The 128,501-nt window shown below is 45.4% G+C and overlaps 4 protein-coding genes and 2 pseudogenes across 5 annotated transcripts; 3 read left to right on the top strand and 3 right to left on the bottom strand.

Annotated features, from left to right (window-relative positions):
- Positions 1-7,899: 7,899 nt before the first annotated feature.
- On the bottom strand, positions 7,900-55,722 carry TKTL1 (transketolase like 1). 2 transcript variants are annotated; one of them, XM_053580512.1, is made up of 13 exons: positions 55,589-55,722; positions 49,681-49,798; positions 45,180-45,277; positions 43,491-43,682; positions 43,279-43,406; positions 40,620-40,813; positions 31,974-32,138; positions 23,381-23,537; positions 21,031-21,161; positions 12,530-12,613; positions 9,862-9,958; positions 9,587-9,706; positions 7,900-8,072 (listed from the first exon to the last, which is right to left on the bottom strand). In XM_053580512.1, the coding sequence occupies exons 1-13, from the start codon at positions 55,720-55,722 to the stop codon at positions 7,900-7,902; spliced, it is 1,791 nt and encodes a 596-aa protein (XP_053436487.1). The 2 variants fall into 2 exon arrangements, with proteins under 2 accessions (XP_053436487.1, XP_053436488.1); XM_053580513.1 differs by having other exon boundaries at positions 49,681-49,780.
- Positions 50,110-50,586, top strand: LOC128577954 (60S ribosomal protein L35a-like; annotated as a pseudogene).
- A 5,816-nt stretch (positions 55,723-61,538) lies between the features above and the next one.
- Positions 61,539-80,483, top strand: TEX28 (testis expressed 28). Its single transcript, XM_053581144.1, has 4 exons — positions 61,539-61,550; positions 67,509-68,233; positions 79,560-79,695; positions 80,139-80,483. The coding sequence occupies exons 1-4, from the start codon at positions 61,539-61,541 to the stop codon at positions 80,481-80,483; spliced, it is 1,218 nt and encodes a 405-aa protein (XP_053437119.1).
- Positions 80,484-80,776: 293 nt separating this feature from the next.
- On the bottom strand, positions 80,777-100,567 carry OPN1MW3 (opsin 1, medium wave sensitive 3). Its single transcript, XM_053579709.1, has 6 exons — positions 100,456-100,567; positions 94,268-94,564; positions 91,047-91,215; positions 86,546-86,711; positions 83,501-83,740; positions 80,777-80,987 (listed from the first exon to the last, which is right to left on the bottom strand). Exons 1-6 carry the CDS (start codon positions 100,565-100,567, stop codon positions 80,877-80,879), a joined length of 1,095 nt encoding a protein of 364 aa, XP_053435684.1. The 3' UTR covers positions 80,777-80,876.
- A 6,830-nt stretch (positions 100,568-107,397) lies between these two features.
- On the top strand, positions 107,398-108,081 carry LOC128577473 (mitochondrial assembly of ribosomal large subunit protein 1-like). The gene has a single exon (XM_053579708.1). The coding sequence runs from the start codon at positions 107,523-107,525 to the stop codon at positions 108,030-108,032; it is 510 nt and encodes a 169-aa protein (XP_053435683.1). The 5' UTR covers positions 107,398-107,522; the 3' UTR covers positions 108,033-108,081.
- A 17,311-nt stretch (positions 108,082-125,392) lies between these two features.
- LOC128578447 (40S ribosomal protein S8-like) lies at positions 125,393-126,128 on the bottom strand (annotated as a pseudogene).
- Between the last annotated feature and the right edge of the window lie 2,373 nt (positions 126,129-128,501).

Below are 128,501 nucleotides of genomic sequence, written 5' to 3'. Positions count from 1 at the left end.
AGTGAGTAGAGCTGAGCTCCCCTCCTAAATCCTGAGTCCTTGAGGTGCTGCCCCTGGGGTGAAGAGGAAGGATGGGGTGAAACCTGACCCTTCGCACCGAGACATAAAAGCAGTCCATCTCAGCTTGGGTCTGAGTGACAGGTGGGAAACTACACCTGGCTTTACAGACAGTGCCCCGAGCACTGGAGAGCAGGCCTTGCCTTCCCATGGGCCTCTGGCAGGAGGTTCCTGTCTCCTCTCCGCGAACCCCTGGCTGAGAGAGCACCTCGCCTCCCCAGTGTGCTCCTTCTGCCAGGATGCCACCCCGCCAGACGGGACACTTCACCCCAGGATGCCCACACGGGACTCCCAGAGCTAAAGCTGAAGATGGGCCAGCAACCTCACATTGACTATGCCAGCCACCATCCTCGAGATTTAGCAGGTAGGTCAAAGAGCCAGAGCAGCCCTATGGACAGTGGGAAGAGCCCCACTAACAGTAGTATCAGCCCTGCTGTGAGTGTGTGCAGCGTGCTGGGCATTGTTCCCCATCTCAGTAGCACCCATCCAGTCCAGCCTCACCCTCGCAGCAGCCTTTGGAAGCCGCTCCCAGTGTTACGCTGAGGGAAGCTTGACATTGTTCAGAATCACTAGCCGGCAAGTAGCAGAGGCAGTATGTGGATCAAGGACGTTGGCCTCCTGGGCCTGATAACCCTTTGCTCGGCTAAGCTCTGGTACTGCCCCCAGGCCCTTCTTCCCTCCCTCCAGGTTCCCCACGGTGGGTGGATGTGCATGGAAGGCGTCGGTATGAGCCTGGCTGAGCATCCCCAGGCCTGGCGCCACCACATGAGAAGGGAGAGGGGTATGCGGAGAGCCAGCGTTCTCCTCTCATGTTTGCTGGGGGTGGGGTGGGGATGAACTTATCAGTGACTGACATTACCTTTGAATTCTCATGAGATCAGAGAATAGTTCTCGTGGAGGTTACAAATTGTTAGAGTAATTTGTGACGTGAAGGTACTTGTACTGCTCAGGTGTGTATTTAAAAAAAAAACTTTGTAGACCCAAGTCTCTGGAGTGGAGTGGCAAGATCATGATCATAGCTCACCATAACCTCAAACTGCTGGGCTCAAGTGATCCTCCTGCCTCAGCCTCCTGAATAGCTGGGACTACAGGCACCCACCATACCTGGCTAGTTTTAAAATTTCTTTTGTAGTGATGGGGTCTCATTATGTTGCCCAGTCTGGTCTCAAATTTCTGAGCTCAAGCAATCTCTCGGCCTTGGCTTCCCCAAGTGCTAGGATTACAGGGGTCACCCTCTGTGCCCAGCCCCTTCTCAGCTCTTTGATAGTCTCTGAGACAAAAGAATATACAAATAGAAAGGAAGGAAGAACAAAGATATAAGTAAATTTACATGTCCAGGCAGATTTGAAAAAGAAGCAAATGGAAATTTTTTTTTTCTGCAGTTTTTGGCTGGGGCTGGGTTTGAACCCACCACCTCCGGCATATGGGGCCGGTGCCCTACTCCTTTGATCCACAGGCACCGCCCCGCAATTTTATTTTATTTTATTTTATTTTTGAGACAGATTCTCAAGCTGTCGCCCTGGGTAGAGTGCCGTTGCGTCGTAGCTCACAGAAACTTCCAACTCAGGCTCAAGCAATCCTCTTGCCTCAGTTTTTCTATTTTTAGTACAGATGGGGTCTCAGTTTTTGCTCAGGCTAGTCTCGAACTCGTGAGCTCAAGCAATCCACCCACTTCAGCCTCTCAGAATCCTAGGATTACAGGCATGAGCCACCGCGCCCAGCTGAAACAGAATTTTAGAAGGTAGAAAGCGTCGTCATTGTAGCGGAAACCACAACTGATGGCTTCAACAACAAATAGGTACCCATGAAGAGAGAATTAGGGATCTGAAGGTGATGGCAGAGAAATGTCCTCCTGGCCTGTGTCTCATTTGTAGCTGATGCTAGCGCTTCCTGCTAACCTGAGAAGTGGCAGCATCCTCTCCTCAGAGATCCGAGCCCTTGGGTCTTCTGTGCTCTTCATGCTTGCTTCTAGGAGCTGCCTCACCCAGCCCCCTTTGCTTTTTGTTTCCCCATCACTCTGGGAGTGGTAACTTCTACCTTTATACACTTCAGTGTCCCTTTTTGCACGTTCAGCCCTCAAAACCCTGAGTAAACGATCCCTTGAATTAAATCCCCTCTTGAGAGACCCAGTATGTGGTCTGTGATTCATCCAGAATTGGCCTGGGAGAGGTTCCAGAAGATAGGCCTACATACATGGAGTTTGGAGCTGGGTCCGGTCATGCCTTTGGGCTGGACTTCAGGGCACCAGTCACCCATGGCCTGCACTGGCGTCCCAATTAATCCAGTTACCGTCTTGGATTGACTGGGATGATGGGCCAACCGCAGCCAGTGCCTGGCGAGCACAAGTCACTTCTGCACCTGGCTGTGGCGGCGGCCATGGACTTCTGTGAGCACCGCGGTGCGGGGTGATTTCTCTGAGTGTACCTGGCTACCTACAGCAAAGATGTGATGATCTCAGGTTCCTAAACGCTCAGCTCAAGTCACAGGAAGATAACCAGAGGGCTTACAGGACAGCCCCCAAACTCCTTGTACCGGCAAGGCTGACAGTTCTGACGCTCGAACACAAAATTGAGTTGTGTGAGTGACAGAATCCCAGTGTGTTGAAGCCCCAGCCTTGCCACATTTTCATGTAAACGTTGGGGAGCCTGAGACCTGGAACCTGGAGTGGGGACATCTTACTGGCTTCAGTGGAAGCTGAGACGCCTGAGAACCCCACTGCCTCTGAGCCTCCCTTGTCAGCAGAAGTGGCTTGACCTTCTGTGTCTGGGGGACTGGCGTTCCTTTGCTGGAGAGTTGTCACAATTTTTCCTGGGAAGGAGGCTTGTAAGCGGACACTCATCACCTATGGGCCCCTCCAGAAATACATCCTTTTGTATCTGACCCATAACTGGGGTCCGATCTCACCACGCTGCAGGTACACACTAATGAGGGGAGGGCATTCCATGTCAGCCCCTTACCACTAGTGCACACTTGCTTCGGTGCCTTGAGGAGTTCAGCATTTTACTTTTTTCCCCTATGCCAAATATGGAATCACATATGGGATCATTTCACATTTTCCGAATCACAAAGCCATGCTTTTGTAATTACAAACCAGGCCTCACAGGGCCAGGTATCATAGCAGAGTGGCAGAGGGAATCTCTCAAGAGTTCCCCTACTAAGAAAGGCCACCACGGGGAGTCGTGGCTCAGGTGGGCCTGGGAGAAGTCAGCCTGGAGACTGCACGTGGTTTGGGGGCTGTGAGCTCAAAGCGTTCATTGGTATCCACAGCTTCCCTTACCCTTTAGGAGTCCCCAAGACTGGGGTTACACACCCAGTCCCAGCACACCTGCACCTTACCCCCTTCTGCACCCCACTCCTATGTTCGTCCCCTCGCTTTGGCTGCACCTCTGCCCCCCAACCGTGGTTAGGTGCCAAAGAGAGGACCGCCGTGCAGCTTAAGCCCCTTGCTGGGGAGAGTTCCTAGGGTGCGTCGACGCTGATTGGCTGCGGCTCAGAGGAGTGACGCGACAAAACCCTATGACGTGTACAGGCCGCTGGCCGCTTATGAGTTGGCCCCATCAACCGCGGGCGGTGAGGCATGCGTGAGGCTTGCACGAGGCAGTGTCAATGGTGGGTAGAGTCGGCTGGGGCGGGCCAGGCGACGACTGCAGGGGACAAGGAGGACTGGTAAGGGAGAGGGAACGCGGGTCGGAGTCGCCGGCAGCCCCAATATAGTTCCTTCGAGCCTGGGAAGGAGCAGAGGGACTGGTGGAGTGGGACAGACTGTACCAGCAGCCCAGGGTGTGGCTGCAAAGTAGGAACCTGCCAGGTAGGCAGGGCCCTAAATGGGGACATTTCAATGGCATGTCTAAAATTCTCGTCACAGCCCTGTGAGATGGATAGTATCGCCAGCACCATCATTCCCTTTTACAGATGAAAATTCTGGAGGCCAAAAGGGTTACATGGTTAGCTAAGGCCCCCACAGCCAACAAGTAGCACATTTGGGAATTAAGACATGGGACAGCACCTGTGCATCTGAGTCCCTGCTGAGTGGCTTCTCCATGGGAGGGAGTCAGAGCCATTAAGATGTTAGGAAGTCTCTGATGAGGAGGCTGGTCCCAGGGACCAGGGGCCGTGGGATCTGCCAGGGAGTGTCCCTGAGTATTGGGTCCCAGGCTTCTAATTAGAAACATACATTCTTTAGCGCCTCAAGTTTGCAATGTTCCTGCACTGTCAATGTAATGTAAAACCTTGGCTACTCAGAACCTACAGCCAGGCTGACCTGGCAAGAGGGCTTACTCTTCTCTGGTGATCATGGCTCCCTGTGGGCTCTTACTTTTATTTGTCGAACTGTTTCTGCCCAGAGCCTTCTAGGGGCTCAAATTGAAGCTTTTTTTTTTTTTTAGAGACAGAGTTTCACTTTATTGCCCTTGGTAGAGTGCCATGGCATCATACAGCTCACAGCAACCTCCAACTCCTGGGCCCAAGCAATTCTCCTGCCTCAGCCTCCCGAGTAGCTGGGACTACAGGCGCCTGCCACAATGCCCGGCTATTTTTTGGTTGCAGTTCAGCCGGGGCCGGGTTTGAACCCGCCACCCTCAGTATATGGGGCCGTTGCCAGCCACAGGTGCCGCCCCAAATTGAAACTTTTGGACTCTTGTCTTTGTTCAGATATTTGTGGTTCCACTTAGGGCTGCTACAGTGCACTTGCGTGCACTGTTTCTTTTGTAGAAATTACCCAATTTGTCATTTTACACCTGAATACAAACAAGAATGGCCACCTATGTTCTCATTTGTTTGCTAATAATGGCTTACTTTATAGTAACACTAGCTCACACATCATCTTCACAATGTCTCATTCATTCCTCACAAAACTTTAAACACCCCCCCCCAGGCACTCAAAAAGGTAAACAAAATTATCCTATGACCCTCTGTGCAGACCCATTTGTATATGTGAATATTCAGACCAGCACCCTTCACAAGAGACAAAGTGGAAACAACCCAAATGCCCATCAACTGACCAACAGATAAAATGTGGTCGACCCACACCATGAAGTAGCATATGGCCATAAAAAGGAATGAGGTTTGGATACATGCTACATACATCAACCTCAAATACATCATGCAAAGTGTTATGAATCCCTGTACAACCCATAGAGGCAGAAAATAGGTAAGTGACAGGGGCTTGAGTGGGGAGGGAGGATGGGCAGTGACCAGTAACAGGTACAGAGTTTCTTTTGGGGTGATAAAAACATCCTAAAATTGAATGGGGTAATGATTGCATTATTAAAAACCACTGAATTGGCAGAACCTGTGGCTCAAGCGGCTAAGGTCCCAGCCACATATACCTGAACTGGCGAGTTGGAATCCAGCCTGGACCGCCAAACAATGATGGCTGCAACCAAAAAATAGCTCCTGCAGTCCCCGCTACTTGGGAGGTAGAGGCAGGAGAATTGCTTGAGCCCAGGAGTTGGAGGTTGCTGTAAGCTGTGATGCCATGGCACTCTACCCAGGGGGACAGCTTGAGGCTCTGTCTTAAAAAAACAAACAAACAAAAAAAAACGGGTGGTGCCTGTGGCTTAGTGGGTAGGGCACAGACCCCATATACTGAGGGTGGCAGGTTCAAACCCGGACCCGGCCAAATTGCAACAAAAAAATAGCCAGGCGTTGTGGCGGGCGCCTGTAGTCCCAGCTACTCGGGAGGCTGAGGCACGAGAATCACCTAAGCCCAGGAGTTTGAGGTGGCTATGAGCTATGACGCCATAGCACTCTACCGAGGGCGATAAAGTGAAACTCTGTCTCTACCAAAAAAAAAAAAACAAAAAACACTGAATTGTACACTTTAGATGAGTGAATTGTCTAGTGTGAGTAAATGACTACCTAAAGATAAATTTGCTTATTTGCAGTTTCCAAACGTTCTACATTTGCTATCTCAACTAGTGTCCAAAAGTCACCATACATAGAAAAATGGGGATACCAGAGCTAAATGTATTGTTACTACAAAACATCTCTATATGTTGGCCACCTCTTTATAAAATTTTGTAATGAATATGTTGTAAATAAAGGTACATTTAGCTGTAATTTCCCATTTTCCCTGTGGATAATGATTTTTGGAACACTATTTTTACAATTTTTGAAATCTCATGAAATAAGCAGAGCAGAGGGAGGGGGGAGGACATATGGCAGGAGGGAGGGTATGAGGTGGGATCTCACCTAATGAGCACATTGTGAGGATGTGTAACATACCCCTTGCATGAAGGGCTGGTCTACAAATGGAACTGTACCCGTGAAGAGAGTACAGTGTAACCTAAAAATTGTACCCGCATTATTAATTTGAATAAAAAAATCTAAAAAAGCAGAACAATTATGCTTATTTTATAGGCCAGGACATCAATAACTTAAAAGGGCAGGAGTAGAATACATAGCCCCTGAGTACTCCAAGTTCCAGTTTTTCTATCTCTATACCACATATTCTAGAACAATTCCTAAGACAAACTGGTCATGGCTTCAAATAACCCTGATGACCACTTAATTTGGGAAATAAAAAGGAAGGTGTCAACCAGATACATTTTTTTTTTTTTCAGTTTTGGCCAGGGCTGGGCTTGAACCCACCACCCCTGGTATGTGGGGCCGGTGTCCTACTCCTTGAGCCACAGGTACCACCACATTTTTTTCTTGAGATGAGTCTTGTGCTGTCACCTTGGGTAGAGTGCCATGGCATGAGTTACAGCAACTTCAAACTCCTGGGCTCAAGCAATCCTCCTGCCTCAGCCTCCCAAGTAGCTGGGACTATAGGCATCAGCCACAATAGGTAGTTTTTCTATTTTTAGTAGAGACCAGGTCTAGCTCTTGTGCAGGCTGGTCTTAAGACGCCTGAGCTCAAGTAACAAAACTGCCTCAGCCTCCCAGAGTGCTGGCATCACAGAGATGAGCCATAGAGACCAGCCTCTGCAATCTAAGTGTAGTTTTGAAGCTCTGCTCCATCTTTATCTGGCTGGTTCTTTTCTTTATTCCAGCCACATGATTTAGTGCTCACAGATGACATCAAAGAGTTGGCTTAGGGTTAGCTTTTCAGGCCACACACTATTCCTAGTGAGTGTTGCCTCTGTAGCCTGTCATCCTTTTCTAGGTTTATTGTTTGGGACCATGGCTCTCCCCCTTAGTTTTAGACAGGAGCTCTTTCCTTATTTAAGACTTCATCATAGAGAAACGGAATTGCACATAAGGCACAAATGAAATTAAACAGCTGGTTTTGAAATGCTTTATTAACGAACAGCATAGTGTGCAGACTGCAATTAGTTATGTTCCTATCTCTTCACAGAGTGGTCACCACAGGACATCCTAACAGTGTTTGTTGCTGCCTGACAGCCTCCCAATTGTGAAGGGGAGATGAAGGCAAATATTGAAGGAAATTCCAGGGCAACTGCAGTCACACATTACTCAGGAAGCTGCAGGTAGGAAGGAGATATGGAATCTCAAATTGGGAATGGTAGTAGGTTCCCTGGCACTATAATGCCGTGTAGCTGGGCTACTGAGGCCTGCAATCGGTGTCACATTTTCTTTACTTGCAAGGGAAATACACATTTAAGAAACTGGTACTCTACATTGATCCCCCAAACTTAGCATCAGGTGGTTGCTTTGCAACCTATCTTGTCACTTAAAATCTTATAACTCACTTTAATGATTCAACAATGATATATTTATATTTGCAGTCATGGTTTATAAGAAAAATAGTTAACTTGAATTTTTGAATTAGGAATAAAGAAAGATGCTAACTGGCTTTGCTTATAAAAAGAATAAAACACAACAGTATAGTTTAAAAAATGATGGGTTTAGAACAAGCATAGATGTAAGGTAGATATTTTAGTTCTTTAAAATGCATTTCACTGCCACAATAATGTGTCTGGCACTGATTCCAAACACATCCAGCAGCTCACTCGGCTTCCCACTCCGAGGCATTCCCGACACTGCCAGTTGATGAACCAGGATGTCAGGCTCCATGGAGACGGCTGCACAGACAGCTTCTCCAATGCCACCTGGGGAAGCAAGAGATATTGGGATCTTATTTGGAAGTGGTTAGTCAGCCTTAAAACCCCATGGTATAGAGGCTTTGTTTTTGGTGACACAGTCTGTCACCCTGGGTAGAGTACCATGCCATTGTAGCTCACAGCAACCTCAAACTCTTGGGCTCCAGTGATCCTCTTGTGTCTGCCTTCCAAGTAGCTGGGACTACAGGCACCTGCCACAACACCTGGCTGGGTTTTCTATTTTCAGTAGAGACAGGGTCTCACTCTTGCTCAGGCAATCCACCTGCCTCAGCCTCCCAGAGTGCTGAAGTTACAAGTAGGAGTCACTGTGCCCAGCCGACATAGAGGCTTATGAATTTGCTGGTTCCCAGAGTAATCTGTCTCACGACTCATCAATTCATGTGAACGGCCGTTCTCGGACTGGCCTGAAGAGCTCCTATTCTGAAGCGCAAGTCTCCAGCTGCTCCCACCCCCACCCACAACAGGTACTGCTCTCAACCTGGCCTCTAGGGATCCGACAGGGCTCAGATTCTCAAAGCTGTCAGGGACCTGAAAATGACTAAAACCAACAAATGAACTGTGCAGAAGAGAGTGACCAGCAGGCCTGAGGCTGCTGGCTCACAAGGTTGGCCCTTGGCTGGTGCAAGTTCCCTCCACTGCTGTGACACTTTCCCTACTGAGAAGGACATACCTGGAACCTAGACTATTTGTACAAACAATGTGGTTTATGCCAAGTACCTACTTTCCTGCTGGGAGCTAGAAATTTTGGTACATGCCTTGGAGAGGGTGCCAACATGATCAGACCCCAATGAAAACCCAGGGAGCCCAGTCTCTAGTGGGCGTCCCTGGGCAGACATGTAGTCCATGTGGGCTGCATGTTCTATTGTCCCGATGCAGGTGGGGAGGGAGGAAGGTACCTAGGGCAGTGCTTTTCCAAACTCCAGTTGTGGCTTGAGACCTGGCAGGCCCTGTCACATGCCGTTTTCCTGTGATTAACCTCAGCTACGGGGTGACTGTGTGCCAGGGTATGCGAATCCTTCCAGAGACCCATGCACCATGAGCTTGGCTCCTGACACAGGAACACGTAAGTTCCTCATGGCATCACAATGTCCACCCTACTTAACCTTTCCAGGCCCAAACGTCACCCAGCTCCCTGTCCCTGGCATGCTCTTTCTGAGTTTGCTGTATTTTCTGCTTGTAAGGCACCATCTCCACATTTTTAGTGGAGGAAAACTATTAATCACTCACAACTCAAACAGGGAAACCTTCCATTTAGCCACTCCTCTGTGTTGCCACTGACCCCTTTGGTAAGTGGGTACTGTGCACTCTGCCAGGGACATATCAAGGAATATGAGCACAGCTCCACACTTAGGAGACCAATGCAGGTAGGTGAAGGGAGACCCCTACATTGCTACAGTTGTAGAGAGCTGGCTGAAAGGCAAGGCTGGAGGTGATGTCCAAGAGAGCAGGGGACATCTCCAACTAGGGGCAGCACAGCACCATTCCTGATGTCCATTGCACACCTTCTGGGTAATGATCCTCTACTGTGACAACTCGGCCACCTGTGGCTTTTGCACTGGAAATGATGGTGGCAGCATCCAGGGGTTTGATGGTAAACAGGTCGATGACACGGGCAGGAATATCTGGAGAAGAGCAATAACCAGCTTGGTATATGAAGCAGACTTAAGAATAAAGAACATGCAGGGATAAAGATTAAAGGATCAATTGGGGCACAGAAGGTAGCTGAATCCAACCCCTCCCCAGCTTGAACTTTAATGTTCAGACGTAACCAACTCACCTTGTTTAGAAAGATCATCAGCAGCTGCTAAGGCTTCGTGCAGAGTAACTCCAGCTGAAATAACTGTGACTTTGTCATTGACACTGTGGCGGACGACCTGGTATAACACCAGAAAAAAAAAAAATGCTGTGGTTAGTACTGCATTTAGAGCACATCTTGGAGCAGGCGGTCAGTGCTTGGCTGGGCTAGTTTCCAATCCTGACAATTTTACTCCTTAATGTAAGTCAGTATTGAAAAAAAAATCATGCTGGGCCCAGTGGTTACTGCCTGTAATCCCAGCACTCTGGGAGACCAAGGCAGGTAGATTGCCTGAATTTAGGAGTTCAAGATCAGCATGAGCAAGAGTGAGACCTCGTCTCTACTAAAAATAGAAAAACTAGGGCAGTGCCTGTGGCTCAGTGAGTGGGGCGCTGGCCCCATGTACCGAGGGTGGCGGGTTTGAACTCGGCCCTGGCCAAACTCCAACAAAAAAATAGCTGGGCGTTGTGCCGGGCTCCTCTAGTTCCAGCTACTTGGGAGGCACAGGCAAGAGAGTCGTCTAAGCCCAAGAGCTGGAGGTTGCTGTGAGCTGTGATGCCACGGTGTGACAAAGTGAGACTCTGTCTCTAAAAAAAGAAAAGAAAAAAAAAGAAAAATTAGCCGGGTGCTGTGGGTGCCTTTAAGTTCCAGCTACTCAGGACGCTGAGGCAGGAAGACCACTTGAGCCCAGGAGTTTGAGGTTGCTGTGAGCTATATGATACCACGGCACTCTAACCTGTGCAATAGAGCAAGATCCTGTCTCTGAAAAAAAAAATCAGATGCATTTAAAAGGCAGGACACACTTTTTGATAAGGCCCATTTTACATTTGCTTTACAAATTCACCTACCTTTTCTCTTGCTTTACAGCGAGTGTGACATTATTAAGTTCTTATATAATACAAATAAAAATGACCCTTTAACAAAGAAGGTAGATTTTAAAGTAGGATGTAAAAGGCAGAGGGCCAGAAGCAGTTGTACTGCCCATCTGCCCTGGAGTGCAGATATGTACCCTGTCTCACATCCATCAAGGGATCTGGAAATGTGTCACGTGCAAACTGGTTTGAGAGCTTACTGCAGCACCCACATGGTTTGGATTCCAAGGACTAACATGTTAATGGAGAACATGCAGGGCAGTTGTAGCATGCACTGTGCTAAGCTTCTCACATGCCTGAGCTCTGAGAACTCATAGCCTCCCTGTGAAATCTGTTAGTAGTGGGACCATTCTGTAGCTAAGAAAAGTGAGTCTCAGTAAGAGGAACTGGCCCAAGACAGGGCTGAGACCTGCAGTCGAGGCAGTGGGCTGATGTCAAAGGTTGTGCTTTCAACAACTTAAGTAGGCTCGGTGCCTGTGGCTCAAGTGGCTAAAGCACCACCCACATACACCTGAGCTGGTGGGTTCGAATCCACCCTGGGCTGGCCAAACAACAATGACAGCTGCAACCAAAAAAGAGCCAGACATTGTGGCAGGCACCTGTAGTCCCAGCTACTTGGGAAGTGGAGGCAGGAGAATTGCTTGAGCCCAGGAGTTGGAGGTTGCTGTGAGCTCTGATGCCACAGCACTCTACCCAAGGTGACAGCTTGAGGCTCTATCTCAAAAAAACAAACAAACAAAAAAAAAAAACAACCACAACTTAACTACTCTGCATAAAAGACAGTTCCCAGGCTTATTTCATACAGTTTTGCTGCCTCCAAAGCCACCTACTGAAAGCACTGGAATTATTCTGCACGCCATCTCTCTGTATAGGATTCTCTGTATCTTAACAACCATTTCTGGGCGGTGCCTGTGGCTCAAAGGAGTAGAGCACCAGCCCCATATGTTAGAGGTGGTGGGTTCAAACCAGGCCCTGGCCAAAAACTGGAAAAAAAAAAAAAAAAAAAGAAAGAAACATTGCTAATACCACTGCCAATAGTATAGACCAGGCGTCCTCAAACTTTTTAAACAGGGGGCCAGTTCACTGTCCCTCAGACCGTTGGAGGGCCGGACTATAGTTTAAAAAAAAAAAAAAAAAACTATGAACAAATTCCTAGGCACACCGCACATATCTTATTTTGAAGTAAAAAAACAAAATGGAAACAAATACAATCACACCGCCTCATGTGGCCCGTGGGCCGTAGTTTGAGGACCCCTGGTATAGACAGTGAGGGTTTCTAGGCCACTCCATTCTTTGAGGATGTCCTAGACTTTCAAAAAAATGTATCAGTGATAGCCAGGCATTGTGGCAGGCACCTGTAGTCACAGCTACTTGGGAGGCTGAGGCAAGAGAATCGCTTAAGCCCAAGAGGCTGAGGTTGCTGTGATCTGTGACACTCCGGCACTCTACTGAGGGTGACATAGTAAGACTCTGTCTCAAATAAAAAAAAAAAGTATCAATGCACATATACATATACAAATGTCCCTTTAGCAAAGTATGTGTATGTGCACTGAAACTCAATTTGGAAAGGAGGAAAGTTCAGGCCAAAATGAAATTGACAGAATGTTCCTTCTTGAGGAAAAGCAGGTAAAGGTTGCAGTTGATTTGAATAAAAAACAAACAGAAAAACAAGACCAAAGAACAGATAACACTTCAACTGTGGAGATACCCACTGCTGTATTTAGGACAGCTCCTGTCACATGAGATGATGTTGAACACTGGAGAACTGGAGTCCTTACCTTGGCCTGTCCGATCTCAAAGCTTTCTTGTGGGCTGTAGATAACTGCGTTGTCAGGTCGGCTGGTCCGAATGAAGCAGATCCCCTGGGGTGCCAATGAAAATCAGAGCCACAGTTTAGAAAATCAAACTATAAATTTCCAACTAACAGACCGCAAAACAAGTCGGGGGGGGGGGGAAGGAGGACTGAACAGTTTTTTGTTTTTTTTTTTTGAATAAAAACCAAGCGTACACTTTGGAGTGAAGGATAAGCATCTACAAGCATTGGTGCACAGGCTGCACGTGGTCTGATCAAGCCCAAGCGAGACCCTAGCAGATGTCTTCAGTGCCAAATTCTCCATGCTATATCACCTTTATTGACTTAGGAAAGAGTCTCCAAACACAAACTCACTTGTTCTATGTCCACAAAACATAAACTCAGGCCAGAACATGTTGACTACAAAGCCTAGAACACAAATTTTACCAGGGTACCATTCTCAGAAAGACCTTAAATATCTCAATACAAATGACTAACCATTTTCACAATTAGAAGATATAAATACATCTTTCTTATCAACTTGAACACATAAACATTTAGTATAATTGAATACTCATAATACTCATGTCTAAAGCATTTGTTAATTTACATGTTTAAACAATGAATTTATAAACTATAAATCATATATCATAAATCATATAAATTTTCATGTTTACACAATGTATTTATAAACTATAAAACTATATTGATAGAGAAACACTGCCTCTGTTCATCTGTCCTTATGAGGCAATCTGTACTGAGGTGTAACTCAGCCACAGTAAAGTACACTTCATAACTTCTGACAAAGGCATCACCACCCAAGCCAGGAAGCCTTGCTTTAGCCACTTGCCACTCCCAATAAGCAACATGTACATTCATTTGTATACTGTACAGCCTTGATTTGCCTCTTTGGACCTTTCTAGTAATGAAATCCTATAGCATGTATGAAATCCTAAAACAAAACAAACTCCAAGATGTAGCAAGTAAAAAGTACAGAAAAATATGTACAGTTCGAACCTACTTATAACACAAATCAAGGAAACATCTGTGCATATGTGTTTCAAATGCTCAGAGTGGGAGCTAAGAAGGGTCTTCCCCACTGTGCCCACGGTTACCTGCACAGAGGGCTCAGGCAGGGTGCACGGATGGGGTGGTGAGCGCAGTGTGCTGAGTGTGAGTTGGAAAGGTTGGCAAGATAAAGACTAGACTACATTTGCTCGTCTCCTCTGAAGCTAGGTTTGGACAGGGGTTTGATTCTGTCCCTCTGGTGCCCTTGCCTGAGATCTCAGGAGGAGCAGAAGTGAGGCTGAAGCCACACTCTTGCCTTTCTGTTTCTGAGCCCAGGGCTCTGTCTACAGTAGGCTCTTGCCACCCTCTCTCCAACTTCCTGGATATCAAAAGGCAGTGGCAACAGTGGCTTTATCCTGGGCTGCAGCAACTGGGGTGTGCCTTATGTCCAACAGGCCCAGTAATGGCCTCAGAGGTGGTGGTTCTACCAGTGGGTTAACCTTTTAGTTTGGGGTCCTGACTGCAGCCCACTCCTGTGACTTTGTAAGTGGTCTACGTTAATGGTTAGGATGCCTAGAGTGGTCCCCATTTTTTGTGCTGAGCCCTGAGACAGGCTGTCAGGTTTTTTTTTTTTTTTTTTTATGGCCGGGGCTGGGTTTGAACCCTCCACCTCCAGCATATGGGACCGGCGCCCTACTCCTTGAGCCACAGGCACCACCCAGGCTGTCAGGTTTTTTCAGTGTGCTTCTGTTTGAAAGAACTGTTTGATAGAAAGCAGATGACTGGCGATCTGTAAAAGACTGAAAATGGACCCACACCTTTCACCATTAACTAAGATAGACTCTCACTGGATAAAAGATTTAAACTTACGAAATGAAACTATAAAAATACTTGAAGAAAGTGCAGGGAGAACTCTTGAAGGAATTGGCCTGGGGGAATACTGTATGAGGAGGACTCCCCAGGCAACTGAAGCAGTGTCAAAAATACATTACTGGGGAGTAACAGCTTCCCTGCAACTGGGCATGGTGAGTCTGGGGAGATAAGACTCCAGGCATCGCTGGCTGGTGGGATCTGCCTATAATCATCCCTTTGAGGATACAGGGAGTCAGCAAGGGACTTCTGGACCCCAAGAGGAGGACAAAAACAGTGGAAAACTGGCAAATGGTTGTGTGTGTTTGATCGACCTAATCCTGCCGGCAACTGTAAGTACAAGCAGCAGTGAGACTGCAAACCGGAAAGGCCTTACCTGTGAACTGTTTTGGTGTTTTTGGACTTGGCACTCAGTTGAATTGCCTTGGGGAGAGCTTGAGCAGGAGTGCAGAGAACTTTGGGCATTGTCTAGGGCCCCAGACTGAGCCACTGGGCTAGGCCATAGGGAGCCATTGTGAGAGAACTGCCCTGGCAAGCTCTGCCCTCGGGGTCCCAGAGCAAGGATCGGGCGGGAGCTAGTAACCTAGCGACTGAGCAGCCTAAAGGCGGGGACTGAGCTGCCTTACAGCCTTAACCCTTAGGGGCAGAGTGAGACTGGTTTTGGCACACTGCAGCCTTGGGTTGTTGCCCTGGGTAGAGTGCCATGGCATCACAGCTCATAGCAACCTCAAACTCCTGGGCTTGGCACTGCCTGGACCTCCATAAGAGCTGTGCCGCGAACCCTGACCCGTGACCCACGCCTGCCAGGCTTCCACATGCCCTGACCAAAAACTGTGGGAGCCGCACAACCCTGTGTCCTCCCTCCTGTATACTCTCTGCCTCCACACTGGCCCACTCGTCTGGCCAGGGATACTGGTAGCCCTCTGGAGCCCTCCCTGCCTCTGTGCAGAGCCCTTCTCTTGGCCAGAGACAGCTGGAGCCTCAGTGACATTGGCACAGAGCGCCAGGCACTCCCAGAACCATGCGCACCACCTCCCGCCCTGTTGCTGGATCCATGTGTGTCACACGCCGGAGCTGCTTCCACAACCAGAACTCCCTAGCTGGGTCAGCCACAGAAGAACTACACAGGGTCACTCCCTACAAAGATCCAGCAACAATACAGTGATCCCGCTGAGGCCTAATCTTGAAGAGACACCTCCCCAACTCTGAGGACAGCCAGAGGCAACAGTGAAAAACAATCAAGAGGCAAAATCAACAGAAAAACTCTGGCAATATGAATAATCAGAGTAGATCAATTCCCCCAAGGATCAATGGGGCAGACACAGCACAAGATCCCATGCACAAACAAATAGCTGAGATGTCAGAAATCAAATTCAGAATCTGGATAGCAAATAAGATCGAATTAGAATTCCAAGCAGTAACCCAAAAGATATCTCAAGAATTCAACGAATTCAAAGACCAAATGACCAAAGATTTTGACACATCGAGACAAGAAGTTGCAGCCCTCAAAGATCTGAGAAACACAGTAGAATCCCTCAGTAACAGGATGGAGCAAGCAGAAGAAAGGATTTCTGACATTGAAGACAAAGCTTTTGAACGCTCCCAAACTCTCAAAGAGGAAGAGAAATGGAGGGCAAAAACAGATCATTCTCTCAGAGAGCTCTGGGATAATTCGAAGAAAACTAATATTTGTCTTATACTGATCACCAAAAGCGACGAAGTGGCTTCACAAGGCACAGAGTCTCTTCTCCGTGAGATTATGAAGGAGAACTTTCCAGACATACCAAGAGATTCTGAAATTCAGATACAGTTTCAGAACTCCAGCACGACTCAACCCAAATAAGACATCCCCCAGACACATCATAATCAATTTCACTAAAGTTAATATGAAGGAGAAAATTCTGAAAGCAGCCAGATGAAAGAAAAACATCACCTACAAGGGGAAGAATATTAGAATAACTGCAGATCTCTCTGCTGAAACCTTTCAAGCTAGAAGAGGATGGTCATTGACTTTTAATCTCCTAAAACAAAATAACTTTCAACCCAGGATCCTGTACCCAGCTAAACTGAGTTTTGTTTATGATGGAGAAATTAAATACTTCAATGACATTCACATTTTGAAGAAATTTGCCATAACTAAACCAGCTCTCCAGGATATTCTCAGATCTATTCTCCATAAAGATCAGCATAATCCTCCACCACAAAAATAAACCCACCCAGAAAATTTTGACCAAATTCCAACTTCCACAGTCGCAAAAGGATTAAAAATGTCCACCGGACTCTCCAAAGGCTTATCGATATTCTCAATTAATGTGAATGGTTTAAATCGTCCTCTAAAGAGGCACAGGTTGGCTGAATGGATACAAAAACTCAAGCCAGATATCTGCTGCATACAAGAATCGCATCTTACATTAAACGACAAATATAGACTCAAGGTGAAGGGATGGTCATCTATATTCCAGGCAAATGGAAAGCAGAAAAAAGCAGGCGTTGCAGTCCTGTTCGCAGACACAATGGGATTTTAAACCAACCAATATAAGGAAGGATAAGGATGGCTACTTCATATTTGTTAAAGGTAATACTCAATATGATGAGATCTCAATTATTAATATTTATGCACCCAACCAGAATGCACCTCAATTTGTAAGAGAAACTCTAACAGACATAAGCAACTCAATTTCCTCCAGTTCCATAGTAGTTGGAGACTTTAACACCCCTTTAGCAGTGCTGGATAGATCCTCCAAAAAGAAGCTAAGCAAAGAAATTTTAGATTTAAACTCAACCATTCAACACCTGGACTTAACAGACATCTACAGAACATTTCATCCCAACAAAACTGAATACACATTCTTCTCATCAGCTCATGGAACATACTCCAAAATCGACCACATCCTAGGCCACAAATCTAACCTCAGCAAATTTAAAAAAACAGAAATTATTCTTCACATCTTCTCATACCATCATGGAATAAAAGTTGAACTCAATAACAACAGGAACAAGCATACCCATACAAAAACATGGAAGGTAAACAACCTTATGCTGAAGGATAGATGGGTTATAGATGAGATTAAGAAGGAAATCATCAAATTTTTGGAACAAAACAACAATCAAGACACAAATTAGCAGAACCTCTTGGATACTGCAAAGGCAGTCCTAAGAGGGAAATTTATAGCACTGCAAACCTTCCTCAAGAAAATGGAAAGAGAGGAAGTTAATAACTTAATGGAACACCTCAAGCAACTGGAGAAGGACGAACACTCCAACCCCAAACCCAGCAAAAGAAAAGAAATAACCAAAATCATAGCAGAACTAAATGAAATTGAAAACAAAAGAATGATACAAGAGATCAATAAATCCAAAAGTTGGTTTTTTGAAAAGATCAATAAAATAGATAAACCTTTGGCCAACCTAACCAGGAAAAACAAGAGTAAAATCTCTAATTTCATCAATCAGAAATGGTAACAATGAAATAACAACAGACCCCTCAGAAATTCAAAAAAATCCTTAACGAATACTACAAGAAACTCTACTCTCAGAAATATGAAAACCTGAAAGAAATTGACCAATACCTGGAAGTATGCCACCTACCAAGACTTAGCCAGAACGAAGTGGAAATGTTGTACAGGCCTATATCAAGTTCTGAAATAGCATCAACTATATGAAATCTCCCTAAAAAGAAAAGCCCAGGACCAGATGGTTTTACGTCAGAATTCTACCAAACCTTTAAAGAAAGAACTAGCACCTATACTACTAAACCTCTTCCAAAATATAGAAAAAGAAGGAATATTACCCAACACATTCTATGAAGCAAACATCACCTTGATCCCCAAACCAGGGAAAGACCCAACAAGAAAAGAAAATTATAGACCAATATCACTAATGAATATTGATGCTAAAATACTCGGTAAGATCCTAAAAAACAGAATCCAACAACACATCAAAAAAATTATACACCACGACCAAGTGGGATTTATCCCAGGGTCTCAAGGCTGGTTCAATATACGTAAATCTATAAATGTAATTCAGCACATAAACTAAAAACTAAGGAGCATATGATTCTTTCAATTGATGCAGAAAAAGCTTTTGATAATATCCAGCATCACTTCATGATCAGAACACTTAAGAAAATTGGTATAGAAGGGACATTTCTTAAACCAATAGAGGCCATCTCTAGCAAACCCACAGCCAATATCGTATTGAATGGAGTTAAATTGAAATCATTTCCATTTAGATCAGGAACCAGACAAGGTTGCCCATTGTCTCCACTGCTCTTTAACATTGTAATGGAAGTTTTAGCCACTGCAATTAGGGAACAAAAGGCGATCAAGGGTATCCACATAGGGTCAGAAGAGATCAAACTTTCACTCTTTGGAGATGATATGACTGTATATCTGGAAAACACTAGGGATTCTACTACAAAACTTTTAGAAGTGATCAAAGAATACAGCAATGTCTCAGGCTACAAAATCAACACCCCTAAATCTGTAGCCTTTATATATACCAACAATAACCAAGCCTAACAAACAGTCAAGGACTCTATTCCTTTCACAGTAGTGCCAAAGAAGATGAAATATTTGGGAGTATACCTAACAAAGGACATGAAAGACCTCTACAAAGAGAACTATGAAACTTTGAGAAAAGAAATAGCTGAAGATGTCAACAAATGGAAAAACATACCATGCTCATAGCTGGGAAGAATCAACATTGTTAAAATGTCTATACTACCCAAAGCAATATATAATTTTAATGCAATTCCTATTAAAGCTCCATTGTCATATTTTAAAGATCTTGAAAAATAATACTTCGTTTTATATGGAATCAGAAAAAACCTCGAATAGCCAAAACATTACTCAGCAATAAAAACAAAGCTGGAGGAATCACGCTACCAGACCTGAGACTGTACTATAAATCCATAGTGATCAAAATAGCATGGTACTGACGCAAAACAGAGAAGTAGATGTCTGGAACAGAATAGAGAACCAAGAGATGAATCCAGCTACTTACCGTTATTTGATCTTTGACAAGCCAATTAAAAACATTCAGTGGGGAAAAGATTCCCTATTTAACAACTGGTGCTGGGTAAACTGGCTGGCAACCTGTAGAAGATTGAAACTAGACCGACACCTTTTACCATTAACTAAGATAGACTCTCACTGGATAAAAGATTTAAACTTAAGACATGAAACTATATAAAAATACTTGAAGAAAGTGCAGGGAAAACTCTTGAAGGAATCGGTGTGGGTCAATATTTTATGAGGAGGACTCTCCAGGCAATTGAAGCAGTATCAAAAATACACTACTGGGACTTGATCAAACTAAAAAGCTTCTGCACAGCCAAGAACATAGTAAGTAAAGCAAGCAGACAGCCCTCAGAATGGGAGAAAATATTTGCAGGTTATACCTTTGATAAAGGTTTAATAACCATTATCCACTGAGAACTCAAATGTATTAACAAGAAAAGAAAAAGTGATCCCATCTCAGGGTGGGCAAGGGACTTGAGAAGAAACTTCTCTAAAGAAGACAGACGCATGATCTACAAACACATGAAAAAAAGCTCATCATCCTTAATCATGAGAAATGCAAATAAAACTACTTTGAGATATCACCCAACCCCAGTAAGAGTAGCCCACATAACAAAATCCCAAAACCAGAGATGTTGGCGTGGATGTGGAGAAAAGGGCACAATTCTACACTGCTGGTGGGAATGCACACTAATACGTTCCTTTTGGAAGGATGTTTGGAGAACACTTAGAGACCTCAAAATAGACCTGCCATTCGATTCTATAATTCCTCTACTAGGTATATACCCAGAAGACCAAAAATCACAATATAACAAAGACATCTGTACCAGAATGTTTAGTGTAGCCCAATTCATAATTGCTAAGTCATGGAAGAAGCCCAAGTGCCCACTGACCCACGAATGGACTAGCAAATCGTGGTACATGTATACCATGGAATATTATGCAGCCTTAAAGAAAGATTGAGACTTTACCTCTTTTTTATATGGATGGAGCTAGAACATATTCTTCTTAGCAAAGTATCTCAGGAATGGAAGAAAAGGTATCCAATGTACTCAGCCCTACTATGAAGCTAATTTATAGCTTTCACATGAAGGCATAACCCAACTATAGCACAAAAATATGGGTAAAGGGCCAAGGGATGGGGGAGGTTTGGGTGGAGGGAAGGTAATAGGTGGGGCCACACTTACCGTGCATCTTAGATTGGGTACAGGTGAAACTTACTAAACGCAGAATACAAACGTCTACATACAATAAGTAAGAAAATGCCATGAAGGCTACGTTGAACAGTTTGATGAGAATATATCAGATTGTATATGAAACCAGCACATTGTACCCTTTGATTGCACTAATGTACATAGGTATGATTTAACAATACAAAAAAGATAAATATTAAAAAAAAAAGCAAGCAGATGTCTGTGTACACGATGACCAGTTTTTGTAAAGGCTGTATTTTTAAAAGAAATCCTAATGCCATTTTTTCTACAATGAATTTATTTTTGTGCTGAGAAAAAAATCCAATCATCGGTATCAAATTAGTACCATAGTGCAGAATAGTTTTAAGTCTCAACCAGTGTCCCCTTAAAAATACCTTGGCATTGGCCGCCAGATAAACAGCATGCTCTGTCGAGACAGCGTCACTTGGATAGAAAACAGTGCAGTTGGGAATGGCTCGGAACATGGCTAGATCCTCCAGGGCCATCTGGGAGGGGCCGTCTTCACCTGAGAGAGCCACAGCCCAACAAAAATATGAACATAACCCCACCAGAAACCTACCCTCTACTGCCCACTCACTCTTGAGAAGCAATATTTTTTTGTGTGTTGGAGGGGGCAGAGTCTTGCTCTATCACTCAGGCTAGAGTACTCGGGCATCATCCTAGCTCACAGCAACCTCACACTCCTGGGCTCAAGTGATCCTCTTGCTTCAGCCTCCTGAGTAGCTGGGACTACAGGCACCCGCGACTATGCCTGGCTAGTTTTTCTATTTTTAGTAGAGACAGGGTCTCGCTCTTGCTCAGGCTGGTGTCAAACTCCTGAGCTCAAGGGGTCATCCTGCCTCAGCCTCCCGGAGTGCTGGGATTACAGGCACAAGCCATTGTGCTCAGCTAAGGAGCACTAACTCTTCTTGCCAAACCACAGTGGAGTCCTTTGAAAGAGGCCAGTTATCAGGCTGACTCTCCTGGTTATAATTTATATTGATCTCTCATATGGCTATCTCCCTTGAGATCACACTGCAGCACCTTGGGTAAGTTAGGTTCCCTCACCACTACCATCCAAGCTAACAGAGCATGGGTGGCCTTAGTCAGCCCTGCTGAGCTTCTAAGCCTGCTTTCCTTTGGAAGGCCCTTTTAGGCTTTGGCTTTCCTTCTCTGTTCTCCAGCAAGAGACTGAGCTTTGCAGACTGAAGTGATCTCATTCATTTCTCCAGGCCTTCAAAGTAGCTGAGCCGAACACTCCTGTGGGTACCTTCAGCTTCACCCAGATCACCATTGATTCTCAATGCCATCTAGAACCATTTTGTCCAGCCTAATTCTCCCATGTGCACCTCCAGCATTCCAGCAGCAAGCATAAGTTGCCATGTCTGCCCAGTTGACCTGTTTGCCACAGACCGGTCAGAGGGCTCATCTTTCCCATGTCCTCTGCTATTATTCATTACCTTGACTCTGACATTTCCCTAGTGAGAAAACTCTGCAGTTTTCAAAGTTTGGCTTTTCAACATCCCCCCCTCCCCAATCTGCTAGCCATGTTCACTTCTTTCTTCAGACACTCTGGGATCTACCCTTGACTTTTCAGACCCTGCCCCCATTGCACACCTTGTTGCAATTATCTCCCTTTGCCCTGTGCTTCTCTTCTCGCTGCCCCACCAGGCCAACATTCCTGTAACAGTGTTTTGGTTGGCCTATTTCCCTCATATGAAGGTGCTGGCAGTTATCCTTGCCCCCATGCCATCCAAGTAAGCTGAGCACCATTGAGAATCCTTCTCCCTTCCCTATGCCCACACTGCTCACCTCCAGCTAGTCTTCAACTGTCCTGAGGGCAGGAAGGGTGGTTGACCTTATTTACACTTTGCACATGACCCAACACAGAAGGGGCACTCAGGACAGACTACTTCTTATTGACTGAAAGCAGCGGCACTCTATAGAACATGGAGAGATCTGTGGCAAAGACAGCCCAGAGCAGAGTGGCTGACCCTTTTAAAACACAATATGGCTCAGCCAGGTTTTGTGGCTCACACCTGTAATCCTAGCACTCTGGGAGGCCAAGGCAAGCAGATCCCTTGAGCTCTGGAGTTGAGACCAGCCCAAGCGAGAGTGAGACCCTGTCTCTACTAAACAGAAAAACTAGCCGGGCATTATGGCAGGGCCTGGAATCCCAGCTACTCGGAAGGCTGAAGCAAGAGGATTGCTTGAGCCCAAGAGTTTAAGGTTACCGTGAGCTATGATGCCACAGCACTGTACCCAGCGTACAGAGTGAAAAATCTGTCAATAAATAAATAAATAAACAAGGCTTTGGTAAAAGAAGTCACGAATAGGTGGCACACATAGCTCAGTGGGTAGGGCACCAGCCACATACACTGAAGCTGGTGGGTTTGAACCTGGCCCAGGCCAGCTAAAACAACGACAACTGCAAAAAAAAAGAAAAAAAAAAAAAAGCTGCGTGTTGTGGTGGGCGCCTTGTAGTCCTAGCTACATTGGAGGCTGAGGCAAGAAAATCACTTAAGCTCAAGAGTTTGAGGTTGCTGTGAGCTGTGATGCCATAGCACTCTACTCAGGGCAACAGCTTGAGACTGTCTCAAAAAAATAATAAAATAAAAAAAGAGAGAAGTCATGAGTAATCAAACTTAATGGAATCATAAGAAATTCATGGGTCTCTGGAGCACATGTGAAGTCTTCCCTGTAAAGGAGGAAGGCTACCAAGAAGATGGCCCACAGAAGTCCTACCAACAGATATTCCACAGTGGGAGCCAATGAGGTTGATGTTGGCTTGAGAGATGGCTCCCATCCGGATCTGATCAAATGCTCGGGTCAAAAAGGCAGCAAAGCTGCTAGCAAAAGCAATGGTCCGATCACGGGTGGCACAGCCCAGCGCCACGCTCACCTGCAACACAAAGCACACAGGTCAGAACCACCCTGGTCCTTGCTCACCCCTGGTTTAGACCCCATATTTCTCATGATAACCACTGCTCTGCATGTCCAATATGCTGCCCGGCCATTCTCTTTTCTCAAATCATCTTTTCCCCTTCCTGCCCCCTCCTGCTCAGATGGTACCCTCACCTCATGCCTCCTAGGGATGAAGTCTCTCTCATCTGCCCCTGTCTACTCCCAAACTGCCCTTTCTGCACTAGGGCCCTAAGCCCAGTGTGCCCTTGGCCATCCTGAATCTCATGCTACTCTCACTTTCTCAAAGTTATCTCCAATTGTGCAATTCCCCTTCTTCTCATATTAATTCAGTTTCTCCCTGTCTCTCGGCTCATTCTATTGCCACTTAAATATGTGCCAGCACTCTCGTCTTCACTCTCCCAGCTCTGCTTTGTCCTTCCTTCTGAGACTGTCCCACATCTGCATTCTACTTCACGGAAGAGTTCCCATTATGTTGTCTATAGTCATTTTCCCTGCTTTCCATCTTCCCTCTCTCCCCAGCCCATCTCATGGAGGCTTCCATCTCCATGATGGACTTCAAACCTGTCAAGAGCCAAGAGGTTACTTGATCTCAGCTGGCATCTTCCTTGACCTCTTAGCAGCAATTAACACAATAATTTACCCTTTTCTCTCAAGGTATCTCCTTCTCTAGTTTCCATGACATAGACAAGTCTGGTCCTGATGTCTCACTGGACTTCCTGCATTATGTGCCTCTTTCCAACAGGCCTTTGCATGAGCCCTGAGGGCCCAACATTCCTACTCTCCTCACTTGCCCTGTGGATCCCAGAAGTGGAATCTGGCCCAGTGCTGCTCTGATCTGTGTTCTGGTCATGTCCCACTTTACATCACCATTTCTTATCTTCCTGGACAGCCACAGGCTCATATTCCCCAGAAGGTTTCAAATCAGAGTATGAGCCTTGTCAGGATAAACCAAGACTTTCCAAGGGGGATGTGACCATGGATGATTTCAGAGACAAAACCCCACATCCATATGGATTTGGTTTTACATTCATTTGCCTGAGAGAGGGCTATGCTCCTTCCCAGTCTCCCTAACGGTCACCTTCCAAAAATCTAACCTGCAAAGCATACCCTCACCCATCCCAATCTCACAATGGGACAACATCTCTGAGTGGAAAACTTCCACACTGAACTAAAGAGGACAATTTGAAATAATCACATTTATTTGATACTGAGAAAGTGAAGAAATTAAATGATCCGATGACAAGCAGTCTTGCAACTTAGTTGGATCCAGAAAATTGAAAGAGAATCTAATGTAACTATCTACAATTTCAGAAAATTGAAAGAGAATCTAATGTAACTATCTACAATTTTTTTTTTTTTTTTGTAGAGACAGAGTTTCACTTTATGGCCCTAGGTAGAGTGCCGTGGCATCACACAGCTCACAGCAACCTCCAACTCCTGGGCTTAAGCAATTCTCCTGCCTCAGCCTCCCGAGTAGCTGGGACCACAGGTGCCCGCCACAACACCTGGCTATTTTTTTTTGTTGCAGTTCAGCTGGGGCCGGGCTTGAACCCGCCACCCTCGGTATATGGGGCTGGTGCCCTACCGACTGAGCCACAGGTGCCGCCCTCTACAAACAATTTTTATAAGCAACCTAAAAGGAAAGACCACAATGTGATTTTTGGCTTATAAATGAAAAGGAATTTGAAGAATGGACATTTTTTTATTTTTACTTATTTACTCATTCCTACAGTAAAACTTCCCATCTGCTTATTATAGGAATAAGTTTCTTAGCGCTCACACCATTAAAATGAAAAACAGGAATTGAATCTATTCTGGATCTTATCACATCCAAATTACAAGTGTACTTATCCACTGATAAACTAATGATAATAATAATAATAATAATCATAACACAATCCAGAAGAAATTCTAATGCTCAGCCTATGGATATAAGAAAATTTTAAAAAGCTATCACTTTGCGTTCATATTTTTGTTGCAGAGAAGAATGATAGGATGATCAATAAAAGGCTTTCATGCGGCTCGGCACCTGTGACTCAAGTGGCTAAGGAGCCAGCCACATACATCTGAACTGGCGGGTTCGAATCCAGCCCGGGCCCGCCAAACAATGACAGCTGCAACCAAAAAATAGCTGGGCGTTGTGGCGGGCACCTGTAGTCCCAGCTACTTGGGAGGTGGAGGCAAGAGAATTGCTTGAGCCCAGGAGTTGGAGGTTGCTGTGAGCTGGGATGCCACAACACTCTACCCAGGGCGACAGCTTGAAGCTCTGTCTTAAAAAAAAAAAAAAAAAAAAAAAAGGCTTTCATGCATAAAGATGTACTGAGGAAATGGAATGGAAACAAAAATTGAAGTAGAAAAAAAAGAGATTCAATTTCTGACAAAAGAAGAGTCTTGACATAATCTTTGATTGAAGGATTTCAGTATTAACATATCTAAAATTGGTTGAGTGTGACAGTTCATGCCCATGACCCAGCACTGTGAGAGGCCGAGGCAGGAGGATCAGGTAAGGTCATTAGTTCAAGACCAGCCTGGGAGATACAGTGAAATCTTTTCTTTAAAAAGATAAAAATAGGCTGGGTGAGGTGGCTCACATCTGTAATCCTAGCACTCTGGGAGGCCAAGGCAGGTGGACTGCTTGAACTCAACAGGTCCATGACCAGCCTGAGAAAGCAAGATCCTGAGCAAGAGCAAGATCCCATCTCTAACAATAGCTGAGAGTTATGGCAGGCACCCACAGTCCCAGCTACTTGGGAGGCTGAGACAAGAGAACTGCTTTACAGCCCAAGAGTTTGAGTTGTAGTGAGCTATGATGTCAAGGCACTCTACGGAGGGCAACAAAGTGACTCTGTCTTAAAAAAAAAAAAAAAAGATAAAAATAAGGTGGGTGAGGCAGCTCATGCCAGTAGTCCCAGCTATTCAGGAGGCTGAGTCAAGAGAAATGCTCAAGCAAGGGATTGAGGTTGCTGTGAGTTATGACGCCATGGCACTCTACCCAAGGCAACAGAAATTCTATCTAAATAAAAAAAAGTAGGGTGGATGGTGGCGCCTGTGGCTCAACGGGTAGGGCGCCGGTCCCATATGCCGGAGGTGGCGGGTTCAAGCCCAGCCCCGGCCAAAAATAAAAAAAAAAAAAAAAAAAAAAAAAAGTAGGGTGGCGCCTGTGGCTCAAAGGAGTAGGGCTCCGGTCCCATATACCGGAGGTGGTGGGTTCAAACCTGACCGCGGCCAAAAACTGCAAAAAAAAAAAAAAAAGTTAAGTAAAAATAAAAAATTTCAGTATATGGGCAACAATATTGTTTGCAAGTATTTAAATTTGTGATTAAAAATTTAGATATAGGGCAGCGCCTGTGGCTCAGTCGGTAGGGCGCCGGCCCCATATACCGAGGGTGGCGGGTTCAAACCCGGCCCTGGCCAAACTGCAACCAAAAAATAGCTGGGCGTTGTGGTGGGCACCTGTAGTCCCAGCTACTCGGGAGGCTGAGGCAAGAGAATCGCTTAAGCCCAGGAGTTGGAGGTTGCTGTGAGCTGTGTGAGGCCACGGCACTCTACCAAGGGCCATAAGTGAGACTCTGTCTCTACAAAAAAAAAAAAAAAAAATTTAGATATCAAGGCTGTCTCTGGTAGATCACACCTGTAATCCTAGCATTGTGGGAGGCAAAGGTGAGACATCACTTGAGGCCAGGAGTTTGAGACCATCCTGGGCAATGTAGTTAGAACCTATGTCTATGAAAAGTAAAAAACAATTAACTGGGCATAGCAGTGCATGCCTGCAGTCCCAGCTAACTCCAGAGGCTGAGGCGGCAGGATTGTATAGAAGTTTGGAGCTGCAGTGAGCTATGACTGTGTCACTGTACCCCAGTATGAGGGACAGAGACCCTGTCTCTAAAACAAAAAAAAAAATTACAAACAAAATTTAGATACTAGCTTAAAACGAGGCAAAAGGGTATGTAGCTTAGAAAAACACACTTGGTGTTTTGGAGAGAAGACACAGTTGAGGACAACTAATCTCTGGCGAGGCTACCTGACAGGGCTGATCCCTCTCCTTCTGCACAACTAACAGGCACTCCTACCCCCTGGGTCCAAACGGAGATTCTCATGGTGCTCCCAAATCCATTCCCCCACTAATCTTCTCATCTCAAGAGATGATGCCAGAAAACCATGAGATGAAACTAACATCTTGCAGCCACCTGATCTTTTTTTATTTTTTTGAGACAGAGTCTCACTTATTAACCCTTGGTAGAGTGCCATGGCATCACAGCTCACAGCAACCTCCAAATCCTCGGGCTTAGGCGATTCTCTTGCCTCAGCCTCCCAAGCTGGGACTACAGGCGCCCACCATAATGCCTGGCTATTTTTTTGTTGCAGTTTGGCCGGGGCTGGGTTTGAACCCACCACCCTTGGTATACGGGGCCCGCGCCCTACTCACTGAGCCACAGGCGCCGCCCCAGCCACCTGATCTTTGATAAACCAAATAAGAATATACATTGGGAAAAAGAATTCTTATTCAATAAATGGTGATGGGAGAACTGGATAACCACATGTAAAAGACTGAAACTGGACCTGCACCTCTCACCACTTAAGAAAATTGATTCAAGATGGATAAAGATTTCAATTTAAGGCATGAAACAATAAAAATATTCAAAGAAAGTGTGAGGAAAACACTTGAAGATATCGGCCTGGGGAAAGATTTTATGAAGACTTCTGTGGCAATTGCAACAACAAAAATAAACAAATGAGAGTTAATTAAACTGAAAAGCTTCTATACAGCAAATGAAAACAACACCCTTCAGAATGGGAAAAGATATTTGTATATTTTGAATCGGACAAAAACTTGATAACTAGGATCTATAGAGAAATCAAATTAATCAACAAAAAAAGACCCAACGATCCCATATATCACTGGGCAAGAGACATGAATAGAACCTTCTCTAAAGAAGATAGAGAAATGGCTAACATATGAAAAAATGCTCATTGTCCCTCATCATCAGAAAAATGCAAATCAAATGATTTGATTTGAGATATCACTTAACCCCAGTGAGAATGGCTCACATCACAAAGTCTCAAAGCTGCAGATACTGGGGTTGATGGGGAGAGAAGGGAACACATTTACAGTGCTGGTGGGACTACAAACTAACACAACCTTTTTGGAAGGAAGTATGAAGAATCCTCAAAGAACTCAAATTAGACCTCCCATGTGATCCTGCAATCCCATTACTAGGCATCTACCCAGAAGAAAAAAATCCTTTTACCATAAGGACATTTGCACTAGACTGTTTATTACAGCTCAATTTATAATCGCCAAAATGTGGGAATAGCCTAAATGCCCACCAACCCAGGAATAGATTAACAAGCTGTGGTATACATATACCAGGGAAGACTATTCACCCACTAAAAAAGATGGAGACTTTACATCTTTTGTATTAACCTGGATGGAGGTGGAACGCATTCTTCTTAGTAAAGCATCACAAGAACAGAGAAGCAAGAGTCCAATGTACTAGGCTGGGTGCCTGTAGCTTAGTGGTTAGGGTGCTGGCCACATGCACTGGGGCTAGTGGGCTTGAATCTGGCCCGGGCCTACTGAAAAAAAAAAAAAAAAAAAAAAAAAGCCGGGTGTTGTGGCAGGTGCCTGTAATCCCAGGTACTGGGAGGCTGAGACAAGAGAATGGCTTGAGCCCAAGAGTTGGAGGTTACTGTGAGCTATGATGCCACAGTACTCTACTGAGGGTAACAAAGTGAGACTCTGTCTCAAAAAAAAAGAATCCAATGTACTCTCTTCTAATACAAAGGCAATAGATGAGCTAATACAAGGGGTGGAGTAGGGAAGAGAAAGTGGGATGGGGGAGTCACAGTGTATGGCACACTTCTTGGGGGCTGGACAGTTGACTTTATCTAACAAATGCAATCAGCATAACCTAATTCTTTGTACCCTCAATGAATCCCAAACAATAAAAAGAAATTAAATTTAAAAAAGAGATGATGCCAACCTTACCCAGGCACCCGAGCCCACACCAAGTACCAGCTTTTCAGCCTTTGTTCCTGCCCTGACATTGACCCCTGGGCATCTTGCTAGCTCTCCTGCCAAGGAAGTTTCCCATGAGTCTGCTTCTCTGCAAGTCCACAGCTACCTCCCCAATCCAAGCCACCCTCTCCTGTACTTCCCTCCCTCCCCACAGACAGCCATTCTCTGCACTGCAGCATTTCTGCATTAACTGCAAGAGAAGGTGAGATGCTGAAAGCAGCTCAAAAGACCCCACAAGTTTGGCCCCTGGAGATGTCCCCAAGACAAGTTCATTCTATCCTCACATTTCTGCCTTCTCTCTGCTCCCTGAACACCTGAAGCTTGGGCCTGCCTCACAGTTGGCTGTGCCCTCTACTGGGAACACCAAAACCCACCTCTGTGCACGACTGACTCCTTGTTACCTGAGTCTCAGCTTAAATGTCACCTTTCCTGAGAGGATGCCCCTAGTTGTTCCCAGCCATACACTTACTGTAGCCACTTCTTTCAGCATGTCACTAAATACTATCTGCTGGCCTCTCCTTTATGAGTTTTCTTACACCAAGAAAAGCGCGATAAAGTTCCAGCAGGCATAGAGCACATGGTTTTTGCCTAGAGGACTCAATGACTTGGGAAGCCCACATTTTGAAAGGAGGGTCAATCCAGGAAACTATGGATTGAGTTTCTTCCCATGCAAAATGAAATGAAACCCAGGGAAAAAACACATATCTGACAATCGTGATGACCTACTTTACTGAACAGGGATGCTTAAATCTCAACACCAACAGGGCCTGAGAAACACCAATGAGGAATGGGTGGGCAGGCAGAATGTGAGGACCACAGGGGGCTGGCTGTGAGTGACCACTGAAGCACAGCTGCTTGCCTACAGTCAGACAGCATCAGGAGGAATGCTAGACTGTGCTGACAGTTCTTCCCATTTTTCAAGAGAATCCAGAAATTTGGATTCTGTATGCAATCTCCTACTTTCCCTTCTTTTTCTTGAGGCAGAGTCTCATTGTTGCTCTCAGTAGAGTACAGTGGCATCATAGCTTAAGTGATCCTCTTGCCTCAGCCTACTGAATAGCTGGGCCACATGCTGGGCTAATTTATCTATTTTTAGTAGAGATGGGGTTTTGCTTTTGCTCAGGCTGATCTTGAACTCCTGAGCTCAAGGGATCCTCCTGCCTCGGCCTCCCAGAGTGAGCCTCAGGGACCCAGCCCAATCTCCTACTTCTTAAATGCTGAAGTAACTTTTTTTTTTAAAAAACATTTTTTTTTTTTTTTTTGGCCGGGGCCGGGTTTAACCCACCACCTCTGGTATATGGGGCCGGCGCCCTACTCCTTTGAGCCACAGGCACCACCCTGAACTAACTTTTATAAGACTTTAAACACTACTTGTTCCAAATAAAGTACTGTTGGCAGTTACATGATACCAGCTGGCCTACGGTTTTCCAGCTAAAAGAAAATCTTTGAAGTAGCCAGTGCTGTTTTGACCTCTGCCACATAAAGACAGGAGATGGGCATGGTGCTAGCATGGGTCAGAGTGCTTACTCACATTCACTCCTTCAGGGGTCAGAGTGCTTATCCACATTCACTCCTCTCTCTTGGGAGGGTGCATGTGCAGGCACAGGAGCGACTTCTGCCTTAATGTAACTCTGGGAGAGACTGAGGCAAAGAACAGAGCAACTTTACCCAAGGCACCAGTTCTAACTACTAGTACCCCAATGCCATAATTAGTGCCACATTTGAGTTTCTATGATGTATTAGGCCCTGGGCTACACAGAGAGAAAACACATATTCCTCGTGGCTCCTCAATGTATTTGCCTCAGGGTGGTTGTCAAATTGCCTATAGGCTAGACTGGGTGCAAAGAGTTACCAGGGAACTTAGGATGCCTAGGCCCTCAGCCTGCTGTCCCTATCCTCTCTGGAGAAGGTGCTGAGAAGTCTATCAAGCTCTCCTGCCTCCTGTTTCCCTGGAGATCTTTTTCCATCCCTTTGCTTTCATAGATGAAAAGAAAAACTGTAATGCAGGGGCTGGGCGTGGTGTCTCATACCTATAATCCTAGTACTCTGGGAGGCCCAGGCGGGCAGATTGCCTGAGCTCACAGGTTCAAGACCAGCCTGAGCAACAGCGAGACCCCATTTCTAAAAACAGCTAGGCGTTGTGGCGGGCGCCTGTAGTCCCAGCTACTTGGGAGGCTGAGGCAAGAGAATCGCTTGAGCCCAAGAGTTAGAGGTTGCTGTGAGCTATGATGCCAGGGCACTCTACCAAGGGTAACAAAGTGAGACCTGGTCTCCAAAAAAAGAAAATAAGAAAAACAAAACAAAACAAAAGAACTGTAATGCAGGATGGGACCCCTGTGTCCTGTAGGCCACTGAGAAGTTAGTGAGAACACCAGCAAGAGACACTACACCCACCATGTTTTGCTCAGCAATAAAACACTCAATAAAGCGCTCAGGGTGCTCCTTCTTGAATATCTCAGAGAAGGTAGAGTTCTTGGTGTCACCATCCAGCACAATGACTCTGTCATTTGCATGGCCCAGCTTGGCCAAAGCAAAACCACATGCTCTCCGAGTAGCCATCTAGAAGAGAGAAAAAGTCAAGTGGTAGAGTTTCTCAGAAGGCATTTAGAAGGAAGGTACAATTTTGTAGAATTATAAATTGTCAACTACCTTGATGAAAATAGTAAATTTGTGACTCACCAGTAATTTCCTTTAGGGTCATAAGCATGGATTGCTGGCTAATCTTAAACTCATACTTGGCTTATTTGGTATCAATTTCTCAAAAATGTGTCTCACAATTGCTGAAGTGATATCTAACTTTTTCTTGAATTGTGCCCTTTTTAGTTAACATTCTTTTATCCCTACTTCCCAGGCAGGGAAACACCCCACTGCCCAGCAGTGAGATTTCAGACATTAACAGTCCTTACTGTATCTTCTAATTACTGCGCTATATTAATTGGCATTCTATCTAAAAGTTTACAGATGGCATTTTATTTGAAGCATTTGCCTCACCTAAATCTATCCTGTCTCATCCATATAGTTTATTTAGAACTCAAAAAATACATTTTCCAAATACAAATGCCTCTGTAGCTTTGATTATAAAACTAATAATACTCACTGCAAAAATTAAAATACAGAACTGCAGAATCATAACACCAATGATAAAGAATTCCACTAGAATATTATTTCAGATTGGACTGAATTTACAAATTAATTTTTTTTTTTTTTTTTTGTAGAGACAGAGTCTCACTTTATGGCCCTCGGTAGAGTGCCGTGGCGTCACACAGCTCACAGCAACCTCCAACTCCTGGGCTTAAGCGATTCTCTTGCCTCAGCCTCCCGAGTAGCTGGGACTACAGGCGCCCGCCACAACGCCCGGCTATTTTTTTGTTGCAGTTTGGCCGGGGCCGGGCTTGAACCCACCACCCTCGGTATATGCGGCCGGCGCCTTACCGACTGAGCCACAGGCGCCGCCCTACAAATTAATTTTTTTTGATACAGAATCTCACACTCCATTGCCCTGGGTAGAGTGCCATGGCACCATAGCTCACAGAAACCTCAAACTCTTGGGTTCAAGTGATCCTCCTGCCTCAGCCTCCTGAGTAGCTGGGACTACAGGTGCCTGCCACAATGCCTGACTAGTTTTTCTATTGTTAGTAGAGGCCACACCTGGCCTTTATAAATTAATTTAGATAAGAACGTCCATCTTTACAATGTTGACATTTTATATTCAAAAACAAGGTTTGCATGTGGGCAGGGCACAGTGGCTTATGCCTGTAATCCAAGCCAGCACTCTGGGAGGCTGAGGTGGGAGGACTGCTTGAACTCAGAAGTTCAAGACCACCTGTCTCTACTAGAAATAGAAAAATTAGCTAGTGTTGTGGCGGGCACCTGTAGTCCCAGCTACTTGGGAGGCTGAGGCAGAAGGATCACTTTAGTCCAGTAGTTTGAGGTTGCTGTGAGCTAGGTAGATGCTACAGCTCTCTACCCGGGGCAACTGAGTGAGACTCTGTTTCAAAAAATAAAAATAAAAAAACCCTAAGGTGGGCGGCGCCTGTGGCTCAAAGGAGTAGGGCACTGGCTCCATATAGCAGAGGTGGCAGGTTCCAACCAAGCCCCGGCCAAAAACTGAAAAACAAACAACAACAACAACAACAACAACAACAACAACAACAACAACAAAATCCCCTAAGGTTCGGTCTAGGTGCTGTGGTGTAATCCAGCACTTTGGAAGGTTGAGGCAGGGGGGATTGCTTGAGGCTAGGAGTTCCAGAGCAGCCTAAGCAAGATTGAGACCCCATCTCTACAAAAAGTAGAAAAATTAGTCTGGCATGGTGGTATGCACCTGTATTCTCAGCTACTTGGGAGGCTGAGGCAGGAGGATCCCTTGAGAATAGGAGTTTGCTGCTTCAGTGAGCTATGATTGTGCCACTGCATTCCAACCAGGACAAAAGACACCTTATCTTCAAAAAAATAAATAGAAGGCTATCAAGAGAAGAGGCCATCTTCCTCAAGTTTCTCTCCCCCATTACCTAGGTCCCCTCCTCTCCAGAGGCAAATGGCAGCCAACAGGTTTGTGAAGCAACATTTCAGAAATGGTTTGCACACAAATAGTGAGCCATCTCTTACATGGATGACACGAAATCTTTTTGGCTTCTAGTTGTATAAAAGCATCTTAAATATAGATCTTATATGCTTATTTTTAAGGTATTTTAATTTTTACCTCTATTATCAAAGGGATAATCTCATTATACTTATTAACTAGTTATTTAGTATATGAAAGGTACTAATCTTGTACATCAGTTTTTCTAAAAGCTCTTTTACTAGTCTCTGTTCTTATTTCTAACCATTTCTTATAGATTCTCTTGTGTTTTCCAGATATACAACCTACAAATAATGATAGACTTGTTATCTCCTTATTGGTATTTTCTTTACTTTTTGAGACAGGGTCTCACTCTGGCACCCAGGTTAGAGTGCAGAACCATTTTCAGCTCACTGCAACTCAAACTCCTGGGTTCAAGTGGTCCCTCCTACATCAGCCTGAGTAGTTGGGACAAAGGTGCCCACTACACCCAGCTAAGGTACTGATTCTTTTATTCTTTCACTTAACTGCTATGCCTAGCACTTCTGGAGCAGGGCTGATAGGTTCAAAAGGGGTTCAGATTTAAAATATCTCTGTTGGGCAGTGTCTGTGGCTCAGTGAGTAGGGCACTGGCCCCATATACCAAGGGTGGCGGGTTCAAACCTAGCCCCGGCCAAACTGCAACAACAACAAAAAAATAGCTGGGAGTTGTGGCGGGCGCCTATAGTCCTAGCTACTCGGGAGGCTGAGGCAAGAGAATCACCTAAGCCCTGGAGTTGGGAGGTTGCTGTGAGCTGTGTGATGCCACAGCACTATACCGAGAGTGATACAGTGAGATAGAGTCTCACTAAAAAAAAATAAAAATAAATCTCTCTGTCTAGGCCAGGTGTGGCGGCTCATGCCTATAATCCTAGCACTCTGGGAGGCTGAGGCAAGTGGATCGCTTCAGCTCATGAGTTCCAGAATTGCCTGAGCAAAAGCAGTTTGTTTCTACTAAAAATAGAAAAACTGAGGCAAGAGGATCTCCTGAGCCCAAAAGTTGGAGGTTGCTGTGAGCTATGGTATCACCATAGCACTCTACCCAGCGCAACAGCTTGAGACTCTTATCTCAAAAATAATATCTGTCTAGACTCAAACTGAGGAGCTTATCAGTCGTCGTCTTTTTTTTTTTGGTCAAGACAGAGTTCTACCTTATGCCCTAAGCAGAGTGCAATGGCATTATAGCTCAGTGCAGCCTCAGGCTGTGGGCATCCTGCTCCCTCAGCCTCTGAAGCCGCTAGGATTACAGGTGCCCATGTGGGTTTTTCAATTTTTTTCATGAGTCTGGATTTCACTCTTGCTCAGACAAGCCTCGAACTCCTGAGCTCAAGCAATCCTCCCACCTCAGCCTCCCACAGTGCTGGGATTATAGGCATGAGCCCCCGTGCCTGGCTCATCAGTCTTCTTTTTACTAAGAGGATTTATAAAACCCAGAAATGTTGGACTTCATGAATTGCTTTTGCTTAAGTAGTATAAACATGGTCACATCTTTCCTTCTAATGAGAAGATAGGGAATTACACTACTAAGTTGCCTGATAATGATGAATCATTTGCATTACTGATTTGAACTTCATTGATTCATATACTTCTTTTAATGTACTAATGGAGTTGAGATTGGTTAATGTTTTATTTAGATTTTTTATATCAATATTTGTGAGGTAGTCTATAGTTTTTTTTCCTCTGGGCTAGCTTTGCCATGTTTTTGTTTCATAAGTGAATCAAGATGACACTTACCATTTTTTTCCATATTTGGAAAGGTCTAAAATAGCTTAGGAATTACCCATTCCTTGAAGGGCAAAAATAAGTCACTTTTGTGATTTAGTGAGCATGGTGCTCTGGAGATAAAGCTCTCAGACAGTTTGCTGAATTTACTTCTATGGCTATTGATCTATTTAAGGTTTTGTATGTCTTTTAGTTAATTTTGATATTTTATGTATTTCTTTTTTTTTTCAGAGATAAGAGTCTCACTTTGTTGCCCTGAGTAGAGTGCCATGGCGTAACAGCTCACAACAACCTCCAATTCTTGGGCTTAGCGAGTCTCTTGCCTCAGCCTCCCCAGGCAAGCGCCACAACACCCAGCTATTTTCTGTTGCAGTTTGGCCGGGGCTGGGTTTGAAACTGCCACCTTTGGTATACGGGGCCGGCACCCTACTCACTGAGCCATAGGCGCTGCCGGATATTTTATATATTTCTAAAAATTGTTTTTTAAACATGTTTTCATAACTTGGCTCGGCACCCGTAGCTGAGTGGTTAGGGTACAGGCCATATACACTGGGGCTGGAGGTTCAAACCTGGCCCAGGCCTGCTAAACAATGACAACTACAGCAACAACAACAACAAAAATAGCCAGGCATTGTGGCAGGCACCTGTAGTCCCAGCTACTTGGGAGGCTGAGGCAAAAGAATCGCTTGAGCCCAAGAGTTTAAGGTTGCTGTGGGCAGCAGCACCACGGCACTCTACCGAGGGTGACATAATGAGACTCTGTCTCAAAAAATACAATAAAATAAAATAAAATAAACATGGGTGGCGCCTAGCTTAGTGTATAGGGTGCCAGTCCCATATACTGAGGGTGGTGGGTTTGAACCCGGCCCTGGCCAAACTGCAACAAAAAAATAACTGGACGTTGTGGTAGGCACCTGTAGTCCCAGCTATTTGGGAGCCTGAGGCAAGAGAATCGCCTAAGCCCAAGAGCTGGAGGTTGCTGTAAGCTGTGATGCCACAGCGCCCTATAGAGGGCGACAAAGTGAGACTCTGTCTCTAAATAAATAAATAATAACAAACATGTTTTCGTAACAATTAGTATGGAGTTATATAGTTTTCTCACAATACTTTAAATGTTCTTTGTACCTGTGGTTATCATCTCTTCCCAATGACTTAAGTTTGTTATCTCCTTGAGTAGGCTAGCTAATGGCTTGTCTATTTTATTACTAATTCAAAAAGCCTAGTCTTAGATCTGCACATTAATGTGACTGATTTTTTTTAACTCATTGGCTTTTTAAAATTTTCAGAATATTATAGGAGCACACACATTTTGATGACCTAATTTGCTTTTATACATTTCAGGTCAAAGTTTTAAGTGTGTCCTTCACCCAGAATGTGTGCACTATATGAGTCAGGTATAAATTAACTCAACCCCTCCTCCCACCTGCTTGATTCCCATTGAGTTTTATTTCCATATGTGCACATTAAGTGTTGAAAACTCATTGACTTTTGATGAACTGGCTGGGTTCCTTAATAAAGTTTTTCCTATTCAAACTTTTTTTTTGAGATAGAATCTCATTTTCGTCATCAGTAGAGTGCTATGGTGTCATAGCTTACAGCAACCTCAAACTCTTGGGCTCAAGGGATCCTCTTGCCTCAGCCTCCTGAGTAGCTGGGACTACAGCTGGGACCATGACGTCTGGCTAGTTTTTTTTTGTTGTTGTTTGTTTGTTTTTAAAAGAGGTGAGGTCTCCCTCTTGCTCAGGCTGGGCTCTAACTTCAGAGCTCAAGCAATCCATCTGCCTTGGCCTCTGAGACTGCTAGGATTACAGGTGTGAACTACCACGCCCAGCTAATGAGTCATGTGTAATTTTTTTTTTTTAAGTGTCTCCAATTGTCACCCTCAGTAGAGTGTCATCTGGTGGTGTCATAGCTCACAGCAACCTCAAATTCTTAGGCTCAAGTGATTCTTTTGTCTCTGCCTCCCCAATAACTAAGACTATAAGCGCCCACTACGATGCCCAGCTAGTTTTTCTATTTGTAGTAGAGATGGGGTCTAGGTCTTACTCAGGCTGGTCTCAAACTCCTACTAAACTCAGGCAATCCACCTGGCCTTGGCCTCCCAGAGTGCTAGGACTACAGGAGTGAGTCACCACACCCGCTATTCACACTTCTTTTCAAAAATTAGAAGTTCCGGCTCAATGCCTGTAGCTCAGGCTCTAGGGCACCAGCCACATACACCGGAGCTGGAGGGTTTGAACCCAGCCTAGGCCTGCCAAACAACCACAACTACAACCTTAAAATAGCGGGGCATTGTGGCAGGTGCCTGTAGTCCCAGCTACTTGGGAGGCTAAGGCAAGAAAATCGCTTAAGCCCAAGAGTTTGAAGTTGCTGTGAGCTATGACGCCACCGAGGGAAACATAGTGAGACTCTGTCTCAAAAAAATCCAGAAGTTCCCATACTCTCACCTAGAGACACACACTTAACACTTCGGTGTCTTTTCTCCAAAAACACTTTTCTATGCCTTAAAATAATGTATGATAACCTCTTTTAAGATGTTTAACACAGAAACAGAATTATACACTATGTGCTTTGTAGGTTTAAAAAAATTTACTACTAAATGGACAAACTCAGCCTCTTATGCTGGTTATTTCTAATTTTGGTATCATAACCAATGTTTCAATGAACATTCATTCTGACAAACATCTGCACATTTGCAAATATGTATTTCTGCATGATAAACTTCACCACTAGTTTGATGGGAGTGAAGTCAAAGTGTTAACACATATTGTCAAAAGTATCCTTATCAACATGTTCTTTTTCTTTCTTATGACATATTTTTAATTTTATTATTTTATTTTATTGAGACAGAGTCTCACTCTGTTGGCCAGGTGCAATGGTATCAGGCTAGCTCACAGCAACCTTAAACTCCTGGGCTTAAGCAGTCCTCTTGCCTCAGCCTCCTGAGCAGCTGATACTATAGGCACCCACCACAACACTTAATTTTTCTATTTTTAGTAGACATGGGGTCTTGTTCTTGCTCAGGCTGGTCCCAAACTCCTGAGCTCCAGTAATACTCCCACCTTGGCTTCCCAGAGTAGTAGGATTACAGGCATGAGCCACTGCACCCGGCCTTTTAGTTTATTTTTCTGAGACAGGGTCTTGCTCTGTTACCTGGGCTAGAGTGCAAGAGCATCATTATAGCTCATAGTAACCTCAAACTCCTAGGCTCAAGCAATCCTCTTGCCTCAGCCTCCCAGGTATCTGGGACTACAGGCATGCTGGCTAATTTTTATTTTTATTTATTTTTATTTTTTTTGAGACAGAGCCTCAAGCTGTCGCCCTGGGTAGAGTCCTATGGCTTCACAACTCACAGCAACCTCCAAATCCTGGGCTCAAGCGATTCTCCTGCCTCAGCCTTCCAAGTAGCTGGGATTACAGGTGCCTGCCACAACGCCCGGCTATTTTTTGGTTGTAGCTGTCATTGTTGTTTGGCAGGCCTGGGCTGGATTCGAACCCGCCAGCTCAGGTGTATGTGGCTGACGCTTTAGCCGCTTGAGCCACAGACACCGAGCTTATTTCTGTTTTTTTTGTAGAGACAGTTTCACTCTATTGCCCTCAGTAGAGTGCCGTGGCGTCACACAGTTCACAGCAACCTCCAACTCCTGGGCTTAGGCGATTCTCCTGCCTCAGCCTCCCGAGTAGCTGGGACTACAGGCGCCCACCACAACGCCCGGCTATTTTTTTGTTGCAGTTTGTCCGGGGCTGGGTTTGAACCCACCACCCTCAGTTTATGGGGCCAGCGCCCTGCTCACTGAGCCACAAGCGCCACCCTAAAATATATTTTTTTGTTTAGTGGGCCCAGGTTGGGTTCGAACCGCCACCCCTGCTACATAGGGATGGCACTCAAACCACTGAGCTACAGGTACCCCCTAATTTTTAAATTAAAAAAAAAATGTTTTTGTAGATATGGGGTCTCATTATTGCCCAGGATGGTCTCAAAATCCTGGCCTCAAGTGATCCTTCCACCTCAGCCTCCCAAGGGGCTAGGATTATAGGTGTGGGCTACCATGCTTGGCACCAAAACATTTATTTTTAACCCTTATCACTAGGCTAAGAAAACAAGCAACTCTCAAAATTTCTCCCAGGAAAGAAGGGTCAGAAAACATGTTCTTTGTTCCAGGCTTGCAACTACCCTGCCTATTTCAGGTCTGCTATAATATATTACAAGGCAGGGTATAAAAATAATAAAACACAAAAGGCTTTCTGTTCAGAGTTTTATGTATAATTATGATTCCTCTTTGCAGAACTGGTTTTTGATGAATTGGCCTGCTTCCCTGTGTAATCAACAAACCATGTCCAAAAGATCAGCCCACCTGGGCCACTATACTTAAGAGCAGACAGAGAATTGTGGCAATTTCATGCACAGAAGACTGTCAGCTCACAAACCAAAGTTAGGAAGCAGGAAAAAGCCACGTGACACCAGGTGCTAATAAATAGTAATCAACCAATAAAAAAAATTCAGACCTAAGTATGAAAGCAGAGGATAAATATTAGAGCTAATAAAAGAAACAGTAATCCCATATTTACTGTTTATAATTGTTAACTAAATGTCTATCTACTAAGTTGTTTATCCATGGAGATCAGAATATCTGAACAATCCCGTGTATTTAGGAACAAAATTGGAGAACAAAGCAGTTGATGTACACAATTAACTCAATTATCCACCTTCTGCCTACCTTGTCACCAACTTTATAAGCAGGTGGAGAGGTCATTTTGATATCCGTGATGCTGATTTGAGGCGAATCCTCAATAGGGGGTTTTGGTATAAGGTTTCTATTGGTCTGTATCTGGCTCTCAATTAATTTGATAATTGCATCTGCTCTTTCTTTTGGCATTGGCTTTCCATACCAATTTTCTGCATCTTCAACATCTGTAATGAAACAAATTAAAGGCATTCACCCTATAAGTATTTAAAGAATGCCTCTATAAGTATTCATCTGAAAGACATCCTGATAGAAATGACATCGGGCTAGGACTTATGGGAGTAAAACCTGACAGTGGGGGCCTGGGATGGCACTGCTGTCAGAAAGGATAGCCTGCACAAAAGCCCTGAGGCTCCTGAGGGGGCCAGTGTCCAAGTGTTGATGAAGAGGAAAAGTGAAGGAGACAAAGCTGGATAGACAGCAGGACAGACCATGGAGGTTGGAACTCGTAGGGTATGATAAGGAGTTTGAGTTTTATCCAAAGCAAGATGGGAGGGCGGTGCCTGTGGCTCAGTGAGTAGGGCGCTGGCCCCATATGCCGAGGGTGGCGGGTTTGAGCCCAGCCCCAGTGCAACAACAACAAAAAAATAGCCGGGCATTGTGGCGGGCGCCTGTAGTCCCAGCTGCTTGGGAGGCTGAGGCAAGAGAATCACGTAAGCCCAAGAGCTGGAGGTTGCTGTGAGCTGTGTGATGCTAAGGCACTCTACCGAGGGCAGTAAAGTGAGACTCTGTCTCTACAAAATAAATAAATAAATAAATACATAAAACAAAGCAAGATGGGAAACAACTGAAGGGTTTGGAGTCGGGAAAGCAACTGAGGAGACCCACTTCAGAAAGATCACTGTGGCAATAGTGTGGGGACTGACGTTGGAGGATTCCAGCTGTCAATGGAAAGACAGCTGGTAAAACTGCTGCAGTCTGGGAGAAATAAAAGTATGTGGTAATGGTCACGGCAGTAGAGATGGGGAGGAGTGGATATGAGACATGCTCTAGGGGACCAGGTAATATGGGGCGGGGGCATGTGGGAGAAACGGAGACAAGGGGCTGGTCTGAGTACAGTGGTGTTTATAACAAATTAATCACTCCCAGTTACAGATTCCTTTGTTCCTTCTCCACTCCCACTGTTTCATTTGACTAGCCTTTAAAAAAAAAAAAGGGAAAGGGCAGCACCTGTGGCTCAGTGGGTAGGGCGCCAGCCCCATATACCGAGGGTGGTAGGTTCAAACCTGGCCCCAAATGCAACAAAAAAATAGCTGGGCGTTGTGGTGGGTGCCTGTAGTCCCAGCTACTGGGAGGCTGAGGCAAGAGAATCGCCTAAGCCCAGGAGTTGGAGGTTGCTGTGAGCTGTGTGATGATGCCACGGCACTCTACTGAGGGTAAGAGAGACTCTGTCTCTACAAAAAAAGAAAAAAGGGAAAGAAATGGAGGCAAGGACAATACCCAGGGTTCTGCCAGGAGGGTACTAACAAACCTGCCATTTGCTGAACTGGGGTTATTACAGTATGACTGCTTGGGGGCAGAGTCATAGAATTATATTTTAAAAACTCAGGAACCATTGTTAACAATTTAAACTCGAGATAAACAATTTCAGATGTCAGCCCTGAAATGTGCAAGGAGTTAAGTCTTTCAAAACTTCCTCCTGGGCGGCGCCAGCCCCATATGCTGAGGGTGGTGGGTTCAAACCCAGCCCCGGCCAACTGCAACAAAAAAATAGCCGGGCGTTATGGCGGGTGCCTGTAGTCCCAGCTACTAGGGAGGCTGAGTTAAGAGAATTGCCTAAGCCCAAGGATTTGGAGGTTGCTGTGAGCTGTGTGACGCCACGGCACTCTACCGAGGGCGATAAGATGAGACTCTGTCTCTACAAAAAAAAAAAACTTCCTCCTTCCCCAGCCCCCAATTCCGTAGCTCTCCTTCCCAGACATGATGCTTTTACTGGTTTTCTGTTAAGTTCTTCTAGACACCCCAGACCTAGGCAACCAGGTATGTACATGCATGCTCAATTTTGCACTTGCCCATATGCATAGCGTGCTTTTTGCCTCTACTGTGGAGACTGCTCCCTGACAGTCCTCTCTTGGACTGTCCTCCTCACCACTCTCCCAGGCAGGTAGAAAATCACTGTTCATTTGCCAGGGGTTACAGCTTTCCCTCCCCACCCTTAGCAGACACATTGTCAGTGAAGGCAAGAGATGTGCCTCCAGCACATACAATAGCCACCATCACTGTTCACTAAGTCAGTCCTCTGCCTATGCCAGTTTAAGCCTCCTCTGCCTCTTCTGTTGTCCAAACAGATGATTTCTTTTCTTTTTTTTTTTTTTTTTCAGACCTCTTTTCTTTTTTTTTCTTTTTTTTAGAGTCTTGCTATGTTGCCCTCTGTAGAGTGCCGTGGCAACAACCTTAAATTCTTGGGCTTAAGTGATTCTCTTGCCTCAGCCTACCAAATAGCTGGGACTACAGGCACCTATTACAACACCCAGATATTTTTTGGTTGTAGTTATCATTGTTTGGCAGGCCCAGGATGGATTCAAACGTGCCAGCTGCACTGTATGTGGCTGGTCCTCTAGCCACTGAGCTACAGGCACCGAGCCCAGACAGATGTTTTTAACCATGAGCAGGAAAAAAGGCACTTGCTTACTTGGCATGCCACGACCCTTGAAGGTCTTGGCAACCACAGCTGTAGGCTTGTTCTTCACTTGAGTTGCCTGCAAGAACACCTGGCACAGAGCCTCCACATCACGGCCATCCACCACGTAAGTATTCCACCTGCCGATGGAGGAAGAAGCCAGGTTTACAAGAAACAAAGTGGAGTGGGACAGAAGAAAGTAAAGCGAGAGAAGATACGGTTACCCAAAGGCTTCACAGCGCTTCTTATAGATCTCTATGCAGTGCTCGGCAGGAAAGGCGCCACTGTGTCCCAGGCGATTCACATCAAAGATTGCCACCAGATTGTCCAGACCGTAGTAGGAAGCAAAGGCCAATGCCTCCCAGACGGAGCCTTCTGAGGACTCGCCATCTCCCATGAGGCAGAATACCCGGTAGCTAGAGCAAGACAAGAGGTGTTGACAACCTTCTTTTGGGCTAAGGGTTCATTTGGGCCACTCAGGTGAATGCATTTCAGGAAGAGAAACAAAGGAACAGCCTGGAGAAACTGCTTCAGATCACCAGGTTCCTAACACTATTTCCCTCATCAACTCTGCCCAGACCCAGCAGCTGAGGAGACACAGCTTTAAAAGCTTGTCTTTTGACATGATTGCAAGAGGGACTTTACCTAACAATTGCAATCAGTGTAACCTGGCTTATTATACCCTCAATGAATCCCCAACAATAAAAAAAAAAAAAAGCTTGTCTTTTAAAGCAAGATGTCCTTGCCTTTAGCTGCCTCTCCCTATCTAGCCATGAGGCTGTCATTAAGGTTTTTTTTTTTTTTTTTGAGACAGAGTCTCACTTTGTTGTGCCCTCAGTAGAGTGCTGTTGCATCATAGCTCACAACAACCTCAAACTTCTGGGATCAAGTGATCATCTTGCCTCAGCCTCCTAAGTAGCTGGGAATACAGACACCCATTAAAACACTTGGCTATTTTCAGAGATGGGGTCTTCCTCTTGCTCAGGCTGGCCTTGAACTCATGAGCTCAGGCAATCCACCCGCCTTGGCATCCCAGAGTGCTAGAATTACAGGCATAAGCCACCACGCCTGGCCTGCTGTGGTTAGGTTTTCCTGTCACTTCTGATCTATAGGCATGATGCTAAGAGAGAAATGGGAAGAAAGCAGCTCTTTCGCATTGTCTTGTATTTGTTCAGTTTCAAGTTCCATTTCAAAGCACTGTTACCTTTTATTTCTGATCTTACAATTTATTTGCATTAATCACTACAGTATCATATATTCTGCTATAAACATTAAACGTTTTCACATAGCAACAACATGAACATTTATCTTTTGGACCCCACTAAAGTGCTGGATATGTTTTAGGAAGTTTTTAACCCCTAGGATAAGAACTAGAGAGGCAATAATGGATGATTTCTTTTTTTTGAGACAGAGTTTCACTTTGTCGCCCTTGGTAGAGTGCCCTGGCATCATAGCTCATAGCAACCTCAAACTACTCTTGGGCTCAAGTCATTCTTTTGTCTCAGTCTCCCAAGTAGCTGGGACTACAGGCACCTGCCACAACGCCTGGATTTTTTTTTTTTTTTTTTTTTTTTAGAGATGGGGTCTGGCACGTGCTCAGGCTGGTCTCGAACCTGTGAACTCAGGCAATCCACCTGCCTCGGCCTCCCAGAGTGCTAGGATTACAGGCATGAGCTACTGTGCCTGGCCAATAATGGATGAATTTTAACAGACTCACAGGAAATAGAATAGGGTAGCTGCAGAAGCAGTGGGGAAAACACAGTGAAGTCCTTCCAGAGGGCTTGCCATGGGACGAAATGGGGACTGGCCCTTTAGGGCTTTTCTCCACCCCAGGGAGCTATATGGCTGTCCCAAGACCTTCAGAGAGGAACATGAGGCGGGGAAGTTGAGTAGTGTCTGGGTGAGCACCTTACCTGGCCTTGTCAAAGTACTTGCCAGTATATGCCATCCCGCATGCAGCCCCCAGTCCCTGACCAAACCATCCTGTTGCCACATCAACAAACGACAGTCTCTGTAAAGAGACAAAGAACCAAATGAACCTAGGCAGAATTGTAGAACACAGGTATCAGGTTAACTTCCATCCCATCAGGACAGCCACCCCCACCCTTCTAGTGCTGGGGGGAATCCCTCTTTACCACGCCCATAAGTTTCAGATCAGTGTTCCAGGTGGACTATGTATGGGTCAAGAATGGGGCCTGGTCTGGACTAGAAACAGGGTTGACAAAGATGATGAAGACATCCATCATTCCTGTCTAGGGAGCCATAAGGAATCCACACTGTGTGGTGAGCATGACTGGAGTTTTGGGAACCCAGAGGAGGGAGTCTGAGTATAAAGTAGAAAACACAAAGCATGATTTTGCCTTTTTTTTTTTTTTTTGAGACAGACTCTCAAGCTTCAACCTGGGTAGAGTACCATGGAGTCATAGCTCACAACAACCTCCAACTCTTGGTCTCAAGCGATCTTCTTGCTTCAGTTTTTCTATTTTTAGTGAAGATGGGATCTTGATTTTTGCTCAGGCTGGTCTCAAACCCGTGAGCTCAAGCAATCCACCAGTCTCAGACTCCCAGACTGCTAGGATTAAAGGTGTGAGCCACCACGCCTGACTTATTCTTGCTTTTTATTATTATTATTATTATTATTATTATTTATTGTTGGGATTCATTGAGGGTACAGAGAACCAAGTTACGCTGACTGCATGTTAGATAAAGTCCCTCTGATTCTTGTATTTTTCACAAAGTCTTTTTTTCCAGCCATGAACCAGTCAGATGCTGAATTTTTTGGAGAATTCAGGTTCTTAGAATGACTTTCCACTATCACTCCACCCTCCCCTGCAACATCCTATTTGTATTCACAGTGTTATTACCATTGTCCCGAAGAAGAGAATGTAGCCTTTTAAGGGCCAAAGACTGTGCCAAAGAGGTGCTATAATGATAGGACAGGCTCTAGTTCTAAGCTTCCAGATACACTGTATTTTTTCAACAGCTTCTGCTGCCACCACCTTCGCCTGGCCTATCATTACAGAGGCTGCTGACTTCTTAGCCTCCTTGCCTCCTCCAGTTATTCTCAAACCAGCCACCAGGGGGAACTACTCATTGTGTCTCTGTTAACTGTCTCATGTCTTCCCATTTCCTGCCAAGCAGAGCTCAACTTCTTGCGCTCAACTAGCTGCCCACTCCAGCCCCCATCACCTCCAAATCCCCTTCCCAATGCTCCAGCACCCTGGCCTCAGTACCCCTTGAACACAAGGGGCACAGGCTTGCCTCAGGGCCTCAGTACTTAGAGCTTCTTCTACCTGAGTGCCTGTGCCTAGATATTGCAAAGCTCATACTGTTTGACCACTTCCAAATCTCCACTCAAAGGTCAGCATCAATGGCCAGGCTTGGTGGATTGCCTGAACTCAGGAGTTCGAGACCAGCCTGAGCTAGAGTGAGACCCCATCTCTATAAATAGCCAGGTATTGCAGTGGGTACCTGAAGTACCAGCTATTTGGGAAGCTGAGGCAAGAGGATCACTTGTGCCCAAGAGTTTGAGGTTGCTGTGAGCTATGTCGCCACAAAATACCACCAGTCTACTGAGGGCAACAAAGTGAGACTGTCTCAAAAAAACAACAAAAAAACCACCCACCCCACCCCCCAAGAAACAAAGGTCAGCATCAAGATCTTTCTAGATTATTCTGTTACAACTAGTGCCTCCTACCCCCCTCTACTTTACTTGATTTCAAATGCTATCCATTCACAAGTTTGTTTCCTGTCTGTCCACATCCTCTGTCCAATCAGCTACACTCCAGCAGAGACTGGTGTGTTCACTGCTATCACCAATGAGTGAACAGAGCTTGTCATCCTCAGATCTCTCACCCTTCTTGCTTCCTGCCCTTGCCATCTTCATGGGTTCTTTTCAACATCCCTGGCGTTCTCCACATACTTTGTACCCTAACTTCCTTTCAGTTCTGCATCTCTAGCCTAGCAGAATTGTCCCACTGAAATCTCTTCTGGCCAAGTCTCTAGCTCCATTTTCCTCCCCATGTCACCTACCTCACTCCTGTAAAAGGCTCTTGCTCCTAGTTGTCTTGTATACTCTTGGAGCCCCTACAATACCAAGGACTGAGCCTGGTGATGCTCAGCACTCAAATCAGCTCGTCTCCTCCATTGTGAAGCATGGGGCAAGCAAGCCCACCTTCTAAAGGCTGGGGACAAGAACCTCTTTTAGGTGGCAGGGGGCTGTAAGGATAGACTGAGAAGATTGGAGGGTATCTGAATGATGCTTGGCATGGTTGAAGTGCTCATGCATAAGTTCCCTTCTTTCTCCCAAGAACCCATATGCTGTTGGGGACACAGAGAAGTACAATAAGCACCCCAAAGAAAGACTTTTATTCCAGATGATACTTCTTGTCTTTGTTTTAGCACAAAGTGTGCTTCAAGAACAAGTTTAAAAGGCCTTCTGCTTGCTTCCCAGGCCTCCTTAGCTGACAAAAACAAAAAGAGCTGATAAAACAAAAAACAAAGGCCTAGGTGGGGGGCATGGGGATCACAAGCCCCATCCCAGGAAGTGTGCAGCATGGTGACATCTCTAAGAGAATCCAAGAACCTGACATTGCCAGGCCTTAGCAGTCCCCCAGAATGTGGACCACATTTACTTCATCTCTTTTTATACACACATACATTCTATTTATTTTGCCAAATTATTTGAGGTTATGTTTCTGACATAAAGATGATAAAGAGTTACAATTATGTCCCCTAGGGTATTCCAGCCATGCCCACAGTTTAATTTTGTCTTTAAACTACTTCCTGCTGCCTTAATCTACCTTTATATTTTATTTTTAAAAAATGTTATTTTAGGCTTGGCACTTGTGGCTCAAGCAGCTAAGGCGCCAGCCACATACACCCGAGCTGGCGGGTTCGAATCCAGCCCGGGCCCGCCAAACAACAATGACGGCTGCAACCAAAAAATAGCCGGGTGTTATGGCGGGCACCTGTAGTCCCAGCTACTTTGGAAGTGGAGGCAGGAGAGTTGCTTGAGCCCAGGAGTTGGAGGTTGCTGTGAGTTATGATGCCATAGCACTCTACCCAGGGCAAGCAACAGCTTGAGGCTCTGTCTCAAAAAAAAAAAAAAAAAAAGTTATTTTAAAAAATTAAAACAAAATTATTTGTAATTATTCTGGGTACATAATAGTCATATTCATAGGGCATGAGATATTTTGATACAGGTATACAATGCGAATTAATCAAATCAGGGTAATTGGGGTGTCTATCACTTCAAGCATTTATCATTCCTTTGTGTTAGAAACATTCCAATACCACTCTTTTATTTTAAAGTTCACCTTAACTGTGGCGCCTGTGGCTCAAGGAGTAGGGCGCCGGTCCCATATGCCAGAGGTGGCGTGTTCAAACCCAGCCCCAGCCAAAACCCACACAAAAAAAAAGTTCACCTTAACTTATTGTTATCATAATCTCTTTGCTATGCTCGCTAACACTTGCCATGTTATCCTGCTGTGCTGCACTCAGTAAGCATCCCCACGGCCCAACCTGGTGTTTCTGTTTTATGTAGCACTGCACCAGTCCGGTTTAGAGTGATCTGCTTCAGGACACAGCCAATTTTTAGATGGCATCAAACCAGCAACATATTCTCAGACTGACTTTTTTTTTTTTTTTTTGAGACAGTCTTATTATGTCACCCTCAGTAGAGTGCCATGGAATCACAGCTCACAGCAACCTCAAATTCTTGGGCTTAGGCGATTCTCTTGCCTCAGCCTCCCAAGCAGCTGGGACTACAGGTACCCACCACAATGCTTGGCTATTTTCTTGTTGTAGTTGTCATTGTTGTTTGGCAGGCCTGGGCCGGGTTCAAACCCACCAACCCCAGTGTATGTGGCTGGCGCCCTAGCCTCTGAGCTACAGGCGCCGAGCCATATTGATGTTGTTTTTAAGGTTCCTTTTCTTTCCTGTCCCCTAACATCCTGAAGTAGCTGGTATTACAGTCTAATGAGACAGTACCCCATCAGTTTCAGGCCACATTTGCAGAGAAATGGAAGGTCTCCATTTAACCAACAGGAGCCACACTTACTTTCCTTCAGGCTCAGTAAGTTTGATCCACTGAGGTGGCCCGCCTCTGTCCAGGTGGCAGAAGATGGTTGTAGCATAACCCTACCGAGGTGGGGGTTCAGAGTAAGGTGGGGTGGGGCAGTGTACCACCAAAGGAAAGGAAGCCCAGCCACGGCCACAAACCACCCTTCTAGCTATGTAAGCCACATGGCTTTAAACAGTCCTCACTGATACCTTTTAGATCTTTACAATGTAAAAAAGTAAGAACCAAAATGACAAACAGGGTCCATTCTAGGGCATGTTCCTACAGGGCAGCTTTTTAAAGTGAGCTTAAGCACCAAGCACTAGAGCAGCCCGGCTCCCTCGCTGGCATACCTTTGACAGGATGAATCGGTCATTGTCTGGGCTCTCTGGGTCAGACTGTTTATACCTCATTGTGTGGAAGAACAGCACAGACATGATCTCGGCAGCACTGCTACATGACGTGGGGTGGCTGAAAGGCAGGCAAGACACAGGTAATTTTTCACAGGCAAGTGATTTCCAAGGTACTCAGTACATGGTATCCTGAGCCCAAAAGCAGCAGCCAAGGGTAATGGGTGCAGGGCCACAACTTCCTCAGCTCACAGCTTGAAAAGACACTCAAAAAGTTTGAGATGCTCTGAGACCAGCTCCCTCCTATCTATGCAGCACCGGGCATTTGGGGCAAGCTCACCTCCTGACCCTAACTTGAGTATTCTTTCACTAGTTTGAATTTATCTATCATATTTATACCTGCTGAGAAAAATCTCAGAAGCATTGCTAGAAATGCACCTAAAATGCATTTCTTTTAGCTCTTTCTGCCATCTTGGGGCCTGTGGAGGTCTGCTGGGAATAGGACTTCTAAAAGGCAAATATGTCTGGAAGGCTGTGTCCAAGGCCATTTTTGCTGGCTATAAGAGAGGTCTCCGGAACCAAAGAGAGCACACAGCTCTTCTTAAAATTGAAGGTGTTTTATGCCCGAGATGAAACTGAATTTTATCTGGGCAAGAGATGTGCTTATGTATACAAAGCAAAGAACAACACAGTGACTCCCGGAAGCAAACCAAACAAAACCAGAGTAATCTGGGGAAAGATAACTTGAGCCCATGGAAACAGTGGCATGGTTCGTGCCAAATTCCGAAGCAACCTTCCTGCTAAGGCCACTGGACACAGAATCCGTGTGATGCTGTACCCCTCAAGGATTTAAAGTGATGAAAAGTAAATAAAAGTGTATTTGTGCTGTTGTATTTTTATTAAAAAAAATGCATTTCTTTTAAAAAGTGAATGGTGAGGGTGGCGCCTGTGGCTCAGTGAGTAGGGTGCCGGCCCCGGCCCCGGCCCCGGCCAAACTACAACAAAAAATAGCTAGGCGTTGTGGTGGGCGCCTGTAGTCCCAGCTACTTGGGAGGCTGAGGCAAGAGAATCGCCTAAGTCCAAGAGCTGGAGGTTGCTATGAGCTGTGATGCCACAGCACTCTATGGAGGGCGACAAAGTGAGACTCTGTCTCTAAAAAAAGAGAAGAAGAAGAAAAAAAGTGAATGGTGAAAAACATTTAAAAAAAATTGTGACTGGGGCTGGGCATGGTGGCTCACACCTGTAACTCTAGCACCCTGGGAAGCTGAGGCAGGTGGACTGCTTAAGCTCAGGAGTTCAAGACCAGCCTGAGTAAGAGGGACCCCATCTCTAAAAAAAAAAAAAACAACTAGACAGGTGTTGTGGCGGGTGCCTTTAGTCCCAGCTACTCAGAGGCTGAGGCAGGAGGATCACTTGAATAAGTTTGAGGCTGCTGTGAGCTATGAAGCCACCAAATTCTACTCAGGGTGACAGAGTGAGACTCTGCCTCAAAAAAAAAAAAAAGAAAAGAAAAGAAAAAAAAACCCCACCATGAATGGTAAAAGACTGAGACATTTCTCAAGGTAAATAAACTCAGGCCCTTTCCGAATGCCACCCAAATAACTGCTGCTCTTAGAAATCAGCCTGCATTTGAGCCCAGCCAGTCCCTAATTAATTAAAAAGGGGGAGAGGACAGGACAAAATGAACTCCCTGAAATCCGGCTCCAATTGTTAGAAAAATAAGATTTTAGGCCCAATTCATTCTCATTAATAATCTTGTTTCATGGGTGGTGCCTGTGGCCGGCCCCATATACTGGAGGTGGTGGGTTCAAACCCGGCCTCTGCCAAAAAAAAAAAAAAAAAAAAAAAAATCTGGTTTCACATTTCACAATAAAGAAAATGTACACCGGGCATGGTGGCTCACGCCTGTAATCCTAGCATTCTGGGAGGCCGAGGTGGGTAGATTGCTTGAATTCATGAGTTTGAGACCAGCCTGAACAAAAAGTGAGATCCCGTCTCTACTAAAAGTAGAAAAACTGAGGCAAGAGGATAGCTTAAGGATTGGCACCTGTAACTCAGTGAGTAGGGCACCGGCCACACACACTGGCAGGTTCGAGTCCGCCTGGGCCTGCTAAACAATAATGACAATTGCAACAAAAAAATAGCCGGGCATTGTGGCAGGCACCTGTAGTCCCAGCTATTCAGGAGGCTGAGGCAAGAAAATCACTTAAGCCCAAAAGAGTTTGAGGTTGCTGTGAGCTGTGACACCACAGCACTCTGTCAAGGGCGACATAGTGAGACTCTATCTGTAAAAAAGGAAAATGGAGACTTAAACTGTCTGCCTTGCAAGAGTCTCTTAAGGGGATGACTTATGTTTTTTTTTTGTTGTTTTTTTTTTTGCAGTTTTTGGCCAGGGCTGAGTTTGAACCCACCACCTCCTGTATATGGGGCTGGCGCCCTACTCCTTTGAGCCACAGGTGCTGCCCTGGGGATGACTTATGTTTAAAAGCTATAGAGGCCTATTGAGAAAATGCAGCCTTTTAAAAATTAATTTTGTGGGTGAAAGGAACAAAATAAACACGTAAAAATATTTTTAAAATATTTCAAAAATACTGCATGTTGGCTCGGTGCCTGTAGCTCAAGCGGCTAAGGCACCAGCCATATACACCAGAGCTGGCAGGTTGGAATCCAGCCCGGGCCTGCCAAACAACAATGACAACTACAACCAAAAAATAGTCGGGCACTGTGGCAGGCGCCTGTAGTCCCAGCTACTTGGGAGGCTAAGGCAAGAGAATTGCTTAAGCCCAAGAGCTGGCTGTTGCTGTGAGCTGTGATGTCACAGCACTCTACCCAAGGCTACAGCTTGAGGCTCTGTCTCAAAAAAAAAAAAAAAAAATACTGCATGTTGGTCTTAACCTTGTCCACTGTCCTTTTACTACCATAGCCTAGACTCCAAGGCAAGATTCAAAGAGATATCATACAACATTTTCTCTGACCACAATGAGATGAAGTTAGAGATCAACATCAGAAAGAAAACTGGAAACTTCATAAATCCTAGAGGGAATTTTTTTCTAAAGCTGTATGTTACTTTGTTGTAAAAATAACATCCCAAAGCTTTTTCACAAATTTCCCACGTGGAATTTTTTTTTTTTTTTTTTTGAGACAGAGTCTGACTCTCACCCTGACTAGAATACAGAGCTCACTGCAAACTTAAAATCCTGGGCTCAAGCAATGCTCCTGCTTCAGCCTCCTGAGTAGCTGGGACTACAGGCGCCCACTATCACATCTGACTAATTTTTCTTTTTCTTTTCTTTCTTTCTTTTTTTTTTTTTTTTGAGACAAAAGTCTCAAGCTGTCGCCCTGGGTAGAGTGCTGTGGCGTTACAGCTCACAGCAACCTCACACTTGGGCTTAAGCGATTCTCTTACTTCAGTCTCCCAAGTAGCTGGGACTACAGGCGCCTGCCACAATGCTTGGCTATTTTTTGTTGTTGTTGCAGTTGTCATTGTAGTTGGGCAGGCCTGGGCTGGATTCCAACCCGCCAGCTCTGGTGTATGTGGCTCGCGCCCTAGCCACTGAGCTACAGGCACTGAGCCTATTTTGTGTGTGTGTGTGTGTGTAGAGATAGGGTCTCACTCTTGTTTACACTGGTTGCAAAGAATTTTTTTTTTTTTTTTGAGACAGAGTCTCACTATGTAGCCCTCCATAGAGTGCCAGCAACCTCAAACTCTTTCTTGCCTCAGCCTCCCAAGTAGCTGGGACTACAGGTGCCCAGCTATTTTTTTGTTGCAGTTGTCATTGTTGTTTAGCTGGCCTGGGCCGGGTTCCAAACTGTCAGCCTCCATGTATCCGGCTGGCACTGTAACCACTGTGCTACAGGCCCTGAGCCCCCTGGCTGGTTTCTAACTGCTGTGCTCAAGTGATCCTACGGCTTCAGCCTCCCTAATAGGTGGAACTATAGCCGCCCATCATCATGTCCCACCCAACAGGAAAATTTATAGCTGTAAACACATTTTAAAAAACCCCCTTAACTCAATAACCTAACTTTACAACAAGGAAAAACTAGACTTAAAGCTAGCAGAATGAAAGAAAAAATGAAGATTAGAACAGAAATAAATCAGATTAGGAAAACAATAGAGAAAAAAAATCAATGAAATCAAAAGTTGGTTCTCTGAAAAACAATTAACAAAAACTAGCTAGGTGAACTAAGTAAAAAACGGGAAAGACTCAACTAAAATCTGAAGTAAAGGGCCTGGTGCGGCGGCTCAAGCCTATAATCCTAGCCAAGGCAGGTGGATTGCCTGAGCTCACAAGTTCGAGACCAGCCTGAGCTAGAATGGGACTCCATCTCTAAAAATAGCCAGGCATTGTGGTGGGAGCCTGTAGTCCCAGCTACACGGGAGGCTAAGGCAAGAGAACACTTGAGCCTAAGAATTTGAGGTTGCTGAGCTACAACGCCACAGCACTCCACCGAGGGCAATGACAAAGTGAGAGTCTGTCTCAAAAAAAAAAAAAAAAAAAAAAAAAAAGAAAAACAAAAAACCTAAGTAAAGGGCAGTGCCTGTGGCTCAGTGAGTAAGGCCCTGGGCTCCATATACCGAGGGTGGCGGGTTCAAACCCAGCCCCGTCAAACTGGAACAAAAAAAATAGCCGGGCATTGTGGTGGGTGCCTGTAGTCCCAGCTACTTGGGAGGCTGAGGCAAGAGAATCTCCTAAGTCCAAGAGCTGGAGTTTGCTGTGAGCTGTGATGCCACGACACTCTACCGAGGGTGACAAAATGAGACCAAGTCTCAAAGAAAGAAAGAAAAAAAAAAAACTAAGTAAAAGTGGGAACAGTACTGATGCTTCTACAGAAGTGTAAAAGTGTATTATGAGTAACTGCCAACACGTGGGTTAACCTAGAAGAAATAGAAATTCATAGAGACACAAAACCCCACGTGACTTAATCGCGACAATAAAATCTGAAGAGACTTAGAACTAGTCAGGAGATGGAAGCGGTAATCAAAAAAACCCTGACAGGCTCGGCGCCTGTGGCTCAAGCGGCTAAGGCGCCAGGCACATACACCTGAGCTGGCGGGTTCGAATCCAAACCGGGCCGCCAAACAACAATGACGGCTGCAACCAAAAAATAGCCGGGCGTTGTGGCGGGCGCCTGTAGTCCCAGCTACTTGGGAGGCGGAGGTTTGAGAATTGCTTAAGCCCAGGAGTTGGAGGTTGCTGTGAGCTGTGATGCTACAGCCCTCTACTCAGGGCGACAGCTTGAGGCTCCATCTCACAAACAAATGAACAAAAACCCTGACAAAGAAAAACTCTCCACCAACATTCAAAAAAGAATTAACAATCCTCTTCAAACGCTTCCGAACTAGATGAACACCTCGAAACTCATTCTAGGAAACCACCTGGACATCAAAACCATACCCTACAAAAAATTACATACAAATATCCCACAAGCATATTAATGCAAAAATTCTCCACAAGATAATAGCAAACCCAACAGCCCATTTTTGCTCCTATTCTTATCCGCCAACGGCTTTCTTTTCATTTCTTTTACCCTGAAGGTACTGGGTTAGGGTCATTTATTCATCTGGCATCCACTCCTTCACTAAAGTGCAAACCACAGCTAGCCTGATCTGATCCCCAGTACAGCACCCATCCGTCTCAATCAAATCTGGATTCTTCTCTCCTAACGGTTAAAGCCCTGGGGACCTCCAGAACCTTGGCTGTAAGGAAGTGAAGAGCGGGCACCCAAGCATAAATCCGCCATTTGGGGTGGCGAGGATAGTGCCTGGAGGGCATGGAAGGGTAGTATCTGGGCCCTGAAGGCCCGCGATAGGCCCTCTACAACTGAGTCTACTCAGCTCCCTTTACTTATAGCCTCATGGCCGCCACCCCAGCAGCCCCACACGACCTTAGCTTCGACGAGAGGAACTTACCCAGAACTCGATGCGCACGTGGCCCTGATGGAGTGGATGCGCAGGCGGTTGGCCATGTCCCGCAGCACCTGCACAGTCTTCGAGTCGGGCCTGGCCTCCTCAGCCATAGCAGTGCTAGCTTCAGCATCAGCCATGGCGACGGTTTGGCGTCCTCCGAAAAAATGCGGCTAGGCGTGGGCCACAATCTCTCACGTGACCTCGCACGCATCTCCCTCCGCGCTCCGCCCCTTGCACTCCGCCCCTTCGCGCGCTGCCCCTTCACGCTCCGCCCCTTCACGCGCTGCTTCTTTAGCTACTGCTCCCTCCGCACCGCAGGATGTGAATACTTGTCACTTTCCTGTGCAACATTATTCAGAATAATTCAATTTCTGTTTGTCTTTTCTCAGGCTGTCATTTATCAGGGGGTTTCCCTCTGCCAGCGAGCCCAGGGTCTCCTTTTGGGGTGGTGAAAAAGTTCTGGAAGTAGGTGCTCATAAGGGTTGCACACCACGGGGAACCCACTCACGTTACGAATGAAACTGTGAAAATAGTAACAGTGGTGACATTTCTGTTTGCTCATTTTATTGCAATATAAAAAGGGTCATGCTGGAATTTCGAAGTTGGCCAAGGGCCACGCCTCACAAGCAGTCCAGGGTCCAGGTGGGCTTCATAGAAGATGAAATAGGCTCAGGGCCCTGCTACAGTGCAACATGTGCACTGTCCTCTCCCTTTCTAGAACATTCTGTACGGCAAGCCCCATGTGACTGTTATTTTTTTTCTTTTTTTTTAAATTTCAGATTAATATGAGGGCACAAACCATTATATTATGTAATTTACACAAGACAGGTAAAAACATGAGACTGTTGAGACGGCCTTAGCCCAATGCCAGCCTGTAACGTGATCAGGTCGCCTGACTCTAGCGAGCTCCTGTAACTGACTTTGCCTTCAGCTACGCTGTCTCGCCATCTTCACCACGATATACCCAAGTTCAACTACTGGGAAGCCCAAGTGCTGCATCTTGATTCAAAAGTGCCAGATTCCTTCATAAGCTCCCTAGAGTGTCACCTGATTGCCATTAGGTTCCTGTGTTCTTGCTGGGTTAAAGGGTATGTGCAGTTTAAAATTGTAAGAGATATTGCCTAATTGCTTATCAAAAGCCTTGAACTTACATACTCGAAGGTTCATTTCCTTGCATCCTCATCAACAATGGATGCTGTTGGACTTTCTAATTTTTGGCATTCTGCTGGATGAAAAATGGTAATCATTGCTTTGACTTACCATTCCTGGGTCACCTTTTGGTTGTGTGTGTGTTTGTGTGTGTTTTTGTTTCTTTGTTTGAGATGGTCTCACTGGATACTCACCCTGGGTAGAGTGCCTGGTGACACAGCTCACAGCAACCTCCAACTCTTGAGCTCAAGTGATTCTCCTGCCTCAGCCTCTCAAGTAGCTGGGACCACAGGTACCCACCACAACACCCAGCTGCCTTTGGTTGCAGTTGTCATTGTTGTTTGGCAGGCCCAGGCCAGGCTCAAACCCACCAGCTTCCGTGTATGTGGTTGGCACCCCAGCCACTGAGCCACAGGCACTGAGCCCGGTTGTGCTATTTTTTTTTTCCAACCTGTCTGAGTGGACCGCTGTTCATTCCTATCCTTTGTGTATTTATATCAGACAGTTTTTATTTATTTATTTTTATTTTTATTTTTTTTTTGTAGAGACAGAGTCTCACTTTATGGCCCTCGGTAGAGTGCGGTGGCCTCACACAACTCACAGCAACCTCCAATTCCTGGACTTAAGCTATTCTCTTGCCTCAGCCTCCCAAGTAGCTGGGACTACAGGCGTCCACCACAACGCCCCGCTAATCAGACAGTTTTTAGTTTACTAATTTGTGGGAGTTCTTTATATATTGTGTTGATTAGCCATTTATCTATTGGAGATATTCCAAATCTTTTCTCTCATTCTGTTGCTTTTTTAATGGTAAAGGAGATACTTCATTTTTAAGAAAAAACAAACCCCAGATGTTGCTTCTTTTTAACTTTGGATTTTCTTCTCTATGCAGAAAGTTTTAGAATTTTTTATGTAATAAAATATGTAAATCTTTTATTTATGGCTGTTTGGTTGGAGTCTTCCTTAGAAAGATCTTCTCCACATGAAGATTATAGCCTAATAATGATTTTATAGTTTTGTTTATTATGTTTGTTTTTTTTAAACAGTGGTAAAGGTTTTATTTTATTTTATTATTTTTTTTTTTGGCATCACAGCTCACAGCAACCTCCAACCCCTGGGCTTAAGCGATTCTCTTGAGTAGCTGGGACCACAGATGCCCACCACAACACCCCCCCATTTTTTGTTGTGGTTTGTCCAGGGCCCTTGGTAGTGGGGCCAGTGCCCTACTCACTGAGCCACAGACACCGCCCTTTATGTTTAGTTTTTTATTCTGTCTGTATTATTATGTGAAACGTAAAGTAGCTTTCTAACTTAATTTTTTGAGGTAGTTCATTTTCCAAAGACCATATTTAGTATTTTTTCTCAAAATTTTTGTAGCTATTCTTTTGCATTTTGTCTTCCAAATAAATTTTTCTTTTCTTTTCTTTTCTTTTTGTTTTTTAGAAACAGAGTCTTGGGGCAGCGCCTGTGGCTCAAGGAGTAGGGCGCTGGTCCCATATGCCGGAGGTGGCGGGTTCAAATCCAGCCCCGGCCAAAAAAAAAAAAAAAAAAGAAACAGAGTCTCACTTTGTCACCCTCGGTAGAGTGCCGTGGCATTACAGCTCACAGCAAGCTCCAGCTCTTGGGCTTAGGTGATTCTCTTGCCTCAGCCTCCCAAGTAGCTGGGACTACAGGCGCCAACCACAATGCCCGGCTATTTTTTGTTGTAGTTTGTCTGGGGCCGGGTTCGAACCCGCCACTCTCCGCATATGGGGCTGGCACCCCACTCACTGAGCCACAGGCACCACCTTCTCTCTTTTTTTTTTTTTATTAAATCATAGCTGTGTACATTAATGTGATCATGGGGCACCATACACTAGTTTCATCGACCGTTTGACACATTTTCATCACACTGGTTAACATAGCCTTCCTGGCATTTTCTTAGTTATTGTGCTAAGACATTTACATTCCACATTTGCTAAGTTTCACATATACCCTTGTAAGGAATCAGCTGATTTAAAAGTCATGAGACATTCATTCCCTCTGGGTTTTTAATTGGGATTTTGTGGAATGAATAGAAGATTAATATAGAGATGATGTCTGTATAATATTGAATCTTCTCAAGAATATAGTATATAGCTGTTAAAATCACATCTTACTAGCACCCTATTTTATATTTTCTATTTATCCTGATATCTTATTTCTCTTTGTTCTTCCTTTTGTTGGATTGATTAAGTTCCACTCCCACCCCCAGTGATTTGGATGTTATGTATATATCTGGCTTCTGTACTTCTAGTGGTTACCTTTAAGTTTTTTCACCAACATCTTTTTCTCCCAGTTTTAAGTTTTGTACTGTATCTATAAAATTCCCCCCACAATAAGTCATTAGCAAATTTTTATTTTCTCTGTTTGTGACATGCTTTTTAAACAGTTATTTAGTTCTTATATTTATCAATAATATATACATGGACATAGTTTAAAGCAGGGGTCAGCAAACTTTTCTGTAAAAGGCCAGATAGTAAATATTTTAGGCCACATGATCTCTGTTGTAACTACTCAACTCTTCTATTGTAACTTGAAAGCAGCCACAGGCAATACCTAAATGAATGGCTGTGGATGTATTCTGGTAAAACTTTGTTAATAGACACTGAAGTTTAGGGCAGCGCCTGTAGCTCAGTGGGTAGGACGCCCACCACATACACTGAGGGTGGCGGGTGAACCTGGCCTGGCCAGCTAAAGCAACAGTGACAATCACAACAACAATAACAAAAATAGCTGGGCACTGTGGCGGGCGCCTGTAGTCCCAGCTACTTGGGAGGCTGAGGCAAGAGAATCACTTAAGCCCAAGAGTTTGAGGTTGCTGTGAGCTGTGACACCATGGCGCAAAAAAAAAAAAATAGACACTGAAGTTTGAATCTCATGTAATTTTCATATGTCAAAAAAATTCTAGTTTTGATTTTTCCCAACCATTTAGAAATGTAAAAATGATTCTTAGCTCATTGGCTATACGAAAAACAGGCAGAGGGCCTTTGGGGAACACCTTGCTGACCGACCTCTGGTTCAAAGAGTTAAGTGGTTCTATAAGGCTTATTACAGAAAAAAAAGCAATCCCTGGCCTTTCACCACTCAATTGTCCAATTCCCAGAATCAACCCTTTTAATGATTTTAGCTGTTTCTTTTGTTATTTACCTCCAATTCTCTAAATAATTTGTTTATGGCACTATTTCTTTTCTTTTCTTTTTTTTTGTTGTTGTTGCAGTTTGGCTGGGGCCAGGTTCGAACCCACCACCCTTGGTATATGGGGCTGGTGCCCTACCTACTGAGCCACAGGCGCTGCCTGCTATTTCTTTGTTTTATTAATATTTAAGCAATTACTAGGTGACTTCTCGCTATAAAAGATGATGATGGCTGGGGACCATGGCTCACTCCTGTAATCCCAGTACTTTGGGAGACTGAGGCAAGAGGATCGCTTGAGGCCAGGAGTTCAAAACCAGCCTGGGCAACATAGGAATACCCCCGTCTCTACGAAAAAAAAAAAAATTAACTGGGTATGGTGATGTGTGTACTTTTAGTCCTAACTACATGGAGGGCTGAGGCAGGAGGATGGCTTGAGCCCAGAAACTTGAGGTTATACTGAGCTATGATGACGCCACTGCACTCTAGCCTGGGCAACAGAGTGAGACCGTGTCTCTATTTTTTTTAAAAAAGATGATGATGGGCGGCGCCTGTGGCTCAGTCGGTAGGGCGCCGGCCCCATATACTGAGGGTGGCGGGTTCAAACCCGGCCCCAGCCAAACTGCAACCAAAAAATAGCCGGGCGTTGTGGCGGGCGCCTGTAGTCCCAGCTGCTCGGGAGGCTGAGGCAAGAGAATCACCTAAGCCCAGGAGTTGGAGGTTGCTGTGAGCTGTGTGATGCCACGGCACTCTACCGAGGGCCATAAAGTGAGATTCTGTCTCTAAAAAAAAAAAAAAAAAAAATTAAAAAAGATGATGATGTAGCTCCTTCACCTGGTCCCCCACCAACACATACTTCCTTTTCTCCATCCTTCCAGTCCTGTCTATAATGATTTTGGTTAGATCACTCTGTGGTGTTTACATTATCAAGTCCAAGGAAACACTAGTCACAACTCGGTAACTGGTATATCTTTTCCTTTCTCTCCCAACTTATTGTTTTCCTTGGAGTCACCCCCTTTTGCTTGGTCTCTATTACTGATCCCTAGTTCAAGACTTCCCCCAATTGTCTGAGTCTCCTATGCATATGTTCAAAGATGTCTGGCATTCTAGTAGTTTTGATTCCCTGGAGTTCTCTTGGAGGCTTTTGACTTGCTGTCCAGGAATGCTGCCAAGCCATTAGCTTGGGCTCTCCTATCGTCTTGGAGATTGGCTCTCTTTTGGCTTGGGTCCCCTGTTTCCTGGATCCCATCTCCATCTCTTCCTTAGAATACACCATAATTTTGGTGGCACACTTTCTCCAGTAGCTTCCAGAGGAAGAATGTAGAGGAAGTAAACTATTTGAGTTCTTTCATGTCTGAAAATGTTTTCAGTCTAACCTCATAGTTGACAGTTTGGGTGAAGAATTCTAGGTTGGAAAATAATTTTCCCTCAGAATTTTGAAGTCATTACTTCATAGTCTTCTAGTTCCCTGAAGATACTCTGACTTCTGATTCTTTGAATGTGACCTATTTTTTTCTTTCTGACAGTTATTCTCTCAGCGTGTTGAAGATATTACTCAACTGTCTTCTGGACTTCATAGGTGCCATTGAATATATGTGCTATTGAAGCAAGCACCCCTGCTGTTATTGAGAAGTCAGCTTGCAATCTAAAAGTCATGGTTTTAAAGGTAATCAGCTTTTTTGGCTGCTTTTAAGATCTTGTGTGTAGGTATGGACCTATTTCCTTTCCTGCTTGATATTTATTGGGATTTTTAAATTTGTGGATTTGGGTTTTTCATCAATTTTGGACTGTTCTTAGGGAGTATCTCTTAAAATACTGCTGCTAGGGCTCAGCACCTGTAGCTCAGAGGCTAGGGCACTAACCACATACACCGGAGCTGGCTGGGTTCAAATAACAATGACAACTACAAAAAAAAAATAGCTGGGCATTGTGGCAGACACCTGTAGTCCCAGCTACTTGGGAGGCTGAGGCAAGAGAATGGCTTAAGCCCAAGAGTTTGAGGTTTCTGTGAGCTGTGACTCCACCGCATGCTACCTAAGTCAACATAGTGAGATTCTGTCTCAAAATACATATATATATTACTGCTGGCCAAGCATGGTGGCTCATGCCTATAATTCTAGCTCTCTGGGAGGCTGAGGTGGGTGGATTGCCTGAGTTCACAAGTTCAAGACCAACCTCGTCTCTTAAATAAATAAATAAAATATTGCTGCTGTTTTGTTCTATCTTCTCTCTCTGACATGACAATTAGATTTTTGTTAGATCTTCTCATAATATCTTTCATGTCTTCTACTTTTTTCTTTTTTTAACTTTGTGATTTTTTCTCTTTACTTAAAAAATTATACAATTTATCTGATTCAAAATATGCAAATATCCTTTCCCATTCTGTAGGTTGTCTCTACACAATGGGAAAGGATATTTGCATATTTTGAATCAGACAAAAGCTTGATAACTAGGATCTATAGAGAACTCAAATTAATTCACATGAAAAAAGCCAACATCCCATATATCAATGGGCAAGAGACATGAATAGAACCTTCTCTAAAGAAGACAGACGAATGGCTAACAAACATATGAAAAAATGTTCATCATCCCTATATATTAGAGAAATGCAAATCAAAACTACCCTGAGATACCATCTAACCCCAGTGAGAATGGCCCACATCACAAAATCTCAAAACTGCAGATGCTGGCGTGGATGTGGAGAGAAGGGAACACTTTTACACTGCTGGTGGGACTGCAAACTAGTACAACCTTTCTGGAAGGAAGTATGGAGAAACCTCAAAGCACTCAACCTAGACCTCCCATTTGATCCTGCAATCCCATTACTGGGCATCTACCCAGAAGGAAAAAAATCCTTTTATCATAAGGACACTTGTACTAGACTGTTTATTGCAGCTCAATTTACAATCGTCAAAATGTGGAAACAGCCTAAATGCCCACCAACCCAGGAATGGATTAACAAGCTGTGGTATACGTACACCATGGAATACTATTCAGCTATTAAAAAAAATGGAGACTTTACATCCTTCGTATTAACCTGGATGGAAGTGGAAGACATTATTCTTAGTAAAGCATCACAAGAATGGAGAAGCATGAATCCTATGTACTCAATTTTGATATGAGGACAATTAATGACAATAAGGTCATGGGGGGGAGGAAAAGCAGAGAGAGGGAAGAAGGGAGAGGGGTGGGGCCTTGGTGTGTGTCACACCTTCTGGGGGCAAGACATGATTGCAAGAGGGACTTTACCTAACAAATGCAATCAGTGCAACCTAGCTTATTGTACCCTCAATGAATCCCCAACAATTGAAAAAAATATATATACAATTTAGGCTTATAGTAAAAAATTCAAACAGTAGATGAAGGTGTACATAGAAGTCATTTCCTCATTCCCCAGTCCTATCCTAGGAGTTTGGATATCTTTCTAAGTGTTCTGTTGATAAGCATAAATATTTTTCATTAAAAAAAAAACACACGCAATCATGTAAAAAAAATTTCATGGATATCTTTTGACATCACATTCATACCTGCTTCATTCTTTTTTTTTTTTGAGACAGAGTCTTACTATGTCGCCCTTGGTAGAGTGCTATAATGTCACAGCTCACAGCAACTTCAAACTCCTGGGCTTAAGCGATTCTCTTGCCTCAGCCTCCCAGTAGCTGGGTACTTTTTTTATTTTTCTATTTCTTTGTGCTGTTGTGCTGCATTCTGGATACTTACCTTGGCTTTGTTGTACAATTTACTAATAGTCTCTCCAGCCATATCTGATCTACTATCAAATCCATCTGTTGAACATTAAAAAAAATTGAAACTGTGAAACCTGGCATATGTATTAATACATAAAGCTGCAGAAAAATCAACATATATTTTAAGAAATAATGATAACACAAACATACATTTAACTGGTACTCAAGTCAAGTACCCTAGCCTCTGCATGTCCCCCCAACACAATTCTCTTCTCCCGGATCAGTAAAAACCATCATCCTGAAGTTTATGCTACTAACATCCCTGCTTTTCTGTATAGCTTTACTGCCTGTGTAGGCATCTCTACATAAATCATTTTGTTTTGCCTACTGTGGGAACTTATATAAATGGAATAATACACAGCATGGATTTTCTGTTTGGTTTTTTTGACATTATGCTTGTGAAATTCATTTGTATTTTTCAAGGTGTAGTTCATTTTCATTTCTGTATGGTAGTATATTCTTGCATATGTTACAGTTTACTTACACATTCTACTCTTGATGGGCAGGTGGATTGTTTCTTTTTTCTTTTTTCTTTTTTTTTTGCAGGTGGGTTGTTTGTAATAGTTGGTTTGGGGGAATATTTGTGTTCCTGTATCCTGGTACATTACAAACGCAATTGTTGGATCATCAAGTATACATGTCTTCAACTTTACAATACAGGCCGTCCCTGAGTTACAAACATCTGACTTATAGACTACTTGCATTTATGAATGGGGTTATTACAGGTAATAGGTAAATGTATCTATTCCAACTTACATACAAATCCAACTTAAGAACAAACCTACACAATCTATCTTGTTCATAACCTGGGTACTGCCCGTATTACCAAATGCTTTTCCAAAGTAGTTATACCAATATACTCTCCCACCAGTAGTGATTGAGAGTTCCTATTGCTCCACATCCTTGTGAACACTTATTATTGTTGATCTAAATTTGGCCAATCTACTGGGTGTGTAGTGGTTGTGCTTTTTAAATTGAGGTATAATTTATTTACAATAAAATACCCAGAGCCAAGCTGCCTCTTACAGTATAATCACTTCTGACTTGCCACTGGGAGAATATTTTTATTTTCTTTTTTGAGACAGAGTCTCACTCTGTTGCCCTAGGTAGAGTGCCATGGTGTCATAGCTCACGGCAACCTCAAACTCCTGGGATCAAGTGATCTCCTGCCTCAGCCTCCCAGTAGCTGGGACTTCAGGCATCTGCTACAATGACCAGGCAGGTTTTCTATTTTTTAGTAGAGATTCGATCTCTCTTGCTCAGGCTGGTCTCGAACTCTTGAGCTCTGGTGATCCATCTGCCTTGGCCTCCCAGAGTTCTAGGATTTTAGAGGCCTGATGGTAGAACATTTTTAGATCACAAACTGTCATGCAGGTGCTTATAGTTTCAAAGTAGAAACAAGGCAGGGTGTGGTGGCTCTTGCCTATAATCCCAGCACTTTGGGAGGCTGAGGCAGGAGAATCACTTGAGACAAAGAGCTCAAGACCAGCCCGAGCAACATAGCAAGACCCCCCCATCCCTGCAAAAAGTTTTTAAAAAATTAGCTGGGCGTGGTGGTGCACACCTATAATCCCAGCTGCTCAGGAGGCTGAGGCAAGAGGATTGCTTGAGCATGGGAGTTTGAGGTTGCTGTGAGCTATCCGTCATACCACTGTACTCCAGCCTGGGCAACAGAGTGAGACTCAGTCTCAACAAAAAGAAAAAAAGAAAGAACAAAAAAGAGGAAAAGAAATAGAACAGAACCTCAAGAATGGAAGAAAAAGTATCCAATGTACTCAGCCTTACTATGAAACTAATTTATGGCTTTCACATGAAAGCTATAACCCAGTTATAACCCAAGAATAGGGGGAAGGGGGAAAGGGAGGGGAGGGAAGGGGGAGGTGGGCGGAGGGAGGGTGATTGGTGGGATTACACCTGCGGTGCATCTTACAAGGGTACATGTGAAACTTAGTAAATGTAGAATGTAATGTCTTAACACAATAACTAAGAAAATGCCAGGAAGGCTATGTTAACCAGTGTGATGAAAATGTGTCAAACGAGTGTATGGTGCCCCATGATCACATTAATATGCACAGCTATGATTTAATAAAAAAAAAAAAAAGAAAGAAAGAAATAGAACAGAGCTGACCTGAACTGACCCCACCTTCTTCTGCTAGCTCCTGGTCGCCTATTCTGCACTGGTCCACTAGGCTCCAGCTATATTGTTACTTTCACCTTTATTTTTGAGGTGAGAAAACTGGGCTTCTGAATGTTTTTTTTTTTTTTTCTTTTTTTGTAGAGACAGAGTTTCACTTTATGGCCCTCCGTAGAGTGCCATGGCATCACACAGCTCACAGCAACCTCCAACTCCTGGGCTTAAGCGATTCTCTTGCCTCAGCCTCCCGAGTAGCTGGGACTACAGGCGCCCGCCACAATGCCCAGCTATTTTTTTTTGTTGTTGTTGCAGTTCGGCCGGGGCCAGGTTTGAACCCACCACCCTCGGTATATGGGGCTGGCGCCTTACCAACTGAGCCACAGGTGCTGCCCCTGAATGTTTTTTTAACTTGCTCAAGGTCTCAGAGTGGTAGATATAGGATTTGAACTGGGCTGCATCTCAAAGGCAATGTTATTCCTCACCATGTGAGAGTCTCATTATTTTATGTTATGACAGAATTTTCCATCCTGGACTGTTGGCTCTATGAGAGCAAGGAATGTATCCGGCCTCTGTACCACATAGTAGGCACTCAAGAAATATGTATGGGGCGCCTCCTATGGCTCAGTGAATAGGGCACCGGCCCCATATTCTGAGGGTGGTGGGTTCAAACCCAGCCCCGGCCAAACTGTAACAAAAAATAGCCGGGCCTTGTGGCGGGCACCTGTGGTCCCAGCTACTTGGGAGGCTGAGGCAAGAGAATCACCTAAGCCCTAGAGCTGGAGGTTGCTGTGATCTGTGACGTCACTGCACTCTGCTGAGGGCGACAAAGTGAGTCTCTGTCTTTAAAAAAAAAAAAAAATGTGTTGAGGGCGGTGCCTGTGGCTCAAGGAGTAGGGCATCGGCCCCATATACCAGAGGTGGCAGGTTCAAACCAGGCCCGGCCAAAAAACTGCAAACAAAACAAAACAAAACAAAAAAATATATATATAGTTGAATAAATGACTGGACGAATGAATGAATCTGTTAGAATGCAAATCTCCCTGCCTATCTGTCCTTTCTCCTTGGGAGTAGCAATATGGCAAGCCATGTAGCTTAATTCTATACTTTTCAAGAACAATTCTTTTTAAATGAGTAAGTCATTCTTGGAAGAGAAAATAGGGGGAGAGGTCCAAGAACAGGCAGGGAATATGTGGAGGGGAGATTCTAGCCATCTGGAGGTCATATGTAGTAAGGTACCCCTGCAGAGCAAGGAGTCAGATGCTGAAAAGGAGGTGAGAAGGTGCCCAGAGGATGAACTTGACTCCCTAGTATGTATTGGGCCCCGCTTTAAAGCATAAATGTTGCAGCCTTAGGTTTGGTGCCTGTAGCATAGTAGTTACAGCATTAGCCACATAAACCAAGGCTGGGGGATTCGAAACCAGCCCAGGCCAGCTAAACAACAATGACAACTGCAACAAAAAATAGGTGGGCATTGTGGCAGGCGCCTGTAGTCCCAGCTATTTGGGAGGCTCAGGCAAGAGAACTGCTTAAGCCTAGGACTTTGAGGTTTTTGTGAGCTGTGACTGCATTCTATCGAGGGCAACATAGTGAGACTCTGTCTCAAAAAAAAAAAATGTTGCATCCATAAGTATTCATACATATGTATAAGTATTTTTATGGAGTAAAGTCACAATATGTCCAATTCTCCTAACATTTGCAGGTCACAGAGTAACTGTTTTATGATTTTTTTTGTTTCCCAATGCAGGCAGAATATACCAAGGGCCCAAGTGCAACCCTTCCATCCAATGTGCCCTCATGCAGGTCCCTGTCCAGTGAAGATGGCCCCAGTGGCCACTCTAGCCTCTCAGGTGGGGAGCTTGCCCGAAACTTACAGGAGAGCGTAAAACACCGCATTCTGTACCTCTCAGAGCAGCTGAGAGTGGAGAGGGCCAGTAGGGATGAGAATACTGTGGGCTACCTCAAGCTGGTGTCCAAAGCAGACCGGCACCAAGCCGTGCATATCCGGCAGGCCTTTGAGAAGGTCAACCAGCGTGCCTCCGCTACTATCGCCCAGATAGAGCGAAGGCTCCGCCAGTGTCACCAGCAGCTCCAGGAGCTGGAGGAAGGGTGCAGGCCCAAGGGCTCAGTGCAGCCAGCAGAAAGTAGCCCGGACAGCCATGAGCAGCCTGGTGAGAAGGCCCAGTTCACAGAGTCCCCAAAGCAGAGTGAAGAGGACTGCCTGCCTACCAGCCTGCCTGACATCATCAAACACTTCACTCTGCAGACACGCTTACCAGGTGTGCAGCAGGGAAGGCTGTCAGAGAAGTATTTGGCCCGGCAACGAAACCTGCTGTTGCAGAAGGTAAAAGAAGAGCTGAAAGAGGTCAAACAGTTCCACATTGGCCTCTGGGCATCCTACAAGAGCCTAAAGGAGAGGTACCTGACAGACCTGCAGGTGTCGCTGGAGTCCCTTCAGGAGGACAAATGCAGGTGAGGCCGCCCCTTCTCCTGCCTTGTCTCTGGGGGTGGAAGCAGGTGGGGGACAGCCCCCAGGATCAATCTGTGAGAGGGTGAAAGGGAGCTGAGACAAGGGCTTAGAGCAGTGATTTTCAACCAGTGTGCTGTGAGAGGGTCTTAGGTGTGCCACGAAAAAATTTTAAAGGTCATTAATTAAATTATTTTTGAAAGATGTCCAAAGCACAGTAAGTATGCTTTTTTTTTTGAGACAGTCTCACTATGTCGCCCTTGGTGGAGTGCCATGGCGTCACAGCAACCTTAAACTCTCAGGTCTAAGCTAGCGGTTCTCAACCTGCAGGTTGTGACCCCTTTGTAACAATGAAAATACATCGCGGTGCTAGAAAGGTTGAGAACCACTAGTCTAAGTGATTCTCTTGCTTCAACCTCCCAAGTAGCTGAGACTACAGGTGCCTGCCACAGTGCCTGGCCATTTTGTTGTTGTTGCAGTGGTCATTGTTGTTTAGCTGGCCAGGGCTGGTTTTGAACTGGCCAGCCTGGGTGTATGTGGCTGGCGTCCTACCCACTGAGCTACAGGCGCTACTACAGTAAGTATATTCTGTTTTTACTCTTTATTTATTTATTTATTTTTGAGACAGAGTCTTTTGTCATCCTCGGTAGAATCCCAAGACATCATAGCTCACAGTAACCTCAAACTCTTGAGCTCAAAGCTGTTCTCTTGCCTCAGCCTCCCTACAGGTGCCCACCCCAACTCCCATCTATTTTTAGAGATGAGGTCACACTCTGACTCAGGCTGGTCTCCAATTCCTGAGCTCAAGGGATCCACCTGCCACAGCCTCCCAGAGTGCTGGAATTACAGGTGTGAGCCACCTCGCCTGGCCTCTACTCCTGTTTTTTTTTTTGAGACAGAGTCTTACTATGTCACCTTTGGTAGAGTGCTGTGGCATCACAGCTCACAGTAACCTCAAACTCTTGGGCTTAAGCAATTCTCTTGCCTCAGCCTCCCAAGTAGCTGGAACTACAGGCGCTTGCCACAATACCCAGCTATTTTTATTATTTATTTATTTATTTATTTATTTGCAGTTTTTGGCCGGAGCTGGGTTTGAACCTGCCACCTCCTGCATATGGGGCCGCCGCCCTACTCCTTTGAGCCACAGGCACCCCCCCGCCCGGCTATTTTTTTGTTGCAGTTGTTTAGCTGGCCCAGGTCGAGTTTGAACCCGCCACCCTTGGTGTATGTGGCTGGTGCTGTAACCACTGTACTATCGGCGCCAAGTCTCTACTCTTGTTTTGTGATCAACATAATTTGTCACAGAAGTTTAACTATAGGTTCAAGTGTGCCGTGAGATAAAAAATGTTGAGAAACACTGTCTTAGAGATTTAGGGTGTAGGGAGAGGGAAGAGCAGAGCCATGCTTCTCCTAGCCACCAGATCCTGCAGTGATGCAGGCTAGTCCTCTTCTTGTGTTCCCACATCTGCCTTGTTCCTTGCTGGCAAATGAGGCTCTAGCTCTGCGGCCCCTGTCAGATGGTTGCGATGGTGGCTGCACGGCTGCACGGCTGCATGGAGTCACCGGCCCTGGCTCTGTGGTGGCAGGAGACAACCCAGTGGAGGTGACAGTCCCTCAGACACCTCTAGTCCTGGTTGGCTGGGGAGGTTTGAGTGTGGACTGGAGTCATCTTGCCAGCCCTAATCTCTTCACTTGTGCTCATAGCTGAGTTGAGGTACAAAGCCAAGTGTCAGATATTTGTTTTGAAAATGATTGCCTTCTGGTAAACACTTTCTCCCCACAGTGCAGTGGCTTGATTTTATTTTCCTCTAAGACAACACTGGGGCTCACCAAGAGAAGAAAAAAAAACAAAAACAAAAAACTCCATCTCTCAAAGGATCCTTGCCATTCCCAATAGGACCTTTCTCTAGGTTCCCACTGGCCTTCAGGGGCACCACACTCTCCCCATCACTGCAGTCAGTGGCTAACTAACGCTACTTCTTTCAACTGCCTGGTGAAGGAGGGAGTCTCAGCATTTTCTTTTCCTTCCTTCCTTCCTTCCTTCCTTCCTTCCTTCCTTCCTTCCTTCCTTCCTTCCTTCCTCTCTCTCTCTTTCTGTCTTTTTCCTCTCTTTCTTTCTTTCTTTCTTTCTTTCTTTTCTTTTCTTTCTTTCCACAGAGTCTCACTTTATTGCCCTCAGTTGAGTGCTGTGACATCACAGCTCACAGCAACCTTCAACTCCTGGGCTTAGGTGATTCTCTTGCCTCAGCCTCCTGAGTAGCTGGGACTACAGGCGCCTGCCAGAACGCCTGGCTACTTTTTTGTTGCAGGTTGGCTGGAGCCAGATTCGAACCCGCCACCCTCTGTATATGGGGCCGGCGCCCTACCCACTGAGCACTGGGGCTGCCCCAGAGTCTGAACATTTTCATGAAAATAAGAATGGTGCAGTCCTTTTAGGGCTTACATGGAGGTGGGGAGAGGGGTGACTGGGAGTCCTCCTCTTCAGTTTTCCCATGGAAATCTCACTAGTGTTTATTTATACAGCCTGAGATTTCATAAAGAGCAGTTAGAGAATATTCCTTACATTATCAAGTAAGATAACCAGTCAGAATTACAAGTGTCTATTGGAGGTTTTTTCATGGGACACGGTAACAAAATCTAAAATTTTGGGACCTTTACAGGTTAGATTTATAGTGAGCAAGAACAGAGCTTGGTGGTAGTGACACACACATCCCTGCATGGGCAGGCACAGCAATTGGATAAGCTCTTAACTCTTACCAAATCAGAGTCTTTCAGCTGGCCTCTTAACATGGGGTGACTGCAGGGGAGCATGGCAGCACCTCTCTCTCTGACTCTTGCTGTGAGTTCTATAAACTTGCACTTCTGACCCAGTATACACCCCGCAACAATTGTGCCCTGAGTGTGAAACAAACTTTTCTTATGTTCAATCCCTGAGATTTCTGGTCATTTGCTCTGCAGTTAGCCTACCCTGACTAGTATATATCCTAAGTGAAAAAGCATGTCTTCAGGACTTGAATTTCCTAGAAGGGATGGAGAAGATTTTCACAGTTACTCTGTGCTCATAAATACGTGAGGGCACAAGGTCAAGTGGCATTGTTCTCCTTTAGCTTTCAGAGGCCCACTTTATAGATGAGGAAATGGAGTCTCTGACAGAGAGACTGTGTGGCTGTTTATGATGTAACCCACATGCAGGCCACCCAGCTGGTAAGTGCAGACCCGAGAGCATTTCACAGCACCCTGGCTATGTGGCTTCTCTGCAAGGTGCTGGAGCACAAAAATTTATTGCATTTTAAAAACATATTCTTTCGGGGTGGCACCTGTGGCTCAAAGGAGTAGGGCGCCGGCCCCATATGCTGGAGGTGGTAAGTTCAAACCCAACCCTGGCCAAAAACTGCAAAAAACAAACAAACAAACATATTCTGTTTTAAAATCTTTTTCAAAATCTTTATTTGATCTATACACAGACATAGAAAAGTACACATGACAGATGTATTCAGCTCGATGAAGTTTTACTGAGTGACCACACCTGTGGGGCTACCACCTGAGGCCTTGTGATTGTCATGTCTTTCTGATACATCATGAACTGAGATTTCAAGCTGAAAGTCCTGTAATATTTATCACAGTTAAATCTGTTTGCTTTCAAGATGGCTGTTGTGGTTTTATTGTTATGATTTCTTTTTAATTTGGTCCTGAGGCATTTATGTCAAGAGGGGCCATAATCCAGGATAACACTCCCCAAGTTGCCCTAACCAGTGGGAAGTTAGATTTGGGCGTGTGTGCAGGTGAGACACAATGAGGAGATGAAAGAAAATGCACAAAACAGAAGAAATTCATTATTCACAGACCCCAGATACATTAGGTGTGCTGCCGGAGGCAGAAGGGAGCTCGCTTAGCAGGTTGGTGGGGGAAGGGGCAGGGGACCCTCTGGGACTGTGCTTTAATTAAATTCTATGACTATAATCCTAAACTTTCCTGGAAGGCTTGTGGATCAGCTGTTTTAAAGAAAACATACAGGAAGGGCGGGGGACCAATTTACATGACTCTGGTCAGCAGATGTGGAGTGTGTTGGATTTTGGGTTAGTGAAATGAGCAGCAAGTGGATTACATCATAAACAGCCACACAGGGTGGGGGGTTTTACCTAGGCCAAAGGCGACAGGGAACGACTGGTTTTTTTTTTTTTTTTTTTGTAGAGACAGAGTCTCACTTTACTGCCCTCCAGTAGAGTGCTGTGGCGTCACACGGCTCACAGCAACCTCCAACTCTTGGGCTTATGCGATTCTCTTGCCTCAGCCTCCCGAGTAGCTGGGACTACAGGGGCCCGCCACAACGCCCGGCTATTTTTTTGTTGCAGTTTGGCCGGGGCGGGGTTTGAACCTGCCACCCTTGGCATATGGGGCCGGCGCCCTACTCACTGAGCCACAGGCGCCGCCCACGACTGGGTTTTAAACAACCTATGTTAGTCTAAAAATGGGTGCTGAGGCAGCAACCCTATAAAACAAATTTATGACAAAGGCTTACTTTCTTTTCCTTAAATTGAGATAGATTTAGTCCTACAATGTGAAATCAACCATTTCCAAGTGTACAATTCTGTGGCATTAAATACATCTGCAATGTTGTGCGTCACCTCTATCTAGTTGTAGAACATTTTCATCACCTCAGAAGGAGACCCTCAGACTCATGATGCAGTCACTCCCCATTCCCTCTTATTCTCAGCTCCAGGCACTCAGTAATCTGCTTTCTCTCTGAGTTTACCTATTCTGGACATTTCATATAAATGGCAGCATGCAATGTATGGCCTTTTGTGTCTAGCTTCTTTCACTGAGCATGTTTGCAAGATTCATCCATGTTCCCATATCTTTGCAACTGATAATTGAGCTGCTATAAATATTCAAGTGCAAATGTCCTTATGGTAAAATGACTTGAGATTACAGGATCATATGGTTGGTCTATTTTGGGTTCTTTCAGGGATCTCCATACTTCTTCCACAGAGGCTGTACTAGTTTGCAGTCCCAATAACAGTGTAAAAGTGTTCCCCTCTCTCCACATCCCTGCCAGCATCTACAACATTAGGATTTTGTGATGTGGGCTAATCTTACTCGGGTTAGGTGATATCTCAGAGTGGTTTTGATTTGCATTTCTCTGATGATTAGGGGTGATCAGCATTTTTCCATATGTTTGTTAGTCATTCATTTGTCTTCCTCAGAGAAGGTTCTGTTCCTGTCTCTTGCCCAGTGATAGATGGGATTGTTAGCTCCTTTTTTGTTGATTAATTTGAGTTCTCTATACAGCCTATTATTAAGCCTTTATCAGATTCGTAATATGCAAATAATTTTTCCCGTTCTGAAGATTGTCTAATTGCTTTGATTGTTGTATCCTTCATTGTGAAGAAACGTTTCAGTTTAATTAAGTCCCATTTGTTAATTTTTGTTGTTGCATTTGCCATGTACATCTTCTTCATAAAATCTTTCCCCAGGCTGGCATCTTCAAGAGTTTTTCCCACACTTTCTTCTAGAATTTGTATCGTTTCCTGCCTTAGATTTAAATCTTTTATCCATCTTGAATCAATTTTTGTAAGTGGCGAATAATTTTTCTATTTTTAATAGAGGTGGGGTCTTCCTCTTGCTCAGGGTGGTCTCAAACTCTTGAGCTCAGGGGATCTGCTCACCTCAGCCTCCCAGAGTGGTAGGATTATAGGTGTGAGCCCCTGTGCCCAGCCTAAAAATATTTTTAAAATTATCCAGGTGTGGTGGTGCAACCTGTAGTCTCAGCTACTCAGGAGGCTAAAGCAGGAGGATTGCTTGAGCCCAGAAGTTTGAAGCTGCAGTGAGCTATGATCATGCCATTATACTCCAGCCTGGGTGACAGAACAAGATTGCTTCTCTAAAAAGAAAAGAAGGAAAAGAAAAGCTAATTCAAGGGTGCCGCCTGTAGCTCAATGAGTAGGGTGCCTGTGGCTCAATGAGGAGTAGGGCACCGGCCCCATATACCGGAGGTGGCAGGTTCAAACCGGCCCTGGCCAAAAAAAAAAAAAGCTCACCCAGGACAGCTACTTTGAGTCACTGACAAAGAATTCTTGGCATATGATGGCTTGTTTGATGGAGGCACTTGAGTGCCTCTTTTCCTCCCTTCCTAAAGGGTCCTGGCTACACTTTCCTCCTCCACACACACCAAGACCATATCTGCTGTGTCTTGAGAACATCAAGGCAAGGTCAGGAAGCTGGTTCTGGCTGTGGGTCTGGCCAAGCCTCTTCTCTGCCAGGTGTACGCCGACTTATCCTAGACAAGGTGCTTTAAGTTTTCAATTCTCAATTTCCACATATGTGAAATGGAGGTAATATTGATTCCCCTATTGTTGGGACTACCACAAGAATTAACTTAGTCAATGCTTGTGTTTAAGCCCCAAGTCGATGTACTTCACAGCTCCTTTCTGCTTATTTGTGAAGTAAATCCTTGAAAAATTGAAAAGATAATTTTTTTTCTTTTGAGACAGTGCCTCAAGCTGTCGCCCTGGGTAGAGTGTCGTGGCATCATAGCTCACAGCAACCTCCAACTCCTGGGCTCAAGCAATTCTCCTGCCTCCGCCTCCCAAGTAGCTGGGACACAGGTGCTCGCCACAACACCCGGCTAGTTTTTGGTTGCAGCCGTCATTGTTGTTTGGTGGGCCCGGGCTGGATTCAAACCCACCAGCTCAGGTGTATGCAGCTGGTGCCTTAGCCACTTGAGCCACAGGCACCGAGCCTGAAAAGATAATTTTAAAAAATAAATAGGGTCTCACCGTGTTATCCAGGCTGAGTGCAGTGGCATGATAGCTCACTACAACCTCAAACTCTTGGGCTCAAGCAATCCTCTTGCCTTAGCCTCCTGAGAAGCTGGGAGTAGAGGCATATGTCACTATGCCTGGCTAAGTTTTAAATTTTCTATAGAGGTGGTGCCCATAACTCAGTGGGTACAGAACCGGTCACATACACTGAGGCTGGTGGGTTCAAACCTGGCCCGGGCCTGCTAAACAACGACCACTACAACAAAAAAAAAATAGCCGGGGGCAGCACCTGTGGCTCAGTGGGTAGGGCGCCAGCCCCATATACCAAGGGTGGCGGGTTCAAACCCGGCCCCGGCCAAAGTGCAACAAAAAAATAGCTGGGCATTGTGGCGGGTGCCTGTGGTCCCAGCTACTCGGGAGGCTTAGGCAAGAGAATCACCTAAGCCCAGGAGTTGGAGGTTGCTGTGAGCTGTGTGACACCATGGCACTCTACTGAGGGAGATAAAGTGAGACTCTGTCTTTACCAAAAAAATAAAATGGCCACAGCCGGGCGTTGTGGCGGGCGCCTGTAATCCCAGCTACTTGGGAGGCTGAGGCAAGAGAATCGCCTAAGCCTAGGAGTTGGAGGTTGCTGTGAGCTGTATGAGGCCACAGCACTCTACCAAGGGCAATAAAGTGAGACTCTGTCTCTACAAAAAAGAAAAAAAAATAAAAAAAAAATAAAATGGCCAGGCACTGTGGCAGGCACCTGTAGTCCTAGCTACTTTGGAGGCTGAGGCAAGAGAGTCGCTTAAGCCCAAGAGTTTGAGGTTGCTGTGAGCAGGATGTCACAGCACTCTACTGAGGGCGACATAGTAACACTGTCTCAAAAATAAAAAAAGAAAGGGCAGTGGCGCCTGTGGCTCAACGAGTAGGGTGCTGGCCCCAAATACTGGAGGTGGCAGCCTGGCCTCGGCCAAAACTGCAAAAAAAAAAAAGAAAGAAAAATAAATAAATTTTCTGTAAAGATGGGGTCTTGCTGTGTTGCTCAGGCTGGTCTCAAACTCCTGGCCTTAAACAATTCCCCATTTTAGCCTCCCAAAATGCCGGGATTATAGGCATGAGCCTATATATCCAGCCAAGAAAAAAAGATAAATTCATCAATGGAGCACCCTAGGTTGAAGAGCTGAGGTGTCTGATCAAGATTTTGACCTGACCTCGCCTTCCTTCCTCTTCTTTCCTTTAGGTAGCACCTCCTGGGTTTCTTATTCCTGCTGCCCTCTCCTCCCACCAGTGTTACGATGCCCTTAGTGCCCTACTATTCTGGTTCCCTATCATTTTCTAGCAACTTCTCCAGGACCATCTCCACATGGTCTTCTAACATCTCTCATTCATAAATTGCTAGTGGAGGTTTAGCAATAGAAGCAGTCAAGTCAGAAAACAAATTGGTGGCTTCTAGGCACTGGGAGCCAAGGGAATGGGTAGTGACTGCTTAATTGGTTTTGGGGGGGTGGGGTTGATGAAAATGTTTTAGAACCACAATATTGTGAATGTGTTAGATGCCACTGAATTGTTTACTTTAAACTAATTAATTGTATGCTATATGAATTTTACCTTGATAAAAATGAAATTAAATAAAAAGAAACTGCTCAAGTACCAAGCAGGCAGGAACCTCATTCTTGCTTTGTATTTATGGCCATATTCACAGATGGGCATTAATGAAGTTTTCCTATAGTTTATCTTGTACATGAATTCTTAATATACTGAAAATGTCCAGAAGTACGTATGTCAGGTCTCTGTGCTTGTCTTTCCTTTTTGGACACCAGGTCTTTGGGGGCATACAGACTCTAACTCCTCTGTCCCAAGAATGTTCTAGTATGATTCAACCTTGTCCAAAAGGTTTGAATCAAGGTTGAGATAAGGTTCAGAGATAAAAGGCTGTGGTTAACAGAGACTTCACTATCACTCTGAGAGTTCTTGGCCCCAGGGATATAGTCTTGAGCTGAGTTCTCTCAAAGTGTCTGCTTAGGCCTCTTCTAGGCTCAGGTTGTGTTGACCAGATGGCACAAGAAATTCCATTTCTCCCTAGACTTCTTTTCTTTCAGGTTGCAGCATCCCACATCTCTGTGTAACCAGGATGGGGGAACTAAGAGCAAGAGCCAAACACTCATGTGGGTTAAAGTTGTTCTTTATTACCAAGATGCGGGATCCCAGGAAGACAGGGAGATCATTCTCAAAGCCTGACTTAGTTTGACAGAACTTCCTAGAGTTTTTTTTTTTTCCTAGAGTTTTTATACCCTCCCCAAAGTTGCTATTTTTAGCTGTGCAGTTATCCAGTTCTCTAATCTCTATCTGTAGGATTCTTCGTGACATTCCTAATTTGTACATGTCCCCTCTGTTGTTTTTTCTTCATCCCAGGGTCATGATGGCCTTCACAGTGTCGGAAGCAGGGGAGGACCAGTTGATGTGACTGTCCAATAACTAGTTAGATCTTTAAGCAACCTTTGCAGCTAAGGGGGGGAAGGGTTAAGGCTGTTTTTCTTCTTACATTTGGATCTCTGAGGAGGCCTAACCTGATATCTGAGATGCTCTCTGAACTGGTTCTTTCCATCCCTATCATGTTGAAGCAAAGCACAGACATCAGTTAAAGTATTTCAGTATGGGGCGGCGCCTGTGGCTCAGTGAGTAGGGCGCCGGCCCCATATACCGAGGGTGGTGGGTTCAAATCCAGCCCCGGCCAAACTGCAACAAAAAAATAGCCGGGCGTTGTGGCGGGCGCCTGTAGTCCCAGCTACTCGGGAGGCTGAGGCAGGAGAATCGCCTAAGCCCAGGAGTTGGAGGTTGCTGTGAGCTGTGTGATGCCACGGCACTCTACTGAGGGCAATAAAGTGAGACTCTGTCTCTACAAAACAAACAAACAAACAAAAAAAAGTATTTCAGTGTGTACATGAAATATGGATCTTTTTGTTGACATAGCCTAAATACCACACCTAATTTTTACAAACAATCCCATAGTATTAAATATGCAGTGTTGCCTTACTGCCACATACATGTCATACATTCGAAAGGGGTGGGTAGAGGGAGGGGAATCGGTGGGATCATTCCCTTTTATTTCTGAAGGATATTTTTGCTGGGCACAAAATTCTAGGTTGGCTTTTTTTTTTTTTTTTTAGGTTGGCATTTTTTGGAAATAATAATCATTTTGAAAAAATTGCTCCCTTTTGACTTTCATTGTTTCTGTTGAAAGGCAGCTGTTGAAGGTTGGGTGCCGAGGCTCACACCTGTAATCCTAGCACTCTGGCAGGCTGAGGTGGGTGGATCGCCTGAGCTCAGGAGTTCGAGACCAGCCTGAGCCAGAGCAAAACTCCCATCTCTAAAACTAGTCAGGCGTTGTGACAGGCACCTGTGGTCCCAGCTACTTGGGAGGCTAAGGCAAGAGAATCACTTGAGCCCAAGAGTTTAGGGCGGCACCTGTGGCTCAAGGAGTAGGGCGCCGGTCCCATATGCCAGAGGTGGCGGGTTCAAACCCAGCCCCGGCCAAAAACCACAAAAAAAGAAAAAGCCCAAGAGTTTGTGGTTGCTGTGAGCTAAGATACCACAGCACTCTACCAAGGGTGACAAAGTGACACTCTGTCTCAAAAAAAAAAAAAAAAAAAAGTCAGGTGAGGTTCTGTCATTATCCCTTTCCACTGCCATCCCCCTTCTGCTGGCCTCACTGTCCTTACTTGGGGGCTTAGCTGTTCCAGGCTCACCTTTATACTTTTACCACTTATATATTTACATGCACAGCTTGTATTTTTTAACAGCTGTATTGAGATATAATTTACATGTCATAAAATGCACCATTTTAAGGACATTTCAGTGTTTTTTTGTAAATTTTCTGAGTTATGCAACTATGACCACAATCCAATTTTTTGTTTTTATTTAAATAACAGCTTTATTGAGATATAATTCACATCCCATAAAAATCTACCCGTATAAAGTGTACAATTCAGTGGTTTTTAATATATTAACAGAGTTGTGCAAAACCATCATCACTATCTAATTCCAAAACATTTTTATCATCTCCAAAAGGAAACCCTGTCCCCATTAGTAGTCACTCCCCATGCCCTTCCCTCAGCCTTGCACCCACTCATCTGCTTTCTGTCTCTGTGGACTGGCTTCTTCTGGACATTTCAAAGAAATGGCATCACACACTATGTTGTCTTTTGTGACTGCGCAATCCCTATAATCAACAAATTTTTATAGAGTCACTACTGCATGGTAAACACTGGTCCTGGGATATTTGTGAAATTCAATAGCATACTCAGAGAGTTTAGCTTTTCATTCTAACACTTCTAGTCTGTGGCTGTTTTTGTAAAGCTGTTACAAAAGAGTAACTATATATAAAATATGGGTGACTAGTGACTATCAGGGTGTGCCTGTGACAGGTCTGTGTGTGGGGTGTTCCTAATCAGGCAGCTTTGACTACAGTCTGGGGGTGGGGGGCAAAATGGGAACCGAAGTCTAGTCTAGGTGCAGGGCCTCCCCACATCAGTGTGGGCTCTGGGCACAGTGCTGAGGGACTATGACTTTCTCTTTTGCTCCCAAGACAAACATTGCTGGAAGAACAAATGAATGACCACCTGCAGGGCCATCTGGATGAGATCTACTTCCTCAGACAGAGTCTGGCCTGCACTGAGGAGAAAATGGCCTATCTGTCCTATGAGAGAGCCAAGGAAGTATGGGTGAGAATCTCACGGGGGAGCCTTTCAAGAAACGGCCCGTGAGAAGGACATAGGGATGAGTGCATTCACTTTGACACCCCTAAATGAAAGCAAGACCCAGATCTTTGAGCTATGTACTCAGTGTTCATGTTTTCTCCTCTTCTCACCATCCTGCTCAGTTGCTTCTGGAACTGCAGCACTGTGGTGCCCCTTGAGGGCACATCAGAGCCACCTGGCAGGGCTGGCAATAGCTGGGCCCCTACCCCAAGCCTCTGACTCAGAGATCTGGGGTGGGGCTGCTTCTGTCGGGGGCACCCTCTGAGAACCTTCCTTTCAACCTGGATTCCTTCTCCTCACTCTTCTATATCCAGAGCTCCTGCTCCTGTCCTGGGTTATCTCCGTCTCCACTAGGCTCTCAGTCTGTTCTGACTTCTGGTGAGCATGTCTGCTTTTGTCTCACACAGGAGGTCATGGAGACTTTCAAGAGCCGAATGTCCAAGCTTGAAACTCTACAGCAAGTCACCCAACTGGAGATAATGGAGAGCCTCAGAAGCCGTCCCCAGGACTTTTTGTATAGATTTGTGAGCCTGCTCCTCACACTGGTCACCCTCCTCCTGATCTCTGTCTCTGCCGTGTGTGCCTTCCCTACACCACTGCTCAGTTCACGCCTGCGCACTTGCACCACGCTCATGCTGCTTGGGCTTGGGGCCCTGGTGTGGCAGAAGTTTACCTCAGACTGGCAGGAGTGGGTCCCCTCCATATGGAGACTATATTCCAAGGACCCCAGGCCTCCATTAGATGGCCCTTAAGGGGCCTGAGCTTGCTAGTTCTGCCCTCCTTCAGTCCCTACCCCCATAGTCACTTAGCAGTTTTCACTTTCTGATTTTCTGACCACCAGCCTGGTGAGATGTGTGCAGACACCCACTTTACACTTCACCATGATCCTTTCATACCACCTGTACACATGAGTCTTGGAAAAAATTAAAGTCTATGAAGCACTGCTTTCTTCTTTACTCACCTCACACCCTCCCAAGGCCCAGGGCCTGAACACTCAGAGGCTAAGGTGGCCCCAGACTGCAGTGAAAGCCTCTGTGACTGTTGGTTTTGGCAAAGAGAAATTCCATTTATTTCACAGGAATAGAGAAAAAGGGGAGGGAGAGGTGGCCAAAGCCCTGGTGGATGGGACAGGTAGGAGGCAGACCTCATGCAGGTGACACTGAAGAGACAGACGAGACCTCTGTTTTGGAGGTGCTGGAGAGTTCAGAGCTATCATCAACCTTCTTCCCAAAAAGATGCAAGATGCAGTTTCGAAACTGGAAGAACAGAAAGTGTCATTCAGCAGAGCAGGAGGGGCCAGTGTGCTGTGTTAAAGGTAAGGCTTGGGGCACTCATTCTGCTATTCAGAATCCCATCAGGAGAATGGAGGAAGGCTCAGGTTACTCCTTGCACACAGGCTGGTCATCTAAATCATCTAATTTAGCAGTTAATGTGACCATTGTGAGTTGAATTGTGTCCCCCAGAAGGATATGCTCAATTCCTAACCACTGGAACCTGAGAATGTGTCCTTATTTGGAAATAAGGTCTTCACAGATATAATTAAGATGTGCATTAAAATGGAGTCATACTATGGTACGGTGAGCCCTGATCCAATGACTGGTGCTCTTTCAAAAAGAGGAAAATTTAGACACAGAGACATAACACAGAGGGAAGAAAGCCATGCGAAGAGAAGGTGGAGCTTGAGTAACACGTCTTTGAGTCAGGGTCCACCAAGGATTGCCAGCAGACATCAGAAGCTAGGAGAGAGGTATAGGGTGCCCCACACACACATAGCATGCAGAGACACCTTTATTTATTTATTTTTTGACACCTTGATTTTGGACTTCTGGTTTCCAGAACTGTGAGATAATCAATTTCTGCTATTTAAGTCACTGAGTTTGTGGTAGTTTGGTATGGCAGCCTCAGGACACTCATACACTGACCAAACACCATGTCAGCTCATGGGTTCATGCTTACAGGAACCTGACTCCAGACTGTCAAGAGGCTCAGAGTCATTTTAGTGAAAAGGAATGTGATTGTCATCTTTTTTCCAGCCCATCAATTTTGGGGTGAGGTCAAGCCTTGGTAAATGGTGATCTAGCTACCTATCTTACCTGTTCAACCAAGAGAGTCTTCTGGAACGAGGAAGGGTCTGCTCTTTGCTGGTTTTGGACCATATTAACTTCTCAAATTATGTCTCACATCATCACTGAACTAACCTCAATGCTTTGAGAGCCCAGCCCAAAGGCGGTCCCTAAAGATTCCAAGCCTACACTTCACTACCTTCAGCTCCCTCTATTATCAACATTCTCAAAAATAAAAATATAATTGTTGAAATTAGTAACATAAGAAATGGTCTTAACAGCAGAATTGACTCAGCTGAAGAGCTGGAAGATAAGGCTGAGGAATTTGTACAGGTAATTCATTCAACATCTACTTGTTGAGCTCTCACTGTACACCAGACTCTGTGTTTTGAGGGAACACAGCAGTGACCACAAAGAGCAAAATTCACTGCCTTCATGGAACATCATTCAGAAAACTCTCATAATGCAGCAGGACAGGATAACAATGTGGAAGGGTGAAAGCAAAGTTTGAAAGCCTGGAGAGGTCTAGAAGTGCAGGGATATCTGGGAGAGGGCCTTCTGGAAGGGAGAATGGAAAGAATCAAATAAAGACAGTACTTTGCAAGATAGTGTAGGATTCCAAAAACTGAAACCAGACTAAAAAATCCTCATGAAAGACAGGGAACAGGGGTCAGGGATTGAACTACACTCTCTGGGTGTCAATGTGCCAACAATGAAGTTCCTAGAAAATCAATTGTGAAAAAAAAAGAAAAAAAAAAGAAAGAAAATCAATTGTGGACTTGGTCCTACTTACTATTCAGATGTTAACAGTAAGAATCTGTGCCTAATGCATCGTACAGACTTTGTACTTGGTTTGTGTGATTCAAGACAAAACCAAAGAGCATGGAGCCATTGAGTGGCTGTAGATAAAGGAGCAAAGAAGAGTCACTTGGAAGGGGTGCATTGGGTCTCGTGAAATGGGAGGCCCCTGAAAACCTTTCTGGTCACCAAGTCATATGGCAGCCGCTCTTTAATGAAGTGCGCTTGGATGATGAACCTTGTAAGGTCAACTGAACCTATCAGGAGGAATCTATGAGCCATGAGCAACTTGCTGCTGAGGCCCAATGTACCAACTAATGATGGCTGCCACTGGACAAGATCTCAGGCAAGACCAGAGTAGTTCCCTCCTGAAGTAAACCATGAACTCATGAAAACAATTAAATTCTTGGTGAGTGCAGCCAAGAAGGGCCTACTTTTGTACTTATAGGAGGACAAATTTGAGAAGAAATGGTTTGAAAATGGGAAGATGAAAGCTGAGAGAAGAGTTGAGTCTATAAAACTAACACAGGCACACTGGTGAATGTACACATGTTTGCAAAGTCCCAGAGTGTTTGGATTCCAGGAGAGCCCCTGAAACTTGACAGCCATAGCCTAAGGCCAACAGAGCAGAAGAATACACACAGCACACACACTCAGGAAAATACCACCCTCAGTCTGAGAGTGTAAAATGATACCTGAGCCTTCTGCTGAAGGCCAGATGGAGCTCGGGCTGGGGACGGGGCACATGCTGAGCCTTTTCCCGGTCATCTTTCTGAAGGCTCGTTTACAGCCTCCCACAGATGCTCCGTGGGCTCCTCACTGGAGACACAATTCCAGGTGGAAGCCATCACTGGCTTCTTCCAGGATAAACAGTATTTTGAGTTTGATTTGCCAATGGCATTACTTACCTGCCGGTTCATAAAGACGTAGATAATGGGGTTGTAGATAGTGGCACTTTTGGCAAAGTAGGCTGGCAGAGCAGCCACCAGAGGGTGGAAGGCATAGCCAGGGTGGGAAGCAGCAAAGCATGCAAAGAAGGCGTAGGGTCCCCAGCAGACACAGTAAGCGAGGACCATCACCACCACCATGCGTGTCACCTCCTTCTCAGCCTTCTGGGTGGACTCAGATTCTTTCTGCTGCTTTGCCACCTGAGAAATATAGAGACAGCGAGTGGGGCACTGAATCAGGGAGGCAGCAATAAACTGGTAACCCAGGAATAGGGAGTCGTGAGAGGGAGGAGAGCCCCTCCCCCCAAGCTATACCAACCCTGCCGGCCAGCAGCCAGCTTCCACCCTGAGTCACAGTACCTGCCTCCAGCACACCCACGCTCTTCCGGGGCATTTCTTTTGGGTTTTGAGGCAGCAAGCAGCTGGACCTGAACTAAGATGACCACCAGAGCCTTCCATGTTCTGGATTTAGCCTGGTAGGAGTTTGGGTGCCTCTCTCAGGCTTAGCTTTGGAGGCCCAAACTTATCACAGGGTGAAGAATGAAGCACTAGCAAGATGGAGCAGGGAGCAGTTGGTGTTTCTTTAGCTAAACCAGTAGCTGGTTGCCTGCCCAATAGCAATGCTAGAGCAATAAAGACTTTGGGCTTGCTTTCTATTTTTCTTTTTGTTTGTCTTTTTAGAGAAAGGGTCTGGCTCTGTCACCTAGGCTAGAGTACAGTTGCTCAAACATAACTCACTATAGCCTTGAACTCCTGGGCTCAAGCCATCCTCTTGCCTCAGCCTCCTGAGTAGCTGGGACTACAGGCACGTGCCACCACACACAGCTACTTTATATATATATATATATATTTTTTTTTTTTTTTTTTTGAGACAGAGCCTCAAGCTGTTGCCCTGGGTAGAGTGCTGTAGTGTCACAGCTCACAGCAACCTCCAACTCCTGGGCTTAAGCGATTCTCTTGCCCAGCCTCCCAAGTAGCTGGGATTACAGGCGCCCGCCACAATGCCTGGCTATTTTTCGGTTGTAGTTGTCATTGTTGTTTGGCAGGCCCCAGCTGGATTCAAACCCACAAGCTCTGGGGTATGTGGCTAAAGCCTTAGCTGCTTGAGCTACAGGCACCAAGCCATACTTTGATATTTTTTTGTAGAGATGGGATCGCTCTATGTTGCCCAGGTTGGTCTCAAACTCCTGGCCACAAGAGATCCTCTTGCCTCCTGCCTCGGCCTCCTGAAGGGCTGGGATTACTGGCATGAGCCACTGGCCCTGGTCCTCTTAGGCTTTCTGGACCAGGCTCTGCTAATCTATAGACTAAACCCTGCTCCTGGACTCATTGTGAGGCATAAATACTCCTCCCAAGGGAAGCTGAAAGCAGCCCTCTCTGGGGGGAGGAAAGAGGCAAATGGCCTCTAGGGCTAGGGGGAGGGGAAGCCACAGAGGCCAGACACTGACTACATAGGCAAGCGACTGACGGCAGGCAGCTGAGTGGAGATGAAAGAGGGACTGTAAAGGCTGGAATCCTGGGAAGGCCGAGACAGCAGGGCTGGGGCCACATCCTGGAGCTTAGAAGCCCATTCAGATTCATTGTGGGCAGAGGTAGCACCAAGTTGGCAAGGCACGACCCTGAAAGCCTTCTACCACCCATGCCAGGTAGGCTCCTGCCAGTTAACACATGGCATATCTGGATCATGTGATCATAGGGGCATTGACTGACAAAGGGTGATTCCTCTGCTTGATGGGAAAACAGAGCTCGCAGTTCTCCAGGCCCCAAGCTCCCTCCCTCTGAGCTCCAGTGGTGGCCCACTGGACAGGGGGTGGGCATGATACCAATGGTTGTGGACAGGATCACCTTCCCAGGGCAGAGTGTTAGACACAGGAAGGTGGGGAGTGGGGCTGGGGAAAACTAACTGCACACTGGAGTTCAGTCCCTGGTCTGCCCCAACAGCCCCATGAAAGAGACAGGATACTCCAGTGGATACTCCAGCCTTCTATTTTTTAAAAAAAAAATTTTTATTTGTTTTTTTGAGACAGAGTCTCACTCAGTCTGTGCCCTGGGTAGAGAGTCCTGGTGTCATAGCCCACAGCAACCTCAAACTCTTGGGCTCAAGCGATTCACTTGTCTCAGCCTCTCAAGTAGCTGGGACTACAAGTACCTGCCACAATGCCCAGTTATTTTTAGAGATGGGGGTCTTGTTCTTGCTCAGGCTGGTCTGGAACTCAGGCAATCTACCTGGCAATCTACTGCTGGGATTACAGGCGTGAGCCATCACGCCTAGCCCAGTGGCAGCCTTTTAAAAACACCTTTTGAGATGCCGGTCTCATCTGCTGATCTGCCCACTCCCCTCTGCTCCATGGGGGAGGTTGGCATTTCCACCACAAGAGAGCTGTCCTGGGGCAGGGAAAGGGTAGCCCCTCCAGGAAGAGTGAGCAGTCCCTTCCCACCCCACCAGGACTGAGAACAAGGGAGCCTGGTCTGAGACCGCAGCCAGCATGAAGAGCAGTCTGATTAATTTTTTTTTTTTTTTTGAGACAGAGTCTCATTTTGTCACCTTCAGTAGAGGTGACAAATTTTGTCACCTTCGTAGCTCACAGCAATATCCAACTCTTGGGGCTCAAGCTATTTTCTTGCCTCAGCCTCCCGAGTGACTGGGACTACACGCACCCCCCACAATGCCCCGCTATTTTTTTAGAGATGGGATCTTGCTCTTGCTCAGGCTAGTCTCAAACCTGTGAGATCAGGGTAATCCCTTCCACCTTGTCCTCCCAGAGTGCTAGGACTACAGGCATGAGCCACCTCACCCGGCCTTGGAACAGCCTGATAAGTCACTGGATCTTAATATTTTCTTACAGGGGTAGAATCCTCTTATCTGAGTATTAAAAAAAAAAAAAGTTTAGGAGTCTCAGTGAACTCATTTAGGGGCAGAACAGCTTGGAGGAGAGAGGGTGATTCTCTGGCTTCACATGGATGTCCTGCCACTGTGGGGGGTGAGGCCAGGCCTGTGGGGCTTACCGCACGGATGGCCAGCCACACTTGCAAGTAGCAGAGCACGATGATACTCAGCGGGATGACACAGCACGTGACCATGAGCACCATCATGTAAGACTGCACTCCGGGGTATGAGCTGCCACTGAACACATCTGGGCCACAAGATGTCTTCAGGCCGTGGGGCCAGTACCTGGAGAGAGGAGCCAGCGCCAGTTCTAAAGTGGGTGGCTGTGGACTTGGGTGGTTTTTTTTTTTTGCAGTTTTCGGCCTGGGCTGGGTTTGAACCCACTACCTCCGGCATGTGGGGCCAGTGCCCTACTCCTTTGAGCCACAGGCGCTGCCCTCGGTAGAGTGCCATGGCCTCACACAGCTCACAGCAACCTCCAACTCCTGGGCTTCTCACAGCAACCTCCAACTCCTGGGCTTAAGCGATTCTCTTGCCTCAGCCTCCCGAGTAGCTGGGATTACAGGCACCCGCCACAATGCCCAGCTATTTTTTGGTTGCAGTTCAGCCGGGGCCTTACTGACTGAGCCACAGGCACCACCCCAGGTCAACTCTTTTGAAGTGAATGGTTCAGCAGCATTTAGTCCATCTACTACCAGAACATTTTTATCACTCAAAAGAAAACCCTTGGGTAGGATTTTGGTAACTCCTGCGCTTACTTAGGTCTCACGCATCCCTCTTGCCCTGACCTTCTTTTTCTTTTCTTTTTTTTAGAGACAGAGTCTCACTTTGTCGCCTTCGGTAGTGTGCAGTGGTGTCACAACTCACAGCAACCTCCAACTCCTGGGCTTAGGCGATTCTCTTGCCTCAGCCTCCAGAGTAGCTGGGACTACAGGCTCCTGCCGCAATGCCCGGCTATTTTTTTGTTGCAGTTTGGCCGGGACCGGGTTCATACCCACCACCTTCGGTATATGGGCCTGGCGCCCTACTCACTGAGGCACAGGTGCCAGCCCTGTCCTGACCTTCTAAGAACAGCTATGAAGACCTGAATCTCTCTTCTGACTGTAATTAAAGGGGTAGCTCACCAGGCGGCCGTAGGAATTGGACGACTGATAGGGTCAAACCCCGCCCCAATACCCCTAAATATCCTCCCCTCCTCAACCAGAGGTCCCACCAAAGCAAAGTAAATGGGCCAACCCACACCCTTACAACAGATGTCCAACCCAGGAAAGGAAATGTCCCGACCCCCACCTTCCTGACTTTTAACTCCCCCTCATTCGCCATTACCCAAGTGTGGCTTTCTTCACGGTTGGAAATCATTTTTTTTGTTTTGTTTTGTTTTGTAGAGACAGAGTCTCACTTCATGGCCCTTGGTAGAGTGCCATGGCCTCACACAGCTCACAGCAACCTCCAACTCCCGGGCTTAAGCAATTCTCTTGCCTCAGCCTCCCAAGTAGCTGGGACCACAGGCGCCCGCCACAACGCCCAGCCATTTTTCAGTTGCAGTTCACCCGGGGCCAGGTTTGAACCCGCCACCCTCGGTATATGGGGCCGGCGCCTTACCAACTGAGCCACAGGCGCCGCCTCACGGTTGGAAATCTTACCCCATCTGCACCCAGGTGGAATGAAACCATTTTAATTGCACAAACCGGGCAATTTTTTCTTTCCTCTGGTGCTTCGGAATAATCTTTCATCTTTGGCTCCGTAACCTTTCATTTGGTGCTGAAACCCGAGATGGGGAGAAGCCCCTTTGGGGAGCCGAAGTATACCCCATCGGACCCAGCTAAATGGACTCTTCTGGTGAGACGAAAGAAAACGGGAAACCTCTCGGACTTTCTCCTTCCTCCTACATTTTCCCTTTAATCTCATTTCTTTTCCTACCTCCAGTCACAGACTTCCCTTGTTCACCTCTAAGCTGTCTTTTACCTCCAGAGTCACACATTCCCCCTTCTTCACCTCTAAACCGCCTTTTGACTAATCTTAAGCCTCTAAAGCTCTATCCTGACCTCAAACCAAAATGTCTCTTTTTTTTTTTTCTGTAATACTGCTTGGCCTACATACAAACTTGACAGTAGCTTGCAGTGGCCTCAACATGGCACCTTCGATCTCTCAATTCTCACCAATCTCAATAATTACTGTCAAAAATTAGGCAAATGGTCAGAGATCCCTTCTATCCAGGCATTTCTCATATTCTGAAACATTCCTTCCCTGTGTTCGTCCTGTGAACCCTCTCAGATTCTCCTGGTATGGGTAACACCAGCTTCTCCTGATACCCTTCCACAGCCCCTACTGCTCCTCTCCAACCCTCTCTCCCTCCATTCTCTCAATCAGAACACCCAGGAAGTTTCTGTGTAGGATACCTCTCTTCCGTCTATAACTCCTATCAGCCACCCATTCTCATTGCCCTCCAATCCCCACGTCCATATCTTTACCTTAAATAATACCCCATCCCACCATCACCCACCCGCCCTCTGCCCCCCATGGTAGAAAAAAATGGCAGAATTTCCCCCAGGTCCCTTAGATCTCCCAGGGAGATATCATTGATCTGGCCATCAAGGTGTTGGCAGTGCCTCTCAGAGCTCCAGTATTGGTTTCTGCCATTAAGCAAGCAGCTACTTCTTGAAACTCCTCGAGGCATCCCGAAAAAAAACAAAATCTTCCTCACGATCAGGATTATGTTTTATGTGCAGCAAACTAGGCTTCCGGACAAAGCAGTGCCCTAAATCCAACCCCCCACCCCAAAATGTGTCCAGCCTGCAGAGGTCTGGCTGCCCTGGTCTTTCTGAAGATCCGGTGCAGACACTCTCAGAACATGGCTGAAGTTCCCTCCTGAGCCTAGCTGCGAAAGACCAACGACCTCTGGAAAATCAGAATACCTCCTGGACGTCATCCTGGAAAACTGAACTCTAGGGGATTTTTTCTTATAGAAGGCAAGCCGATCTTTTCTCTTTTCTTCTTTTTTTCTCTTTTCTAACAAACACGGGAGCAACTTCATCCACACTGCCACTTTGTAAAAATCCTCTAAAAAATGAGCAGAGAGAGGGCTGCGCCTGTGGCTCAAAGGAGTAGGGTGCCCCATATACCGGAGGTGGCAGGTTCAAACCCTGCCCCGGTCAAAAACTTCAAAAAAAGAAAAAAGAAAAAAAGAGCAGAGAGCTCAGTAAAGTCCTCTCAGGATTGCTGGCAGCCCTGGCAACTCCAACTTGTTCCCGCCTCTCACTGTCCATCTTCCTCTTTGGTTGTTGTCTGTTAAGGTCACTGCAACTTTTTCTCATTCTCAGTTTCAAACCAGTAACCTTCCACCTCATGTCTCAATTTATTAGCCAGACAGTCACCCCAAAACACCTCATATCCTCACTTACTGGATACCAACCAGCTCAGACTGAAAAAAAACAAAGAGTTCCTGTAAACACCACTCCCTTATCCTATTCCTCTCCCCCTCCCATTCTTTTTACAAGTAGCCCACGCAGCCCCTCTCCCTGAAGGAAGTAGTTAAAGAGATACCACGCCCATCATCCCACCTCCTTATAATAGACAAAAAAGACTGTAATGATAGGGTCAAACCCTGCTCAAATAGGGTGGACCTGCCTAAAAGAATCAACCTCCTACCCTCTCCAACCAGATGTCTCACCTAAAAAAGGTGAATGGGTCAACCACCTACCCTACCCCACTGGATGTCCCACCTGGGAAAGGTAAATAGGCCAACCCACACCCGTACAACAGATGTCCAACCCAGGAAAGGGAATGTCCCAGCCTCGACCTTCCTGACCTTTAAAACTCCTATTTGCCTTTACCCATGTGTGGCTTTCTTCCTGGTTGAAAATCTTACCCCACCTGCACCCAGGTGGAATAAAGCCATTTTAATTGCACAAACCAGGCCTCTGTTTTCTTTTTGTCTTTCACCTTGGAATGATCTTTCATCTTTAGCTCCATAACCTTTCAGCAACAACATAGGGTAGTGCCTCCATCAGATGCAGCACGAGGCTCGTGCTTGGCAGCTGGTGGGAGGAGAATGGGAGAGGCAGACAGGCTTTCACAAGGTCTGTTTCCCAGAAAGATGGATGCTTACTGACAAAAGATCATTCCCTCTCCAAACACCATGCAACCTTACTCATGAAGTTGTCCAGCAAGACAGTGAAATGCCATCCTGTCTATTTCCTTCCAATCAAACATCTAAGCCACTTACTCAGAAGTTTGGGTCTTCCCCCAAAGAATTGGCCCAGGACACGAATGAACCATAGGTACAAGTGTAATTGCAACCTAAGTAACTTCTGAACGTAGGGTTGGGAGGTAGGCAAAATGTGCAAGAAGGTCTGGAATCCAAACATACCCTGAGTTCAGTTACAGCTGTGCCAATGGCCTGAGCTGCTCATGCTTGGAAGAAACATGTTTCCAGAGGTTCCAGGACCAGTGAGCCCATTTCTGAGTTCTATGTTGCAGCCAAACAGGTTCATTCGTTCATAGACATGACAAACTCAATGGGGCCCAGACACAGGAAGTGATTTGCCTCAAAGGCACAAAGTCTGACCCTCCCTGCCCCATCCCAAACAAGTCACCTTCCTGGCACCCTTTCACACTTACCTGCTCCAACCGAAAATGGGTGGGGCTGTCCACACAGCAGCCCAGACCCAGGAGAAGACAATGCCCATAATGGCCAGCTTGGCATCAAATCTCACGTTGCCAAAGGGCTTACAGACCACCAGCCATCTTTCCCAGGAAATGATGGCCAGGGACCAGAGACCTGTGATTCCTACAGGGGAGAGCAGACAGATGGCTTTGAGCAGGAGCAAAGGAAAAACAGCCTCCAATATCACCTCTTTCTTTCCAGAACAGCTGACAGCTTTCAAGATAGAGAGGTGTCCCCGTCCCTCCAGCTGTAAGACCTGATTCTCCAAAAAGTATTTTCTGGCTCAGGGTGTTCTGGGCTTGGTCAGTGGCTGGCTCATCAATTTCTTTTTCTTTCCTTGCCCATCTCATTCTGTCTCTTCCACCTTGCTTCCCACTGACCCAGTACCTCAATTTCTCCGGTTTTCCTCCTCTTCCCCCCCTCACCATCCTTTCTTTTCTCTCTGTCTCTTTTTTTTTGAGACAGAGTCTCACTTTGTTGCCCTCAGTAGAGTTTTGTGGCATCATAGCTCACAGCAACCTCAAACTCTTGGGCTCAAGCTATTCTCTTGCTTCGCCTCCCAAGTATCTTGGGATTACAGGTACCTGTCACAACACCCGGCTATTTTTAGAGATGGAGGTCTAACACTTGGCTCAGGCTGGTCTCAAACTCATGGGCTCAGGCAATTCACCCTCTTCAGCCTCCCAGAGCCCTAGGATCACAGTGTGAGAACTCTTGACCTGGGTGGGATTCTGTCATATCTGGCTCTATGTCTGTCTCCTCCTTTGCTGGTCCCACAGCCCCAAACTTGCTGCCCCTGGTCAGAGCCTGATTCAGGAGTAGGAACTCAGGGTGCGTTGGACTCAAGTAAGCCAAATTTAAAATGGGTGCTCAGATGGAAGCCTCCAGAACCCTGTGAGCCTCTCCTCCCACCCGAGCCTGACCTTTTCTTTTCTCTTAACCTCAGTTGCTTTCCCTCTGGAACAGGAGGTCCAAGCTCCTGGTTTGGCCACTGAGTTTCTTGCCAACTCAGTCATGGGATCTTGAAGCTGGGAACCTTGAATTCATGGAGCTCTCTCCTCAACCTGCACACATCCATCCCCATGATGGAAGCAAGCAAGAGCCATGAGGCCCTGTACCTGACATCCACCAGTCCTACTTCTGATGCCACTGACAGAACTCTTGATGGCCACATCCATACCAGCATGACCACACTGAGGTGCTGTCATCCCAGCCAAGAGCAAGGAAATAGGATATGTCTAGTCATCTGTGCCCCTCCTTCCACCTCATGCCCACGTTCCCGCCTCCACTCCCTCACTCTTCCTTTCCAAGAACGTCTAATGGACACTTGGCATTTCCTTCCATTATGAACATAGCAGCATTAGCAATACCCATGACTCAGTCAGCAAGAGAAGTCACATGTATTCACATCAATTTACAGAGGTGGCAGACATTCCGAAATATCATTTTTATTCATTGCTACTTTGAAATCTCAGTAGTTTTGTTAGGCCAGATTCTATTATTTAATACTTCAGTACAGAATGGTGTCACAAGTACTTTTTTTTTTTGAAACAGAGTCTCAGTATGTCGCCCTGGGTAGAGTGCTGTGCCATCACAACTCACAGCAACCTCAAACGCTTGGGCTTAAGCGATTCTCTTGCCTTGGCCTCCCAAGTAGCTAGGACTATAGGCGCCCACCACAATGCCTGGCTATTTTTGTTGTTGTTGTTGTTTTTGTTGCCGCCATTGTTTTTAGCAGGCCCTGGCTGGGTTCTAACCCACCAGCCCGGGTGTATGTGGCTGGCGCCATAACCACTGAGCTACTGGTGCCGAGCCCGTCACAAATACTTCTAATAAATACTAGTACTTTTAATGCAAGCCTGTGTTACTAACTAATATTTAATACTTCGATAACAATTTTTCAATATAATTGGCTGCCTTTGTAGCCTACAGAGCTCACTTCACGCACTTGTAAGCATTCTTCTGAGATAGGGTCTGCAGGCGTCCCAGAGGGACAAGGGCATCTGAGTGACATCAAAGCTAGTGGATAAGTACTGGATGGTTGGCACCTGGGTGCTACAAGAACAGACCATGAACAGAGGCAAAGGCAAGTGGGAAACCCTGGCAGAAGCAGAGACAGACAAGGACAGAGATACAGGGAAGGGCTGAGTTCCAACTGGTGCCACACCCACTGCAGAGCACTTGGATGTGGGAAATGGACTTTCTCTGCCTAACCTTCCCTGGTCTGGGCCATCATCTGCATGATGAGAAGCAGCCATGTGGGGTGGTGTGGGGCAGTCAAGAGCGGGGCAAGGCAAGTGGGCCTCCCACCTCCAGTGTCCTTCCCCTGAGATAAAGTCCCAGCCCCTGCATGACATCCAAGGCCTCCAAGGTGTCCCCTCCTCTGCCTGGACCAACTGTTTCCAGCCTCTCCTTGGCCACTCTTCTTGTGGAGCTGCCCACAAAGATGGTAGTGATAGGGGTGGGGAAAGGGATATGGGCTCTAGTTTCAGCATCCTGAGAGCTCTAATGAGAATCATGTCTTTTCCCCAGGGGAGCCACAAGGATAAGCACCCCTGACCTGGGTGGGATTTTGTCCTATCTGGCTCTATGTCTGTCTCCTCACTTGCTGGTCCCACAGCTCCAAGTTGGCTGTCCCTGGTCAGAGCCTGATTCAAGAGTAGGAACTCAGGGTGTGTTGGACTCAAGCAAGCTAAATTTATTTTTATTTTTTTTTTTTAATTTTTTTATTAAATCATAACTGTATACAATGATATGATTATGGGGCATCATACACTCACTTCATAAACCATTTGACACATTTTTATCACAGTGGTTAACATAGCCTTTCCGGCGTTATCTCAGTTACTGTGCCAAAACATTTATATTCTACATTTACCAAGTTTCGCAAATACCCCTGTAATATGCACCACAGGTGTGATCCCACCGATTCCCCTCCCTCTACCCATCCCCCCCTTTCCCACTTCCCCCTATTGTTATCAAGCTAAATTTAAAGTGGGTGCTCAGAGGGAAGCCTCCAGAACCCTGTGAACCCCTCCTCCCACCTCTCCGATGACTCTGTGTGTCTGTCTCCCTATGCATTTGTACCTCACACCATGCACTGCAGGTCCACTGCGTGAAAGTATTTCTTCGTCTATTGGGCTGGGCCTCCCACAAGCCTGGGTGACTAGCTTACCACATAGGGAAACGGTGTAGCCCTCCAAGACACACAGAGGGTGGCCCAGCACGAAGTAGCCGTAGATCTGATTCACAACGCTGATAGTGCTGGCAATGATGGTTTCTGTTAGGTCAGCGACCGCCAGGTTCACCAGAATCCAGTTCAGAGGGTGGCGTAGCTTCTTGAACCTCATGGTGGCCGCCAGCACAAGCCCATTAGTGAAGACGGATGCGATGACCACAAAGATCATCCAGGCACTGGTGAGGTGGTACACCCACCTGGGAGCTATGTGGTAGTTGGGGCCTTCAAAGGGGCCTGGAGGCAGGAGGTACAGAGTAGAGAGGAGCTGGGCAGCAGGATCACTCACCTGGATCAGCACCCCAATTTCACCCTGACCTGCTCCATCACAGCACCACTACGGCCCTCCCCACCCTCCTGCTCAGTACCTTCATTTTTGCAACTGGCTCCTTCCCTCCAGCTTTGCCCATCCTCAGACAACTTCCCCATCCACCCTGTGCCTTAAGCTAGAGACCATTGCCTGCTGGTCACGCACACTGGCACCTTGAATCAGACAGAACTCTCCTCCACTTGCTTCCACCAACTCCCCACTCCCAGCACACTGAGCCACCCTGGAGGGGCATGTGCTCCCATGCCCTTGCCCCCTCTTCTCCCCAGCCCAGAGTCAAGTCCTCTGCCACCCCGAGACTAACCCTTTCATGGTGTGAAGCCCAGTTCAGAAGGCTTTGCCCTACAGAAGCCTTTCCAGTTTCCCCAGCTAATGTCAACTCAGCCCCTTGGGAAGCCCACTGTTCACATCTGTCATGCTCAACCATGTATTGAAGCATCTCTCATGAATTCCCATGTTGAAATCCTAATCCCCAAGGTGATTGGATTAGGTGGAGCCTTTGGGACGTGATTTAGGCCATGCAAGTGGAGCAGTAGGGGACCTCACAAATGGGATTAGTGCCCATATTGAAGAAGGCTTAGAGCAGTGGTTCTCAACTTTCCTAATGCTGCAGCCCTTTAATATAGTTCCTGTGGGTCGTGACCCATAGGTTGAGAACCGCCGGCTTAGAGAGCTCTCTAGTTCTCTAGCTCCGTTTCTACCATGTGATGACACAGCAAGAAGTTGACAGTTGCAGCTGGCAAGAAGGCCCTTGCCAGAACCCAACCATGTTGGCATCCTGACTTCCAGCTTCCAGAACTCTGAAAAATAAGTTTCTGTTGTTTAAGAGTCACCGGATCAATGGTATTTGCTTTTTCTTTTTTTTGAGACCGAGTCGTACTATCTCCAGTGAGGAAAACAAACTCGCCCTCAGTAGAGTGCTGTGGCGTCACAGCTAACAGCAACCTCTAACTCTTGGGCTTAAGCAATTCTCTTGCCTCAGCCTCCCAAGGAGCTGTGACTACAGGCGCCCGCCACAACACCGGCCTGTTTTTTTTTTGTTGTTGTTGTTGTAGTTGCTGTTGCTGACTTTAGCTGGCCTGGGCCAGGTTTGAACCCACCAGCCTTGGTCTATGTGGCTGACGCCGTACCCACTGTGCTATGGGAGCCACTGGTACTTTTGTATAGTAACTGGCACTAAGACACAAATACGAGTTTTGTTTTCCTCACTGGAGATGCTCAGAAAATGAATTAATGAGGGGATGTATTATGAGTTTAATTGTGTTCCAAATTCACATGCTGGAGTCCTGATCCCCAGTATCTCAGAATGTGACCATTTTTGGAGATATGATCTTTACAGAGGTGATCAAATTAAAATGGATTCATTAGTGTTGGCCCTGATCTAATACGACTGGTGTTCCATGAAAGGGGGAAACTTGCACCCATAGAACATCGCTCAGAGGTTGGGGTAGTGCTTCCACTAGCCAAGGAATGTCACAGATTGCCAACAACCCCCAGAAGCTGGGAAGAGGCATGGAATAGATTCTCCTTCAAAGTCACTAGTAGGGACCAACTCTGCTGATACTTTGATCTCAGACTTCTGTCCTCCAGAACTGGAATATGACACATTTTGTTGTTTAAGCCACTCAGATGCCAGTATTTTTCCATGACAAGCCTAGGAAATCCATACAGAATAAAAAGGAGGGTTAACTCATCTTTATTGTGACGCAGTGGCTCTATACCCTTTGTGTTGGAAGGACCTCTTCCACCATCATCATTTTTGGTAGGACACTTAAAGGGGTTAAAAGCCACAGTCTCTGCTGCCATATTAGGCCTTATGACATTTCTATGAAAGTACATGGAGAGTCCCCTGGATTTATCAAGATTTTTTTAGTTGTGTGTTACAAAAATACAATTCAAACTAATTTCAGAAAAATGGGGAGTTTCTAGATGTGGCTAGGAGAGACAGGTAAATCTCACCTCTAACACAACTGGACTCCATGACATCTAACTTCCTCTTGTGCATGGGGCCCATTTGTTCCTAATGTGGAGAGCTCCTAGAAACCATTAACAATATTGGCAACCATGTTAGATGGTACGGGATCCCCAGAAACCCCCAATAGAGAGCAATAGTGACAGACTATTGACAACCCAAGGCATGTGTAATAGCAGTCTCTGTGCAGAAGGGAGCAATGGGGCTGCTGATAGACCCAAGAACAGAAAACTCCCAAATTGCCAACAGGTCATTACCAGAAAGCACAGCAGGTTAATTTGAAAGCGGGTGAAACAGAGGTGTTTGGAATACTCTAGTTCATGGGAAAGTGCAAGGGAGTAGAGCAATTTAGATGCTACAATTTCTCCAAACAAGGCAGCCAGCAGAGTCCCTGACAGTTTCCTGACAACCAATGGAGTCCAAACTGAGACAAGAGGGGCAAAAGAAAGACCAGGTCCAAGCAACAGTCAGGGAGGGGATAGAAGCTTCTAGCAACCAGAGTGGTTTCCTGGCCTGCTCCTCCCTCATGAAGGTTCCAGAACTGATTTCATGAAGAAAGGAGCAAGAGAATCAAAGTCAACTCCTGGATCGGCACCTGTAGCACAGTGGTTATGGCGCCACTGGTGGGTTGAGCCCAGCCGGGGCCAGCTAAACAATGGTTACAACTGAAACAAAAAATATCCGGGCGTTGTGGCAGGTGCCTGTAGTCTCAGCTACTTGGGAGGCTGAGGCAAGAGAATCACTTAAGCCCAAGAGTTTGAGGTTGCTGTGAGCTGTGATGCCACAGCACTCTACCCAGGGCGACAAAAAAAAAAAAAAAAAAAAAAGGTCAACTCTCAGGCAAAGTGATTCTCAGAAATACAGGGATGGAGGGAATTGGAGGGAGGCAGAAGCTAGACTTCTTCAATTAAACTTTCTTTTTTTTTTTGTAAGTATCATTTTTTATTACAAATCACATAAGAAGGTATACAATGGGCCTCAGATCTACCTGGGAGAAGGAGGAAGCAACAGCAAAGTGTACAAAGAGAATTTTTTTTTTTTCAGGGAAATAGGCAAATTTGAGGTCGGGTGACCCTGCCTTGCTCCTCCTCTCAATTAAACTTTCTTTCCCAGATTTTAATTTGGAAACTTCAAGCTATTTTATTATATAACTATAAAACAAAATTAAAATTTAAAAATAAATCCCTGAAAATAAAAACAAAGAAACTAATGCATGTCTCCTCAGAAGCATAATCACATAGAGAGGACTGTTCTAAAAGAATCGCAAACTCTCTGGTTTGACTACATGATGTAGTGGCTTATATCCTAAGGATAAATAGACCTGTAAAAATCTTAAGTTTTCAGTAATCATAATGTTGCTGGCAGTGTTGTGTTGTTATTTAGAGACTATTGTGTGTATGTTGTGAGATAAACAAATGAGTAATTATTTGACATTCTAATTCTTTTTTTTTTTTTTTTTTGAGACAGAGCCTCAAGCTGTTGCCCTGGGTAGAGTGCTGTAGCATCACAGCTCACAGCAACCTTCAACTCCCGGGCTCATGTGAGTCTCCCGTCTCCGCCTCCCAAGTAGCTGGGACTACAGGCGTCCACCACAACACCCAGGTATTTTTTTTTAGTTGCAGCCATCATTGTTGTTTGGCGGGCCTGGGCTGGATTGGAATCCGCCAACTCAGGTGTTTGTGGCTGGCGCCTTAGCTGCTTGAGCCACAGGCGCCAAGCCTGAAATTCTAATTCTTATTGTACCCCAAACCCTCAAGAACAGGACTCACAGATGTAAAACCCACTGGCATCTACTGAGAAAGCAAGTTGCTATTTTGAAAACAGAAACAGAAGGGAAGAATAAAGCATTTATCCCACCTCTCATGTACACTGTACCCTAGGGAACCCAAGAGTATAAATGAGAGCCTGTTTTTCCTTATCAAAGTAGACAGCTAATAGATAAAGACAGAGTCAGGTGTCATCAGAATGTCATCATTTTGCATCCCCCATGGTTTAACTGGTGGGGCCTCACCCCAGAAAAGAGATAGTTTCCTAATAAATTGGTCTTGCCAAAACACACCAACAAATTCAACCTGCCTTTGATCAGACCTTCAAATCAAGTACCAATTTACAGGAAAAAAAAATGGTAATAAGCAGAGTCAAAAAAGCCATCATTCAACGTCTGAAGTGTGGGAAAGTCCAGGGACAAACGACTTGTTTCCTTCAACAAATAAATTGCGAGATGGAAGGGGAACTCCTACGTTCAAAGAGAATCAAAAGATACATCAATCAATCTGAACGTGTGGACTGTGTTAGAGCCCTGATTGAAGCCAACTGGAAACACTCGAGCCATTCACAACACTGACTAGGGTTGTGAGGATGACTCGGGAAATACTGCTTCACTTTTAGGTGTGATGATGGCATTGTGGTCATGTTTTTAAGAGTCCTTTTGTCTTAGAGGCACATACTGAAAAGTTACAGCAGAAAAGAGGTCTTGGATTTGCTTTCACAATCAGAAAGAAAGGATTAGTGGGGGCGGGTTGCAGATGAAATAAGACCAGTCTGGAAGCTGAGTGACAGGTACTGGGGTCTATTGTACTCTTGTCTCTACTTTGGTGGATGGTTGATGTTTTGCAAAAAAGAAAATCACCCCAACATTTTTTTCTTTTTTGAGAGTCTCACTATGTCACCCTGGGTAGAGTGCTGTGGCATCACAGTTCACAGCAACCTCAAACTCCTGGGCTTAAGCAATTCTCTTGCCTCAGCTCATAGCAACCTCAAAGTCTTGGACTTAAGCAATTCTCTTGCCTCAGCCTCCCAAGTAGCTGGGACTACAGGCACCCACCACAATACCCGGCTATTTTTTGTTGTTGCAGTTGTCATTGTTGTTTAGCAGGCCTGGGCTGGCTTTGAACCCGCCAGCCTTGGTGTATGTGGCCAGCGCCATAACCACTGAGCTATGGGCACTGAGCCACAACCCAAAATTTGAAAAAAACGTATATGTCAATGAAATCAGGGGACTTCCATCAAGGAAATTCTGGGGCACAAGTAGTCACGTCGAGGCACATTGCAGGTACTCAGCCGGTTCAGCTCGAGAACCCTGTTGCTAATTAGCACTCATCCCTGGCTGACCCATCGTGGATACTGCCAACTCAAGGAGCTACTGTGGCTTCTGGAAGAACCCAGGGAGAGGTGTCAGCAGCATCCTCCGCTCCCCAGAAGGCCCACATGTAAGGCTGGTTGACTGGGCAGAGCTTGGGCAGACCCGATGAGTGTTCAGCTCTCTGTGGGCCTAGATCTCTCTCCCAGGACTGCTTCAAAGGCTGCCCTGGGCACTAAGTGAACCTCTTTCCCACTGAAGTGTGCAGCTAAAGGCTACATGTCCCAGGCTGGAGTTGGACCAGATGACTACTACCATCTCTTTGGACCCTAAGATTCTAGAAAGTTTTTTGCCTTCTCCTGCTGTCTTCCCCAGCTTCCCCCTGTGGGGCAGACAGGCCCTCCCCTTCCCTCAGGTGTCTCAGTGTCCTCCTTTGGGACACCCAGTCAGCAGGATCCTAGGCATTTGTCTCCTTCTGGCTTCAGTAGATGTAAAGACAAACACGACTCCTTCTCCAGGAAACTCAGGGTGTTTTCATGTAATGGGAGCTCACCAGTAGCACACAGTGGAGGGGACCTGGGTTCTCAAAGGGTTTGAAAGGGCATATTCAATATTATGATGCCCTTTTATATTAGGAAAGGAAGCCCCCTGTTCATGTCATCATAAAAGGTAAGGGAAAGACCTTTGCAGTGAGTGGGGGTGTGCAGAAGAGAGATCCCCTTGGGCAGAGTGAATGCCTGCTCGCTCACCTCTGGTGGTGTTGCTGTTGGTATAGATGAAGATGCTCCCCTGGGTGCTGTCCTCATGGGTGTCCTGAGGCTGTCTGCCTGTGAGCCTTTGGTGGCCCCATTGCTGGGCCATGGCTATGGAAAGCTGTGCCCCTGATGCCCGCCAGCCCCGGCACATTGCCTGAGGGGTCATGTCACTTTATACCAGCCTGTGGGATCAGCCCAGGCCTCCTCACCTCAAAAGATCCCAAACTCTACACCATCTGATCTCTTAATTGGTCCTGGGACTTAGCCCTCCTCCCAGCTCTTCTGAAGGCAGCTCAGAGGGATTTGCTGGGAAGCAAACTCCTGCCCCCACCAACCCCTCAGGTTTATGTGTTCTCTGTTCCCTTTACTGCCCAGTGTCCGCATACCGACCCAAGGGTCAGGATTTTCAGATTGGGGTGGGGAGGTGGGGAAGCAGCCCAAAGCTTAAATCTGCCTTTCTTGCCTGGTTCTTCTGAAAGCCAGGGTAGGCTTTTCGGGGCTGAGGCCTGGAACTGGAGTCTCCTTGAGGGGCAGACCACTCAGTGGACCCAAGTGTGGCAACATACACCATGGGGGCTCCTCCTCCCAGGGGGCATTCTCTGGGCATGTGGGCCTGGGGTGACCCTGTGCCTCTTCTTTCAGCTTCACTCCCCCTCACTCCCCACAAGCTGCAGGTGCCTGTGGAGAGCTTGGCTCTTGCCTGCTCAAACCTCCCTTTCTCTGAGTGCTTGACCTTCCTTAGTCTGCCTGGCTATAGCCTCCCTCTTGATAAGAGTATTCCAGACAGACTGGCTACTTCTGGCTCCATGATTACCTGTTAATGCCCAGGTCTGCGGCCTCACCTCAGTTTCCAACCATGGACCCCTGCCCCTATCCCTCTACTCTTCTTAGGAAGCACATCCTCTCTTGGGGCTTCCACCAGCTCCACTCTACCCGGTACTCAAATTCTCCTGCCTTCAGGTACCTCCTTTGGGTTTGCTCCTTAAACTCAGTGAAGCCAAGACGTGGCCTCATGACCTTTGCATATTTCTTGGTGCCATGGTACTTTAGCATTCCTGGAAACACAGCTTCTCCTGTAGGCACAGAGGCAACCCTAGCTGCGAAGCTGAGGTCAGAGCAATGTAGAGCTCCAGCATGGCTACCTACAGCAAGACTGGCTTTTAGCATTGGCTGGTGCCTGCCATATGTCAGGTGCCAGGCTGGGATCTCTGTGTGGAAAGGAAGGAAAGGGTCCTGGCCACAGCCTAGAAAGCTGGGCTTGATGGCCAGTGGCACCTGGTGAGCTGTGTCTTCACTGACTACAAGAGAAGATGAACCTGGCATTTCTACTCCCATACACCTGAGAGAATTGAACACACATATCTACACCAGGACTTGCACATAAATATTCATAGCAATACTATTCATATAGCCCAAAAGGTAGAAACAACCCAGAAGTCCATGAAGCAATGAATGAATCAATAAGCCAGGGGTCCTCAAACTACGGCGCGCGGGCCACATGAGGCGGTGTGATTGTATTTGTTCTTGTTTTGTTTTTTTACTTCAAAATAAGATATGTGCAGTGTGCATAGGAATTTGTTCATAGTTGTTTTTTTTTTTAACTATAGTCCAGCCCTCCAACGGTCTGAGGGACAGTGAACTGGCCCCCTGTTTAAAAAGTTTGAGGACCTTATTGTACCCTCAATTAATCCCCAACAATAAAAAAAAAAGTTTGAGGACCCCTGCAATATATGGTCTGTCTATGCAATGAATATTATTCATGCATATCAAGGAATGAAATACTGTGTACATTAATGCAATCATGGGGTACCATGTGCTGGTTTTATATACAATTTGAAATGTACACAGCTATGATTTAATAAAAAGAAAGGAATGAAATACTGATCTGTGCTACAATCTGAGTGAACCTTGAAAACGTTATGTGCACAAAAGGCTACATGATGTACAACTCCATTTGTACGGAATGTCCAGAATAGGCAGATCTACAGATACAGAAAGCAGAGTAGTGGCTGCCAGGATGGGAGAGGGGAAGAAATGAAGGGTGACTCCTTAATGGGTACAGGGAATCCTTTGTGGGCGATAAAAATGTTCTAAAATTAGATTATGATGGTACAGCCACTATAAAAAATAGTTTGGCAGCTCCTCAGAAACTTAAACATAGAATTATCATATGATCCACCAACTCCACTTTTGGGTATATCCCTTAACCACTTGAAAGCAAGGTGTCCAAGAGGGATTTGTATGCCAGTTTCACAGTAGCACTATTCACAATGGCCAAGAGTTGGAAGCAACCCAAGTGTCCAACCATGGATGAGTGGATAAACAAAATGTGGTCTATCTGGATAATGCACTATAATTTAGCCTTAAAAAGAAAGGAAATTCTGAGATGAGCTCCAACATGGCTGACCCTTAAGGACATTGTGCTCAGTGAAGTAAGTCAGTCATAAAGGGACAAATACTAGAGGATTCCACTTGGGAGAGATCTGGAGAAGCCAAAAGTGGATCTTTTCTGAGATCACCTGTCCAGCCAGGTCCTTTCTGAACATGGGACAGCTGGTCAGCCTTATTCCAGCACCACCACAAACTGGCTAGGTGGCCTTGGACAGGGAGACTCCTCCCTCTCAGTCCAGATTCCTCTTCTATCTGCAGGAAGATAACCAATTCTACCTGGCCTCCACCAGGAGGTCACCTCGGACATCCAGGGCTGCCATGTTGTTTCGAAGCCCTTGACAAAGGTGAAGTACTGTCTAAGTAGGGTCAGCAGAAGAGGAGTGAGGTGTCTACAGGAATTCCCAGCTTCACCTGGGCCTTGGAGCTGACCCTTCGCTTTCCCTGCCTGCCCTTGTCCAGGATTACACTAGTGTCTGAGCTCAGGGCAATCCCACCAATGTCCTAGGGAAGGACACTGGAGGTGGTAGCAGTGGGAGGAGGCTGGGGAAAGTAGCAAGTTCTGGACCTTAATGGCCCATGCACAGTGGGGTGCTAATCAAGGATTGGGGCTAACAGAAGATCAAGTCCCATTTTAGCCTCAAGCAGATTACTGTTCTAGAAAGTTAACCAGCACCTGTGAGGGCACGTGTGACCTCAGGCACAGTATGAGCTCATCTGGGCCCCATATTCTTGCAAAGGGTGGATGAAAGCAGAGGGAGAACTCAATCAGGAGATGGGGAACAAAGGGTTCTGTGACACCATGGATGAAGAGAAGCCACAACAGCAGCACAGAGCCAGAGAACACTGAGGGGCTCGGCCCGAGGAAATGCCCCTCCCACTGTGCAAAGGTCAGCTGTGCTGTCAGTGTCCTCTGCTCTGCCTCTGTGTCTCCCTCCCTCGCTGCCAGCTGGGATCTTGGCCAGGCTAGAAGATTAGATGTCAGACTTGTCTCTAATCCGACTACTCCTAAGTGATTCCTCATGGGAGAACTGATTAGGGGTGAGGGGAGCTGTAGGTCATGTTGATCCAGCTCTCAGCTCTGTCCAGCAGCCCAGGGGTTTTGTCATTAACAGCCCACGGCTGCTACAGCTACAGACAAGGAACCATTTCGTAATTTGCCTTTGACATTTAAGTTGCAATAAAATATACACAGAACAGTGTACCACTGTAACCGTTCGTAAGTGCACAGTTCAGCAGCATTAAGCACATTCACAGAACCCACTGTTTTCCCAAACCGAAACTCTGTCCCCATTAAATGCTCACTCGCATGCCCCCTTAACAGCCCCTGGCACCCACCCTTCTATTTTCTATGAATTTGGCTGCTCTGGGGACCTCATATGAATGGAATCCTACAGTCCTTTTATTACTTGCTTATTTCACTGGGTATAATGTCTTTAAAATCATCCATTGCCGTTGATTTTGTATTATACAAAGGATTTATACCCATTTCATTTTAGTGCCTTTTTTTTTTTTTTTTTTTTTTTTTAGAGACAGAGTCTCACTTTGTCGTCCTTGGTAGAGTGCCATGGCGTCACAGTTCACAGAAACCTCCAGCTCTTGGGCTTAGGTGATTCTCTTGCCTCAGCCTCCCGAGTAGCTGGGACTTCAGGTACCCACCACAACACCCGGCTATTTTTTTGTTGCAGTTTGGCCAGGCTGGGTTTGAACCCACCACCCTCGGTATATGGGGCCGGCGCCCTACTCACTGAGCCACAGGCACCACCCCAGTGCTTTTTTTTTTCTTTTGAGACAGAGTCTCACTTTATCACCCAGGCTAGAGTGCCGTGGTGTCATAAATCACAACCTCAAACTCCTGGGCCCAAGTGATCCTCCTAAGTAGCTGGGACTATGGGTGCCCACCACAACGTCTGCCTATTTTTTTTTCTAGAGACAGGGTCTCACTCTTGCTCAGGCTTGTCTTGAACTCCTGAGCTCAAACAATCTGTCCACTTTGGCCCCCCAGAGTGCTGGGATTACAGGTGGCCCCACCTCACTTGGTTGGATTTTAATTTTTATGGTTACATATGACTGTTTCCTTTTTGGTTTCTGGTCTTCCTACCCTAAATTACACAGAGACCTGTAGACACACACCAAAAGACAAAAGTGTACCATTTCCCTATGTCTGTTGAACATCCCTATGTCCTGACTCACTCAACTCAGGACCTGACAATACTTGGATTTTTCTCATCCCTCCAAGCTGTGGGGTCCCCCACCCTGCTGACACTTCCTGCATGGTATAGTCTCCACATGCTCAGCTCAACCCCATAATCTCACCCTCCGAAGTCCCTGTCCTTCTCACTGCTCAAGGTCACAAAGTGTGTGTCACATCCACTTCTAAAGTGTAGTTTCTTTATCAGGACATTTACTTGCTGTAAGGCTTAAATGAGATCATCCTTTTGAAGAGTCTTAGCACAGTGTTTGGAACAGAAAATTCAGTCAGTAATTTGTTCAATGGATACTTATTAAGTACCTTTTGTGAGGCTAGGCATGGTGGCTAGTGTCTGTAATCTCAACACTCTGGGAAGCTGAGATGGGAGGATCCCCTGAGCTCAGGAGTTTGAGACTAGCCTGAGCAAGAGTGAGACCTCATATCTACTAAAAATAGAAAAATTAGCTGAGTGTTGTGGTGGGTGCCTGTAGTTCCAGCTATTCAGGAGGCCAAGGCAGGAGGACAGTTTGAGCCCAGGAGTTTGAGGTTGCTTTGAGCTATGACACCACAGCTCTCTACCCAGGGCACAGAGTGAGACTCTGTCTCAAAAAGAAAAAAAATATATATGTTTCGTGGGCCAGGCACTGTTCTAGGCCCCTGGGGCACATCTGTGAATGGTGGAGATCCCTGCCCTCTTGCAGCTGCTGTGGGATCCAGACACAATAAATAAGTAGAGATAAGTAGGATGGAGAACAGAAAATGGAAAAGAGGGATACAGAGATTGGGAGTGCCAGAGTGGAAAGAGGATGGATGCCCATTTCTTTTTAGAGTATCAGATTGAGCCTTGCTAAGAAAGGGCCATGTAAGCAAAGACTCCAGGGAAAGTGGGAGGGAAGGAGGGTGGGAGACCATGCAGAGATCAAGGAAGGTATCTCAGGAGAGGGACCAGCAAGTGCAAAGGCCCTGGGGCAGGAGTGTGCCTGGCCTATTAAGGAGCAGAGTGAGTGAGTGGTGAAGAGGAGGAAAAGTTGGAGGGGATGGGAGCCAGATCATGTGTGACCTGGAGGCCATTTTCAGCATGCAAGCTTTTACCCTGAATGAGATGGGGAGCATTGTATGATTTTGAAGGAAAAGTGACAGGATCTGACTTATATCTAACAAACTCACTCTGGTTGTTGTCTGGAAGCTGTAGGGGCCATGGCAGAAAAAGGGAGACCAGGTGGGGGCTACTGCAGTGACCCAGGTGAGAGATAACTCCTGTGAGAGAAGAGGCCAATAGGGTCATGATAGGTGCCAGATTCAAGGGAGTTTTTTTTTTTTTTTTTTTGCCAGGGCTGGGTTTGATCCCACCACCTCCAGCATATGGGGCTGGTGCCCTACTCCTTTCAGCCACAGGTGCCACCCTTTTTTTTTTTTTTTGAGACAGAGCCTCAAGCTGTCGCCCTGGGTAGAGTGCTGTGGCATCACAGCTCACAGAAACCTCCAACTCCTGGGCTCAAGTGATTCTCCTGCCACCGCCTCCCAAGCAGCTATTTTTTGGTTGCAGCCGTCAGTGTTTGGCAGGCCTGGGCTGGATTCGAACCCACCAGCTCAGGTGTATGTGCTGGCGCCTTAGCCGCTTGAGCCACAGGCGCCGAGCCTCAGGGGAGCTTTTGTAGGTAGAGCCAACAGGAGTTCCTGGTAGTTTAGGTGGAAGCAGTTAGAACAGTGGTTCTCAACCTTCCTAACGCTGCGATGTATTTTCATTGTCACAAAGGGGTCGCGACCCACAGGTTGAGAACCGCTGAGTTAGAGGAAGAGGGGAATCAAGGCCAACTCCAAGGATGGAGTTGTCCTAAGCTAAAAAACCAAGACGGCAGGCTGTGTGTATTTGTCTCATGGAAGGAGGGTATGAACATCAGGAATCCAGGGGTAAATAACCAGTATGGGGAATGGCAAGGGACCATCACTTTAGGTCCATAAACATTATTCAGAGAGAAAATTATGTACAACTTTATCCCAATCAATGTGAAAATTTGGATGAGATGGACAAACTCTTAGAAAAACACAATTTAGGCCAGGCTTGGTAGCTCACTCCTATAATCTTAGCACTTTGGAAGGCTGAAACAAGAGGATCACTTGAAGCCAAGAGTTTGAGACCAGCCTGGGACACGGCAAGGCCCTGTCTCTAGAGAAAATAGAAAAACTAGTCAGGCATGGTGGCAGGCACCTGTAGTCCCAACTGCTAGGGTGGCTGAGACGAGAAGATGCCTTGAACCCAGAAGTTTGAGGCTATGGGGAGCTATGATGATGCCATTGTACTCTACCCCTGGGTGTCTGAGCAAAATCCTCTTTTAAAAAAAGAAAGAGAGTCTGGACGGTTTTGTGGCGCGGGGTTCGGTCTGGAGTAGGAGCTGGAACCGGGCCCCGGCTTTGGCTACCAGCAGTGGAACGGCTTTCTGAGGGACCAGCCTTCCGCTGGGCCTGCCTCACCCCCGACCTCATGCGCGGCCTGCACAGCGGGCCCCAGCTGGAGGAGCAGGCGGAGGGGACGCAGGTTGAGGGACGCCCAGAGTCTAGCGCAGCAGATCATATTGGTCCCAGGTTTGACATCAATATGCTGGTTTCACTACTGAGGCAAGAGAATGCAAGAGACATTTGCGTGATTAAGGTTCCTCAAGAAATGAAATATACAGATTACTTTGTGATTAGTAGTGGAACTTCCACCGGACACTTGCATGCCATGGCGTACTACATTGTGAAAATGTACAAATACCTGAAATGTAAGAGTGAGTCTCACATTAAGATTGAAGGGAAGGACACTGATGACTGGCTGTGTGTGGATTTTGGCAGCATGGTGCTTCATTTGATGCTTCCAGAAACCAGAGAAATCTATGAATTAGAGAAATTATGGACACTCCGTTCTTACGATGACCAGTTGGCTCAAATAGCACCTGAGACATTACCTGAAGACTTCATTCTTGGAATAGAAGATGACACTTCATCTCTCTGACTCTGGTGGAGTTCAAATGTGAATAAAGTTATATGAACTGCCTTAGTCATTTCAGATTTGTACTGAGTCACTGAGAAAAATATAGTGCTCCTAAATCCCAAAATAAAATAAAATAAAATAAAAAAAGAAAGAGAGAAAACTTGCCAAAATGGCCTCAGGAAGAAATAGAAGATGAGAAGAGTTCTGTATCTATAATATTAGAGTCATTGAACTTGACACAAAGATAATGTCTCTATTCCATTTTCTGACCAAGGTTCAAATTGGTTTTGAGTGTAGATGTATCTTTTTTGGACCATGTTTACCAGTAATTCTCAGAAGTCTTGATTCCCACACAAACAGAATAAACAACTGATAGCTGGAAAGTTTTGTTGGAAATAGCCGAAATTTGAATGGGTTAAAATTTGTCACACCTTCACTCCCCCAAATCACCTTGCTGTTGTAGCCACCTGATCACCACAGAGAAGAAACACAAAGTTGTGTCAGTTTACAATATTACAAAATTTTACTCCAGAAAAAACTGTTGGAATTGTGTTGCTTTGTTTTATTTCTTAATTTCTTCTTCCTTGTATTTTTTCTTTTTTTGAGACAGAGTCTCACTATGTCACCCTTGGTAGAGTGCCATGGTGTCACAGCTCACAACAGCCTCAAACTCTTGGGCTTAAGCAATTCTCTTGCCTCAGCCTCCCAAGTAGCTGGGACTACAGGTACTCACCACAACGCCCTGCTATTTTTTTTTATAGCTGTCATTGTTGTTTGGCAGGCCCAGGCTGGTTTCGAACCTGCCAGCCCAGGTGTATATAGCCGGTACCCTAGCTGCTGAGCTACAGGCACTGAGCCCTTCCTTGTATTTTTAAATCAGTTTTTCTTCTTTGACTTGGAAAAAATGTTGTATTTCCAAATCTAATCCATATTTACAATCTAGCTCAGAGCCAGTCCTTAAGCTGCACAGAATTCCCACTGTAATTAAACAATTCAGTATTTAGTGATAGTGTTCAAAATGATATCTTCCCCAAACCCAGTCATACAAAGATGAACACTGTATGATTTCACTTCTAGGATGTCCCTGAAGAAGTTCAATCCATACAGACAGCAGAGCAATGGGTGCCAGGGACTGGGGGAGGGAACGATGGGGATTTAGTGCTTAATGGAGACAGAGTTTCAGTTTGGGACGATGAGAAAGTTCTGGAGACAGACAGTGATGAGGACTGCACCACACTGTGAATGTATCTAACATCACTGAACGGTACACTCTGAAATGGGTAAGATGGTAAAGTTGATATTATGTGCATTTTACTATGATTAAACTTTAAAAAATTAATGTATTCTCCATCACACTGTCAAGTGCATCACAGCCCGTGGTGAGTCTATGTTCCTACTGTGAAATAAAAACAGTAAAAGCTACCTTTAGAACTGGGTATCCTGTGGAAGGGAAGAGCTCGGTAGGTCCCCATGCCCATGAGAGGGTGTGAGGAACAAGAAGTTGTTACACAGTTGGTGCTGAGGCCTCTGATAGGGAGAAGTGTGGGTGTATGCCAGTGGCAGTGCCAGTTCCCAAGTACTAGTATCCTTGTCATCACTCACTGAAGGCAAAGTCAGAAAGTATGAGCTAAGTTTTTTTCCGAAAAGGTCAACCACTTCTTGATTTGGTTTTGAGCTTGAGGCTGGGTTGAGTCAGCACCATCACTTCTTAACTACCTGGGATTTCTTGCGGAGCCCAGCCCACCAGAGGCGTGGCTGGACTCACCAGCTGGGAGCAGGCGGGTGAGAAGAGGAGTAACCTTGACCTTTCCCCAGGTCTGCGCCACCCTCCCCAATAGCAGGCTTCTTTTTCCCCACGGATATTATGTTCAAACCACCCTCTTCACGGGTGAGAGGAGTAACCTTGACCTTTCCCCTTTGCACCACCTTCCCCAATAGGAGGCTTCTTTTTCCCCACCGGATATCATATTCAAACCACATTCTTCATAAAGAAAATAAGAAATTAGCTTCAGGGATCCTGATCTTCAGCTGGAACAGGAAGGAGAGAGATGTAAGAAGGCACGCTAATGGGAAATTTCAGTAGGAACTCGCTATGTCAGTAGGAACTCGCGTATTTCCTACTATCGTCTGTCAAAAGAAATACCAGGGGGCGGCGCCTGTGGCTTAGTGAGTGAGGGTGGTAGGTTCGAGCTGGGCCTGGCCAAACTGCAATTGAAAAAAAGAAGAAGTACCAGGGGTGCCCAGGACATCTCTGCTGTGTCAGAAACAGAGATGGTGAGAAAACGGCCAAAGGACACGCGGGTACCCTTGCGGGGGCGCCCACTGGCCAAACTGGGCTATAAATCAGAGCGTGTGACAGTAAGGGGTTTCACACTCCCCGCGTTTGTGGAAGCCGCGGACCCAGAACGTTCTTAAGTTTTCCTGGGGAGCCGCTGCTGATAATCTTCTTGCTTTGTGGGCTTTTTTCCCCTTCGTACCCACGCAGCACTTTGACTTTTGCGCAGTCTGGTTTTGCTGCAAATTTCTTACCGCCCCCGCTTCTCCCACGTGCTACCGTGAGAGCCGGGACCCTTGCGCTGTGGAGCGACCCGCCTGCTGCGCCGCGTCCCGGCTCCCGGGCGCCCTCTGCTGGCAGCTCGGGCGTCTGGAACTCACGCTCCTTCCCTGTCCCACTCCCCGCCTCGCCCGGCAGCCCTCCTGTAGTACCGACCTTGCTCGGATCTGCCTGCCGCGCGTGTGTCCCGCGCGGGGTTGATCTCTTCGCTTCCAGCCCCCGCACTGCCTCGCGGTACTCCAGCGGCTTCCGACGGCACCAGTCTTCTTGCTTCCCCGCGCCTGCGTCGCCCCAGGTGGCCGTTGTTCTCCGCTTCCGGGTTTCGCGGCAGATGTTGGGAGCGGGGCTGTCTGATCCTGTGCTTTCCCGGCTTGCAGAAGTGGGGGAATCCGGGTTTTTCTGCCGTCCTACTCCTGCCTTAATCCAGAAATTTCATTACCTTTTTTCTTTAAAAATGTTTTCAAATTGTGGGAAAAATACGCATAACGAAGTTTTCTAGCTTAAACATTTTTAAGTGTGCAGTGCAGTGCAGTGCCATTAATACATTCACAGTTTCTTCATTATTACTTTTCTATTAAAATTATTAATTCAATTTGTGATCTGGTTGTATGTTTATTTTAACTCTCACAGTGTAAATCGACGAAAGCTTAATTTATACAATACATATGCAACTCAAATATCAACAAGATTTATACATTCAATGACATGATCCCCTTTAGCGGGTAATACAAACCCCTTTGAACAGTAGCTGCTTCTGTTGTATCCAAACGCGAATAGAATTATAGAGAATTATGTCAGCACACTGAGTCTAATTGAGTTTTAGGGTCCTTTATTAGCCAGCACTGAGATGGGGGTCATATCCAGAAAAACCTTTTGGCAGAGAGAAGCAGGGGAGCAGGGTTTTTTTTTTTTGTAGAGACAGAGTTTCACTTTATTGCCCTCGGTAGAGTGCCGTGGCGTCACACAGCTCACAGCAACCTCCAACTCCTGGGCTTAGGCGATTCTCCTGCCTCAGCCTCCTGAGTAGCTGGGACTACAGGCACCCGCCACAACGCCCGGCTATTTTTTTGTTGCAGTTTGGCCGGGGCTGGGTTTGAACCCGCCACCCTCGGTATATGGGGCCGGCGCCCTGCTCACTGAGCCACAGGCGCCGCCCGGAGCAGGGTTTTTAATTTGTGCTTTCAGCTGGGTGTTGTTTCTGAGAGCAAAGTGGTCACAGAAGCAAAATTTGCCAGATTAGAGTCTATAGGGAGGGGGGTAAGTGTACACAAAAGGGCCTTTAAGAAGAGCTGGTGTTGCATATAGACTGGGAGTTTTCAAGGTCTTGCAACTTTAAACTTATCTTTCGGTTCCTGCAGAGTGTACGTGCTCAGGGGCCTGTAACAGTATGTGAGGGGAGGAGCAGTGGCAGCTGCAAAGTTTTAAACCATGTACAAGATGGAGTCAGCCACTAAAAAATGGAGTCAGTCAGGCTCCACATTTCCTGTAGTTCAGGAACCCAGGTGATTTTTTTAGTTTTTGAGACAGAGTCTCACTTCTGTCACCTTGGATAGAGTGCTGTGTCATCATAGCTCACAGCAACCTCAAACTCCTGGGCTCAAGTGATCCTTCTGCCTCTGCCTCCCGAGTAGCTGGGACTACAGACACCCACCATGGCTGCCTAGTTTTTCTATTTTTAGTAGAGACATGGTTCTTGCTCTTGTTCAGGCTGGTCTCCAACTTCTGAGCTCAGGTTGATTCTCTTGCCTCAGCCTCCCAGTAGCTGGGACTGCAGGCATCTGCCACAACACCGGGCTACTTTTCCTATTTTCAGTAGAGACAGGTCTCCTCTTGCTCAGGCTAGTCTGGAACTACCCAGCTCAAGTTATCCACCTGCCTCAGCCTCCCAGAATGCTAGAATCACAGGTGTGAGGCACCAGATAATTTTGTTGTATTTCCTTTATCTGTTATTGTGTGTATTCCTTTCATCTGTCTCGTCTTTTGTACAGTGCAACAAGAGGTATTTTTTGTTTTCATTAGTCAAAAAACATTTTTGTGCTGCCTTTTTTTTTTTTTTTGTAGAGACAGAGTCTCACTTTATGGCCCTCGGTAGAGTGCCGTGGCCTCACCCAGCTCACAGCAACCTCCAACTCCTGGGCTTAAGCGATTCTCTTGCCTCAGCCCCCCAAGTAGCTGGGACTACAGGCGCCCGCCACAACGCCCGGCTATTTTTTTGGTTGCAGTTTGGCCGGGGCCGGGTTTGAACCCGCCACCCTGGGTATATGGGACCGGCGCCCTATCGACTGAGCCACAGGCGCTGCCCTTTGTGCTGCCTTTGTTTCAGGGAGATAGGACAGAGTTCTTATCCTCCCTAGGCCAGACCGCGCCCCTATGAGTCTGGGGGTGCCTCTCCCTGGTTTCTTCTTCCTGAGTCTATGATGGTCCAGATGTTCAGGGTAGGCTCCAGCCCATCTACACTTCCCCTTCAGTTTAGTCCTTCTTCTTGACGCTGAGTGCCCTCAATATGCTTATCTGAGAGTTACCATTACAAATGACATTTCTGATGAGGTTGTAATTACAAATGCAAAATATCCAATTATAGCTCAGGAGGCAAGGGGACCAACCTGGATTGACTGATGCAAACACTCTTTTCCTGGAGTCGAGCAACCCCTGGGCAGAGGCACAATGCATGGCTTTGGCACCACAATGCTCAGGGATAAGCTGAGACAACCCACATTGCCAAGTTGTCCACCAACATGTTATAAAACTCCACCTCAGATTAGTTATAAATGTACTATAATTCGAACCTATAGAAGTCAAGACTGTAATATGCTCTCAACCCAAACTCCTTTATCAAAGAGCTTGACCCATTCTTTATACAGGCACTCTCTGAACTGCAATCTGTCATCGTCTTCAGCTTTTCTGAACATTTACTGCATTGTGATGCTTTCTATTGCCATGGTGGCACCTAGGAAATCTAATGTGGTCCTTGATATTGGTGAGCTGTGTCATCAAGACCACACAGGCCTAACCTGTTAAATGGAGAAATAGAGAAAGAGCCATAGGAAAAGTTTTCATTGTGTGACTGTTAGAACACTACAGACAATGCCAAAAGATATTCCAGGACAGATAACAGGTGTCTCCTTTATCAGAAAGTCCTTTTGTTATTTCTTATTTCATCGGTCTTGGGCCTGCATTCTACCTGAGAAAGTCATCCACTTCTGGATGGGATTTGTCATAGGAATTTTGAGCTTGAGATCCTCTACAAATTAGTCTGCCAGGGTTTTCAGGTAGTTGCAAGCCATTCCCGGGAGTTTACCACACACTCTCCCTTTTTTTTTTTTTTTTTTTGAGACAGAGTCTCACTATGTCACCCTTGGTAGAGTGCCATGGCGTCACAGCTCAAAGCAACCTCAAACTCTTGGGCTTAAGCGATTCTTTTGCCTCAGCCTCCCAAGTAGCCGGGACTACAGCTGCCCACCAAAACACCCGGCTATTTTTTTGTTGTAGTTGTCATTGTTGTTTGGCAGACCTGGGCTGGGTTCAAACCTGATAGCTCTGGTGTATGTGGCTGGCGCCCTAGCCACTGAGCTACAGGTGCCGAGCCACACTCTTCCATTTTGTCTGGGTCTCGAGTGTTGTCCTGCATAACAAGCCACCCCAAAACTTAGTAGCTTAAAATAACAACAATTTGTTATTCTTACAAGTTTATGTGTTGACTAACCTATGAGGAATGGTTCTTCTGCTCCACATGATGCTGGTTGGGGTAATGTCGTTCAGCTGGGAGCTTAGCCAAGGCTGGAACATCCAAGATGATCTCCATCCTATGTCTGGTAGTTGGTGCTGGCTGTTAGCTGGCTTGTATTCTCTCTCATCCTCCAGGGCCTTGCTCTCCATGTGGCTTCTCAGGGAGAACAGCCCAAACTTCTTGCCATGGTGCTGGTTTCCAAGAGGGAAAATACAAAAACTGCAAAGCCTCTATGGCCTAGACCTGGAAGTCACCCAGTGTCATGTCTGCTACATTCTATTACTCATAACAGGTCATAGAGCCAGCTCTGATGCAAGAGAAGAGGACATATACTTCACCACTTGTTGGGAAGAGTGCCAAATAATATTGCAAACGGATATGCAGGATGGGACCAGTTGTGGTGGCCAACTTTGAACATAGCCCTCCACATCAAGTGAGAGGTATTCTGTTCATCTCCACATTTAGGAGAAAACCCAAGGAATAGGAAGATGTTGTTACACTATTGGCCCTGGGCTCTCTGACAGGGGAAAGCATGGGTCTGTAACAGTGGCACTTCTGCTTTCTAAATATTGGTATCTACATTGTCACTACTTGATAAGCCTGGTGTGTATGCAGTGGCTAGGCTGTACACCATGACACTGTCCTGCTAGTCCTTTTATTCCAGCTACTTTGAGCCTGACAATCTCCATTTTGTATGTCACTAAAGCTATTACCAGACAAGGAGATTTTAAACCTTGCAATAAAATCTTTCGGAAGGTAAAATGCTGTCTGGGTGCAGTGGCTCACACCTGTAAACTCAGCACTTTGGGAGCCCAAGGCAGGAGGATCACTTGAGTTCAGGAGTTCAAGGCCAGCCTGGGCCTCGTAATGAGACCCCTGTCTCTACTAGACATTTAAAAAATTAACTGGATGTGGTTGTACTATATGCACCTATACTATAGTCCCAGCTACTCAGAGGAGGACTGTTTGAGCCCAGGAGTTTGAGGTTGCAGTGAGTTAACACAGCAAGACCCTATCTCAAAATACACACACGCACACACTGTACATTGTGCTGAGTACCTGTGCTAACTCTTGTATAAAAATACAAGCATTTAAAAATTATCCCAAGAAATTATGCGATTACCAAAACATTGTGTTTTTTAATTGAAGTGAAATTCACATGACATAAAATTAACCATAAAAGTGTACAATTCAGTGGCATTTAGTACTTTTTTTTGAGACAGCATCCCACTTTGTCACCCTTGATAGCGTGGCGTCATAGCTCACAGCAACCTCAAACTCCTGGGCTTAAGCAATTCTCTTGCCTCAGCCTCCCAAGTGGCTAGGACTACAGGCACCTGCCACACGCCTGGCTATTTTTAGAGACGAAGTCTCACTCTGGCTCAGGCCAGTCTCTAACCTGTGAGCTCAGCCAATATACCCACCTCGGCCTGCCAAGTGTTGGGATTATAGACGTGAGCCACCACGCCCCATGCATTTAGTACATTTGCAATGTTGTGCAACCATCACCACTATCTAGTTTCAGAATATTTTCATCATCCCAAACAGAAACCATATATCCATTCCTCACTGCCCCTAGCCCCTGCCAACCCCAATCTGCTTTCTATATCTATAAATTTACCTATTCTGGATTATTTTATATAAAATAAATGGTACAATACGTGACTTTTTGTATCTGACTTCTTTCACTGAGCATAATTTCTTTATGCATTTATTTATTTTTATTTTTGAAACTCTGTGCCCTGAGTAGAGTGCCATGGCTCACAGCAACCTCAAACTCTTGGCCTTAAGAGATCCTCTTGCCTCAGCCTCCCAAGTAGCTGGGACTACACTGCATCTGCCACAATGCCTGGCTAGTTTTTCCATTTTTAGTAAAGACAAGGTCTTGCTCTTGCTCAGGCTGGTGTTGCTCTCCTGAGCTCAAGCAATCCACCCACCTCAGCCTTCCAGAGTGCTAGGAATACAGAAGTGAGCCACTGTGCCGATCCAGAGCATAATTTACTTTCGTTTTGTTTTGTTCTTGAGACAGGGTCTCACATTGCAGCTCAGTGAAGCCTCTAAGTCACAGGCTCAAATGATCCTCTTGCCGCAGCCTCCTGAGTAGCTGGGACTACAGGTGCCTGCCACACCGCCCAGCTACAGAGCATATTGGGGTTTTTTTTTGTTTGTTTTTTTTTTTGTAGAGACAGAGTCTCACTTTACCGCCTTCGGTAGAGTGCCATGATGTCGCAGGACTCACAGCAACCTCTAGCTCTTGGGCTTCCATGATTCTCTTGCCTCAGCCTCCCGAGCAGCTGGGACTACAGGCGCCAGCCACAACACCCAGCTATTTTTTGGTTGCAGTTCAGCCGGGGCTGGGTTTGAACCCGCCACCCTCCATATATGAGGCCAGCGCCTTACCAACTGAGCCACAGGCGCCACCCGAGCATATTGTTTTTGAGGCTTATCTAAATTGTAGCATGTGTCAGTACTGCATTCCTTTCTACCAAAACGTAATGACATTCTAACAAATGTACAGGGTAGCTTTTATAATCCCTGTGAGTTGTTTTTAATAACTGTGAAGCATTCTGATCACACATCATCCCTCCTCCCTTTCGTCAATGCACCATACAAGGGGTTACTCAGGCCAGGCAAAGGGACAAACCTGATGCTTCCAAGCAGCCATCCACCCAAGGAGGTGGCATGAAGACCCTTGTCAGCATTGTTATTAATTTGAAGACTGATTTTGGAGAAGGCCAGTATCAAAGAGGAGGAGACTGTCAGAGGAGACTTGCCAGTTGCTTAAGATAAGAGCACATGTGCCCTAGAATGAGAAATGCCCATGGCCTTGACAGTGTAACCAGAGTCCCAATATTTGATAACAACCCACAGGAGAAAGTAACATGATAACCAATAGGAATATTAGCTCCTCCTTGAAGGAAGAGCCTTTGCTCTTGTTTTGTTTGGATCTGTTTTCTTATAATTGACAGCAGCTGTGGATTAACCATGCCCAGGGGCAGCAAAAGAACACCCCTGTAACAGAATTTGGGGAGCTGTGATTTTCTTGGTAGAGTGAGAGAAACATTCTGGCTCTAGGTAGAATTCATAGTGTTGCAAATACATTGATCACTTAAGGACCTCTTTCTTCTGTGCCCCCAGGCCTTTCCACTCTAGTATACAGAAGCTTAAAAGCATTTATGTGTACTTATGTAAATACGCACATACAGAGGGTGCCAAAAATGTATACACATTTTAAGAAAGGGAAAAACTGTATTAAAATTGTAATGCTCAATGTATACTGATGACAAAAGATGAATACAAGTCACATTGAGCACCTCTTGTAATTGCAGAACTCAAACCTGACTTGGGTATTACAAATGTAATACAGTTTTTTCCTTTCTTAAAAACATATACACTACTTTTGGTACCCTCTGTATACATTCACAGTAACAGATATTCAGGCAGTGATATTATTTAAAATTTTTTTTTCTGCAGTTTTTGGCCAGGGCTGGGTTTGAACCCACCACCTGCGGCATATGGGGCCAGTGCCTTACTCCTTTGAGCCACAAGTGCTGCCCTAAAATTTTAAGACTTTTTGTTTTAAAGTAAAAATTTAAAAATTGGGTATAACACAAAACAATGTTTGTATTACAGTGATTTTCTGGATTTACTTTGAGTTTCTTTTATGATGGACAAAGACAAAAGTAACTATGTACTTCTGCTTTTTCTATCTTTATGAATTTTCATTCCTTTGGAGACTGTCCAGTTAGAGATTACTTGCTGGCTCGGCGCCCGTAGCACAGTGGTTACAGCACTGGCCACATACACCGAGGCTGGTGGGTTTGAACCCAGCCCAGGCCTGCTAACAACAATGACAACTACAACAAAAAAATAGCCAGGTGTTGTGGTGGGCACCTGTAGTCTCAGCTACTTGGGAGGCTGAGGCAAGAGAATCGCTTAAGCCCAAGAGTTTGAGGCTGCTAAGCTGTGGTTCCACACTGCACTCTACCCAGGGCAACATAGTGAGACTCTGTCTCAAAAAAAAAAAAAAAAAAAAAGATTACTTGTTAGTTATCTGAATTTATTATTTACCCAAGGTCCCAAACTCAATAGATTAGGGAATCTTAGAAATTACAGTAGGTTGACATTGAAAAACAGTATGACTGCAGGTGATGAATGAAAAGTTGACAGAAATATGACACTTGAAAACCTATTCACTTTATAAAGTAGAGAGCCTGTGTGGGGCTACATAACTACTGCTATGTTGGAAGTTTCATAGGATTGATTTTTAAACATTTTTTTTTTATTTTTACATATACATGTGTTTATTAGGTTTCCTTTTTTTGCCTTCACAAAATTAAAAAGGCTTAAAATTTAATAGCAATAACAATGTTTAAGACAAAGACTAGAAACAAAAACCTCATAAAGAACAAACGGAAAAAAGAAGAATGAATGAACATAAATATATTCAGAGAAGGAATCAGACAATTGCTACATGGAAATATTAAGCAATAATAATAATAATAATGCAAAGAAAGTAACATTCACATTGTCAAATAAGAGTATGTCTATTATAGAATGCTTTGACTCTGAGATTCAGTATGGAGTCATCAGTTCATAGGATTGATTTTTAAAATATAGGCATTAATTATAAATCAGTTTAATTTAACTTTAGATATTTAGTGTAAAAATGAAAATGTGCATGATCTATAGGCTAAATATTATGAGTTTAGAAAGATCCATTTAATAAATTTCTTTGTGATAAATTAATAATAGATACATCTTAAATCTTACAAAAATCACAACACAGTGTTTGCATTATATTTTATACCATGATAAAACTGGGGAGAAGACGTAGAGCTATCTTTTAAGTGAAAATTAGAACAATTTAGGCGGCGCCTGTGGCTCAAGGAGTAGGGCGCCGGTCCCATATGCCAGAGGTGGCGGGTTCAAACCTAGCCCCGGCCAAAAACCAAAAAAAAAAAAAAGAAAATTAGAACAATTTAATGTATTCAAGGATTTTCCTTACAAATTACTATTGAAGAAACTTGGGAGTTTTAGATTATTTTGTTGGCTTTATTTATTATTTTTATCGACACATTGTAATTATACATATTTACAGATATAATTGCACACTTTGATACATATGTATGATATGTTGTATAATGATCCTATCAGGATATTTAGCATATCCATCACCTTATACATTTATCATTTCTTGTGGTGAGAACACATGCCAAAGCCTCTCTTCTGGCTATTTTGTAATATATAATACTATAACTGTTAACCGTCATCATTCGGCTCTGCAGTAAAACGCCAGATCTTGTTCCTCCTATCTAATTGTCTTTGTGTGCCCATTGGCCACCTTCCTTATTCTCTCCTTTTCCTTCCCCTCCTCAGTCTCTGGTAACCACTGTTTGACTCTCTGCTTCTGTGATATCAACGTTTTTCTTTTTATTTTATTTTTTATTTGTTTTTGAGACAGAGGCCTCAAGCTGTCGCCCTGGGTAGAGTACTGTGACATCACAGCTTACAGCAACCTCCAACTCCTGGGCTTAAGCGATTCTCTTGCCTCAGCCTCCTAAGTAGCTGGGACTACAGGCGCCCGCCACAACATCCAGCTATTTTTTTGTTGTTGTAGTTGTCATTGTTGTTTGGCAGGCCTGGGCTGGATTTGAACCCGCCAGCGCTGGTGTATGTGGTTGGCGCCTTAGCTGCTTGAGCTACAGGTGCTGAGCCAACATTTTTATTTTTAATTAAATATATGGGTTGAGATCATATGGCATTTGTCTTTCTGTGCCTGGCTTATTTTACTTAATATGATGCCCTCTGGGTCTATCCATGTTATCATAAATGACACAGTTTCATTCTTTTTATGGCTGAATAATACTCCACTGTATATTTTATGCACTATTTTCCTTATCCATTTATCTGTTAGCGGACATTTACCAGATTGTTTCCCTATCTTGGCAATTGTGAAGAAGGCCACAAGGAACATGGGAGTACAGATGTCTCTTCCACGTACCAATTTTATTTCCTTTGTATCTATCCTCAGCAGTGGGGTTGCTAGATTGTATGGTAGTTCTAATTATTATTTTTTGAGGAACCCTCAAACTTTTTTTTATAGTGGCCAATACTAATTCACATTCCCACCACCAGTGTGTAAGCGTTCCCCATTCTCCACATCCTCACCAACACTTGTTTTCATTTGTCTTTTTTTTTTTGGCCAGGGTTGGGTTTGAACCTGCCACCTCCGGCATATGGGACCAGCGCCCTACCCCTTTGAGCCACAGGTGCCGCCCCCATTTGTCTTTTTTTTTTTTTTGAGACAGAGTCTTACTATATCACTCTCAGTAGAGTGTGTGGCGTCACAGCTCACAGCAACCTCAAACTCCTGGGCTTAAGCGATTCTCTTGCCTCAGCCTCCCAAGTAGCTGGGACTACAGGTGCCCGCCACAATGCCCAGCTATTTTTCTGTTGTAGTTGTCATTGTTGTTTAGCAGGCCCGGGCCAGGCTCGAACCCTCCAGCCTCAGTGTATGTGGCCGGCACCCTACTCACTGTGCTACGGGCATCGAACCTCTCTTGTCTTTTTAATAATAGCCATTCTAACTGGAATGAGGTAAGATCTCATTGTGGTTTTTATTTGCTTTTCCCTGACGATTAGTGACATTGAGGCATTTTTTCATATGCCTGTTGGCCATTTGTATGTTTTCTTTTGAAAAATGTCTATTAGGAACTTTTGCCTGTTTTTAAATTGAGTTATTTGGGATTTTGCTGTTAAGTTCCTTATATATTAAGGAATTATACATCATACTGACCCTTGTCAATTTGCAAATATTTTCTCTCATTCTATAGGTTGTCTCTTTACTTTGTTAATTGTTTCCTTTGCTATGCAAAAGCTTTTTAGTTGTTTTTTCTTTTTTTTGCAGTTTGGCTGGGGCTGGGTTTGAACCCACCACCCTCGGTATATGGGGCTGGCGCCCTACTCCCTGAGCCACAAGCACCACCCAAAAGCTTTTTTTTTTTTTTTGTGGTTTTTGGCCGGGGCTGGGTTTGAACCTGCCACCTCCGGCATATGGGACCGGCACCCTACTCCTTGAGCCACAGGCGCCACCCACCAAAAGCTTTTCAGTTTGATGTAATTTCTTTGTAATTCACGTTGGTAATTGTTTCCATTTCTGTGCAAAAGCTTTTCAATTTGATGTAATTCCATTGGTCTATGTTTTCTATTGTTATCTGTGCTTTTGAGGTTTATTTTAAAAATCCTTGCCCAGCCCAATGTCATAAAGCATTTTCCCTCTGTTTTCTTCTAGTAGTTTCAGTTTTGGGTTTTATATTTAAGCCTTTATATTAAGCCATTTTGAGTTTTGTATTGTTTTGTTTTGTTTTTTTGAGACACAGTCTCACTTTGTTGCCCTCGGTAGAGTGCTTTGACATCATAGTTCACAGCACCCTGTAATTCTTGGGCTCAAGTGATTCTCTTGCCTCAGCCTCCTGAGGTTCCCGCCACCATGCCTGGCTTTTTTTTTTTTTTGCAGTTTTTGGCTGGGGCTGGGTTTGAACCCACCATCCCCAGCATATGGGGTTGGCACCCGACTCCTTTGAGCCCCAGGTGCTCCCCTATGCCTGGCTATTTTTAAAGATGAGGTCTCACTCTAGTTCAGGCTGGTCTTGAACTCGTGAGCTCAGGTAATCCCCCTACCTTGGCCTCCCAAAGTGCTAGGATTACAGGTGTGAGCCACCACACCTGGCCTGAGTTAATTTTTCTATGTGGCAAGAGGTAGGAGTCTAGTTTCGATCTTTTGCATGTGGATATCCAGTTTTCCCAGCACCAATTATTGAACAGACTGTCTTTTTCCTGATGTGTGTTCTTGGGACCTTTGTTACAAATCAGTTGGCTATAGATTCATGGATTTATTTCTGTGCTTTCTCTTCTGTTCCTTTTGTCTATGTGTCTGTTTTTATTTGAACGCCATGATGTTTTTTTCACTATAGCTTTGTAGTATGGTTTGTTTTTTCGTTTTGGGTTTTTTTTTTTTTGCAAGTCTCACCCTGTCGCCCTCAGTAGAGTACTGTGGCGTCACAGCTCCCAGCAACCTCCAACTCTTGGGCTTGAGTGATTCTCTTGCCTCAGCCTCCCAAGTAGCTGGGACTACAGGCACCTGCCACAACCCCAGCTATTTTCTGTTACAGTTGCCACTGCTGTTTTAGCTGGCCAGGGACGGGGCCAGGTTCGAACCCACCACCCTCAGTATATGGGGCCAGCGCCCTACCCACTGAGCCACTGAGCACTGCCCATGTAGTATGTTTTGAAGTCAGGTAGTGTGATGCCTCCAGCTCAGGATGGCTTTGGCTATTCAGGGTCTTTTGTGGTTCCATATGAATTTTAAGATTTTTTTCTTCTATTTCTGTAAAGAATGTCATTGGCATTTTGATAGAGATTGCATTAAATCTGAAGATCTCTTTTGGTAGTAGGGCCATTTTAATAATATTAATTCTTTCAATACGTGAACATCAGGTATCTTTCTATTTGTTTGTGTGTTCCTCAATTTCTTTGATAAATGTTTTATAGTTTTTGGTATAGAGATTTTTTTCTCCTGTTTGGTTAAGTTTATTCCTAGGTATCTTATTTTTTTTGTAGGCTTATAAATAGAATTGTTTATTTCTTCTTCTTGCTTTTTAGAGATAGAATCTCACTAGATTGCTAGGCTGACTTCAAACTCCTGGGTTCAAGGGATCCTCCTGCTTCAGCCTCCTGAGTAGCTGAGACTACAGGCACATATCACTGTGCCCAGCTTAGGAACTGTTTTCTTGATATCTTTTTCAGATAGCTCACTATTAGTGTATAGAAATACAACTAATTTTTATATGTTGGCTTTGTATCATATGACTTTAGTGAATTAGTTTGATATTATTGAGTTTCGATATTTTGGGGTGAATTCTTTAGGGTTTTCTCTATATAACATCATGTCATCTGCAAACAGGGACATGTATTGCCTTTCCCTTGCCTGATTGCTCTGGCTAGGACTTCCAGTATTATGCTGAATAGGAGTGGTAAAAGTGGGTGTCCTTATCTTGTTCCTGGTCTTAGAGGAAAAGCCATCAGTTTTTCCCCATTCAATATGACATTAGCTGTGGGTTTGTCATATGTGGGCTTTATTGTGTTGAGGTACATACTTTCTACACCTAATTTGTTGAGAGTTTTTATCATGAAGGGATGTTGAATTTTGTCAAATGCTTTTTCTGTGTCTATTGAAATCATCATGTAGTTTTTCTTTTTCCTTTTGTTTTTCTTCTTAAATTGTTTTTCTATATTTTTAAATTCTGTCATGAGGTTGTATACTTTTTGTTAATGTAGAGTATCATATTTATCGATTTTGTCTATGTTGAACCATCTTTACATCCCCGAGATGATTCCTACTTGGTCATACTGGATGATGTTTTTATTTATTTATTTATTTATTTATTTATTTGAGACAGAGTCTCACTATGTTGCCCTTGGTAGAGTGCCGTGGTGTCACAGCTCACAGCAACCTCAAACTCTTGGGCTTAAGCAATTCTTTTGCCTCAGCCTCCCAAGTAGCTGGGACTACAGGTGCCCACCACAACACCCAGTTATTTTTTGGTTGTAGTTGTCGTTGTTTGGCAGGCCTGGGCTGGGTTCGAACCTGCCAGCTCCAGTGTATGTGGCTGGCGCCCTAGCTGCTGAGCAACGGGCACCAAACCTCTCTTGTTTTCTTAGTGTAGCTAAAGGTTTGTCAATTTCGTATTAAAAAAAAAAAAAAACAACTCTGTTTTGTTGATCTTTTGAATTTTTTTTTTAGTCTCCATTTTGTTTATTTCTGCTCTGAGTTGCATGATTTCCTTCCTTCTACCAATTTTGGGCTCAGCTTCTTCTTGCTTTTGTAGTTCTTCAGATGCACGATTAGGTTGTTTATTGGAAATCTTTCTTCTTTTTTGGTATAGGTGCTTATTAGTATGAGTTTCCCTCTTAGGACTGCTTTTGCTGTGTCCCTTAGGTTTGGGTACAGTGTGTTTCCATTCTCATTTGGCTCAAGGAACTTTACCAAGTGAAGCACAACTACTACCACAACTTGATAAGTGAGGTCCAAATATATTTTTTAGAGACATGGTCTTATTATGTTGTCCAGGATGACCTCAAACTCTTGGGTTCAAGAGTGCCTCCTGCCTCAGACTACCAAGTAGCTAGGACTATAGACATGCTACACGCCTTGCTCAAAAAATTTTAATCACAAAAAATGGGGGTGTGTAATTTGGAGATGAATGCAATGACCAGGGCCTTTGCAATCCAAAGCCACTCAGCTTCTGGCTTAGCTGTCCATGGAATTCTAAGACTGGTGAGGACTTGTAGAATCTTTCCAATCTGTCCATTATCCTAATGTAGGCAGAAAAAGCTAGATGAACCTTAGGGGTCAAGGAACTTCCTCTTTGTTTTCCCATTCCCATCAAGGTCGCAGACCACTTCCCCATTTGTCTCTTATTGTGTTAGAGCCCTTTAAATATTGGGAACCATTTTGAACACAGCAGGGATTCCTGAAGCTTCTTCATAACTGTTCAGTTTTGGCCTGATAGCAATATACAGTTCCTTGTTTGTTATTTTGAGGTAACAACCGGGACATTGCAGCAATGGAAGAAAATCATTCAGCTTTCCATTTTTTTCGCATCTAAAATTATTTTTCTTTTTTGAGAGAGAGTCTCACTATGTCACCCTGGGTAGAGTGCCATGGTGTTACAGATTACAGTAACCTCAACACTCGGGCTTAAGCGATTCTCTTGCCTCAGCCTCCCAAGTAGCTAGGACTACAGGCACCAGCCACAACACCAGCTATTTTTTGTTGCAGTTGTCATTGTTGTTTAGCTGGCCCAGGCCGGGTTCAAACCCGCCAGCCTCAGTGTATGTGGCTGGCTCTGTAACCACTGTGCTATGGGCGCTGAGCCTAAAATCATTTTTATAGATAGAGTATATTTAGGAAACAGCGCTATTGTTCAGATTTTTACTAATAGCCCAATTAGTTTTGTATGGTTGTTTATATTTTATTTATTTATTTAAAATAATGAACACCTTTATTACATAAACTAAGACAGGAGAGAGGAAGAATTATTTGCCTTTCCAGATCTGGATTTTCTTCAGCTAGAACTCCAGCTCCTTGCCTTCTAGCACATAGCCATGCTCGACCACTCTGGCCTGGTCTTTTTTTTTTTGTTGTTGTTTTTTTTTGTTTTTTGTTTTTTGTTTTTATTGTTGGGGATTCATTGAGGGTACAATAAGCCAGTTACACTGATTGCAATTGTTAGGTAAAGTCCCTCTTTCTGGCCTGGTCTTAATGGAATGCACACAAGAAGCTTGCCCTGCTAGAACTGCTCCTCCAGAAGACTGCTTATTTTGGCATTCTTTTACCTTTCACCATATTTCTTCTGGATTTTTTTGATCTTTTTTTTGTTTAAAATCTCTTCTTCAGGAGTCAGCTTGGCTCCTTTCTTGCGCACCAGGGGCAGTGCATAGTGGGACTCATACCACTGTTGATAAGCACGATGCAGTTCTTCACCAAAGTCTTGGTACGAACCAGCTAATTATTGGATACATTATGGACAACATCAATCATCCTTGTTTTCCTAGTACAATACTCTAAGCCCCAAGAGAAGTTTCCCACATCCAGCCTTAGGGCACAGTATTTCTTGTCACCTTCCCACACATGGACGGTGTGTATGTGGCGGGGGCCAATTTTCGTGTTGGCAGCAGGACATCCCAACTCATACTTCCCCATCTTGTGGTAGGGCTTTCTCTTGTCCCCAGTCTTGCAGTGTTTATGCCGGTTGTTTCAAGAGATGCCCATCACTTGGCCGTGACTGGAAAGAGAAAACGCAAAGATGCACAGTCCGTTTTGTAAAATGCAATCCCTCCCCATTGACATTGCTTCTAGGTGGTTGTTTATATTTTAATTTTACTTATTAGAGTGTAAAACCAAAAACTCAATTATTTGATTGATTAATTTCTCTCTTTCCCCATTTGAGTATTTAGAAATTACATCTGTGCGCGGGATAAAAGATGGTTTTGTTTGCTCAAGATCATTTTCTTTAATTTATTCAAGCTATCTAAGCAGGGCTTGGCACCGTTAACACAGTGGTTACAGCGCCAGCTACATGCACCGAGGCTGGTGGGTTCAGACCCAGCCCAGGCCGGCTAAACAATGACAACTACAACAAGAAAATAGCCAGGCATTGTGGTGGGTGCCTGTGGTCCCAGCTAATTGGGAGGCTGAGGCAAGAGAATAGCTTAAGCCCAAGAGTTTGAAGTTGCTGTGAGCTGTGACACCATAGCACTCTACCGAGGGTGACATAGTAAGACTCTGTCTGAAAAAAAAATATCTAAACAGGTTATCATGTACATGGAGGGCAGATCTATATTATATGAAGACTGAAGTTTATACAACTTGGGATCCCTTCTTTTTTTTTTTTTTTTTTTGAGACAGAGTCTCACTTTGTTGGTCTCAGTTAAGTGTCATGGTAGCTCACAGCAACCTCAAACTCTTGGGCTCAAGCAATTCTCTTGTCTCAGCCTCCCAAGTAGCTGGGACTACAGGCAACCTGCCACAACACTCAGCTAGTTTTTAGAGACAGGGTCTCGCTGTTGCTCAGGCTGGTCTCAAACCTGTGAGCTCTGGCAATCCATCCGCCTCAGCCTCCCAGAGTGCTAGGATTACAGGCGTGAGCCACTGCGCTGGCCTTGGGATCCCTTCTTAAGAAAAATAATACATGGGTGGCGCCTGTGGCTCAGCGAGTAGGGCCCTGGCCCCATATACCAAGGGTGGCTGGTTCAAGCCTGGCCCCAGCCAAACTACAACAAAAAAATAGCCAGGTGTTATGGTGGGCATCTGTAGTCCCAGCTACTCGGGAGGCTGAGGCAAGAGAATCACCTAAGCCCAGGAGTTGGAGGTTGCTGTGAGCTGTATGACACCACGGCACTCTACCGAGGGTGATAAAGTGAGACTCTGTCCCTACAAAAAAAAAAAAAAAGAAGAAGAAGAAAGAAAAATAATACAAAATTAGTTGCAAACATATTCTTTTTTTTGAGGCAAAGTCTCACTCTGCCACCCTTGGCAGTGTCGTGGCGTCATAGCTCATAGCAACCTCAAACTCTTGGGCTCAAGCAATCCTCCTGCCTCAGTCTCTGGAGTAGCTGGAACTACAGGTGCCCACCACAAGGCCTGGCTAGCTTTTGTATTTTTAGTAGTGATGGGATCTCAATCTTGTTCAAGCTGGTCTTGAACTCCAGTTCAAGAAATCCACTCACTTCAGCCTCACAGAGTGTCAGGATTACAGGCATGAGCCACATCTGTGAATATTCATTTAGAAAAAGAAAAGAAATTACAACACATTGCAAATTTTTTTTTTTTTTTTTAGAGACAGAGTCTCATTTTGTCACCCTTAGTAGAGTGCTGTGGCGTCACAGCTCACAGCAACCTCCAACGCCTGGGCTTAGGTGATTCTCTTGCCTCAGCCCCCCGAGTAGCTGGGACCACAGGCGCCCACCACAAGACCCAGCTATTTCTTGTTGCAGTTTGGCCGGGGCCGGGTTTGAACCCACCACCCTGAGCCACAGGCGCCGCCCCATGTTACAAATTTTTTTTTTTGAGACAGAGCCTCAAACTGTCGCCCTGGGTAGAGTGCTATGGCATCACAGCTCACAGCAACCTCCAACTCCTGGGCTCAAGTGATTCTCCTGCCTCTACCTCCCAAGTAGCTGAGACTACAGGCACCTGCCACAATGCCTGGCTTTTTTTTGGTTACAGCCATCATTGTTGTTTGGCAGGCCCTGGTTGGATTTGAACTCGCCAGCTCAGGTGTATGTGACTAGCGCCTTAGCCGCTTGAGCCACAGGCGCAGAGGTACACATTACAAATTTTTAAAAACCTGACAAATGTAACAAAAGCCAGCAAAATATTATTATTGTTCTTGGTATTATATTTGGAATTGACTTATCTATATTATCCTTTTTCTCTACGCTTTTGCTGCATACTTTTTGATTACATCTTCATATGACAATGATTTGTAACATAATTCTCTCTAGAAGGAACAGAAAGATAAGGCAGTCTTTCTCCTCCTCTGATTGATTGGAATGTTTTATTGTTGGCAATGTAGCACAATCTCTTTCCATTTCACAAGTCCTTATCAGTACAGCTGCCTCAGAAACTTCCTATGCAGTTTCT

The sequence above is a fragment of the Nycticebus coucang genome, chromosome X (genome assembly GCF_027406575.1).
Source record: "Nycticebus coucang isolate mNycCou1 chromosome X, mNycCou1.pri, whole genome shotgun sequence".
Lineage (NCBI taxonomy): Eukaryota > Metazoa > Chordata > Mammalia > Primates > Lorisidae > Nycticebus > Nycticebus coucang.
This window is presented reverse-complemented; position numbering and strand designations above follow the sequence as displayed.

Bases quoted from the DNA above. Each gene is read 5' to 3' on its own strand.
- TKTL1 (XM_053580512.1), bottom strand. From the start codon at position 55,722: ATGGCTGATGCTGAAGCTAGCACTGCTATGGCTGAGGAGGCCAGGCCC. The intron at 43,407-43,490 runs GTAACCGTATCT...CTCCATCGGCAG, and splicing joins AAGCGCTGTGAAGCCTTTGG to GTGGAATACTTACGTGGTGG. The intron at 23,538-31,973 runs GTGGGTGTAGTG...TTTGTGTTGCAG, and splicing joins TTATTGCTGAGCAAAACATG to GTGAGCGTGGCGCTGGGCTG.
- TEX28 (XM_053581144.1), top strand. The intron at 68,234-79,559 runs GTGAGGCCGCCC...TTTGCTCCCAAG, and splicing joins CTTCAGGAGGACAAATGCAG to ACAAACATTGCTGGAAGAAC. The intron at 79,696-80,138 runs GTGAGAATCTCA...TGTCTCACACAG, and splicing joins AGAGAGCCAAGGAAGTATGG to GAGGTCATGGAGACTTTCAA.
- OPN1MW3 (XM_053579709.1), bottom strand. From the start codon at position 100,567: ATGGCCCAGCAATGGGGCCACCAAAGGCTCACAGGCAGACAGCCTCAG. The intron at 94,565-100,455 runs GTGAGCGAGCAG...TCCTGCCTCCAG, and splicing joins CAACAGCAACACCACCAGAG to GCCCCTTTGAAGGCCCCAAC. The intron at 86,712-91,046 runs GTAAGTGTGAAA...TCCTCTCTCCAG, and splicing joins CCCATTTTCGGTTGGAGCAG to GTACTGGCCCCACGGCCTGA.
- LOC128577473 (XM_053579708.1), top strand. From the start codon at position 107,523: ATGCGCGGCCTGCACAGCGGGCCCCAGCTGGAGGAGCAGGCGGAGGGG.